This window comes from Panicum virgatum, chromosome 1K (assembly GCF_016808335.1).
Source record: "Panicum virgatum strain AP13 chromosome 1K, P.virgatum_v5, whole genome shotgun sequence".
Taxonomy (NCBI): domain Eukaryota; kingdom Viridiplantae; phylum Streptophyta; class Magnoliopsida; order Poales; family Poaceae; genus Panicum; species Panicum virgatum.
Window position 1 is genome coordinate 11,863,389 of NC_053136.1, and position 144,179 is coordinate 12,007,567.

The 144,179-nt window shown below is 45.7% G+C and overlaps 4 protein-coding genes across 8 annotated transcripts; 2 read left to right on the plus strand and 2 right to left on the minus strand.

Moving 5' to 3' along the window:
- Window positions 1-28,209: 28,209 nt before the first annotated feature.
- Window positions 28,210-29,510, minus strand: LOC120695117 (heat stress transcription factor C-2a-like). The gene is made up of 2 exons (XM_039978430.1): window positions 29,161-29,510; window positions 28,210-29,079 (listed from the first exon to the last, which is right to left on the minus strand). The coding sequence occupies exons 1-2, from the start codon at window positions 29,371-29,373 to the stop codon at window positions 28,471-28,473; spliced, it is 822 nt and encodes a 273-aa protein (XP_039834364.1). The 5' UTR covers window positions 29,374-29,510; the 3' UTR covers window positions 28,210-28,470.
- A 23,483-nt stretch (window positions 29,511-52,993) lies between these two features.
- On the plus strand, window positions 52,994-69,958 carry LOC120695127 (probable LRR receptor-like serine/threonine-protein kinase At1g53430). 3 transcript variants are annotated; one of them, XM_039978443.1, is made up of 24 exons: window positions 52,994-53,382; window positions 55,189-55,357; window positions 55,473-55,544; window positions 55,619-55,687; window positions 55,773-55,844; window positions 55,942-56,013; window positions 56,479-56,550; window positions 56,630-56,701; window positions 56,809-56,880; window positions 56,991-57,062; window positions 57,144-57,215; window positions 57,508-57,579; window positions 57,716-57,793; window positions 57,953-58,012; window positions 58,094-58,132; window positions 58,230-58,279; window positions 58,364-58,734; window positions 59,188-59,383; window positions 59,526-59,657; window positions 66,970-67,124; window positions 67,674-67,884; window positions 67,983-68,217; window positions 68,648-68,798; window positions 69,009-69,958. In XM_039978443.1, exons 1-24 carry the CDS (start codon window positions 53,271-53,273, stop codon window positions 69,426-69,428), a joined length of 3,096 nt encoding a protein of 1,031 aa, XP_039834377.1. In that variant the 5' UTR covers window positions 52,994-53,270; the 3' UTR covers window positions 69,429-69,958. The 3 variants fall into 3 exon arrangements, with proteins under 3 accessions (XP_039834377.1, XP_039834371.1, XP_039834385.1); XM_039978437.1 differs by having other exon boundaries at window positions 53,040-53,382; window positions 59,523-59,657; XM_039978451.1 differs by lacking the exon at window positions 52,994-53,382 and adding an exon at window positions 54,522-54,982 and having other exon boundaries at window positions 59,523-59,657.
- Window positions 69,959-70,706: 748 nt separating this feature from the next.
- LOC120695148 (aquaporin NIP1-1-like) lies at window positions 70,707-73,311 on the minus strand. Its single transcript, XM_039978458.1, has 4 exons — window positions 73,038-73,311; window positions 72,085-72,507; window positions 71,866-71,927; window positions 70,707-71,242 (listed from the first exon to the last, which is right to left on the minus strand). Exons 1-4 carry the CDS (start codon window positions 73,167-73,169, stop codon window positions 71,017-71,019), a joined length of 843 nt encoding a protein of 280 aa, XP_039834392.1. The 5' UTR covers window positions 73,170-73,311; the 3' UTR covers window positions 70,707-71,016.
- A 36,961-nt stretch (window positions 73,312-110,272) lies between these two features.
- Window positions 110,273-114,535, plus strand: LOC120695157. Of its 3 annotated transcripts, XR_005683722.1 has the most exons (6): window positions 110,317-110,599; window positions 111,050-111,889; window positions 112,641-112,841; window positions 112,936-113,131; window positions 113,502-113,627; window positions 114,089-114,518. XR_005683722.1 is itself a non-coding variant. In XM_039978475.1 (5 exons), exons 1-5 carry the CDS (start codon window positions 110,486-110,488, stop codon window positions 113,503-113,505), a joined length of 1,359 nt encoding a protein of 452 aa, XP_039834409.1. In that variant the 5' UTR covers window positions 110,273-110,485; the 3' UTR covers window positions 113,506-113,621. The 3 variants fall into 3 exon arrangements, 2 of the variants coding, with proteins under 2 accessions (XP_039834409.1, XP_039834399.1); XM_039978475.1 differs by lacking the exon at window positions 114,089-114,518 and having other exon boundaries at window positions 110,273-110,599; window positions 113,498-113,621; XM_039978465.1 differs by lacking the exon at window positions 113,502-113,627 and having other exon boundaries at window positions 110,275-110,599; window positions 114,089-114,535.
- Window positions 114,536-144,179: the final 29,644 nt, after the last annotated feature.

The following is a 144,179-nucleotide window of genomic DNA, read 5'->3' on the forward strand; positions in this document are numbered from 1 at the left end:
CAAGACTTGAAGCTATCCGTATCCTTCTTGCTTACTCTTCACATCATAACATTAAGTTGTATCAAATGGATGTGAAAAGTGCATTCTTAAATGGCGTTATTAACGAACTTGTTTATGTTGAGCAACCTCCCGGGTTTGAAGATCCGAGGAATCCTAACCATGTTTATAGGTTGCACAAGGCACTCTATGGGCTCAAACAAGCTCCAAGGGCTTGGTATGAGAGGCTTCGTGACTTCCTAATCATGCAAGGCTTCAAGATCGGGAGGGTGGACACCACTTTGTTCACTAAAGACGTCAACGGGGATCTTTTTATTTGTCAAATTTATGTTGACGATATTATCTTTGGCTCAACTAATGATTTACTAAGCCATGAGTTTGCTACCATGATGTCTAGGGAATTCGAGATGTCCATGATTGGCGAATTGACCTTCTTCCTTGGTTTTCAAGTCAAACAAATGAAGGAAGGGACATTCATCCATCAAGAAAAATATACTAAAGATATCTTGAAGAAGTTCAAGATGGATGAGTGCAAGCCAATCAAGACACCCATGGCAACAAATGGGCATCTCGACTTGGATGTGGACGGTAAACCGGTTGATCAATCCCTCTATCGTTCTATGATAGGGTCTTTGCTTTACCTTACCGCATCTAGGCCCGATATAATGTTTAGTGTGTGCTTGTGTGCCCGCTTTCAAGCTAATCCAAAGGAGTCACACCTTTCGGCTGTGAATAGGATCCTTCGGTATCTCAAGCACACTCCTAGCATAGGCTTGTGGTACCCCAAAGGTGCTAGTTTAGATCTCTTGGGATACTCGGATTCAGACTTTGCCGGAAGCCGTGTGGATCGCAAGAGTACCTCCGGGGGTTGCCACTTGCTTGGGCGTTCTCTAGTTTCTTGGTCGAGTAAGAAGCAAAATTCCGTGGCTTTGTCCACCGCGGAAGCGGAATATATAGCGGCCGGTGCATGTTGTGCCCAAATCCTATATATGAAGCAAACCCTTTTGGACTTTGGTGTGAAACTAGATAGGATCCCACTCCTTTGTGACAATGAAAGTGCCGTAAAAATTGCCAAGAATCCAGTTCAACACTCTCGCACAAAGCACATTGATATTCGCCATCACTTCTTGCGTGATCACGAAGCCAAGGGGGACATTTCCCTTCAAGGTGTGAGATCCGAGGAGCAATTGGCGGATATATTCACAAAACCTTTAGACGAGAGTACCTTTGTTAGGCTAAGGAATGAGCTTAATGTGTTAGATGCGGCAAACGTCATGTAAGTTGCCATGTCATATAGAAAAATGCATACATATAGGACACTTGTCTAACCATGGTAAGATAGTGATGAGCAAGGGTTTAGCTAGAGGTGGTGGTCCACTTGTTTTCCTCTAGGCTTGTAGAAAGGCTCATCATGAAGAAGCTTCCCGTGGGTTCAAACTTGACAAGTAGATCTTAATTTCTTGTTATGCATTTCTTGTCATATAGGTGTGCACTTCATGTTCATTATACTTTCGCATGTGGTTGTAGTTTGCATCATCATTGCATGCGTAAGGGTCACAAAGGAGATCACTTGATGAAAATGAGACTTGTTTTCATATACAAGATCTTAATTCATGAAAAGTGAAAAGAGCAAAGTGTTAGGTGCGTTATTGCCTAGTGAGCAATGTCATGATGAGTTTGAAGCTTTCTACCTTCAATATTCCTATGACATGGCTCATACATTTTATTTGGCGCTTTGTCTCTCTTGCGGCTTTTCCTTGTGTTTAAAAAGAAATTTATTTAAGCAAGTGTGCTATCCTATTTATTTTGAGGGGTAAAGTCGCCTATGCAAGTCCATTAACTTGAGTTTATTTGAATTTTATAAGTTTATTGGACTTAGCATAGAAGAGTGAGCTGAGTGTGGGGTTTTTGGCTTCACCGGTTAAACCGACGTTCAATGGAGCATCATCATCGGTTCAACCGGCGTTACTAAAGTTTGTCTCCGCTCAGTCAAGTTTCAGGCGTTCAACCGGCGTATACAAAAGTCACATCATCGGATCAACCGGTGATCATAAATGCAAAACAGACCTAGTAATCAACCGGTGCTTTGATCAATCAACCGACGAGTTCATTTTTGACAGCATCAGTTCAACCGGCGTTCAAAAACAGATCTGGTAGAGCCTCGGGTGAACTACACCGACGCAATCAACCGGCGCTCATACCCTAGGCGTCGGATCGACCGGTGTAAAGGAAAATCGCGGGTCCCACCTGTCATATATGAGTCGTGCTCGAGCCGCCGCCTCTCTTTCCTCTGTTTCGCCCGCATTCATCTCGAGCCGCCGCCGCCTTCCCTTCTCGCCGCCGCCGTCTCTCCACACCGCCGCCGTGCGCCCGCGCCGCCACCACTCGCCGCCGCTCGCCTGCACGTCAAGCCGCCGCCGCCGCGCCCTCGCGCTCGCCCAGCGCCGCCCGTGCGCGCCTGCGCCGCCGCCTGCGCTCGCCGCCGCCGCCGCTTGCTTTTCGCCCTCACCGCCGCACGAGTCTCCCTCGCCAAGCGCCGCCGTACTCCACGCCATCCTCGTGCTCAGAGCCGCAGCCCCGCGCCGCAGCCACATCCGCAGCACCTTTTCACCCAGTGCTCGCCAGGTGCTCGACGTTTTGCCTGAGCTGTTTCTTTCGCGCCGCGTTCGTGTTCCGCACACCGTCAGTCAAGATGGGTCGCGAGAAGAGGAAGGGTAAGGAAGTTGTGGTCGAGAAGCCCGCTCGCAAGCGGACTCGTGCAGAGAAGGAGGCTGAGAGGGCCGAGATGGTGGCCAAGGCCGCCGAGGAGCAGGCATCAGGCCGCGCTCGTCCGTTCCAGATCAGGGAGGACCCCAGAGGCAGAGGCAGAGGCAGGGGCATGGGCAGAGTGAGAGGTGCCAGGGCCACCAGAGCAGCGACAGCAGCAGCAGCAGAGTCAGATCAGTCAGATACAGCTGCAGATTCAGATTCAGAGGCAGAGCAGTCCGAGCAGTCTCAGGGGCAGAGCACACAGGAGTCACCGACTCTACGACGGTCTGGCCGCACTCGGCAGACATCCCCAGCAGCAGAGACTTCACCAGCGACCGAGCGTCGCACTGGACCGAGGACGCGAGGAGGTCACCAGCCACAGGAGCCTCGCAGGTCCACAGCTGCAGCAGCAGCAGCTCGTAGAGCCGAGGCCCTAGAGGCCGAGCGCGCAGTGTTTCGTATGGACACTGTTGTGCGTCTGGAGCCAGGTGTGCTGCTCCAGAACTTGACCCGAGCCAATGCGGCCAAGGTCAAGAGGCTCAGGTGGAGTGTTGACGAGGAGGTCTGGTTCCCGGTGACCCGAGACAGCAGAGTCGACAGGAGGTTCTGGACTTTGCTACAGGCCAGTTTCTACGAGACCTACCAGAGGCGGGGCCACCGGATCTTTCAGCACAGGGTTCTTGACTGGGTCTCACTGAGGACAGCCGCAGGGGGAGCAGATGTGAGAGCACACTTTGCTCACTTCAGAGGTCTGCCTAGACTGCTAGAGATGGAGCAGAACCGTTATATCGAGGACTGGGTCAGAGTGTTCTACGCTACAGCTTGGATAGCCCCCGAGCGCAGAGCTGTACACTTCATGTTTGGAGGGCAGGACTTTGGTTTGTCGAGGGCGACCATTGCTGGTATTCTTGGAGTTGACCTGGTCGACGTCTCGCTGCACGAGAGGGTTTACGGGGACTCAGATCCACCCCGCAGGGCGATGGTTGGCGGGATTGCTCCTTCTCACGAGGCGATCACTCAGTGCTTCCGCCAGCCGTTCCCAGCCTCTTACGCCAGAGTGCCGAGCTTGCTGACCCCAGAGGCTTACGCAGTACACATGGCCCTCCGGAGGACTTTGCTACCGAGGAGTGGCTACCCAGAGGGGTTTACGGGACTGCAGCAGCTCCTGCTTCTACACATCCTCACTCACGAGCCCTTTGACTTAGTTGACTTTATTTTGGCTGAGATCGAGGATGTGATCACTGATGGGATGGGTGTGGTGCGACAGTTTCCCTATGCGCACTGGATCAGTTACATATGCTCTATGATAGTGCCAGCAGAGTCACCCATCAGTGCCCCTTACCGTCACGACGAGGCTCCCAGGTTCCCTGTCTACCGACCCACAGCTCCACAGGACAGGAGGAGGGGCAGACACGCAGATAGAGCAGCGATGGCTCGACTGTCACCGGAGGTTCAGGCACGAGTGGCAGAGGAGGATGAGGCACTCCTAGCAGCAGAGGCACAGCTTCCCGGGGGAGATGATGAGATTCACTGGTCTGAGCTTGAGTCAGACTCCTCCGACGACGTTGAGTACTTTCCTTCAGCTGCCCCAGCCAGTCACGATCACGAGGCAGGAGGTTCAGGACAGCCAGCACCTCCGACTTCAGCAGCTGCTACAGTCTCTGAGTCTCAGGTGACTCAGCCGTCCGAGCTCACTTCACTGCTACAGCAGCTCGTGACCCAGCAGAGAGAGGACAGGCTTGCTCAGGAGGAGGCCAGGAGAGCCCATGAGGCCCAGATTGCTGCTATACAGAGAGAGGCCGATCGAGAGCGGGCTGCGACCGAGGAGCGTTTTGTCGGGCTTATCGACAGAGTTTCACAGAGGACAGACGCTCAGTTTCAGCAGATGCAGCAGGGGATGATGGCGATGTTCGGGATGATCTCACAGCTTTACTCTCACACCGGACTCGCCCCGCAGCAGCCAGGACAGCCAGGCCTTCAGGGTGTTGGAGCACCTCAGCTTGCCGTCACACCAGCTCCTCCTCCTCCAGCTCCTACTGCAGCTCTAGCTACCTCAGCGACACCGGAGACCACATTCTCGATGTCAGCACTCTTTGGGTCTGCCGGTCGTCCGCTCTTTTCACCACTGCCGGCGACCACACTCTTTCAGGACTCACCGTCAGCGGTTCAGTCGGTCGCCCTCCCCTTCTCACTTCAGGCAGCACCTTCAGGGGGAGGAGCAGTAGAGGAGTCCCTGCTTCCACAGTCGACGCAGCCGGCAGCCTCAGCAGTCACCTCTTCAGATATTGATACTTCTTCTGCTGACCCGGTTACGACTTCTACGGATCCTCTACCAGGCAGTGCCAGCACGAGAGCCTCCACGACAGTTACTCCCCCAGTGAGCTCAGACCCAGACCAGCAGCTTCCGTCTGTCACCGAGGGTGAGAGTTCTCCATCCGACGACGACGACCCGGACCGCTTCGTCGCCGTACCACGACAGCACGACCCGTAGCTCGCCTTTTGGTGCTTTGATGCCAAAGGGGGAGAGGTGTTAGGGGGAGCACCAGAGTTAGGGGGAGGGTAGAGCTAGAGAGAGCTCGTAGTTATCAGGACTTTGATTCTTTGTATCACATTTGGTGTTAATTCATGGATATGTACTGTTGTCGCTTGAGTATGCCGTTCTTTGAGACATATCTATGGATTTCGTTTGAGCCGTTGAGCTCTTTGGTCCTTCTTTTCGAGTTTGCTTGGATTTATCCTGCTTTATCTTTCTCGCTCTCTCGTTACTTATGTTTGTGTTGTCATCAATCACCAAAAAGGGGGAGATTGTAAGCATCTAGGCCCTCAAGGTATGTTTCGGTGATTAATGACAACCATTATTGTGACTAATGAGTTTGTGCAGCTTAAAAGATCTTTATCGCTCATTTGGTCATATGTCAAAAGAGGCCCCTCAATTTCGGTTATTCTAAAAGGCGATCTCGGTTTTCAACTTATATATGTCAAGGCTAAGGATCTTTCTAGTCCTAAGTGTCACAAGGTTGAGAAGGATACTTAGGTTAGTATAGGTTTTATATTTTTGTAGTGATCGCACTATTAAGAGGGGTTAAGGCTTAGTAACTTGAGCATGGACATGGTCATTTGAAAATGGATGCACACTATGGTCACTCAGGTTTCTAGAAGTTCAAATAAGTGGTTCTCAAACTATATCTCAAGAATATTTGGATTTCATTCAAGACTCAAATCAGAAAAGACAAAATCAGAAAAAATCTATACACCGGTTTAACCGACGCTCTCAATTTTCTATACGTCGGTTAAACGAAGTCAGCAGAGTCTGGACAAATTCAATACACCGGTTAAACCGACGTGTTTGAATTTAACGTCGGTGCATTAGTCCAGAGTTGGTTTTTCCAGGGCAATTCAAGTTCTATTCACCGGATTAACCGACGCCGTTTGAATCAAGACGTCGGTGCAATTGACCAGTGAGATGGTTTTTTCAGAGGAATTCAAAAGTTGTACTCACCGGTTAAACCGACGATAGGTTTGAGTTAACGTCGGTGCAGTTGTCCAGAGACTTGGTTTTTCAGTGGTTCAGTGGACAACTACACTCACCGGTTAAACCGATGCTACGTCGGTTAATCTGCCCCAGTTGTAACGGCTAGTTTTCAGAAGAGGCAGTTTACATTCACCGGTTAAACCGACGATGACAATGGGGGGTACGTCGGATTAACCGGCGCTACGCAGTTTTCTGGCAGCTTTTCTCCAACGGCTCTATTTGTGTGAGCTGCCTATATATACCCCTCCAATGGGTCATTTCGCCCACTCTTGACACCAGGCAACATCCAAACACTCATACCATAGTCAAGAGCCACCTTGAGCTTCATCATTCACATACTTGTGCATTCAATCAATCAAGAAGCAAGATTAAGGACTTGAGTAGAGAGAAGCTAGTGTGCATCCGTTCTTGGTGATCGGTTCTTGCTCAAGTGAAGGCCTTAGCTTGTTACTCTTGGTGATTGGCATCACCTAGGCGATCTTGGTGATCGAGGTGTTTCTCGCGGAGCTTGCCAAGGATTGTGGGAGCCCGGAGAAGAAGATTGTACGTGGCTTGATCTCCACCACGCCGGGATGGTGAACGGAGACTCTTAGTGAGCGCCCTCGTCTCGGTGACTTGGGAGGTGACAAGACTCTTTGAGAGTGTCACAACGTGGATTAGGGGTGTGTGCCAACACATCGATACCACGGGAAAAAATCCGGTTGTCTCTTGTCCATTCCTTTTATTCAAGCATTTTCCTTCATGCAATTTACTCATGTGCTTGACTTAGAGATCATAACTTAGCTCTACCTTGCTAGGCTTTACTTTATTTTTATCTCTCTTAGCTTGTGTAGGTAGCTTAGTTATCCGGTTGGTGAATTGGTGCCCTACTAGCTTTGCATAGGTTAAGGTTGCCTTACTTTGTTGTAGAAATTGAAAAAGGCCCAATTCACCCCCCCTCTTGGTCCATCGATCCTTACAGCGGGCAGGTCAGAGGAGAAGGCGGATCAGAGGGAGTGGACAGACCTTTGGCATGTTAAGGTCCCATCCAAGGTCTGTAATTTCCTCTGGAGGCTGGCTAAACACTCGATCCCTACGGGAGATGTTAGGTACCGAAGAAACATGGCGCCAAATAATATGTGCGCTATCTGTGGTGGCCAAGACTCATGGCGCCATTCTCTGTTGGAGTGTAATATGGCTAGTTGCATGTGGGCGTTACAGGGAGAGGAGGTGGTGGCTTTCATCAGTCACGCCCAACTTGATGATGCTCGTGCTTGGCTCCATGAAGCAATAAGTTCTCTCCAGCAAGATATTCTGGTGCGGCTTGTGGTCACGTTTTGGGCCATCTGGTATGCGAGAAGGAAAGCCATCCATGAAAGTATTTTCCAGAGCCCGTTATCGACACATTGCTTTGTGGAACGCTTTCTCGCGGAGTTGGATTCAGTCACCCACCAAGTAACGCCGAGGGGGAACGGTGGGGCTCAACCTCGACCTCCTCGGTGGATCCCACCTCCGCATGGAATGATGAAGATTAACACTGACGCTGCTATGTCAAAAAACTCCTCCACGATGGCCCTTGCTGCGGTGGCGAGGGATGAATATGGCACTTTCTTGGGAGCTTCTGCAGTGGTGATGGAAGGAGTATCTGATCCAGACATGGCGGAAGCGATGGCTGTTAGAGAGGGCCTAGCTCTTGCAAGGGAGTGGACCTCTTGGGGCAGCGCAAATGTGGTGAGGCATATGAGTGGCCAGGGGATGGGCCTCTATGGCCACATCATCAGGGAGATCAAGGCAGACATGGCGAGCTTTATGGCGGCGGAGGTGATCCATGAAAGCAGAAACTCTAACGTCGATGCTCATCTACTAGCTAGGAGCTCCATTTATGCTTCTGTAGGAAGGCATGTTTGGTTTTTATCTCCTCCTCATGGAGTCTGTACTAGCTACTCGGACTCATGATTAGAGATGGTGCCACCCTCAAAAAAAAAACTAGTCGGTAGGCATCAGGCCGGCGAGGGAAGAAGCTGCTTGCCATCGCCGTGCTGGCCATGTCAGATGTGGCCCAAATCAAATTGTGCCGTGGTGTTGTTCGTCCGTGCACGATGCCAAAGATGATTTGGAGCGAGACACAACAGCGAGCGAATGAACTCTAAGCACTAGTACTGCTGTGTGGTATTCATATCACAGGGGAAGCAAGCAAAAGACCAACATGACCTACCTAAACCTGCCTGCCTAAACGACCATGGCTTTACACTTTCACAGCCTTGTTATTCCTCCTCCATTCACGCACGCCCACCACCCATTTGCGGGTTACACCCACAAGTCAGGCGCACCCAACAGATGCTGCTACTACCCACCCGCCCGCCCGGTCGGAGACTGTGGCGGAACCACCCAAAACTACTGGGCCCGGGTGCCCTGATCTTTGTTGCTAAGCAACTCTGACCCAATTTGGCACTCACCGGTAGTTCCTCGAGTGAAGCCTCGATTAAAGCCACGCTATTCCAGGATCAGCAGACAACACTCACACGAAGGTGAGCCCAGAGATTACAACACAGAACATTTCATACACCTCAGAGTGATTGCAGCGGAAAGAAATTTATTACAAACCATGTTTAGAATAGTAAAGTACTACAGAGTTCCATCTACTCAATTTATTCGAGTCTCATTGTTCAGCGGAAGCATTAAAAGATAACTAGCGTAATAATGTGACGCATCGATAAGCCCGTACGAAAGCGTCACTCAGCGGGAGGGCGATCAGCACCCGCTGAAGGACCATCCCACTCAACAGACCAACCCGGAGGCAAGGTACACGGCCAAGTAAGACTTGCAAACAGATCCTCGAAGTTAGTACCTGAAAAACAGTGCCACAAGCAAGGCTGAGTATACTAATACTCAGCAAGACTGACCCGTCTCCGGATATAACATAGTCCGATAACTAGACATGCATGGCTTTTTGGTTGGTGGGATTTGTTTTGCCAAAAACGCCGCTAAGTGTTGATCCTTACTTTCAAGTTTTACTTAGCCATATTCTAGTTGGATTAACCATTCTAAATTTGCAACAAACTCTACACAAACATGGTAGAACAACCATTTAATCATCCAGCAGTATTATCATCATCATATTTCACTTGTTACTCTGTATGACCGAAAGCATTAAGCAATCTCATGCCGTGAGAGGCGGACGATTCCAAATCGAATTTCAACCTTGCCAGGGGAACCTAGACCACAAGCATGGGGATTGACTTCGCTCCCACCCACACTACAGTTCCCCTTTCTTTCCAGTCCGTGGATCCGGGGCACCCTCCCCGACTACAGAGTCCGACCACTCTGCACACGTACGTCGCGACAAAATATAAACCCTACTTCTACCAGGAGGGTGCGAGATCGTTCCATTCGCCGGTCCAATCAGGTACTTAAGCTTTCCGATTACCATATTTTTCGGTATGTGGCTAGTACTTTCAAATGCTTAACGAAATGAGCCACACACCACGACCTTAGCCATTTTTTACTACACCAGCGGGGTATCACAACAACACAACCCCGCCCGTTGTCCTTACATTTCAACAGGAATTAAAGTCAGTACAATTCCTATTTGCTCGCGAGAGGCAGGAAACCACTCGACTTCTACCGTACCTATTTAGCATGGCAACTAGTCGATGAAAAAAAGAACCGGTATCAAACATAGGTTCCTGGGGATCATGCATCTAAGGTTTTTGATCAACGCCAAGAAAACTTAAATGCAGAAAACAAAATATTACAATACATTAATAAAAAGATAGCTGAATGATAATTCAGAAAATAGTGGGATTATGCTCCGGGGCTTGACTTCTTGGGCACTGTCAGGCAGAAAAGCCTCTGGGGCTTGGCCCAGGTCTTGAGACAAGTTAGTACAGTTCAAATTGGCCTCCTGATCCACACGAGAATCCGCGGGCACCAATTCGTAGTCTCCGTCCGCGAGATTAACCGTTTCTATATGCAATGCAGATCATGGGTTATTCATGGATAACAATTTTTTTCCTTCACGATAAAGTTGTAGTTCAACAAAAGTTAATTTAGTGATGATTTCAACATTTCATTTCATGGGCAGTCGTTTATAGAGTAGTAACCACAATTATGTTTCTTCATAAATGAGTGGGGGTTTTGAGTTTTCATTTTCAAATTCCACACATAGCATGCTTTCATTATTTCTTAACAACACAATTACTAATAAGCTATTGATGAGAAACTAAAGTAACACAGATCCAAACTTGAGCATTGATGGTATAAACTTCAGCCTTTAACCAAAAAGCAAAAACTATAACTATTCATGCAAGTGGATTACTCTAGTTGCTTCACCTTTTTGTACAGAACGTTCAACATGGGTTTTGGTGCTACAAATTTTATGGTAGCATCTATAAAGTATCTAGTCAGCACTGAAATTTTTCCAGATTTTATTCCCTTATACAGTAGAGGTGACAAAAAGAACAAAAACAACAAGCCATTAAACAAGATTAATTCTACATAGAGTTATACTAGTAATATGATTCTCTAATTTTTACCAGAGCCTAGTAATGAGCTAAACATACCCTAGAAAAATCATCAAGCTTTATAACCACCAGATAAATTAGTTATGCATTTAACTTAACATGAATTAGCATAAATTTCACAAGGGGCATTTAATCAGTACTGTATATGAACTTTTTATTACAGATAGAAAATACTCCAAACAAGATCATGTCCAAAAATCAAGATCAGCTATGGTGTAGATTAATCAGAACAAAAATAGTAAATTTAACCCTAAGATGCTAAGCACGATTATTCACTAAAGAAACACTCAGTAACTGTAGCTCAAAATTTTTATACAAAAACACAGAGCAAAAAAGAGACTTCAGAAATAAATATAGATTTTTCTGAGCATAAGAACTATATATGAAGAATTAAGTTGATTAAACAAGCATAAACCATGGTATATAGAAAATTAACTTTAATAAATCTGAAATTTAGGGATTAGCAGGTATTCAGTTTTACATGCATGCAGTAAAAATTCTAGAGCAAAATCATGTGCACATTTTCCAGTATTAAATCGAGAAGGCTAGTAATAGTTTAGAGAATCTTGATTGTTCCAACATGATAACTATTTTGGTTGGGTGTCATCTTTATACTGTGATCTTAACATTCCATTAGTGATGACATATTCAAAAATCAAGGTCATTTGCTAAGTAGAACTTTCTGAACATGCATAAGGTGGTTTTCTTATTCTTTTTCCCAGATTAAAATTGGTTGAGTTCCTGCAGATGTGACTGTTACAAAATTTGTAGATCTTGTTACAAGGATTCCAGATCCGTTGAGTTTGCATTTTTATGATTTTTCTATGATTTGTTCTGCATTTTAGAAGTTCACTGGTATACATTGGAAATCTTGGAAACACACCCTTAAACAGAAAAAAAGAAATTACAACCGGGCCCTTCGCCGGCCTTCTCCGCCGTGGCATCTTGCCGGTGGTGTTCTGCAAGGCAGGGCTTACCGGGGCTGCCACGGGGAGGCGCGTGGGAGAGTAGGGATCGAGGAACACCTACCCTGGTTGGCGTTCGAGTGTTTGGTGCACGGAATCGGGCTCGTCGGCATCAATGGCGGAGCGGTTGTTCGGTTCGTCGGCGTTGGAGGTGAAGGAGGGCTCGGGGTAGGGGAACAGGGCACGCACGAGCACCGCGTGAGCTTGAGGATGCGCCTGGGGTAGCTGTTGTGTACGGACTCCCTCTGGGCTGGCCGGTCCGCGGTGAGCCCGAGCTCGCCGGCGGCGGCACGGAAGGGGAACGGCGTCGGGAGAGGGATTGGGTTCGATTCCGTGCGCGTGGAGCTCAACTGGAAGGTGGGGAAGCTGCTGCGGTGGTTGGATGGGACAATGTAGGGCTGTGGTGGCCGGTCCGCGCGAGCTAGATCTCGCCGGCCATGGCGGAGCGGCGGGAGGAGGAAGAAGGAGGAGAAGGCGCGCGACGGTGGAGCTCTGGGGGTTCTTATAGGCCAAGGAGCTCCTGGGTGAGGGAAGTAGCGACTGGGGGCGGTTGATTTGGGTCCGGGGCGCATGGCGGGGGTGGCGTGGCGGCTCGGGAGCGCGCCTGGGACGCGTGTGCGCGCGAGGAGGTGCCAAGAGGCGGGCCAGGTGGCGCTGAGGGGCTTCCCCGGGTCCATTTGGCCGCGGGCGCGCGGTGGACGAAGTCCACCGGCGGCGGGCGGCGCGAAACAGAGTAACGGGAGGAGAGAGAGATGAAGGTGAGGGCCTATTTGTGATTTCTGAAAATCCAGGGACCTATCAGTAATCTAAAAATATCTCCTATTTGGAGGGCTCAAATGGAAAAGTGTTGAATACCACTTTTGCATAACTTTTCAAGATCTACAACTTTGTGTTATGCAAATTTTCATTTGAAACTCACATTTTGAACTAATTGTAAAGTTGCACAAAAGGACTTTGGTTTTATTCTGTTTTTGATTGATTTTTGGTTGAAGTTCAATTGAGCACACGTCAATTGAAGTACCTTTCATGAGCCAACTAAAATTTTGTGCACATTTTTTGAATTGAAAATTGAGTAGTTTTTCACTCTTTTTCTTTTCTCCTTTAATTGCTTTTGTTACTTTGACTTTTATTGGGCCTTTCCTCTTTGAATTAATTGCTCACATCTTTCTTTTAAGTTTAAAATGTGGTGCAGTGATTGTATTTAAGTGTACTGACACCTGAGGTGTCACAGCCTGCCCCCCTTAAAAAGAATCTCGCCCCGAGATTGGATGATTGAATTTAGGTAGGGAAGTGATATACCTGATGTGGAGCTAAGAAAACCTGGATAATGTCGATTAAGATAATCTTCCGTCTCCCAGGTGGCTTCTTCTTCAGTGTGATGAGACCACTGAATTTTATACATTTTTACCACCTTTCGACAAGTACCCCTCTCTTTTTGATCCAGAATTCTGAGTGGATATTTGGTATAAGAGAGATCGGGCTCCACTAAAATTTCTTGTTGATTGATGATTTCCGTAGGAACTCGAACACATTTCTTGAGTTGGGATATGTGGAAAACATTATGGATGGCGGCGAGTCGTGAAGGAAGTCGCAAACGATAAGCCACGGGTCCACATTCTTCAATGATTTCATATGGCCCGACATAGCGAGGTGCTAGCTTACCCTTGACTCCGAAACGTTGAACGCCTCGAGTTGGTGACACTCGTAAATAAACGTGGTCGCCAACCATGAACTTCAAAGGATCCCTTCTTTTATCAAAATAACTCTTTTGCCGAGACTGGGCTGCTCGGAGATTTGCTTGTACTATTTTTACTTTTTCCTCGGCCTCGATCACTAATTCGGGTCCAAATATTTGACGTTCTCCAGTCTGGGACCAACTCAAAGGAGTTCGATACCGTCGACCATACAAGGCCTCGAATGGTGCCATCTTTAGACTGGCCTGATAGCTGTTGTTATAAGAAAACTCGGCCAAGGATAAACATTTGTCCCAGTTCTTGTTATAATGGATGACACATGCTCGAAGCATATCCTCAAGAATTTGATTCACCCTTTCGGTCTGTCCGTCAGTCTGTGGATGGTAAGCTGAGCTTCGATTTAATTTGGTTCTGAGAGCTTCTTGGAGCTGCTCCCAAAACCTTGCCACAAACTGAGGGCCACGATCCGAGATAATTGTTTTGGGTATACCGTGTAGACAGACTATCCGATCGATATAGATTTCAGCATATTTCTTGGCTCGATACTCCGTATGCACTGGAATAAAATGAGCAGTCTTCGTGAGCCTGTCGACAATGACCTAAATGGAATCATGATGTTGAGAGGTATTTGGTAAGCCCACGATGAAATCCATGCTGATATCTTCCCATTTCCAAGACGGAATTGGCAGAGGTTGGAGAGTTCCAGCAACTTTCAAGTGACTAGCTTTTACTCTCTGACATGTGTCACATTCTGCGACATACTTGGCTATTTTCCTCTTCATACGAGTCCACCTAAAATTTTGTTTTAGATCTTGGTACATCTTGGTGCTACCCGGATGAATGGAGAATTTAGAGAGATGTGCTTCGTCCAGGATTTGTTTCCGCAGCTCATGATTCTTTGGAACGACTAGGCGATCCTCGAACCACAAAATTCCTTTATGGTCCACTCGAAAACACTTGTATTTACTTTCACCTTCTAATACTTTCTGCTTGATGACACCAACACTTTTGTCATGTAATTGTGCCATGATGACCTTGTCATAAAGTGTCGGTTCCACTGAAATATGATTCGAAGAACCCTGAGGAATGATTTGCAATTTCAGCTTTTGCATTTCAGCACACAATGTGTCATTATTATATGACTCCACTGAAAGGCAATTGCAATGAACCTTACGACTGAGCGCATCGGCTACGACATTGGCTTTGCCCGGATGATAATGAACTTCCAGGTCATAATCTTTGATTAATTTCAGCCATCTTCGTTGCCTCATATTCAGCTCACTTTGGGTGAAAATATATTTGAGACTCTTATGGTCGGTATAGATATTGCAATGAGTGCCCATAAGATAATGTCTCCAAAGCTTGAGAGCATGAATAACTGCGGCTAGCTCAAGATCATGAGTGGGATAATTTAGCTCGTGTGGCCGAAGAGCTCGGGAAGCATATGCTATAACTTGATTGTCTTGCATTAGAACACAACCAAGACTAGTACCTGAAGCATCACAATAAACGTCGTAGGATTTATTGTTGTCAGGTTGAGCCAAGACTGGTGCAGTGGTTAGATGTGCTCTCAATGTATGGAATGCTTCATCGCACTTTGCATTCCATTTAAACTTGACATCCTTCCTTAGTAGTTCTGTCATGGGCTTTGCAATTCTGGAGAAGTCCGGAATAAATCTGTGGTAATACCCCGCCAAGCCGAGAAAACTGCGAATCTGAAGAACTGAAGTAGGAGGTTTCCAGTCCATCACTTCTTGCACTTTGCTGGGATCAACTGAGATGCCTTCACTAGAAATAGTGTGACCCAGAAATTTGACTGTGTCTAGCCAAAATTCACACTTGGAGAATTTTGCGTACAGTTTATGATCTCTGAGACGTTGAAGAACAATGTGCAGATGTTGCTCATGTTCCGCCTCGTTCTTGGAATAGATCAGAATGTCATCAATAAAAACCACGACAAACTTGTCAAGTTCCGGCATGAATACCGAGTTCATGAGATACATAAAATAAGCCGGAGCATTGGTGAGACCGAAAGACATAACCAAATATTCATAGAGACCATATCAGGTTGAGAAGGCGGTCTTGGGAATATCACAAGACCGGATTTTAATTTGATGATACCATGAACGGAGATCAATCTTGGAGAAGATCTTTGCTCCAGCCAACTGATCAAACAGTACATCAATGCGGGGAAGTGGATATTTATTTTTGATGGTCACCGCATTGAGAGGCCGGTAGTCAACACACAACCTCAGACTGTCGTCCTTCTTCTTTACAAACAATGCTGGACAACCCCAAGGTGAAGCACTTGGGCGAATATAACCCTTATCTAGAAGTTCTTGCAGCTGGATCTTTAATTCGGCTAATTCTTTAGGCGGCATTCGGTACGGCCTTTTTGAAATAGGTGCTGTACCAGGCTGAAGTTCAATGACAAATTCGATATCCCGGTCTGGCGGCATACCAGGTAAATCGTCCGGAAACACATCTGTATATTCACGGACTACCGGAATATCTTCAAGATGAATATCTTTCATGGCATAGGCACAAGAGTTGTTGCATTGGTGATGAGGTAAATATAGAACCGAATGACCATGAGTTGGAGAATTTATTTCAATAGCTCGGGAAGAGATATCTAACATTACCCCATGTCTTTTCATCCAATCCATTCCCAGAATAATGTCCATACCTTCTAGTGGCAACAAGATTAAAGTGGTAGGAACAGTTTTACTACCCAAACTAAGTGGCGCATTACGAACGATTTGGTTTGATGCAACTTTACCACTCGGAGTAGATATCATAAATGACCCTTTCGTGTGACGAAAATCTAACCCAACCCTTGCTCCAAATTTAGAACTAATGAAACTATGAGATGCATCAGAATCGAATAAGATAACGGTGGGGTGTTGGTTTATAGAGAATGTACCCGACATGATTGGTGCTCCCTCAGGAAGGTCAGCAAGGCTAGTGAAGTTAAGTCGGCCCTGCCTGACTTGAATGGTTTGCCTCTTGCCCTTGTTCTGATCATTTCTGCGAGAAGCCTACCCTTGAGATTGTCCCGCCTGGGGGCACATCTTGGCAAAGTGATCCGGGCTCCCGCATCTGAAACAGCGGTTATTATTATCAGGGCGAGCGGCTGGCTGAGTATTCGGCCTAGGGCCGTTCTGCTGCTGCTGAGGTGCAAATCGAGCTTGCCGAGGAAACCCGAATCGAGTCTACTGCTACTGTTGAGGAGGCCGAATAATCCAACGCCCTGGCTGAGGGGCCTTCTGATAGGGTGCTCGTGGGTTATTCTGCACAATATGATACCTCGGTGCAGAGGCACTCAAGGGTCCAGCAGGTGCCTTGCGCTTCTTTTCAGCGCGGTGTGCAGAAATAAGATCCTCCTGAGAGATAGCCATATTCACCAATTCATTGAAAGAATCCGCACGGATAAGATTTAGCCTTTCTTGTAACATGGTGCTAAGGCCTCGATGGAAGCGTTCACGCTTCTTAACGTCGGTATCCGCATGATGTCCAGCATATTGACATAATTGATGGAATACTTGGGCATACTGAACCACAGTACGAGTGCCCTGAGTTAAAGCCAAGAACTCGTTGAGCTTACGGTCAAGAAGTCCAGCTGGAATATGATGATCCCGAAAGGCCAATTTGAACTCATTCCAATTCACCACATGATCAGCCGGTAGCATCCCGTGGTAATGATCCCACCACATACGAGCTGATCCGCGAAGCTGCTGCGCGGCGTAGCGAGTCTTGTTCGCTTCGGAACAAGGAGTAGTCAATAGAGAAACTTGGACTCAATCGTACAAATCCAAGCGTCCGCGTCTAAAGGCTCATCAGCTTTGTTGAACAGCGGAGGTTGAGTACTGAGGAAATCTTGGTAGCTCGCTTCTTGTGCGTGGTGAGCATGATGCCCACCCCGCGGTTGTTGCTGAGCTTGAACCAACTGCCGCAAAATTTCCGTCTGAGCGGCAAGAACCTCAGCGATACCCACCGGTGGAGGAGGTGGAGGTGGATCGCCATTCCCCCCGGCTCCAAAACCACTAGGGGTGCCTCGAGTCGATCCTACCATCTGAAATGCGAGTATCTTTGCATTAGGCTCAACATTATCATCATTTCAAATGGAACATACAACTCAAAATGTCATGGGAGTAAAATGAATCGCTTAAATCATGTTGTGCAGAAAAACCAATGATACGAAAATGCTCATAACTGGAGTTCTGTACATGATATAAACTTGAAACTTTTACAGGAGATATATAATTTCATGAGCTACAACTTTGGTAGTCATCGCGAGGTCAGATTTCCAAAGTGGGTTAGTCGAAAAATTCATTTACTCCTCTGGTTTTTCTGTTTTACAGAAAACAGAGCTTCTGTAATTTGCGATTATATCCTGCGATACTGACCCGTTTGAGCTGAAATTTTGTGAGTATTTCCATGATGAAATTTGGAACAACTTTGGTATTCAACTCAGGAGCTAAATCAGAAAGGAAAAGAGGATAAAAATTCGAACTAGCTGCTGCCTTCAGCTTTTCACAGATCACTGATAATTCATATTAGTAGCATTAGGGATTCATTACATCCATCAACCTCTCCTTTCTACTTGGTTACTTCTAACATCAGTACTAAGGGGGTTACTCAACTCTAAGTTAGCCTAGTAGCCATGATCCAAAAGTAGGCTACACTAAGAGGAGTCTACAAAAGCTAAGAAAACAGCGCCTCGGTCTACATGTTGACCGATGCCTCACTCGCCGCGGGAGTGTGAACCTCAACCGGTGCGGGCTGCAGCGCCTGGTCCTCGGAGTCTATCTCCGAAACGCCCTCAATCTCCTGGGGCTCGTCCTCATCATCCACCTGCATCTCGTCGGGTGGTGCGTGAAGGGCATCCTGCGCGTGCTGTATCGCGTGGAGCTGCCCCTGGGCCTCGTCCAACTCAAGCTGCAGGTCGTGAAACTGGTCCTCCAGGAAGTTGATCGTAGCGTCACGATCCATCACCGTGTCCTGAAGCTCGTGAACCTAGCCGTGGAGCTGGGCGATAAGAGTGGCCCTGCTCTCGAGCTCGGTACTAGCCTCCTGAAGCTGCCCATCTCTCAGCTGGACCGCCAGGTGCAACGCCTGAGCATGGTCCACCAACTGATCGACGACGTAACTCTGGTAAGTGTGGAGTCTGTACAGGCCGTCCAGGCACATCGCTGTCGTCCGAAGTGCCCCGACCGGGTCAAGGGTACCAACCACGTCCACGTGTGCCATCCGATCGAGCCAAAGCGGGTCTGTCGGGTCCGGTGTAGGGAACAACCCGAACGCGGTCAGAACCACCTCCAGAGGGTGCGAAGAGCAAAAAGTGGTCATCGCCCTCATGGTGGTAAGCTCCCAAGTGTCCAGCAGGTAGTGACCGACCACCTGAGTCACGATCGGCTCCCACCCGTTGAGCGGGTGCTGCGGGATCACCATCGTCACACTGCAGCGACGAACTCCGTCCTCCACAAACTCATGGCCATCGTAAATCGGTGGCTGGAGGTAACCGGCTGCACTCAAAAGCTCCCAAAGACAGCGAGGAAAACCGTCCCAGTGCAAGCAAGCGGAGTGCACGTGCCCCTGCGCGTCAACAACCAGCAGCTCCTCCATCTATCCCAAACAAAGACCGATGGATCAGCCGATGGCAACAAGGACTACTAACTCTGGTCAGTGAAAGAAAATGCCAAAATGATAATTAATATGCCCTGAAAATTCTCAAAAATTTACACAAGCTCCCTAGGATAACCAGGAACAATTCACCTAATCAACACTAAGATCAATTCGGACTCTAAGGGGGTGATATGCTCAGGTTTTCAGAGTGACGTCAACCAGAAAAACTGGGTGTCCAGAGAGGGTGTATTTTGACCATAACTCCCAAACTAATTGTCAAAAATTATTCAAATTTTTATGGTAAGTTCATCCCTTAGTTGGCTACAACTTTCATGTTGAGCGATTTTTCGTTTGAACAACTTATGAAGGTCGAAAAATTTCATTTGTCCAGACTGTTCAGAGTTAACAGTTTTACACAGGGTTGATCTAAAATCCCAAATACCAAGCTAGAAGGCTTCAAAAAATTTCAAATTTTTACAAGAGTTTGGTAACTTAAGGAACATTATTTCATCTTACTATCCCAAGTCGATTTGAATGATTTAACAGAGGATTAAAATTTGTGGAAACCAATTTCCCTGAATTTGCAGAGGGTCTAGATGCTCCTTAAGATAGGTTTTTAGCCGATTTGATTGGGATTTCTTCCAAGGATTTCTTTGTTAACCATTTTGAGGATGAATGCAGAACCTATACGTCCTCACCAAGAAAAAGAATTGCCAAGTAACTTTGGTCTTACGCAAGTGACTTTGGTGGCATACATATTACGTCTCTCACTATATAGCCATCAACCAAGATTAATTCTACAGAGTCTTTATACTGTGATCTTAACATTCCATTAACAGCAACAGTTTAGAGAATCTTGATTGTTCCAACATGATAACTATTTTGGTTGGGTGTCATCTTTATACTGTGATCTTAACATTCCATTAGTGATGACATATTCAAAAATCAAGGTCATTTGCTGAGTAGAACTTCCTGAACATGCATAAGGTGGTTTTCTTATTCTTTTTCCCAGATTAAAATTGGTTGAGTTCTTGTAGATGTGACTGTTACAAAATTTGTAGATCTTGTTACAAGGATTCCAGATCCGTTGAGTTTGCATTTTTATGATTTTTCTATGATTTGTTCTGCATTTTAGAAGTTCACTGGTATACACTGGAAATCTTGCAAACACACCCTTAAACAGAAAAAAGAAATTACAACCGGGCCCTTCGCCGGCCTTCTCCGCCGTGGCATCTTGCCGGTGGTGTTCTGCGAGGCAGGGCTTACCGGGGCTGCCACGGGGAGGCGCGTGGGAGAGTAGGGATCAAGGAACACCTACCCTGGTCGGTGTTCGAGTGTTTGGTGCACGGAATCGGGCTCGTCGGCGTCAATGGCGGAGCGGTTGTTCGGTTCGTCGGCGTTGGAGGTGAAGGAGGGCTCGGGGTAGGGGAACAGGGCGCGCACGAGCACCATGTGAGCTTGAGGATGCGCCTGGGGTAGCTATTGTGCATGGACTCCCTCTGGGCTGGCTGGTCCGCGGTGAGCCCGAGCTCGCCGGCGGCGGCGCAGAAGGGGAACGGCGTCGGGAGAGGGATTGGGTTCGATTTCGCACGCGTGGAGCTCAACTGGAAGGTGGGGAAGCTGCTGCGATGGTTGGATGGGACAATGTAGGGCTGTTGTGGCCGGTCCGCGCGAGCTAGATCTCGCCGGCCATGGCGGAGCGGCGGGAGGAGGAAGAAGGAGGAGAAGGCACGCGACGGTGGAGCTCTGGGGGTTCTTATAGGCCAAGGAGCTCCTGGGCGAGGGAAGTAGCGACTGGGGGCGGTCGATTTGGGTCCGGGGCGCACGACGGCGAGCGGGCGGAGCGGCCAGCGGCGCGGCGCATGGCGGGGGTGGCGTGGTGGCTCTGGAGCGCGCCTGGGACGCGTGTGCGTGCGAGGAGGTGCCAAGAGGCGGGCCAGGTGGCGTTGAGGGGCTTCCCCGGGTCCATTTGGCCGCGGGCGCGCGGTGGACGAAGTCCACCAGCGGCGTACGGCGGGTGGCGCGAAACAGAGTAACGGGAGGAGAGAGAGATGAAGGCGAGGGCCTATTTGTGATTTCTGAAAATCCAGGGACCTATCGGTAATCTAAAAATATCTCCTATTTGGAGGGCTCAAATGGAAAAGTGTTGAATACCACTTTTGCATAACTTTTCAAGATCTACAACTTTTGTGTTATGCAAATTTTCATTTGAAACTCACATTTTGAACTAATTGTAAAGTTGCAAAGTTGCACAAAAGGACTTTGGTTTTATTATGTTTTTGATTGATTTTTGGCTGAAGTTCAATTGAGCACATGTCAATTGAAGTACCTTTCATGAGCCAACTAAAATTTTGTGCATATTTTTGAATTGAAAATTGAGTAGCTTTTCACTCTTTTTCTTTTCTCCTTTAATTGCTTTTGTTACTTTGACTTTTATTGGACCTTTCCTCTTTGAATTAATTGCTCACATCTTTCTTTTAAGTTTAAAATGTGGTGCGGTGATTGTATTTAAGTGTACTAACACCTGAGGTGTCACAGAGACCTTCTCCGTCATGCTGGACGAGCCTCCGCTACCGTCCGCCACTCCGCCGCTGCCACCTGCCCAGGCAATTCGCGAGGGCGGGTAGGTGGCAGCGGAACGGAACACGCACGCGACGATAGAAAAAAGACGACGCCAGCGATCGGCATCACATCAATAGCCGCTGTTCACGGGGAACACATGTAAAATATCATAGGCGCATAGGGAAAACGTCGGCCCTTCTGAGGGTCGCAACGTGTGCGTGTTAATTGGTGAAAAAGAGCTCCTCACGTGGCCTTTACATAGGCTGAGGCACGAGCATATAACAACAAAAAGAGAGAGCCGGCTAGGAGTTTGTTACAATAGATCCTATCAAGATAACAAATCTAAAACTCCTGGCCGATACAAGTCTCAAATTGTTACAACAAATATAAAACAACCTCTAACCCTGAACTGAACCTAGCCACTTATCTTAACATCCTCCCTCAATCCCAACCGTGTGAGGTTGAGATTTTTCTTGAAGTTCTCTACTAGTCGAAAGCTTTCGTGAAGCCGTCCGCTACCTAATCACCAGTTGACACATACTCAATTTCCAATAGCTTGCAAGCAACCCTCTCTCACACAAAATGATAATCCACTTATATATGCTTGGTCCTTGCATGAAAGACCGGGTTTGCTGATAAATATTTGGCGCCAATGTTGTCACACTCATCTTGCATTTTGTGGACTCTTCACTCCAATTTCCCGAAGAAGAGTTTGCACCCACATAACTTCAACTGTGGCATTGGCGATGGCCTTGTATACTCTGACTCTGTGCTGGATCTTGACATAGTAGATTGCTTGCGTGCACTCCATGATATTAGATTTGAGCCCAAGAAAACAGCGAAACCCCTGGTTGACCTCCTATCACCAATGCTCCCGGCCCAATCTGCATCCGAGAAAGCACTGACCAAGGTAGACGAGGATCTCTAAATTTTAAGACCCAATCGTTTACACTGCTTCAAGTATCTCAGTATACGCTTCACAGCCACCCAATGAACCATGGTTGGGGCATGAAAAACTGACACACTTTGTTCATTGAAAAAGCTAAATCTGGTCTTGCCAATGTTGCATACTGAAGTGCACCAACCACACTCTTATAGTTCATTGCATCATTAGGTCCCAATGGAACTCCATCATTTAGCGACAATTTCTCACTTGTGGAGAGAGGAGTTGTGACCGGCTTACAGTCTGTCATGTCCACTTTTCTTAGTAGATCTGTAATGTACTTGTCTTGAGTGAGGACAATACCGTCTTGTACCTTGTTCACCTCTATACCCAAGAAATAATGCAGATCACCCAGATCCTTGAGAGCAAATTCCTTTGCTAAATCATTCAACAATGCTCCTGTTGATTCCTTTGTTGAGCTAGCCACAATAATGTCATTGACATAAACAAGCACAAATATTGTAACTTGCCCCTTATTATAGAAGAACAAGGATGTGTCAGCCTTTGAAGCTTGAAAGCCTAGATCAATCAGTTTTGCACTCAATCTTGAGTACCATGCCCTTGGGGCTTGTTTCAATCCATACAAGGCTCTATCCAGCTTGCAAACATAACTGGGCTTGGAAGGATCTTCAAATCCAGGTGGTTGTTGCATGTAAACCTCCTCATCGAGAGAAAACCATGAAGGAATGCATTTTGCACATCTAATTGACGAAGGCTCCATCCTCATGAAACTGCAATAGAGAGAATGGTTCTGATTGTGGCCGCTTTAATCATTGGACTAAACGTGTCCTCATAATCTATATCGTACTATTGTTTGAAGCCCTTTGCAACAAGACGAGCCTTGTATCTATCAAGACTCCCATCAGACTTTCTCTTGATCTTGTAAACCCATTTGCATCCTATTATGTTTATGCCCTTTTGAGGGGGAACAAGGTGCCAGGTTTTGTTGCGCATGAGAGCATCATATTCAGAATGCATAGCCTCCGTCCAGTGTTTACTGTCTAAAGCTTCTTCAACACTTTGTGGCTCACCAATGCTTGTATAAAACCCATAATTTACTGTGCCATTAGTGTAAATTTTCTCCTTCCTAATCTCACTTTGCAATCTTGTAGCAGGACGAGTAGGGGAAGCTGGGACTGGAACTGATACCTGAATAGGAGGCTGTGGTGCGACCGCTTCTGGAGCCACGGATCCGGTCTCCGCAGACGATCCAGGCACCTGTGCAAGCGCACTTCCTCCTGGCGCGTCGGAGAGCTGCCACATGTTGCCCACAGGACAGGATGTTGTCGCGTCGGAGTGCTGCCGCGTGTCCCGCATGTCGCCCACGGGACAGGACGTTGTCGCCGCCGTATCCAATCGACGTCGCGTGGCTGATGAATCAGGAACAGATCCCACCAACGAAATGACAGGTGGATCTTCCTCATGTCTACTGCCAGCTTCTCCAGCGCCATTTGAGGTGTTTTCTGCACTATTTTCTTCCAAATTTTCACAGTCATTCTCAAGAACATCATTAGCAGGGTTAGCTGAAGGATTAATCACATGATCGCCTACAGATTCACCCCCTAAAAAAGAAGAATTAGGATTAAGAAGGGTAGGAGAAATGTTGATGATCTCGAACCGAAGACGAGCCCCTGCAATAGAGTGGAGTTTGGCAAACGGAAAATCATTTTCATCAAAGATCACATCCCTGGAGATGTAGACACGTCCTGTGGACACATCTAGACATTTGTACCCCTTGTGCATGGTGCTATAACCCAAAAAGACGCATTCCTTGGAGCGAAATTGAAGCTTATGCGAATTATATGGCCGCACATGGGGCCAACAGGCGCAGCCAAAGGTACGGAGAGAGGTATAATCAGGTTTCCGATGGAACAGGCGCTCAAGGGGTGTAATGTTGTGAATGGTTTTGCTAGGAACTCGATTGATGAGATAGGCAGCGGCCAAGAAGGCTTCATTCCAGAATTTGAGTGGCATGGAAGCGTGAGAGAGGAGAGCAAGGCCTACTTCAACTGTGTGATGATGCTTCCTTTCATCGGCTCCGTTTTGCAGGTGTGCATAGGGGCAAGAAACATGATGCACAATCCCAATTTTAGTAAAAAAGGAATTAAGTTTTCATATTCTCCTCCCCAATCAGATTGAACAGAGAGGATTTTTTTTGACTAAAAATCCTTTCAACCATAACTTGAAACTCTTGGAATTTTTGAATGACTTCGGATTTGTGCTTGAGGAGATATACCCACGTGAACTTGCTAAAGTCATCGATGAAACTCACATAAAATCGTTTCCTACCTACAGATTCAAGCGATGCACCCCACACATCAGAGAAAATTAACTCCAAAGAAAATTGCAAGGTACTAGATGACATAGGATAAGGCAACTGATGACTTTTTGCTTGTTGGCAAGCATCACAAACCGAATCAATAGAGTTTTCATCTAGACAAGGTAACTGATTTTTGCTAATGACTTGCTTAACAATAAAAGACGATGGATGACCCAGACGACTATGCCACCAGAAGATGGGAACTCTCGCAGCAGCAAAGGCTTGCTTTATTGACGGCGCAGGGAGAGGATAAAGGCCATTGCGACTTCTCCCCTTAAGTAGTGTGCTCTTCGTGAGCTGATCCTTGATCAAAAAGAAGTCTGGGTGAAACTCTAGATAGGCTGAATTATTAGAAGCAAGTCGATGCACAGAAACAAGGTTCTTGATTGCTTGAGGGACATAAAGAACATTAGTAAGATGAATATCACGGCTAGGGGTGTGAATGGTAGAATGACCAATGTGACTAATCTTCATACCTGACCCATTTGCCGCATGGATCTGATCACTTCCATTATACTTGTCCCTGGCCTGCAGTTTCTCCAGATCGCTTGTGATGTGGTCGGTGGCTCCTGTGTCCGTGTACCAATTGGTGTCTATGGTGTAGGAGCGATTGGCGGCAGCGACCAGGCGCTGGTCCGGCACGAAGTCCTCCTCGAAGCGGTGCTAGCAGATCTCAGTAGTATGACCTCTTTTGAAGCATACCTGACAGAGTGGCCTGTCATCGTTGGAGGAGATCCCGGTGTGCTGGTTGGAGTTGTTGTTGGTGTAGCCGCCTTGCTTCCCTCCAGAGTTGAAGCCGCCGCGTCCGCGACCAGAGGGAGAACCCCGGCCGCGTCCGCAACCTGAGCCAGACGATCCCCGACCACGAGAGCCCCCACAACCACGGCCGGAGTAGTTGGCCGAGCCACCTTGTTTGCCTCCATAGATGAGATCCATACGGGTCTCGAAGTTCAGCATCTGCTGCAACTATTCTGAGGGAGAGATGGGTTTCACCCGAGTTACCAGTGCGGAAACAAGTTGTGCGAAGTCTTCATCCAGGCCAGTGATGACGTACTCGACGAACGCATCGTCCTCGAGTTGTCTTCCCGCCGCGGTCATGTCATCAGCGAGATTCTTCATTTTGGCGAAGTACTCAGGCACCGTTGAGTTGCCCTTCTTGGTGGTGGTGAGGGCGATATGCATGTTCATAGCCCTCGCCCGGGACTGCATGGAGAAGATGGACTCGATGGCCCTCCACACCGCAGCTGCTGTTTCGCAGGCCGAAACCTGTGCAAGAATGTCTTTGGAGAGGGATGACAGGAGATAACTCAGAACATATTGGTCTGACGTCTCCCATTGCTCAAACTCAGGGTTCAAGCATCTCTCCTCCTTGTCAGCCACTTTGACGACGATCTCGGCGTCGGGTGCCTTGGCCGCGCCGAAGGTGAAGCCTAGCAGTCTGGCGCCACGAATGGCGGCACCGACTTGGGCTTTCCACATCGCGAAGTTGAGCTTGGTGAGCTTCTCGGCCACTGGGTGCCCGATCAGTGGGTTGGAAGCCGCCGAGGAGGAGCTTGCCATGGCCGGAGCTTCTTCTAATCTTCTAGAACGACTAGATGCCTCTGATTACCATGTAAAATATCAGACGCATAGGATAACGTCGGCCCTTCTGAGAGTCGCGACGTGTGCGTGTTAATTAGTGAGGAAGAGCCCCTCACGTGACCTTTACATAAGCTGAGGTACAAACAAATAACAACAAAAAGAGAAAGCTGGCTAGAAGTTTGTTACAACAGATCCTGTCAAAACAACAAACTAAAAGTCCAGACCGATACAAGTCTCCCGGGCCGATACAAATCTCAAGTTATTACTGCAAACATAAAACAACCTTTAGACTATACGCACTCGTCGTACTCTAAATCCATACTCTAAACAAAATATTTCATCTTATTCATCGAGATCCTCTTCTTTACGTCCAATTTCGCTGTACTCATTCGTCCTCTATATCTCAACTCTATATCAACTACCAGCCGCGGGACCCACGTGTCATACTCTATTTGTATTTTTTCCCCCACCCGATCTATCTCTCTCCTCCCTTCTCCCCGCGTTCCTGCTGGACTCGCCCACTTCTTCCTCCTCGACGTGCCGCCCCCTCCGTGCCCCCGCCGGCGAGCCGGCCAGCCGCGCTGCCCCCTTCCTGCGCCCTCAGTGCCAGCGGCGAGCCGCCCTGCCGCGCCGCCCCCTTGCTGCGCCCTCCCGCTCAGCTCCTCGCGGGCACCGCGGACGGCAGGCGCGCGCCACGACGGGGCGGCCGGCGCGCGCCACGGCTCCGCGGCGCGCGGCCCCTGCTCCGCGGCGGGGGAGCATGCGCGCTGTGGGCAGCACGCGCGGCGGGGCGGTGGAGGCCGCCAGCGGCTCCCCTACTCGCGGCCCTGCTCCGCCGCGGGCGGGCGAGCGCCGCCGCCCCCCGTGGGCCAGGGAGCTCCGCGCTGCGGCGGCCTTGGGCGGGCGAGCGCCGCCGTGGCCCGCGGGCAAGAGGCTGCGGCGGCACCCCGACATGCGCCTGCGTGGAGGCCGCCATGGCGTGCGGGCGTGCGAAGCGGCGGCGCGGCCATGGCGGGCCAGAGCGGCGGAGGCCGGCGCAGGCGTGCGGCGGGGCGAGCCTCCCCTGCTCCCCGGCGGCGGATCTCCACCCCGCCGCGCCAGATTCGCCCGCCCTCGGCCACGGTCGGGGAGGCGGAAGCCCGCGCGGGGCCATGCCGGCGGCGGCCGGATCCGCGCGGGTCCTACGGTGGCGGCCCGCGCGGGGCCATGGCGGAGGCGTATCCATCGGCTCGAGCTTGGTGGGGCCGGCGCGTTCGAACCGGCGGCAGCGCGTTCGACCCGAGCTCCAGCTCCTCCTCCGCCTCCCAGCTCCAACTCCGGCCCCGAGCACCAGCTTCTTCTTCTTGGCCGGCCAGCATCGGCGCAGCGGGGCTTCGGCAGGCGCGGCCCGCGGCCATGACCGGAGACCTGTGCCGTGCCTGCCGTGCGTCCTCGCCACGCCCTCGAGCCCCCCGACGGTCCTCTGCTCCCGACGCCTCCCTCCCCAACCCCTCCCTCCCCGGACCTGCTGTCTATTCGCCATCCTCCGCTCCGGCTCGAGCTCCGGCACTCGAGCTCGGCGCGGCCAGATCCAGCGGAGGAGAGGCATCTCGAGCTCCCCTTCCGCTCTCCGTCCACGGCGGCCTCAAGCTCTCCTTCCTCTCTCTCTCCGGGCACGGCGGCCTCGAGCTCCCCTTCCTCTCTGTCTCCGTCCATGGCGGCGGCGGGCCACGGAGGCCGAGCATGGCGGCGGGCCGCGGCGCCAACAGCTCCGAGCGGCGGCGCCAGCAGCTCCACGGCGGTTGAGACGGCGCACCCGCATGGGCCCCGCGCCCCGTCAGCTGATACCGTCGCTCTTTTCCAGCGCCGGAAGTACCGCGTCGAGGCCCATACTGGATGGTAGCGCGCGAGATACCGTCCCCGTGCGGGCTTTTTTGCGGCAAAAGCATACTGCATGTTGGTGTTGCGTTCCATTTAGCGCACCCAGTGCGGACAGCCTTACCCTCAACTGAACCTAGCCACTTATCTTAACAACACGTACGGCGGCGGCTGCAGGTATCCGCCAGCGGCCTTGGCGCCGAACCCGAGGTCCTCGCCGCCGGCGCCGTAGAACCCCGCGCCCAGGTCCGCGGCGGAGGGGCCGGCGCCGGCGCCGTAGACGGGCGCGTCGTCGAGGAGCAGGCGCGCCCTCTTCGCCGCCACCTCCCCGGCGGCGCCGCGCTCCCCCTCGGGTGCCGCGGCGGCGAACCTGACGGCGCCGCCGCCGCCGCCGCCGCTCCCGGCCGCCGTGGAGGAGACGAGGCGGCGCAGCACCTGCGGGTCCCCGGCGACCTTGAGGAGGAACGCGAGCATCTGCTTGGACCGGCGCTCCGTCTCCTGCACGCGGCGCCACATGGCGGCCACCTGGTCCTCGATGGCCCGCTGCTCCCGCCTGAGCCGGACCACCTCCATGGCCACCGCGTCCTCGTCCGCCGCGGCGCCGGCGTTGGCGCCGCAGGAAGAGCCGTCGTCCTTGCGCTTCCCGCCGCCGCCGCCGCCCCGGCGCACGATCTGGGGCAGCAGGTGCGTCTGCCCGCGCAGGAACGCGACGTGCGCGAACTCCCACCGGTCCGGATCCACCTTCCGGAAGCCCTGCGTGCGGCGACAGGTCGTCGGGTTAATTGGCCGATCGATCGAATGAAGAACACGAAGCTGGATTGGACGCGCACGTACGTAGGTGTTGAGCTGGCGCACGAAGCTGGAGAAGTTGGAGTGCTTGAAGTGCGCGAGGAGGAGCGTCTGCGAGAAGGCGAAGGGGTCGGCGACGACGAAGCTGTTGCTGTCGCGTCCCCACGCGACGACGGCGTCCGTGGACGGGTCGTCCACCATGCGGTACGTCTTGGCCACGAACGGCGCCACCCCGGCCGCCGCCTCCGCGCTCGCCATGGCGCTGATCGACGATGGTCCGCACAGGGAAGGAGGACGAGGAGGAGCCGTTGGACTGGATGTCTGGATGGATGTATATATATATACTCGGCGCCGCGCCGCCGCCGCCGACGGTGTGGCTATCCGGATGCTGGGTTGCTATATGCGGCAACGGCGGTGGGCGCGGAAAGGGAAAGCGAGGGGAGGCGAGTGCCGCGTGCCGGAGCCCGAGATGGCAAGGCGGAGGAGGGCGACGAGGCGCAGATATACTAGGGGGAGCAGCGGGGCGAGAGGGACAGCTGCCAAGTCAGGCCGGACGCGTGTCCCGGGCCCCGAGACTTCCGTGGCGCGCCCCGCAGCCACAAGTCTCTAAATAAATTTGGTACAAAAATATAAACTAATCTAATCTAACTATATTTATTTTGTAATAATAACATTACTAATATTTTATATAATTTAACCAAATTTAAAATTATAACTTCTCAGTTAGCGTCCAGAAGAAGAAAGGGATCGGTGCATCAGGGTAGTACAGTCTGGTGGTTAGCGTAGCTCCAGGGAAGAACACCTTGAGCTCGCCGATTGGCGCCATCTTTTTTATTAGCGAGCATTTGTGGTGCCGCGGGGGGGGGGGGGGGGGGGGGCCTGGCCCTCCGTCGCTTTCCCGCCGACGGCGGCGACGTGCCCTGGCACGGCGTGCTCTGTCCGGATCACCCCCGTGCACGCGTGGCGGCTGTAGCACCAGCCTTTGTCGGTTTATGCTGTCAGTCTGTCACGACGTACAGTGGGATCAATTTATTTAATCAAGCCAAGTTGGAGCAACTCCAACAGTTGGATTGATTTTTTTCTATCTCCTTTCTCCCCATGTAGGGAAATTTCCTTTTTCAATTTCAATATATATGAAAAAAGTGCTCTAGCAGATTGATTTTTCCTCTTTCTATATAAAAAAGGAGATGTGATGTCTTTCCTTTCTATTGGGAATTGGAGAGAAATTATTGGGGATTGAAAAAAATAAAGAGAAAAAAGAGATGGAAAATCAATCTGTTGGAGTAAGTTTTTTTTAACATCAATCCTCTATATTAAGAAAAAGTGAAAAGAAGAAACGGGAAGATCAATCGGTTGGAATCGACGACGTCGCTAGCTCGGTCTGACGTGGAGGGATAAATAGAAGAGAGAATCCTCGCTAGCGACCAATAAATCGCTGGTCGATTTCTCGTTCTCCAAGAAAATGAGTGAATGGCAGATGGAACCGGTACGAGGGAGAGAATAGAATAGTGTTTCTTTCCTCCTCTCCCCTCCATGTCACCTGGCTACTTTGTCGCAGCCGCTGCGAGTGCCCTGGACTGCTGGACACATGACAGTAAGAGATGGAATTATTGCATCTGTGCCACTTGGCTCGTTTTCACTGTTACGGTTCGGCTGCAACCACTGTAGTGTTTTTCTCTCACACCAAATCAGCACCAGTCACCAGCCGGCCAGCAGTATTTTTTCTAATAATAAATCAGTACAAATCACCGGCCACAGCCAGCCGAACAGAGTGATGAAACTCGTTCGAATTCCATTACTAGAAAGAAACGAAATTACAGTTTTTTCAAAAAAAAGTGAAACGAAATTAGTACATACTGGTAGCTCAAACTACTCTACTCCCACGGGGAGAGTACTACTAGTATATACAGTATGAGGCACTAGGAGTACCAATGCAAGCCTCGTCGTCAGTCCTCACGACCTGGCTGCTGCTACCCTGCTCGGCGCAGGTGGGCAGGTGCAGGTCATCGCGGTGCCCAGCTGCCCACGCCCCGGCCCGGCAGCTCGGTGACGGTCAGACGGAGCCTACCGTGGCGCGGCACGGGTGGCCCGGGCATTCCGCGTCGTCGCGGCCCGCCGCCGTGTCTCGCTTTGGCTTCTTGTCCCTCCCACCGCGTGCCGGAGCACGTATAGGGCCATGTTTGGTTTGTAACGTGAAATTAAAAAAAAAAACGAATGCATGTTTAAAGTATTAAACGAAGTTTATTTATGAAATTTTTCACGGATAGGTGTAATTTTTCGAGACGAATCTAATGAGTCAAGTTTCACCATAAGTATTTACAGTGATGCTACAGTAACCACACTTAATTATCTTTTAATCATGCGGTCACAGATCTTATTAGCTACAAAATATGCTACAATACTATAATTATGAAGATTATTTTATAATTAGACTTCATTTAATACTTCTAATTAGTAGTAAAAAAACGAAAAGTTTTCATGAAATTTTTTTCGCACCTAACCAAACAAGGCCAAGCAGTACTCGAATCACATCGGCGATCCTGCCCCTGCCTTGCCCGAGCCGGCCGTACTCTCATACACGTGCCGCGCCTGCTGGTGGCTCGCTGTGGGCTGTGGCCCTCTCCCAGGGGTCAGGGGACCGGGAGCGACTGCATGCCTGCGGATCATGTCCGTTGCGGCGGGCGGCGGGCAGCGTTCGTCCCGTTCGTCATGTCACTCTGCGCTCTGCTGCCAACCAACCAGTAGCTTTGTTTTTTTCATACCAAATTAGTATCAGCCACCAGTCACTAGCTAACTAATAATATCTTTTATTTACAGCAAATTAATATTAGCCACCAACTATAACCGGCCAAACAGAGTGCGTGTGTGGGGTGGTGAGGCCTTCGAACCCTTGCCAACCGGTGGGACTCCGGCGTCACATAATCAAATTAACTTCTTCTTAAAATGCAATGTTTACAAGGCTCTGTTTGGTTTCTCCTATTATTCTTAGTACACACATTCCAAAAAAAGAATCTTGTATGCATGGAGTACTAAACGAAGTTTATTTGAAAAACCTTTTCACAGATGATTGTAACTTTTCGCGACAAATCTAATGACGGTAATTAATTAATGATTGGCTACATTGGTGCTACAGTAACCATCCTCAAATCATACGGTCAAAGACCTCATTAAATTCGTCTCGCGAAGCAGCGCGAGATTGTGAAGTTAGTTTTGTAAAATACTATTATTTAGTATCTTTAATTATTGGTCAAAATTTATGCTACTTATGCTAGGGAAGCAAACTAAACAGGGCCCAAGCTGCATACGAGCACCATCTCGTCAAATACGCATGCATAGTATTATAATTGCTTCTCCTACTACACACGTACCAAACCCCATTATTACGGCCAAATCGCCCGAGATCCATCCGAATAGCATAGTAGCACCAGTGCACCACCACCAACAATTGGAGCAGCAGAACAACAAAAACAACAACAACAATAATTGGTTGTGTTTAGATCCGTAAAATGGTGGTAAAAAAGTCGTATCGGACACTGTAACATACTGTAGCACTTTTCGTTTGTTTGTGGTAATTGTTATCATATCATGATCTAACTAGGCTTAAAAGATTCGTCTCGTTGTTTACATCAAAACTATACAATTAGTTTTTTTATTTATCTATATTTAATGCTCCATGCATGTGGTAAGAGATTTGATGTGATAGGTGAATAGTGAAGTTTGGAGAGAGAAATTCTGGAACTAAACACAGCCACACTTTCGCTGAGACTACGCTTTATTTCTTTCGATCCATGGAGTCAAAACACGTCACTTCGACCGCCACCACCGCTTCTAGCACCGAATTAAACAGCTACTTAGGCCTTATTTAGTTGTTGTTGAAATATGGTCTATTCACGGATCGCATGATCCGTTTTCTTTTCTCATTCTCATCGCTTTTCTATAGTGCTTGCTAATTCGCGCGCGCTCGCCAAGAGCGCTGCTAGCGACCGATTTTCCGACAGCAGGTATGTTTCCTTTCTTGGAAAGTTTTCTTTCTTTGTAGCTTTTTTTTATGAGAAGTTATAACTTATAAATATAATTTTTATGCATAACTTTTAACACACACTTTCTAAAATATAAATTTTAATCATAACTTTTATGATACACACAACTTCTAAGTATAAGTTTTTCTTAAAAGCTTTGTAAAAATAATTTTTAGCACAAATTTAATGATACATACAATTTTAATACATACATTTTTTTCAGATAATCTGTGCACGATAATTTTTTAGCACAACTTTCATAAAGTTACCTCTATTAGAAATTGTTGACACCCAAAATTGGCACAAAGTAAGGTTTGTTGGACAATTCGGGCGAACCGGTAAGACCGGTCGTGTAAACCGGTCAGACCGATCAAGGCAACTTTGTCAATTGGACTTTCCCATTGCGTAGATCTCGTCGAGACAATCGAAATGCATATATAGAACGTCCAATTTAGACTCCGGATGAGGAAGTTATGCCTCTCGGAAGATCTGCACCCCGGTCTGACCGGTCAGACCGGTTCAGGGCTGTCAGACCGGTCAGACCAGTCCGAAAAGGCCAATCCATGTTAGGATTTGTATTTTGACACGGGATTGTAAGGGTTTCGACTCCTAATGGGTACAGACCACTCCACCATATAAATATAAATGGTTACGGCCGACTAAGACACATCCAATTGAACAAATCAACTTTCTACCTCTCCTAACCCTAAATCTCTTCCAACATCAACATGCTACTTGTCTACTAATCTCTACGACCAGAGATGGCGTCCTAAGTCTTGCTGGTCAACCTAGGGCACGTCCGGCGACGTTCACGCCCCGACGGGGTCCCTTCCGGGTGAGAGCTTCGACGGTCTTTGCTTGTTTGCTCGTAAACTAATCATTCTTCGTCACGTAAGCGCATTGGTTATCCTTTGCTGGTTTGCTTATAAACCTCGCCGTCTTTCACCACGTAAGTGTGATAGTTATCCCTCGAGACGACCGATTCCGGCGAAACCCTAGAAACCAGTTTGACCGGTCTGTCCAACTGGTCTAATCGGTCTGTGCGGTCTCACTGCCCTTCGGTCCGTCTGCTCTTGTGTGTTGACTGAAATCTGTGTCAACACATTTTTAGAAATATTTATCGTACATTTTTTTAAGCGCAAATTTATCATACAACTTTTTAGTATAATCTTTAGGGAAAAAAAGAAGAGGAAAAGAAAAACAAAAATGAGTAATCAGCCTCCGTCCCGTCGCTCCCCTTGCTGGTGCTGTTTGGTTCGCAGCAGCTCAACGAGGCAGCGGCTCGGCGGATGTGAAGGATAAAGAGGAACAGAAATAGAGAAGAAAAAAGATCACACACGTCAAGTAGGTAGGGGAATGAGAAAAGTAAGACTGACTCCAACAAGGCGTTGCAATTTTGAGAGGCAAAACAAGTTTTGCATCGCGTGTACAATCGAGCGGAGGAAAGGCAAATTTTGCTGTCTCAAATGGATGATGTTTTTCCCCTTTCCCCACCTCCCGCTCGCGGCACCGCCGCTCGCCGTCCTCGTCCCGCGGCCTGCCGTGGCTCGTGCCTCCGCCTCCCCCCCCCGGCGACCCCACTGCCGCCCGCGCCGCCGTCACGCCTCCGCCTTGCTCGCAATGCCACGCGCCTCCGCCCTGCTCACTACACGCCGCCGGAGGAGGGGCCCGCCCGCGCTGCCGTCGCCGGCCATGGCCTCCGCCAGGCCTCCGCCGCCGCGCTCGAGCTCGGCGTGCGCAAGCTCGGGCATGGCCTCTGCCGAGCCTCAGCCGCCGCGCGGGCCTTCGCCGGGTCTCCACCTTGCCGGTGAGGGAGGGCGCGGCGCGGCCCCGCAGCCCGCCGGCGGAGGAAGCTGGAGGAGGCCCGCCATGGCCTTCACCGCGACGAGGGAGGAGGGCGGGGAGCTGGGCCAACGGGGCGCGCCGCCGCAGCTGCATTGCGGAGATCCGAGGGAGGAAAGGGGCAGCCACCGCGGCGGAGGACGGCGAGCCTGGGCGAGCAGGGCGCAGATCGACCGCCGCCATCGCTGGCCTATGCTCCCCAGCTCGGTGCGCCCCCTCCCGCCCTCCTCGCAGCGGCCGGCGGGACCTCCTCGCGGCCGGCGTCGTCCCTCCTCCCTCTCCCTCCCCTGCGGCGGTCTCGAGCTCGGAGGCGGCGGACCTCGACCCGCTGCCGACGACCGCTCCTCGCCTGGCTCGCGTGCCCCTGCGTGGAGGCCGCACGGGGCCATGGTGGAGCAGAGGCCGCGGCCCTGGAGCTCCCTCCCGGCCGGATCCGCCTCAGGCCATGGCGGAGCAGAGGCCGTGGACGAAGCGGCCATGGTGTCGGGAACGGTGGACGGGGCGGCCACGGAGGTCCCGAGGCGCCGGCACGGATGCGTTTGAGAAGAGAGGCGATGCCTCCATCGGCATTTTGCCTCACGCGTTGGCTCTTCTGTTGGAGGCAGCGAACGCGAGGCACAGTGGCGAGTGCGAGGCAAAAATACGAATGCTTCGTGCTGTCAAAGTCAGTCTAAAAAAGCAAGTGGTAGACTCTCACGTAGAGCGGTGAGGCAGCTGGAACGGTTGGAATCGAGCGCTGGGACGCGAGCCAACGGTCAGCCAACCGTCGTGTGTAGAATTGGATTTCGTGTGTAGAATTGGGAGTGCCCCCGGCTGCCCGGCATGGCGAATTGGCGATGGTTGCATCAACGGGCTGACAGCACGAGCTGGTCTTCTACTGGCGACCGATGTGTTCTTTAAAACCGAAGTAGTCAACATGTCATACACTAATATTTTGAAAACCGTATCTATATCAAAATCTGACTGTCACCGATGTGTTCTTTAAGACGAAATCTTCAAAATATTTTTTGAACACGTAATAATTTTTTAAAATAAAATAATTGTTTCAATAATATAAAAATATTCCGTCTTACGTGATAGTTTCACTACAGTCACACACGTAGTCTCTAATATTTCCGTCTAATTTCCTCCACCAAGGGTGAGTAAAGAGAGAAAGAAGACGTGTCCGTAGTTGGGCCTGGTAGTGGTGGTAGGCTGACGCGGTGCGGGAGGGGGTCGGAGGTTGGGTTTGGCCCAAGGATTAGGTTTAGGTAGTTTCGACATAGCACTGGGCTGGGCCGTTTTGAAACGTGGGCTGACCTGCTAGCTTTGGTTCGGTGGGTGGTGGATGATTGAATGTGAATAGCAGATTGTGACTGAATTCATGGAGGTTCGATATATGATTAATTTAAATATTTTTCTTACTGGAGAAGAATGGGAATTTTTTTGCAAAGTAGTTAATGTACCAGAACAGACTCTTTTTCTCCATCAGATGGTTACGCCGGCCATTCATTAGATTTTTTAGGCACCCTTCGTTAGAATGTAGCTTCAACAGTTTTAGCCACCACTAAAAAGGATAAAAAAATAAAGAAAAAGACACCGCAACCTGCATCGTGAGTTGGAGATATTTTCCTAACTCGATCGAGACTCTGCGTTCATCTCTCTGTTTTCCAGCGGACAGGAATGTGTTCTAGTCGAGACAAGGCAAGTTTATTGGCTGTTTCTGAACTGTGAGACGAAGTTGGGCCCCGCGCCGGCCTACCTTCCCTTTCCTTTCCATGCATGGTACACTCCGTGCTGATCCCGACGGTTAACTGTGCACATGCGCTGGTGGCCCACTTGCATTGTTTCGTCTGGCCGTTTGCTTCTTGCAGCTACTGCGATTGCGACTCGTAAATACCGGCCCCATCTTGGTGACGGAACGTGCAGATGGAATTCCCTAGGGGCGCCAGAATTGGCAAGCACCCAACGGCCCTCCCTAGTTCAATAACTGTAACTAAAATGGTTTCCAAGGCCCCATTTGGATCATCGGACTAAACTTTAGTCCAAACTAAAATTTAGGTGACCAAATATTAGATGACTAAATTTTAATCCATGCTTGTTTGAATCCATGGTTTAAAATTTAAACGGGACACATACAAAAATATCCTTTTTACACATGTATTACTGTTGTTGTACCTCCGTACGCGTTGTAAGGGGTAGTTTGATCTTTTTGCAGTTCATATGTGTATGTTGGTTTAGTTCAAATTAGGTGAGTAATTGACTAAACTTTAGTCTACATTTTAGTCCATCTATTTGGATCAACTTTTGGATCCAAATAGAACCGGAGTGAGAATTTTTCAAAATCTAATCTGCACCATTAGAATTTTTAATTTAAAGAAACAGCTGACGGGAACAAGCAATTCTGGTGAACTCATGATGCGCATCCGTAATGGTGCGCTGCGGCCATGTAATTCTTTTGTGCAGCCGGGTGCGGGCCCGAAGTGTCCAAGAGGCTTGTTGAACGAGACCAACTTGCCTCGTTAAACGAAAGAAACGTGCTAACGGCCGACACGGCGGCGTCATGCCCGGCCCCCTGGATTTTTTTTTCACTTTGGTCGAGCATACGAGAAATTTTGATATTGAATTCGCACACCTCACGTCTGGTAACCCTCAATTTGCAAGCTTTTTGAAATATAACCCTCCACCTGCGAATTCTTTTGATTTGAAAGATTTCTTCACCTTTTCTCATTTTCTGCAGGCTCCGTAGACCGCTGGAGCCGAACCTCCGAGTCCCTCGCCACACAAGCCCACCCACCCCCCAATACACACACGCGATCGTCCTCCCGCCGCGCCATCTTCCGTGCACTCGTAGTGAATATTTCAGCTGGTCTGTAGTGAATATTTTAGTGCTATGGACTGCCTTATGGTAAACATTATCGTTGCTCTTAATGCGCAAGTGGCAGCAGGTAGTGGGCTGGCTACTAAATACTCTTCTTCTCGTCTCTTTGCTGACCAGATGGATCGGTGAAATGTAACAGCAGCATTTGATAAATAGATACGGTTACGTTTTCTAGTGCGACCTTTTCTGACTGAGCGCCGTACTTTGATCTCTTTACAATAACGGCTGGATGGATATTGTAAGCACATGGTTAGCTAGTAGGGAGTTACCAGAAAGCTAAGGTTATTAATTGGGTTAGGTTAGGCTTTACACACGGGCAGGACCACCCCATGATGATTAGTCGCAGGATGTGACCGTGCTTATCAACACTTGAAAGTGGCATCCAACCGCTTTCGCCGTATAGGAAAGCAAGACCACACGTACGCTTCGTTATTCCTTTCTTCCTTTCCGTGAATTATCTTGCAATGCAGCACGTAACAGTGAAGAAGGAATAATAGGGCTGGTGCTACTCACGTATGCTTCTACGAGGAGTTGAACCAAGAAGTTGAGGTCCTACACTTTTGTAACCACTAGACTAAAGCTAATTGCTCTTTCGCGCGTTCTGTTAATTGTTGATTGTTGATTCTTGACACAGGACTTGAGGTGCTATCGAAATTATTCTTGTAACCACTAGGCTAAATGTTTTTTCGCGCGTTCTGTTGTCATTGATTATTGGTACTCGCTTGTTCATCAAGAGTCCAATTCGGCATCCTAACAAGGGTCATGGACCTTCGTTTCATTATATTCTGTGCAAATCAGTCCTGTATTTTAGTGTTTTAGACATTCAGGTCTGCTTCTGTAGCCAGAGGAAGCCAACAGATTGCATGCTTTGCTAAATCACGGTCGTCGTTGTGCTTTCCACACCCAAGAGCCAAGAAGACCCACCAGCAGGATCGTCGGCGCAATGTACTGTTCGTCCTCCACGTGAAAGGCGTTAGGCTATCTCCAACCATTCCCCCTATCCAACTCCCCCTAAACATACTTTCTAATATATTTTACTATCTCCCCCCAAAAAATTCCTCCCCTTATAAATCCTCTTCTCCAACCATTCCCCCTACTCATTCCCTCTATACCAACTACCATCTATTTTTAAATCATATTCACTTCACATTCCAACAGAACGTATTTCAACCGTACGCGAGCCGTATTTTTATGATGAACAATGCAAATGTACATCGGTGGACATTTGTATAGTTCGGACAAACTAAAAAAATTAGAAAGTCATTATACCGTATAAATTATATTTTGCAACTCGGTTTTAGGTACATAAACCGTTTCTAACGATGAGGAATACTCATGTATTTTGTTTTTTCATACAAAAATTGCGGATTTCAACAGTAACAATTTTGTACCGTTTGAATCAATGAAATTCTAATTTGTTTTGCATTACTGTAGTACATATTGGTGGAAGAGTGTTCTTCACAAAGATGAAGATAGCCTTCTCAGCACTGAGCTTGATTCTCTTCCTAACAACGTAGACGAACTGCCCAACTGTAAGATCAGCAGGGAGCCAGGGACGCTGCTGCTGGCCGCTGCTGCCCCGAGCGCCGCCCGCCGAGGGTTGTCGATCCCTGCAGCCGCATGAACAGAAGAAAAGAAGGGAAAAGCAAGAGCTAAAACCGAAACTTCGAACTCAAATTAATCACTCAAATCTCAACCAATCCAAGCGAAATTTTGGTCATAGATGCACAACCAAAAGACCTAATAGATACAAGAAGACGATTGCAAAAAGGCTGACTATTCGCTGCGAATCTAGAGAAATACCGAACGTCCCTCTCCAGAACATGATTTTGTGAAAACTCAAAATCCGAGCCGATTCGCGAGAGACTTGAGGGAGGATTGAATCAAATTTTCTCACAAGAATCCTAGCAAGGAAACCCCTCAAACAATTTCACGAATCCAAGCCGAAATCATGACGAGCAAAAATTCATCAAAAAATCATCCGAAAATGGAGAAAAAGAAAAACACCCGGGATGATAAGATGAACACGAGATGAAAAGCGGCACGGTGGGGGCCTGCCCTCATCCACGCGGAGGCGGCCGCCGCCTCCCCCTCGCCCGCCAGCGCCACCTTCGCAAAGCCCTCTTCCTCCTGCGCCAGCACGACGCCGAGTCCCGCAGCTTCCCCGCGCCGCCGGCCTCCCCGCGCAGCTCCTTCCGCTCGCGGGAACCGGCCCTCCAACGACCGCCAGCGCGTGGGGGGAGGTCGTACTCCCACCACATTTGGGGGGAGGAGCGAGCTCTCTGAAAGCATCTAGGCCCCTAATTCGAGTTTTGGTAATTAATGACAACAGTTTGTGGATTAACGAATTCATTTGAGATAATGAGTATAGGTTGATCCACAAGTGAAAGAGATTTGGTTGAGAACGTATGGAGTTTTGGAGGTGATAAGCAAAGCTCGGACTCAAGGCAAAGGTATAAACTAGGGCTTTTGCGTTTTACCGGTCACAAGGCGTTTAGTGGATGAAAAGTGACCGGATTTGTTGGATAGATAGCCGTACTATCAAGAGGGGTTGTGTACTCATGCTTGACGGGTCTTTAGTGCCATTTTGCTCAAAATGTCTAGTTGCATACATGAGGGCTAACGGCGTTTTGAAAAGATTCGAAATAGACTAAGTTCGAGAGCTGACTGAGTAACGGCGGACAGTCCGCGCCTGAGGGGCGAACAGTCCGCGCCCGTTCCAGAGAGCTTGCAGAGGCTCTGGTGGGCTGGCGGACAGTACGGCCCAGATGGGCGGACAGTCCGCGACCGTTCCAGAGAGCTTGCATAGGCTCTGGTGGGCTGGCGGACAGTCCGGCCCAGGTGGGCGGACGGTCCGCCACTGTATTTCATATTTGTACTAGAAATGGTGTCTCTCTGGTTTGGGCTGAAAAGTTAAACTGCGGACAGTCCGCTCCTGAGGCGCGGACGGTCCGCAGGCTAATCTCAAATTTGTTCCAGAGACGTTGTTAGTCTCTGGTGGGTTGGAACTCTTAACTGCGGACGGTCCGCCACTAGGGCGCGGACGGTCCGCCAGGGGTTAACGGCTAGTTCTGACACACATTAAATGCACTCTGACTCACTGGTTTATAACGGCGGACAGTCCGGTTTTTGAACCGCGGACGGTCCGCGACTTCGCAGAAAAGAGTGTAACGGCTAGTTTTTGGAGGGATGTCTATATATACCCAATGCCCGGGCATTGGGTGGCTCTCTTGGCCATTTGGATAGCATTCTTGACACATTAGAGCTAAGGCATCCCTCTCTCACACACACTTGCTTAGAGATTGCATTTTTTAGAGTGTGAGAGCTTCCTAGTGCATTGCATCAAGAGTTTGAGCTTTGTGGCATTAGGGATACTTCAAGCAAGCGTCGTCAACTTGTTACTCTTGGGAATTGCCGCTCCCTAGACGGCTTGGAGAAGTGGATTTCGTGGAGCTCCTCCAAGGAGATTGTTGAGGAGCCCCGATTTCGGTTGTGAGAGGTTTTGTGCTCACCTCACCGGAGTGGTGAAGAGCAACTCTAGTGGAATCGAGGTGTGGAGCGGTTCTTTGATTCAAGCCGGCTCAAGATCAAGAGGTTCTTGATAGAGGATCGGTTGATTCTTGGAATCCACCTCAACGTGGATTAGGGGTGACCGGCAAGTCATCGACACCACGGGATAATTTCTTGTGTCAAGCTTGGTTACTTCTCTTGCTCTCTTTAATACTTGTTCTTACTTTGAGCAATTTACTTTACTAGAGCTTGATTTGTGACTTGTCACCCTAGGTTGCAAACCCATCTAGATAGTAATAGCATGACATAGGGCTTTCCTTTGTTACTAATTAAATTTCTCTAGTGTTATTGCTTTTAGATTTTAAACCGCCTATTCACCCCCCCCCTCTAGTCGGTGTTCTTGATCCTACAAGTGGTACCAGAGCTAAGTACTCCATTAATTAAGGATTTAACCATCTTGGAGTAGAACAATGACTAGTGATCATGGGATTCATGTTGGGAAGCCACCGTTCTTTGATGGGAACAATTATGATTATTGGAAGACTAGGATGTCGGCTCATCTCAAAGCCATGAGTAGAAAGCTATGGAGAATAGTAAATGATGGATATGTCATTTTGGACCCAAAGAGTTTGACACCCCTAGATGAGGAAAATGAGACACTAAATGATCAAGGGGTTAATGTGCTCTTTAGTGCTCTTGATGTAAATGAATTTAATAGAGTCAAGAGCCTCATAAATGCAAATGACATATGGAAGAAGCTCATGGAAATTCATGAGGGTACATCAACGGTGAAAGAGGCCAAACTATACTTGCTTAAAGGAAATTTTAGTGAATTTACCATGAAGAAGGATGAGAGCATAGCCGAGATGTTCAACCGGCTAAATGACATTGTAAATGATCTCAAGGGACTTGGATTTGAGGTACCGGATGGGGATTTCAACCACAAGTTTCTTAGATGTCTTCCGGAAAGATATGACACAATTGTGACCTTACTTGTAAGGTCAAATGTGAAGACCGCAACTCCCACACAAATATTGGGAGAAATTCTCACCCATGACATGTTCAAGAAATCTCAAGATGAAGCTTATGGTGGAGAAATTGATATGAAAAAGAAAAGTGTGGCATTCAAAGCTCAAGATAGCAAAAATGAAGAAGAAAGTGGATGCCAAGAAGAAGAATCGGATGAGGAGATGGCTCTCTTTGTCAAGAGATTCAATAGAATGATGAGCAAGAAGAGCTTTGGCAAGAGAGGCCAATCATCAAGAAAAAATCCTTTTGTGGACAAGACTTGCTTCAATTGTGGTGAAGTAGGTCATATCATTGTCAATTGTCCAAACAAGAAAAAGTACAAGAAAAATGATGAAAAGAAGAAGAAGAAGTTCATCAAGAAGAAGAAGAATGACCAAGCTTATTTTGTTGAATGGGATTCCGATGCAAGCTCCGATGATGATGATGATGATGATGACAAGCCATCCAAGGGAGTTGCCGGGATCGCCATCAAGGAGGCTCCATCACTCTTCTCTACACCACATTGTCTTATGGCAAAGGGTGGTGCAAAGGTACAACAAGATGGTGAACTTGATGAATTTTCATATGATGATCTTGTTGAAATGCTTAATGATGCCGATGAATTTATGACAAAGGAAAAGGCTAAGTTGAAGGACTTGAAGTTGAAGTTTACTTCTCTTCAAAATTCCTATGAGGAGCTAAAGACTTCTCATGAGAATCTCAAAGAAACTCATGAGAAGCTTGAGGAAACTCACAATACCTTGCTTAGTCATGAAAGAAAAGCAACTTTGAGCATTGGTGTTAGTTGTGATTTAATTGATGATAAATCTTGTGGCTCTAGCTCTACTAGTTCTTTGTGCACTAAAATTGATAACCCTTCTTGCAATGAATCTCTCATTATGGAAAATGATTTATTAAAGAAAGAGGTTACTTGCTTGACTAATGATTTGAGAAAATGCTATGATAGTAGAGCAAAGTTTAATCATTGTTGGGCAAGCCAAAAGTTCACCTTGAACAAGCAAGGGTTTGGATATATTCCTAAGAAAGGGAATAAGGCTTTTGTGCAAACTAAAACTACTTTTGTGAAGAGTAGTGGCAAGCCATATTGTGAGAAATGCAAAAAGGTTGGTCATGTTGAGAAGAATTGCATCAACAAGAAAGTCATATCCTTTGATTCAAGTTACATGCTTATGAAAAATTCAAATGGCAATGTTAGTGCAAAATTTGTTGGTATACCTATAAATGGTGCTAAAAAGAATGCCATTTGGGTGCCAAAAGTCTTGGTCACTAATGTGGTCACTAACGTTCAAGGACCCAAGAAAGTTTGGGTACCTAAGAGAGTTACTTCCTCTTTGTAGGTGAATTACAAGTCCGGAGGAAGACATTGGGTGCTTGATAGTGGATGCACTCAACACATGACCGGAGATCAAATGATGTTTTCCTCTCTAGATGAGAATGTTGGTGGCTATAGTGACATCATCTTTGGTGACAATAGCCGGGGCAAAGTCAAAGGAGTTGGTACAATTCCTATCTCAAGCAATCATTCTCTCTCAAATGTATTGTTAGTTGATTCTCTCAAGTTTAATCTCTTAGCGGTCACTCAACTTTGTGATTTTGGATATAAGTGTAGTTTCACTAAAGATGATGTTGTAGTGACTAGGTTGGATGGAAAAGATCACATCTTTACGGGATTTAGACATGAGGATGTATATCTTGTGGATTTTGCAACTAAAGAGGCAAATTTGTCCACTTGCTTATTCACTCAATCATCCTTGGGTTGGTTATGGCATAGAAGGCTTGGTCATGTTGGCATGAAACAACTCAACCGACTTTTGAAGCATGATTTAGTAGTTGGCTTGAAGAATGTGAAGTTTGATAAAGATAAGCTTTGTAGTGCATGTCAAGCCGGAAAGCAAGTTGCAAATACTCATCCCACTAAGAGTGTCATGTCAACCGAGAGACCATTGGAATTATTGCATATGGATTTATTTGGTCCTACAACATATAGAAGTATTAGTGGAAATTGCTATTGTCTTGTGGTAGTGGATGATTACTCAAGATATACATGGGTTTTCTTTCTTCATGACAAGGCCGATACATATGACACATTCAAGAAATTCTTTACAAGGGCCGAAAATGAATTTGAGCTCAAGGTGAAAAAAGTAAGGAGTGACAATGGAAGTGAGTTTAGAAACACAAGAGTTGAGGAATGGTGTGATGTGAAAGGAATTAAGCATGAATTCTCAACCAAGTATAATCCGGAACAAAATGATCTTGTTGAAAGGAAAAATAGAACCTTGATTGATATGGCAAGATCAATGCTCTCCGAGTACAATGTTTCGGATAGCTTTTGGGCCGAAGCAATCAACACGGCTTGTCATGTCTCAAATAGATTGTATTGCCATAGATTTCATAACAAGACCCCATATGAGTTGCTCATTGGAAGGAAGCCAAATATATCATATTTTAGAGTGTTTGGTTGCAAGTGCTATATTCTCAAGAAGGGAACTCGGTTATCAAAGTTTCAAAGCAAATGTGATGAGGGTTTTCTTCTTGGATATTCATCTAATAGCAAGGCTTACCGGGTCTACAACAAAACTTATGGCATTGTTGAAGAAGCATATGATGTTGAGTTTGATGAAACCAATGGTTCTCATAATGAACAAGAAAATCTTGATGATGTGAGAAGTGATGGTTTGAGAAATGCAATGAAAAATATGTCAATTGGTGATGTTAGACCAAGAGAAGAAGACGAAGATGAAGATGGCCCTTCTATCTCTCTTAGAGTTAATCCTTCAACTTCTATCTCAAATGATCAAGCACAACAAATTGTACAAGATTCAAGTAATGATGATTCTCAAGTACAAGATCAAGTTGGTTCATCTAGTGCACCTTCTTCATCAACTCAAGAACCCATTGTTCCTCAAAGAATTCATCATGTTCTTGCAAAGGATCATCCGGTGGATCAAATCATGGGTGATATTAGTAAGGGTGTCCAAACTCGATCTCGCATTGCTTCATTTTGTGAACATTATTCTTTTGTATCTTTTCTTGAACCTAACCGTGTAGATGAAGCATTGAGAGATCCGGATTGGGTGAATGCTATGCATGAAGAATTAAATAATTTCACCCGGAATCAAGTTTGGGATTTAGTTGAGAGGCCCAAGAATTATAATGTTATTGGCACTAAATGGGTTTTTAGAAACAAGCAAAATGAAGATGGAATGGTTGTGAGAAACAAGGCAAGATTAGTAGCTCAAGGCTTCACTCAAGTCAAAGGTTTGGATTTCGGTGAAACTTTTGCTCCCGTTGCTAGATTAGAAGCTATTAGAATTTTATTAGCTTATGCTTGCTCTCACAACATTAAACTTTTTCAAATGGATGTGAAAAGTGCTTTCTTGAATGACAAGATTAGTGAACTTGTTTTTGTTGAGCAACCTCCCGGTTTTGAAGATCCCAAGAAGCCAAATCATGTATACAAGCTCTCTAAAACTCTTTATGGTCTTAAGCAAGCTCCACGAGCTTGGTATGAAAGATTGAGGGATTTTCTTATCTCTAAGGGCTTCAAAATTGGTAAGGTTGATACTACTTTGTTCACTAAAGATATTGGTAAAGATTTGGTTGTTTGTCAAATTTATGTTGATGATATTATCTTTGGTTCAACTAACCCAAGTTTTTGTGAGGAATTTGGTGAAATGATGTCTAGGGAATTTGAGATGTCCATGATTGGTGAATTGAGTTTTTTTCTTGGACTTCAAATCAAGCAACTCAAGGAAGGCACCTTTGTGTGTCAATCAAAATATGTAAAGGATATCTTGAAGAAATTTGGTATGGAAGATGCAAAACCAATCAAGACTCCTATGGCCACCAATGGGCATCTCGACCTAGATGAGGGAGGTAACCCGGTTGACCAAAAGCTTTATCGTTCTATGATTGGTAGTTTGCTTTATTTGACCGCATCTAGGCCCGACATCATGTTTAGTGTTTGCATGTGTGCACGATTTCAAGCCGCACCTAGAGAATGTCATTTGACCGCCGTTAAAAGGATCTTGAGATACTTGAAATATTCTCCTAATATTGGTTTATGGTATCCCAAGGGTGCTCATTTTGATTTGGTTGGATTCTCGGATTTGGATTATGCGGGGTGCAAGGTTGATAGGAAGAGCACTTCCGGTGGTTGTCAATTTCTTGGAAGATCTCTTGTATCATGGTCATCAAAGAAGCAAAATTCCGTGGCTCTTTCAACCGCCGAAGCTGAATATATCTCGGCCGGAAGTTGTTGTGCTCAATTGTTATGGATGAAGCAAACTCTTCTAGATTATGGTGTGAAATTTGATGAAATTCTCTTGTTATGTGATAATGAAAGTGCTGTGAAGATTGCCTCTAATCCGGTTCAACATTCAAGAACCAAGCATATTGATATCCGCCATCATTTTCTTAGAGATCATGTGAACAAGGGTGATATCAAGATTGATGGTATTGGCACGGATGATCAATTAGCCGATATCTTTACCAAGCCTTTGGATGAATCTCGGTTTTGCAAGTTAAGAAATGAGCTAAATATCATTGACTTCTCAAATGTGGCTTGAAAACTAGCACATGTGGCATATGGTTCTTTCATGCACTTCTTGTTTCATTTTTATGATTTTTTGAGGTATTTTTGAGCCATTTATGAGTTTTCATGATTCTACTCGATTTATTTTTGAATTCTTGTTGAAACTTGCTCATATAAGTCGTTTGAAGGTTTTCATGCAATATTTGAGATTTTTGGATTTTTATATGAGCAATGATCCCAAATTGGAGTTGGAATTGAGAAAATTGGCAGAATTCAGACTTGTCAGATTTTTGGTAGCGCGAACGGTCCGCGGGTAAGGGGCGGACAGTCCGCAGTTCATGGGACTTGTTCACCAGAGGCTCTGCAGAGAAGTTCTCAACCGCAGAAATACACTGCGGACGGTCCGCCAGAGGCTGTGCAGAATTCAACAGAGGCAGTATCAGTCGGGCTGCAGTGTAAAGATTTAAAGGCGGACGGTCCGCCGGGATATCGCGGACAGTCCGCGAATGGACAGAAAGGTGGGGTCGTCCAGACTTGATTTATAAGAGGTGTCCCTCTCACCCTCCCCCACCAAACCACACATCCTCCAAAAAGTTCTCTCTCTTTCTCTTTCAAGCACGTGGGGGAGACAACAAGGTCAAGCCTTTTTGGAGTGGTTCCCGGACGGTCCGAGAGCATCCCCGGACTCTTCTCAAGATTGTGCATCATGTCCTCTCGGTATTTCAATGAATCCTAACTCTTGTTCTTGGATTTCTTTATTGGAAAGAGTTAGGGTTAGATGCTCCGATCTATTTTTTGACCATGGATTCGTGCAAATACTTGGGGGATCTTATTCCTAGTGATGAGGAGTTGCTAGAGTTAAAATTTGGTTGGTTGATTTGAATCAAAACTCAAACTGTGGATGAATCAAAGATGAGGGCGATTTTGTGTTCCTGCGCAGAACAGATGGGTCGCGGACAGTCCGCCTGCTGGACGCGGACGGTCCGCTGTGGTAGTTCATGAACCGCGGATGGTCCGCGTTCAGAAGTGCGGACGGTCCGCTAGTATGAGTTTTTTCAGATCAGTGCTGAATTGAGTTATATCATTAAGGATTGATTCTATAACTTTAGTAATTGTTCTTATGGTTAAATCTTGATCTCAGGCCACCCCGGAAGATCATCAAGGCCACTGCTTCAAAAATTAAGAAGGCAATGACTTCCAAGAGACAAAGGGACAGTGATGACTCGGATGATGTGGACTATGCTCCAAATGTTAGTGAGATGGCTGCTGCATCTTCAGTGGGAGATATTGGTGATGAGTCTTCAGAGGAAGATACTGAGGGGGTTGACAATGATGTTACAGATTTGATGGGGCTAGATCTACCTAGCCGACAGTGGACTGCAGAAAGCTATGCAAATGCAAGAGCAGTGGATCAGTTCAGCTTGCCTCGTGACACCAACATTCTCTTCTTCAAAACCGAGGTACAAAAAGATGTTTACTTTGGTCATCTAGTTAAGAAAAATGTATTCAAACATCAGACCATTGACCTAGGCTATATGAGACAACATCAAGTCATGTCTGATCTAATGGATAGATTTCAGCAAATGGGGATAGCTAATTTTCTGCAGCATAGGTGTGATTGGAATGAAACAGTGATACGCCAGTTCTATGCCACTCTAGAGATAAACATGGTTGAGGAAACATTTAGGTGGACAACTGGTAAAAGAACCTATGGTGCTACATTTGCACAATTTGTTGATGCAAATCAATTGGATTATAATCTCATCAATAGTGAGCAAAGTATGAATGTTGTGTTAGAAAACCCACTAGATGAGAATGACTACCTCATGTTCTATGAGCCTGCACATCTTGGAATTGCTAGAACTTTTGGGGGTACGCAGGGTTTTGAGGCATCATCCTGCAGTGATCAATAAAATTGTCAGAGTCACATTCATGCCTAAGAGTGGCAACAAGGACAAGGTTAGAGGGCACTATTGGAATGTGATATCTCATATCATGAATGGAAATAGAATCAATGTCATTGCTCTTATCATGGATCAGCTTGCAGACTTGAGGCTTAACATGGAGATGAACTTGTATTTTGCTCCATACATTATGTCCATCATCAAGGTGAAGACTAGCTTCAGAGGGTTATGTGAAAGTAAGCACACTCCTTTCAGGCCATTCAAGAATGACAATGCTTTTCTCTTGAGGCCTTTGACTCCCTTTCCTGGAGATGATATGGATGCCGAAGCACAAGGGCAAGATGATAGTGATGATGATGCTCATATGGGAGCAGCTGGAGCTCAGCATGCCATGCCACCACCGCATCCTCCAGCACAGCAGCAGTGGGCCCCTCTAGCTGGCTACTTTGACCCATACTTTGCATCCATGTAGGAGAGCATGTCCTCTCAGATTACGGGGTTAGCTAATCAGATGCAGAATCAGATGAACCTCAACTTTCAGAACATGCAGCAGCAGATGTTCCAGCCAATGATGGCTCAGATGCAGGGGTTTCATGATAGTTTACATTCAGATATAGCAGCTCTTGACTCACGTTTTGAGGATTTGCCCTCCTCTGAGCAGTTTGAGCAGCTTGAGCAGAGACAGGACCAGCTAGAGCAGCGCTTTGATGCCTTCAGCACAGCCTTCACAGGGTTTACTGATCATTTCTACTCAGTGTTTCCGGCTCCAGTGCCGCCTCCAGAGTTCTACCCGCACCAGCCGTTCTACCCACCGCCACCTCCTCCACCAGCCGTTTGACCTTATTGGGAATTGATGCCAAAGGGGGAGAAGGAGCTTTGGAGTGCTTGATCTAGGGGGAGCTCATGGACTTCTAATGGAGATCATTCGTTTTCGGCTTCCGCTTGCCACTCTTGTTTATTTGTGTCTTGCATGAACTCTATTTAAGACTTGTGTTTGGATTTGAACATTTGGTTTGTATTGTGTGATGAACTATGTTGGTTTGTGCTAATCTTATCTCTTTATGTTCTTCTTGTGGTGGTGAGGTTGTGCTAACCTTGTTAAAGTTCATATCATATATATCTTGTATCTTGTATGCCTCGATTTCCACTTGTAGGGAAAACTCCGTCAAAAGTTTCAAATATATATATATGTGTACTTGGTATTCATGAAAATTAATATGCACATATCAAGGGAGAGTTCTCTCTACTCATCGAACTTGGTGAATTTATTCATACCATAGTCTGAAATTTTCAAGAAAATGAGTAAGTTCTTCCAAAGTTCAATTCCAAGTCCACCTTATGCCTAGTGTATAAAGTTGACTTGAAAACTTTTATCACTCCAAAATTTAGTGTTGTCATCAATTACCAAAAAGGGGGAGATTGAAAGCATCTAGGCCCCTAATTCGAGTTTTGGTAATTAATGACAACGGTTTGTGGATTAATGAATTCATTTGAGATAATGAGTATAGGTTGATCCACAAGTGAAAGAGATTTGGTTGAGAACGTATGGAGTTTTGGAGGTGATAAGCAAAGCTCGGACTCAAGGCAAAGGTATAAACTAGGGCTTTTGCATTTTACCGGTCACAAGGCGTTTAGTGGATGAAAAGTGACCGGATTTGTTGGATAGATAGCCGTACTATCAAGAGGGGTTGTGTACTCATGCTTGACGGGTCTTTAGTGCCATTTTGCTCAAAATGTCTAGTTGCATACATGAGGGCTAACGGCGTTTTGAAAAGATTTGAAATAGACTAAGTTCGAGAGCTGACTGAGTAACGGCGGACAGTCCGCGCCTGAGGGGCGGACAGTCCGCGCCCGTACCAGAGAGCTTGCAGAGGCTCTGGTGGGCTGGCGGACAGTCCGGCCCAGATGGGCGGACAGTCCGCGACCGTTCCAGAGAGCTTGCATAGGCTCTGATGGGCTGGCGGACAGTCCGGCCCAGGTGGGCGGACGGTCCGCCACTGTATTTCATATTTGTACCAGAAAGGGTGTCTCTCTGGTTTGGGCTGAAAAGTTAAACTGCGGACAGTCCGCTCCTGAGGCGCGGACGGTCCGCAGGCTAATCTCAAATTTGTTCCAGAGACGTTGTTAGTCTCTGGTGGGTTGGAACTCTTAAGTGCGGACGGTCCGCCACTAGGGCGCGGACAGTCCGCCAGGGGTTAACGGCTAGTTCTGACACACATTAAATGCACTCTGACTCACTGGTTTATAACGGCGGACAGTCTGGTTTTTGAACCGCGGACGGTCCGCGACTTCGCAGAAAAGAGTGTAATGGCTAGTTTTTAGAGGGATGTCTATATATACCCAATGCCCGGGCATTGGGTGACTCTCTTGGCCATTTGGATAGCATTCTTGACACATTAGAGCTAAGGCATCCCTCTCTCACACACACTTGCTTAGAGATTGCATTTTTTAGAGTGTGAGAGCTTCCTAGTGCATTGCATCAAGAGTTTGAGCTTTGTGGCATTAGGGATACTTCAAGCAAGCGTCGTCAACTTGTTACTCTTGGGAGTTGCCGCTCCCTAGACGGCTTGGAGAAGTGGATTTCGTGGAGCTCCTCCAAGGAGATTGTTGAGGAGCCCCGATTTCGGTTGTGAGAGGTTTTGTGCTCACCTCACCGGAGTGGTGAAGAGCAACTCTAGTGGAATCGAGGTGTGGAGCGGTTCTTTGATTCAAGCCGGCTCAAGATCAAGAGGTTCTTGATAGAGGAGCGGTTGATTCTTGGAATCCACCTCAACATGGATTAGGGGTGACCGGCAAGTCATCGACACCACGGGATAATTTCTTGTGTCAAACTTGGTTACTTCTCTTGCTCTCTTTAATACTTGTTCTTACTTTAAGCAATTTACTTTACTAGAGCTTGATTTGTGACTTGTCACCCTAGGTTGCAAACCCATCTAGAGATAGTAATAGCATGACATAGGGCTTTCCTTTGTTACTAATTAAATTTCTCTAGTGTTATTGCTTTTAGATTTTAAACCGCCTATTCACCCCCCTCTAGTCGGTGTTCTTGATCCTACACTCTCCCCGTGTGGGGGGACGGGATGGCGTGCGCCGTTGGAGGAGGAGGGGGAATACTGTTCCCCGAACGTAGGGTGAGGGGGACTGATACGGGAACCGTTGGAGTAAGCCTCCCAGACGGCACGCGGTTTACACTGAACCCGACCACGTTGCTGACCACGTTGCTGATCGGCGCCATCGTCCAGCTCCGGCAGCGGATCCTGAAGACCGTACCGCTATATGATTTCCTAATACAACAAACTTGCATATCGGGATCAAAGCAAGAGATTAGCGGAGTTGTCTAACATGGCACATCTACGGTAGCAAGACCGGCAACATCTCAACCTTTACTTGGACTAAAATATGTCAAACCACACACACAATTGTGATGGCACAAACTATATATATTACGATAAAAATCATACACAGTAATCATGCTGAATCGAATTCTATAACAAACGGACAAATAATTTATTTAAATCATATACAAATTTCTAATTCATCAAGAGACCATAATTTAATTAACAGATTTACTCCTTTTAAGGTGACTTAGATCTTGTATTTGCGTAAGTCACTAGTGTTGGACGGTCTATACTGTGTCTACCGATTTTTAATTTTTAATTTTTTTATTTTTATTTTTATTTTTCTATTTTTTTGATGTAGATGTATTTTTTTGTGTGTAACTAACTTGTTTGCAATGCCGAATCATTTGTTTGTCTTTGTAGATTAAATTGTTTCGTGATGTTGATTTTTTTTTGTTTGTAATGTTCGCGATGTGTAATATTTTGTTCGTTGCATTATTATTTATTCTTTATGTTTAACTTTTTGTTCGTAGTAAATAATTATTTGTTAGTGTTGTTAAAATATTTGCTCTCATATGTCAAACAGATGATGACTTGGAATGCAATATCTAAGTCACCTGGTGAGACGAGAAGACCGAGCCGATCCATTAATTAAACCCCGGCTTGTCCTGTCCACACTAACACGAGGTCCATCTGACGTAAGACAGATGGGAGAGTGAATTAACACTCGGGCGTTTAACATGCTTTCACGCTACTTCTGTTAGTTAAGCACAGGGGCATTACACCACGGGCGCTGGGAGGTTGGTTTAAGTCCGCTCACCGGCGGTGACCATAGAATTTCGCGCAGCAGCGAAAGATATCCGAGGTCAAATCCCGAGGCGGCCGGCGGCTGGTGTGCCAGTGCCGGCCACGAGCAAAACCACCAGCCGCCTGCCCGCCCCTGCCGAGAGGAACGAGAGGTTCTCGCGCACGCACGCGAGAGGCCAGGCCGGACAGGCCTCGCCTGCCAACTCGCTCTAGCTAGTCTCGAGCAGCTGGGGCACCTGAGCGGCGACACAAGGAGAGGACAGCCGCCGGCGAGGGGGGACGAAAGGATAGGAGGGGAGCGAGCCGAAGGGGATGGCCCGCGGCGGCGGCGTCCGTCTCCTCGTCCTGCTCCTCCTGGGCCTCGGCGGCAGCAATGGCGGGCGCTGCTCGGGGGCGCGGACGACGCGGCTGCCGGAGCAAGAAGGTGAGGCTCGCGTCAGCACACCCCCTGAGATGAGATTTTTCTCCTCTCCATGCCTTCAGTTTCCAGAGCTCTGCTCTTGTTCTCGGATCTGTCTACCATTAGCACTTTTTTTTCCCTCCGTCCGGGGAAAACTCTGAGAATATCTCGATTGAGCTACGCATACATCGAATCGTACTCCTGGGATAACGCGTGATCTTTTAGCATTTTTTCATTTAAAAAAATCGATTCTGCAATTTCTGTGTCGGCGAATGCTTGTTTTCGTAACCAAGGGGCCAGGCAGGGATATGTGATATATCGGATTCGAATTTTTTTTTAAGAGACTAGCAGTAGGGCACGCAACACCACATCACTGCTAATTAAGATGATCAGATAAGAACTAACACTGAAATTATCTTATCTCCATTTTTTTTCACTTCACAAAGCGCTTGAAGCTTGTGCGCAACTTGGCTTAACTTTTCCATGCTGCGTTTGGTTTGGTGCCGTCACGCCTCTCTCTTCTCACTGGCCGGACTTTGAGCTCCATCAACTTTCTGCTACGCTTGCACTTGAACTTGCGCCACCAAATTGTTTTCTTTTCTTCTTTTTGTGATACAAATTCTCTGCAAATTGTTGCGCAGACATGGTCTGGGCACCAAGAAAAAAAACTTTTTTCTCGTGATCCTTCTTGCAATTCCTACTCCCTCTGATCTGGTACTGGAAAACTACAGTGTTCAGTGATTAGACTAGTCTCTACCACGAACAGGGTGCTGATGCAAAATGTCGTCGTTATTTATTAGGGTCGTTAGCGCAAAACACTAGGGGTGTGTTTAGTTCCGTAAAAAGAGTGTAAAAAGTGGATGCGAAAAGTCACATCAGTCACTGTAGCGTACTGTAGCACGTTTCGTTTGTTTGTGGCAAATATTGTCCTAACATGACCTAACTAGGCTCAAAAGATTCGTCTCGCAACGTACATCAAAACTATGTAATTAGTTTTTTTATTTAACTACATTTAGTACTCCATGCATGAGTCATTTGCTATATTTAATGTTTTGATGTGATGGAGATGTGATGGAAAGTTTGGAGTTTGGGGGGAAGTTTTTGGGAACTAAACACAGCCTAGATCTAATTCACTGTGCATGTCGTCACGTGGGAGGGAGCGATCGTCAAGATTAGGCCAGTTCCCCACTTGCCGAGCGAGCCAACTAAACAAACCCTATCAGGGGAGACAATTCTCGCCTTTGGTTTTTGACTACGGTCGTCGGCGTTCGCCTTCGAGGGTCCAACCCCGCGCGCCGTGGGGCACGACGAAGGCTGCTGGCAGCTGCCGGGCGCGGGGGGCCGACTTGCTCTGGCCTCTGGTCCAATGGGTGGTGTGGTGCCCGCCAAGTGTTTGACAAAATGGCTGAGTCGCTTGCCGGGCGCTTGCGTTGGTGCTCAGAGCTGGCAAGATGCGCTGGTGTCGGTAATGCACTGCTCAAGTGAAGTGATGGCCGTGAGCTCTGTTGCCTGTAGCATGCTGCTCAACTTAGCCATATTTTAGGTTGGCCGTGACAGTGGTTTCGCAGTGCTTCTACTGCCTACAAATGTTGGACCATGGCAGCTGATTGCATTCTTACTGAAGGTTGTGCGATGTTCAGATGGTGTGCCTGCCTGTATCATCTTAATGCAGGGACGCTTCTTGTTTCCCTTGTTACTCTGGCACCTTTTTTTTTTTTAATTCTTTTGCTTCCTAGGGCAGCAGAATGAAATACTTTTTTTTGCTAATAATCCAACATTTTGTACATACTAACTATTTCGCTGAAATTTTGATTGTCTTTGCCTTTCCAGTTGAAGCACTCAAAGGTATAGCGACCAAGCTTAACAAGACGGATTGGGATTTCAGTGTGGATCCATGTAGCGCATCAGGAAATTGGGCCAACTCCACAGGATTTATTATCAGTAATGTGACATGTGATTGTTCATTCAAGAACAATACAGAGTGTCATATTATCAGATTGTAAGACATGCTCCATTATTCTGCTATTTTCTTTACTCTGAAATGGTGCTCACAAAGAATCCTTGAGTATAGTTCCATTGTCTTTCATTTTAAGTTCAATGCTATTGAATTATAGGGAGCTTATGCGGCAGAATCTTAGTGGAGTTCTACCGGATGAAGTTGTCAACCTTACTTATCTGCGTTATCTGTAAGTTCATCAAGCTACCTGAGATTCAGCATATTTGCTGTGAACCAGGACAACATAGTTTGCATTCCTTGCAGTGACTTGTCGCGCAACTTCATTCAAGGACCCATTCCAGCATCATGGGGTGACCTACCTGTTTACAATCTGTATGTCTTGCACTGCCACCATCATTTTGTCAGACGTATGCATGTCGGTGTGTGTCCTTTGTTCAGCATTCTGGCGAAAATACAGGTCACTCCAGGGAAATCGTATATCTGGAACATTACCTAAGGAACTTGGACGCATGCCCATGTTGAAATCTATGTGAGTTGTATCTCTGCTCCTGTTGCAAGTACCTGCAACTTGCCGGAGGTAAAACTGAAAGATGAGAGAAGGGGTAACCTTTAACCAATTTCCGCAGACAGTTAGAAGGCAATCAGATCGAGGGTCCAATTCCACCAGAGCTGGGTAACATCAGCACTTTGCAGAGATTGTAAACCCTTGTTCTCAACCATCATCTTGTACCAAATCCTTTATTTTAATCCCTTGCTAGATCTTCATCAAAGGATTTTTTTTTATCATTGTTGTTTATCTGTGGTGACTTAAGAGAAGGTACCTCGAATTGAATTAACAGCCTTTAAATATTAAGAAAATCTGCAGCAATTTTGGATCTTGGCATGACATGGATTTGTTACTTTAACAAACCATATGTTAGTAGCATCAATGCATCATTTATATGTAAATGTTGTGTTATAGTTTTTACGTCAGTTAGCATAAACAAACTGTAAGGACGTGCATAAGTAAAATTATACTCTTATATTTTCTCTTCTATTAACAGGCTGATAAATTATATGGATCCCAAATGTCATGAGTGCATCTTCAAATGAAATTTATTTATTTCTTTAGCACTAATTATCTTGCAAAGTTTCTGGAATCATTTCTCATTTTTCTCTTACAGTTTCATTTCTGCAAATATCATCACAGGAGAGTTGCCCTCAACCTTTTCCAGGCTGACAAATATGACAGATTTGTATGTCCCATTCATATTCACCATGTGTAAAGTTCTTGCTTCCCCAGAAAGTTCTAACTTTCTGTTTGAATAATTGTAGCCGTATTGATGGGAACAGTATCTCAGGGAAAATACCTAGCTTCATAAAGAACTGGCAGAGTGTCAACAGAATGTTAGTACACTCTGATATCAAACATCTTATGACCTTCAGTTGAAGTGAATCAGAAAGACCTTCATTTACTCAGATTTCCATATTAACCTTGTATCTTCATTTTCCAGCGATATGCAGGGTACATCGATGAGTGGACCTATTCCTCCAGAAATTTCCTTGTTGAAGAACTTGACAGAACTGTATGATACATTTCACATGCTGCATTGTGGTTTTATTACATTTTTTTATCTTGTATTGGAGTTTGGTACTTAAAGAGGACTGTGATTGACCAAAGGTAATGCATCATCAGGAGGGTGACTGATTTGAGTGGACCAAACATGAAATTTCCTCCCTTACAAAATGCACTGCACCTTACGGAAGTGTGAGTTTATGTTTCTGTGATTTTAACCAGGCCACCCTGTAATCCTTTCCACTATAATACTGAATTTCCTTTATGTTCCAGGGTCCTACGAAATTGCTCCATATATGGTGAAATACCTTATTACCTTGGACAGATGCTGTACCTGAAAGTCTTGTAAGTAATATGCTTTGACTAGTCATTTTAAGAGTACAGTTTCTCTTCATTTAATTTTGCCATTTGCAATGTCCAATCATCAATAGGGCTATAATAAAAAAGAAAAAAAAGATATATGGAGTGCATGTACTAATTCTAGGGATGGCTAGTAGTGCTCATCCAAACCCATTGCCTATTATTCCATACACATTTTATTTTTCTGCGATTGTACCTTTATCATCAGTAAGCCTTTGATGCACATGGTCACGGAAATCCCTGATCACATAATTACTACGAACTGTATTAATTTCAGGGATATAAGCTTCAACAAGTTGACTGGTCAAGTTCCAGTAAATTTTGGAGGAATGGTGGCACTACAATATTTGTGAGATATGCGTTCTGTGAGATTATTGTTTTAAGTTCCCAATTTTTTTGTGATGCGCAAATAGCTTTCTATCAAGAGTTATCTTTCACCTGTAATTATATAATAGAACCTCATTTATTTTTTATAAAAAACTTAGGTACCTGACTGAGAATATACTGACTGGAGATTTTCCTTCATGGATGTTGAAAAACAAAGCAAGCAATAAAGTAAACATGTGCGTATTCTCCAACTTAGTACTTCTGTATGGACTGACTATTTTCATTCATACATTTCTGTACAGACCAATTAATAACTTCTTAAAGAATGAAATCATTCAAAATTTTGTTTCATCCTCTCAATTTATTGTTCCATGACAACGGTTAATGCTCTGCAGGGATATATCATATAATAACTTCACAGGCAACCCTCCATCTGAGTGTCAGCAAGTGAACCTGTAAGTAAATTTCAAAGATCTTCACCTACAATAAACTTAGTTTTTCATGGTATTCACATGCCTTGCATGCTGTAATTGCAGAAATATGGTGTCAAGCTTTTCATCTTCAAATGACAATTCGTAAGATCGTACAAAAATAGTTCAAGACAATATTTTCTACTGTTAAGAGTCCATGAAAGAAAATAGCTATAATTGACAATTATTTTGCTTTTGCAAGGTTGCAACCGTGTTTAAGAAAGAGACTTCCTTGCACAACCAGACCACGTTGTAAGTTTATTTACATACAACAGAGTTACTAACAGTCAGTATTTTGAGAACTGAGTGCTGAATATTTCATTTAAATATATTCAGATTCCTCTCTGTTCATCAACTGTGGAGGCAAAAGTGTTTCAGTCAATGGGAATACCTATGAGGATGATTCGTCCCAAATAGGAACATCAACTTTTATTTTATCTGATGATAAGAAATGGGCATATAGTAGTACTGGTGATTTTGTGGGTAATGAGAATGGTGATTACATTGCTAGAAACACATCGAAACTGACCCTGGCTTATCCCGAGCTATATACTGAAGCTCGTCTCTCACCTCTGTCATTGAAATACTATGGCCTTTGCATGGAGAATGCTGAATATATGGTGAAGCTTCATTTTGCTGAGATTGTATTCACAGACGATCATACTTATTCCAGCAACGGCAAGCGTGTTTTTGATGTCTTCATCCAGGTAAAGTGTCTCTTCCTTTTGCTGTTTCCAACCTATCACAATCAGGCTGGCATCTTGGTTTTCATTGTACCACTTTTCTAGTTTGTCACACTTGCCTCTGGTCAGTTAAATCTTGCAAATACAAGCAATTTGTCAATGACTGGCGATTATAATCTGAAAACAGTTTGTGTACTACAAACCTACTGATAAAGTTATGATGTTGTGAACATCAGAAGTTGGATATGAGATTACAAGAACATGTCAAAGTGTTTATTAGTTTGAGCAGCTTAGTTTTTGTTGGCTTAACTTATTGCTGTAACAGCTACTCCTGAACTGTTTGTATCACTGCCTGACTTTACAATCTTCTAATGAATTTATTTGATCCTAATTCCTACTTGACAAAGTTTGCAGAGTACAAAACAGATCCTTTGTTTTCTAATGCATTGTTACCTGAACTTTGCGATAACTTTTCAGGGTTCTAAAGTTCTGGAGGATTTCAACATCGAAGATGAGGCTGGCGGCCCTCATCGTGAGATCACCAGAATTTTTACCACCAACATTACAGACAACACGCTGGAAATTCACTTCTACTGGGGAGGCAAAGGCACTACAGCAATACCTTATCGCGGCGTGTATGGTCCGCTGATCTCAGCCATATCAGTGACTCAGAGTGAGTACTTCACACCACCATATTTATTGGCACTTCTTGGGCTCCATTTGCAAAAAATAAAGAGAAGAAGGAAAAAAACGTTGTTCAGAACCATATCTTCTTATATGGTTGGGAATTTGCTAACTTGGTGTCGGTACAGCAGGCAGGAACCACCATGAACTCCCTACTGGAGTGGTGATTGCCATTGTGATTGGCGCGGCATCTTTCGCTATCACACTTCTGCTGATAGCTTTCTACTTCAAAGTCTTCTCAAGGAAGAACACGAAAGGAAACGGTAAGTTCATCTCTTATTCTAAGCCACCATCATTCACATCCTATGTCATGCTTCCTGCCTTTGTTTTAGTTTTGTTATTTCTGTAGTATAGCGAGTGTGTTTATTTTTACCTTTTCTTTCGAAACAAATTGGCTTGAGCAGCTCAAACCAGGAATATAGCATAGCCTAGAGTTCGTTTTCTTTTACCGGATAGCCTTGTTGATTCTACACGAATACATGACCTTTGTACGAGTTTGTCATTTTTCTGTTATATTGTGCAATTTTTGTGTATGTCATCTTTTCTATTGGACAGGGATTTCTTTGCATGTTTCACCCCACCTTCCATTGCACTTGGTAATGTTACACCAAATTCGCTTTTGCCTCGGGAAGTAAAAACCCTAACCCCTTGATCCATGGATCCTTGCCACCGGTAAGAATCCAATCGCAGCTTTCTTCCTATCCAAGCGCCGCCGCCATCGTAGAGACACCCTCGCCACCCTCTCTACTTCCAATCCTGATCTGTTTTCATGTCGGAAAAATGTTTGTTATGCGCACAAATCATACATTCATACTGTTAGAGTATATTAGAGATATCTCTATATTAGGTAGATTATGATTGTATTCGTATCCTACCATATCTGTAGGAGAGGCTCATTGCCCTCCAAGTCATGTACCACTATATATTCAGCCCCAAAGCTCAAGCTAATACAATTAATCATCCACCAATTCTATTATTCTACATGGTATCACGAGTTTGGGTTCTAACCCTGGGCCTCAAACCCTAGTTTTCCGCTGCTCGCGCCGCCGGCGCCCCTCCTCTCCCACCGCCGGCGCTCCTGACCATAACGACGCGCATCCAGTGCGCCCCCGCGACGATTCGCTAGCGCCCCCCCGGGGAGATGCCGATCTCCGGGGGGGGCGCCCTTCACCACTTCTTGGCGGATCCCTCGATCTGCCGTTCCTCTAGGTGTCGCGGCAGATCGATCTGATCCGCCGCCGTCGTCGTCAAGCAGCAGCGAATCATGAGGAACTCACCGGGTGTCGTCGTCCCTCCTCTGCTTCACATCGCCGGACAAGGCTTCTCTGGCCGTGGCGGTGGCCTTCCTCTGCTCCACGCCGTGGTCGCCGTCCTAGCGGCCGGCCGGCACCCCTCTATAGCCGACGCGCCGCCACCACAGCCTCTCCCTTGTCTGCCGACCTCTCCGCGGCCCCGCCCCTCGCCGCCGTCTTCGTCGCTGCCATCCGCCACTGAGCTCGCGGAAGGGCGCCGGGCGCCCCCGCCCTGCCTGCTTCCGCTCCGCTCTGCCCCCGCCGCCGACCCGTCACGGTCGTCGGGCGGGTCGACCCCGGCGCTATTTTTGCCTCCTGCCGGACCGTCCCTCTCTCTCCCTCCGGCTCTGTTTCTCTCTGGTTGTGGGCCTTTGGCTTTGACTGTAGAGGAAGAGAAGGAAAGAGATTGAAGGTGTCTGTGCCAGGCACACCCGGAGGATCTCCACGAGATGCTGTTGCTGTATCTTTTTTTTATAGCTTTTTCCCGATTCGCTATTGGGATTGAGTCGTCCACCGCCTGTCGACCTCGCGCCTCTACTTCGACGTCGGCCTCGACTACGACTGTGTGGCATGGCAAGATGGACGGCGCCCTAGGGGACGCCAGTCTGCACTGCCCACCTTGCCGCTTCGTCCGCGCGTCATCCTCCGCCGGCTCATCATCGCCTCCACCGATCGGGACGCCTCCGCCAGCTTTGCTCATCGTCGTCTCGCCTCACGCATACTCGGCCTGATCAACCGACGTGTGTGATCCACCTGGCTCCCGTGACGTTCGTCCTCGTACTACGCGCCTCTTCCCCAAGTATGGAGGACTGTTGCTGCATCGCCTCTTCGGGTAGCAGCGACGCCACCCGTGGTCTCCTTCGCCATTGCATCCTCACCGCCGCCGACCACGTCCACGACCTCGTTGTCGACCAGATGTCGCTGCGCCCTGTGCATGGTCTTCGTCAAGCTGTTCGAGTTCTTCGCCGACTTCTACGACCGCCGCCGCCGCGACCACTACTGTGGCAGAATCGCCTAAATTATCCCGGCTCAAGTGCGTAAACCATCACCATAAAGGCAACATTAGCTTAAACGCATTTCAAACGGAACAATTTTTGGTCTGTCGGGTAACGTCCCGATACAACCACCGATTCTCGGATCGAACAAGCATACCCCGCACGAAGGCGAGTCCAGAGATATTACAATCACAATTTTACAACACAGGCATAATAAAGATTACAAACCAGTTCAAAAGATAATTACAAAACCAACTTAAGTAAAACAGTTATACAAAACATAAGGGTAAGTTCAGAGTTTAAAACAGCGGAAGATAAAACACGACGGCTACAACACGTCGCAAAAAGGATACCAGGCTAGCCCAAGCATGGTATCACTCGTCATAGTCATTGCCGGCCGAAGACGTATCCCACTCTACGGACCAGCCAGGAGGCAACGAGCAAGGATAGGATAAGCTAGCGATCTGATCCTCAAAACTCATACCTGAAAAAGGGTTTCAATAGCAAGGCTGAGTATTCTAATACTCAGCAAGACTTAACCGACAACGGGTATAAGTAGCCCACCTTAGCTAGACTATGCAAGGCTTTGTAAGGCTCTGGTTTTTCTTTGCTGAAAAGCAATAAAGAGTAGGTCCTTACTTTCAAGTTTTAGCTTCAAGATTCTAGTTGATTAACCATTCTATGTAAGCATCTACTAACCAAACATGGTGGAACTTCTAAGCAAACATCAAGATTAATAAGAATATTGTTGCTCTTATTACTCTGTGTGGCAAAGAGATCAAGCAGTCTCATTTCATCGTGAGAGGCGGACGATTCTGAATCGAAATTCAACCTTGCAAGGGTAACCTAGCACACACGTCTGGAATATCGTCGGGTCATTCCCAAACAACCGTTAACCTTTCTTTCCGGCTTGTGGATAGTGCCACTCTCCCCGACTACAGGGCTCCAAGGCCGAACCTTGTCCCTAGAAATCGTAGTGTTGCGCAACATATAATAAAACCTATCCCTACTGAGAGAGTGGGAGGTATATCCACTCCCCGGTCCAATCGGCTACTAGGCTTGCCGCGTACCATATTTACGGCATGTGACTAGTACTTTCAAAAACTTAACCAGCACTACCACACACCGTGACCTTAGCAAGTTCATCAACACAGACGGGGTCTCACATAGGACATGATATCGAACACAACCCCGTCCGTCGTCCTTATATTGATAACAGAAAGTAAACAAGCAATTCCTATAAAGCTCGCGAGTGACAGGCAATCACTCGACTTTTACCGTTCCTATAAGCTTAGCAGATAGTCGAACTCAGGTCTAGTGTTCAGTACATAGGTTCCTAGGATCATGCATCTAGGGTTTCAATTCAAATCCTAAGAACTGTAAATGCACAAGTAAGTAATAACAGTAAATGATAATAATTTAAAATATGGGTTATGTCCGGGGCTTGCCTTCTCGGTAGTTGCTAACTATTTCAGCGCTAGGCTCTTCCGAACTTTGGTTCGGGGCTTCAGTTAGTTCCGCAGTGTTCACTTGAGCTTCGAGATCACCTCCGTCAGACTCCAGAATCAACTCGTACGTCCCGTCCGACAAAGTAGTCGTATCTATATGTAATGCAAGAACAACATTACAACCACACATGGGCAATCGTTTATAGAGTAGTTAAATAACAAATTTAACTACACAAGGCATCATGATCAACAGCACAAAAGAAGTTAACTAACTTTATTAACAAGTGGGGGTTGATTCCCATAGCACTTAACTCAAGGTTTGCTAAATAAATAAACAACTTAGATCACAAATAGCAATAAATCTAGCAAAAATTACCCTAAACAGAACATGAACAGACTAAGCTACCCTACAAAAATCATGCCAAGACATGTAGCCATTTAATCACAATAAAACATTTATGCAGGCAACACCTAGTACAAGCTTGAATTATACAGATCAAAATAGATCACAACAGAAGCTCAAAATTTAACAGGAGATCTACACAGGGATGATCTATCTACTGTGAATTTTTCATGATTTTGTCTATACCGAAATAAATCTGAGAAAATAAATAAAACAGACAACAGATTAGCAAGATTTATTTTTAGCCCCTGATCTAGCCATGAACTAAGGCTCAAACCTCCTGGACAAGCTAATATACTCCAGAAGATCACTCAGGAATATTTTCACGATTTATTAAGAACAGAAACTATTTACCATGAATAAAGTATACTAAACAAGGATTAAATCAAATAAAAAGCTACAACAAAGAACTGATCATGAAATTTTTATAGCAAAGCTAGTGTAACAAGAGTAAACTACCACCAAAATTTCAGAGCAATACAAGCTTTCAAGCATCAGATAAGAAAAAGATTAAAGAACAAGTATTTATATACCTAGTAACACAAAACAAAATCTACAGCAAAAACTTGCAACTAAAGCCTAACATATTCTGGTTCTACTGCATAGAGCTCTTCAAGAGGATTCCAAAACATTAAGATTTGCTATTTTACGAATTTCGTACGAATTGATATTGAATTTCAAAGTTCACTGAAAAACATTACAAAGCAGTCCTTAGTGGCACTATTCAAATGAGTCATAGTCTATTCACATAACCCCCTGGCCTTTCTCTAATTCTAACAAACAAGTCCCCGGCCGAGTCAGAGCAGGGGGCGGTGGTTTGACCGGCCAAAACCGGCGACGGCGATCGCCGGCGGCGAGGGTGGGGTTGGGGAAAACGGAGAGCAGGCCAGGGCGGACCTCCTGGTGTACTTAGCGCGTCGGGAGAGGGTTGGAGGAGGGCGGTCGGCGATGGACGGCGGCCTGCGGGCTCGGAGCTCGGCGGCGGGATGGCTCTGGTGAGGTTTGGGCGAGGGGAAAAGGCCTGGGAGCTGCGCGAGGTCGAGGCGGTGCTAATGGTGGGGGATGTAGGGGTGGAGCGGGTCTGGGTTGGCGGCTCCGCGGTGGGGTGGAGCTCGCCGGGGTTCAAGTGGGGCGGCGGCGGCGTTCTGCGGCGTGGGAGCGAGGGGAGAGGAAATGGACGAGCGAAATCGACCTCTGGGGTTTAAGTAGTGCTTAAGCGCTCGCTAGAAGAGGGCGGCGTGCTCTGCAGCGGCCGTTCCACGGCGGCGTCGCGGTGGCGGCCGTCGGGGAGATTCTGGGCGCGGCGGGGGTGCGTGGCAAGGGGTGGAGGCTCCAGCGCGAGGCAACAGGAGGGGGAGGAGCTCGCCCGCGACGCGTGGGAGCCAGCGCACGGCGAATTAATGGCCGGGAAGGCCGGGAAGGCGCTCCACGGCGGTGACGGGCGGCGCTGTCGGCGGCGAGAGAGAAAACAGAGCAGAGGGGGGTGGAGGTGGAAGAAAAGGTTCGTTTTGCAATTACCAAAAGTTCCAGGGACCCCACTGTAAAACAACGATAACTTTTAAACCAAAGCTCAAATGAAAAAGTGCCCAACATGAAAGTTGTTCAATTTTTCAAGAGCTACAACTTTGATGTTGTGCAAAAATTTATTTGACCAAAGGATAGAGAGCTAAATTTGAAAACACAAGAGGGATTTTAAATTCTAGGAATTTTGTCTTTTTCAAAGCAAAATCACTTCAAATGTAGACTTACAAGCAAAATGACTACCATGCATTAAATGCACTGAAATTTTGCACAAACACCCTCCACTAAAACTATAATTACACAACCTATTCAACACAACTGCAAAAAGGACCTTGCATAAAATTATAATTACACATATAACCTTTCATAATTACAAAAAGATACTTTTTACGCATTTCAAGCACAAGATGCATAGCCACAAACACAATTACTGTGCAGACACCTATTTAATTACTGTGTAAACACCCGGGGTGTTACAACTACGCCAAGCTAGCTGGCCTTTTGGGCTAGTGCTTGGTTGCCCTATCTCCACGCTTCGTCCAGTACGACCTCGTCGCCACCACCACCGTCTCAACTTCGCCTACTTCGTCTACTCCGACAACTGCAGGCTAATTCGGCTTCTTCTCCGTCGCCGGCCTGCACCGCAACTGTCGTCGAGACCTCTGCTGGTCCCCTACATTCTGCGACTTGGTTGGGCGCTCTCCCTTGTACGTCCGGTATTGGCAACACTGGCGCGTGCCTTCGTCCCTGACGTGCTACTGGGTCTGGCAAACCCAGTACTCGCCTCGGCCTTGGCGGTTTGACGGCGTCATCTTCGCTTCGTCCTTGACGCATCACCGTCTTCATCTTCGGTGCATCCGCGGCATCACTGTTTGGCGCCCCCTTGCGCGCTAGCGGTTTCATGTGCGGCTACCTCTGTATCGGCTAACTCGATAGCTACATTGACCACGGCTACCCTACGCACGGCATCCTCGACCATGGCTATTCACCCTCCAGCTCGGCTACCTCGACATCGGCACAAAGGGCTACCATTTGCTTGAGCAACCTTGTGGGTTTCCACTCCAGCCACAGCATCTGCGGCGCACTGACCGTTGTGACTGCGGGGGGATGTCAGCTCGTCGACTTCTCTCCAGTCTCACCGTCTGCAATGCTCCCGTTGTGACTGTGGGGGGATGTTAGAGTATATTAGGGATATCTCTATATTAGGTAGATTTGGATTGTATCCGTATCCTACTATATTTGTAGGAGAGGCTCCTTGCCCTACAAGTCATGTACCCCTATATATTCAGCCCCAAGGCTCAAGCTAATACAATCAATCATCCACCAATTCTATTATTCTACACATACCAAAAAACACTGTTGACTCTTCACTGGGTAATGATTGAAGATCACATTGTCCTTTTGTCTTGCAGTTTTAATATTAGTGCTTTGTGTCTGTTGAGCTCATGCTTTTAGGTATGAGTATTTGCCGTGCACTGAAACTCCAATATTCCCTCTTATTTTGCATTTAGAACATGTATGATGTTCCTAACACGGTTGGATGTTCAGTGTAATATGGTTGTTTCCTGTCTGATTGTACCACGCTGTATTTCTTTCTAAACAAAGGACAGTCTTGTCTTTGTTATTGTGAGGTAGGGAAGACCTCACATTTACATAGTGGACTAAGCTCCTTGTTCAACTTGTTTGACGGCTGTTTGTCTATCTTAATTTTAAGCTTGTTAGGCTCATAAAGCTTAGCTATGGTTGAAAATAACTTGTTTCATGTTTCTAAGGTACTTTTTCTGTGCTATGTGCAATGATTTAGCAAATTTAAATTTGGCAAAATTAATATTGTTTTCGTCAGGTATTTTAAATTTTAAACCACTTCTGTATTTATACCATCAGCATTCATATTGTACTGCCATGTGTCATCACAGGTAGACATTCCTTTTACCAAGGAAGGAAAACTAATACTTCAGAGCTTCAAACAAGGGCACAGTATTTCTTTAGCCTGAAAGAGATTGAATCTGCAACAGAACATTTTGACCCTGCAAATAAAATAGGAGAAGGTGGCTTTGGACCTGTTTACAAGGTAAAAGCTATGAATTTTAATATAACGTCCCTTCTGGTGGCATGGAAAAAATAGTGTACTTTGTTACCTTGCCCACTTCCACGTAAACTGCATGATTTTTCCACAGCAGGGATCACGCCCAAATTTCATTACTTCTGAAGCAACGAAATAAACTGCATGATAATATATATCTCTTTTTAGTCGCTGAGTACTAAAACATATCGCGAAGTACTAATCCTTTTTCCTGATCATGTATCGTGTTTGTAGTTTTTGTGAAATTAGAAAACCAAAGCAATGCCTTTTTTCATGACATTAGATGCTAATCTTTTTTTTTTCAAAGAAAGGATGGTCTGAACTGTTTTCAAGGTAACCATCTCAACACAACATACTCATGGGGTTAAGATAACAATGAACATATCTGGAAATAATCATCAAGAGAGACAAGCTCATTCATAGCTGCGAAACAAGGAGTTTGATTTAGCACGTTTTGTTTCCTCTTCTTTGGTGAACATCTATGGAGTTGTTCAGAGTTATCTGGAAATAAATGGTACACTAATCTCTTGTCTTCAGGGAACACTGCCAGATGGAACTATAGTTGCAGTAAAAAAACTGTCTTCAAAGTCAAGCCAAGGAAATCGTGAGTTTTTAAACGAGATTGGAATAATATCGGCTCTAAGGCATCCAAACCTTGTGAGGCTCTTTGGTTGTTGTATTGATGGGGATCAGCTTCTGCTGATATATGAATTCTTGGAAAATAACAGTGTTGGTCGTGCGCTTTTTGGTAAGCCATTATAAATTCTGGTAGTGAATTTGTCTTACAGTAGTAAAACCCTAATAGCTAGTAAGTGCATGCTGTTCTAATAATAAGACATTTCTTAGGTCGCACAGAGCATCAGTTGAAATTAGATTGGACAACAAGGTACAACATCTGCCTTGGAACTGCGAAAGGCCTGGCCTATCTCCATGAAGAATCTACATTAAAAATCGTCCACAGAGATATTAAACCATCAAATATTCTTCTTGATGAAAAGCTGCAGCCAAAAATATCGGATTTTGGCTTGGCTAAACTGAATGATGACTGTGGCCGCGTGAGCACTCGGATTGCTGGAACTGTGTAAGCTGATTCTCTAGTGCTTCGTTGTTCTTTAATTTTCTAGTGCAATAAAATTTCTTAACCTTTTTGAAAAGATCTCTATGGTTGCTGTCTCTGTTTATGATACTCTATCCGTCCACAGACATTGTCCTAGACTCCTAGTTCTAACTATCTTAAGTTTGACCCATTTTATAGAGAAGAATATTAGCACCTACCACATGAAAGAAGTAAACTATGCAATTATATTTCATAATGGATCTAATGGTGCTCATTTGATATCGCAAGTATTATTGTTCTTTTCTATAAACTTGGTCAAACTTAGAATATTTTGACTTAGGACAAACTCGGAATTCCTTATATTTGTGGAGGTAGGGTGTAGGATTTTACATACTTACGTGTGAAGTCTATGCCTATCTGATGCTATTTTTGGTGGTGGTTCTTGTTGTGTCAGTGGTTATATGGCACCTGAATATGCCACAAGAGGATGCTTGACACGCAAAGCAGATGTCTACAGCTATGGAGTGGTGGCACTAGAGATTGTTAGTGGCATGAGCAATATAAATAGCATGTCTAATGAAGAATATCTGCATCTTCTTGATTGGGTATGACATTGATCTGCTGTTTTTTCTCATCTTTTAGGACTCAACTTCACAATTAACACATCAAAGTTTAATTTAATCTTACTTGACAAAGTTATTTAGAACTCCGTCTTCTGTTAAGCTGCTGTTAAACTTGCACAGCTTTTGTTCATAGTTCAGCTGATTGTGTGTTCAAGTAGTTGCTTTACTAAAGTTTGTTTTCACCAACCTCAGGCCGAAAGGTTGAAGCAGCAAGGGAAGTTGCTAGAATTGGTGGACCAGCGTCTCGGTTCTGATTACTTGCAAGAACAGGCGCTGAGGCTGCTGAACATAGCTCTCCTTTGTACAAAAACGTCACCAACTCAGCGGCCAAGAATGTCTTCAGTGGTGAAGATGCTTTGTGGTCAGATCCCCATCGAGGTTGTACCTGATGACGACAATCTAAGTGAGGACTTGCGACTCGACATTGCCCGATCCCAATGCTCCATGAATGACAGCAAAACGGATTGGTCCCAGATGCCATCCCAATGCTCCATGAATGACAGCAAAACAGATTGGTCCCAGATGCCATCAAGCAATCCTTCGATCTTGCTCCACACCAGCAAGGACAGTGGCTACCTCCCATCTTCGAGCTCCTCTTCTCTGAAGCTGTGAGCTGTGTTGTTAGCAGTTGCTAGGCTGCAATGGTGTTGGCAATTTTTTTGGCCCAATGCTGCCGTTGTAAAGAGCAAACATTCGATTCGATGCTTTCAGCAAGTGAATGATTCCTACAAATGGTCCAAAGGATCTGACTGAGTTCCGCCAAAACCGAGTACTACAACTTGATGGTATAGAGATCTGAAGACGCGGAATGTGCAATGCAAGCCCTTCACAAGGAAAAATGTATTGAGCATACTGATAGATATCGTGTGAATGTGTGGTCCCCACCATGCATCCAGGCAGGAGCTCGGGTGGAGTAGGCAATCTGTGTGCCCTAGGTCACCTATTTCATATCCAGCAAATGGATTGTACAAATTAACTAATCCGGATGCGCTAATCTGGTAGCAAGAACCATGTTGTTTTCCTAGCATACTGACTAAAGATTTACTTACCATACACCTGTTGCTCCAATTTGTAACTTATAGCGACAGATCATGTTGTCATGTGCCCTCTCTATAATGTATAATCTTATTGCTTTGGCTGCATGAGGGGCGAATGATTAACTTTTTTTTAGGGCAAGACGGGGCGAATGATTAACTGATCAATTATGTCGCCGTTCTCTTTGCAGAATTCCCTCACAGTTCTACGTTGGAAAGAGGCACCGCAGGCCTACAGCTGTGCAATGCAATGTTAGAGAACACAGGTGTGCCATTTTGGCCCTGTTTGCAAAGAAGGGGGTTAGCGTAAACTTGAACTAAATCCTATAATTTCCTAGAGCGACCACCTTGAGAAGATAGCCTCGGGATCCTTTGGTCGACAAACACAGGGGCACAGGGGCTGTTTGGTTTAGAGCCAACGTTCGCCTCGCCACAGCTACAGCTGCCACGGAAACTGGCCAGTGTTTGGTACATGATTCAGTTTTGGCTGCCACAAGATTCTACGGCTCGTTCCTTGGTTAATTTTCGCCACAGGTGTGGCGGCCGTTTCGTCCGCCAAAGGTTCGGCCACGCCACAAGTCTTGTGGCTGATGTTGGCTCTAAACCAAACAGCCCCAAAGAAAACAGGTTCAGTTATCCATTGATTGGCAAGCACAAGTGCACAACACAGCGACACCAAAGAGAACAGGTTCAGCTATCACCAGAGTGAGTGGATTCGCTTCAGTGGCCATTCTTTTGGCAGCCTTGCACGGAGACAAGATCAGAGGCAGACAGAGAGTAGCAGTTTGGTTCTGGGAAACAACCTCCTTTCCTTCCAAAGACCCAAACGAAACACGTTTGGAATTGCAGAATTGCAGGTCCATGAACAGTAAAGTTAAGCATGGGGGATGATGACATGTCTCACCAACACTGATGATTAATTCGAGTTATCGAAACAGGCGTACATGGACACCACTGCCACATCAGCTAACAACAGTCACCACCTGATTCTGATCAACCCTTCATTCCCCATGTCCTCCACACACACTGTCACACACTCACATATATAGCAGCATATACACTCTCACAGGTGGATAGATTACTGAAATACCCCCAGGCCCCACGTGCCACATCAGCTCTGGCTGGTGGGGTCGCGGTTGAGATGAATACGATTAGGAGGTGGCGGATCAGACGGCGGTGGAGTTCATCCTGCTCATGCTCCTGAGGAAGGAGGTGCTCTTGGTGATCTCGCGGAGGGGCTTGTTGGTGAAGCGGATCAGGTTGTAGGCCCAGGCCCCCGCCACGGCCCCCACCACCGGGCCCACCAGGTACACCCAGATGGACCGGTACTGCCCGCTCACCAGCGCGGGGCCCACGCTACGAGCCGGGTTCATCGACGCGCCGGACACGGGCCTGAGGAGAGGGAACAAGACATTTGTGAGCTTTTCGTTGTTTTTTTACCTTGTTTTGTTTTGTTTTCTCCCTCTTGAGCAGCCAGTCAAGTCAAGCAGAAAAAAATACAAGATTATGAGAAACAGTTAGTCCCTTTTTCTCAGAATTCAAAGTATTACCACACCAAAATTACCAAAATGAACAAAAGAAAGTCTGGCGACTTTTTCTACACAGGTCAGTGTTCACAAGAGAGAGAGAGGCTCTGCACACACGTAGTACATGGTACCAGTGGTATTACGTTCACATTAATGGCTGTGCACTGGTCACCACCAACCACATTCAAAGCTGCTCCTGGTAGTACGCCATGACTCGCCTCACATGACGGTCTTTATGGCTCCCTAAAACCCTGCTACCGACAGCGACACCCACATCGAAACCTATCTTCGTTTTGTTTTTTCATTTTTTTGACTTGGGAAAAAGAACACACTACTACTTCCCTACTACAACTACTCTTTACTGTGAGGTGATGGTTTTGGGTGCAGTGTGAAAAGTTAAAAAATTTGGAACTTCATAAACCCAGATTAATTTCTTAATTAAATCGTTGTAAACATTTCGAACTGGTGTCATCGAGTGATGAGTCATACCCGGCAATGAGCACGTTGAGCAGGATGGTTGCGCCCACGGCCAGCCCTGCCAGCTCCCCGATCTGCATGCACAACCACAGGTAATTAATTAACTTCATCATCAGATTTATCTCGCATCTTCACAAAGTTATTAGTTACTAAATTAACTAATTCGTTTTTGGAACAAATTCATGCCGAGTGAAGAAGAAGAAGAAGAAATAAAAGAAAAGAAAATCTTACGGCTCTGTTGTCGGTGGCGACGCCGGAGATGACGAACATGAGGTAGAAGGTGGTGATGATCTCGATGACGAGCGACTGCACGTCGGAGCCGGTGGGGAGCGTCCCGGGGAAGTGCTCGTGGCGGCCGCCGAACATGAGGCGCAGCGTGCCGGCGGCAAGCGTGGAGCCGAGCATCTGCGCCAGCACGTACGCCGGCAGCTGCCGCCACGGGAAGCGGCCGCAGGTGGCGAAGGCGAAGGTGACGGCGGGGTTGAAGTGCGCGCCGGAGATGTGGCCGACGGCGTACACCATCACCATGACCGCCAGCCCCCACACGATGGCCACCCCCGGGAACGTGATGGCGCCGTTCTTGCTCGCGTTGATGGTCACCGCGCCGCACCCCGCGAAGATGAGGAAGTAGGTGCCGAAGATCTCCGCGATGATCTGCGTGCCCAAAAATGCATGGGTTCTTTTTTTTTGAAAAGAAAAAATAATAATCTTTCTATAATTTGTGTCTTTTTTTCCATGGGAAGAACTACTCTTCGTGCTTCATGCAGAACTAATTAACTACTGTTCATCGATCTTTGTGTTCATGCGCTTGGTTTTTTGTCATGACGTACGCTAGATGCAGACAGGGCAGGGTTTGATTGCGTGGGTGCTGCTAGTGGTAGCTGACATCTGGATGCGACTCTCATGCTACTAAACTCTCTTTATTTGAGGCCGGATGTGCCAGTTTTGCACGCCATGCACACACTCTGGCCTAGTGCATGCAGCTCCCCCTGAATCAGGGGCACTAAGTTGGCATGCTAGGAAAGGTCGGATCTACAACAAGAACACAAAACCAGCCTTGGTAAATCTGAACATGATAATGCAGGGCGACGCGGACCAGGAAACTTGCGATCGATCCCAGAAACAAAAGATCATTTTGACGAGACAGGAGGAGGAGGACGGAAGCCAAGAAACCGCCGCCTCACCTTCTGAACGAAGGGAATGGAGATGGCGGCGCCGCAGCCCCGATCGCCGGCGAACTCGTCCTTCCTCCCCTCCTCCATGGCCCTCTGGTCGCGAGCTCCGTTCGTCTGGGAGCTGTCACCGCCTCCGGCCATCTCCCTCCTCTCCTCTCCTCTGGTGGCACGCTAGCTGGGATTCAGATGGAGATGGGCGCAGGATCGAGGACAGAGCCCGGCCGGAGTGAACAGACGAGGAGGACGAAGAGGAGGAGAGCAGCGGGCGATGGGGGTTGGCCGATGACCCGGGCGCCTATTTATTGGCGCCAAGCCCAGCCCGCTCCCTCCCTCTCTCTCCTCGTCGTCGCTATCGCTTTCCGTGCCGTTTGGATTGACTCGGCCTCCTGGTTCGTGGGGGCGCTTTTTTTTTACTGTGGGGCGGCGTGTGGGGAGAGGTAATTAGACGATTAGAGTATCTCCAAGAGGCTCTGTAAAAAGATTCTGGGTAGCTAAAATTTTAGAAAACCTCATAAAATTATCATCCAACGGACTCTTTATCTCCATCCGCTCGGTATCTCGCTAGGAAAAATCAGCCCCACGATAGGCATCTTTGCCGCGCCAGCCCCGCTCCTGCGCTCCCCCCGGCTCCTGCGGGGGCAAATCGTCGAGTCCGCCGTCGTTGAAGACCACCGTTGAGGCCGCCGTCGTCGAAGCCCCCGTCGAGCCTGTCGTCGTCGAGGCGGCGCGAGATCCCGGCGGAGGGCCTGCGCAGGCTCCACGGCGGAGGGCGGCACGGGCTCCCAGCGCACGGCGGCGCGGGCTCCGCGGCGGGGCGAATCGGCGGCGGCAGCTGCGCTGGAGGTGGCGGCGGGTCAAATCGGCGGCGGTGGCGGGTCAAATAGCAGCGGCGGCACTGGAGAGGGCGGCGACGGTGCTGGAGGGGCGGCGGCAGCGAGGGTGGCGCTGGAGGCGGCCACGGGAGGCTGGCCTGCATCTGCCATGGATGGAGGAGGGGGGTAGATGGTGTTGTGGGGCCCACGCGACAGTGACTGGAACAGAGGAGAGGAGAGAGAGGAGTTGGATATGAAGAGGAAGATTTTACTAGTCCGTTGGTTTCTCCATCCCTTGAATAGTTAAATGACTAGCTAGATAACTTGCTAAAAGCGAATTTAACTGGTCTAATTTAGCTAGTCTCTTGGAGATGTTCAGTTTTGACTATCCAGAGATTACCGCGCAGAGTTACTTGCTGTGCGGTGGAAGAGTTAATAAAGCTGGAATTTTAAATCGAAAGGGCGCGATCCAAGGGCTGAAATGGTGAACTACAGAAGTAGTCCTGCTCTGCTTTCTCGGTAAATACCACAACCGGTAATTTTTAGAATACTGATTTGATAATAATAAGAACAAATGCGTATGATTCCCTTGAAATATTTCTTCATTGATACCGGGTAAGTTTCTCGGATTTATTTATGATGTAAAGAAATCCATTTTACTATTCTCACCAACCTACTGTGTCCGCTTTACTCCAAACAAAATTTAAACTCGATTTATTCCCTCAAACTATTTAGGATGGTCCGGTTTATCCTCTAATAAAATTTATCTTTTTTTCTAAACATGCATAGTATTTCTTACCTAAGGGATGAGTAGCACTCCAATACGATTTCATATTTGGGGTGTAATTAAAAATATTTATACTAATTTTTTAAATTAATATTGTATTTTGAAGAAGTGACATAAAATTTTAAAATAAAGAAGGTAGGAAGTGCGACTAAGAGTCACCAATTTGGATCATCTACTACTACGCAGGCGCAGCAACGATAGTATAGAAGAAGCTAGCATATGCATCTAATTAAGCACAGGATGACAGGACTAGTACTGGTAAACTGCCAACTGGATCCCAGAAACAAGCAGTGCCGGCGTACGGGGAGATTGGTAATCGGACAGTTGAGACAGCTAGAAAAAGGCGAGATCGTACGGCTGGGAGAGCAGGAGGGTATGCAGAGCAGCACACGCACGCATGCATGATCCAATCACACAAATCGTTGTCGCTAACTTAAGGTTGCAATAACAAAAGCGTCGACGGCCGGCCTGCCGGGGCCGGCTCTTCAATTCTCAGCGTCGCTTGCGCGAGGAGAGAGGTGAGCTGATGAGCAGCTGCGACGCTTTATGGCGCACCAACAAACAAGAGTGGTCGCGTTTAATTGGTTTCGGACGGGGCTCGTTTCAAGATTGGGTAAATTTGGCAGCCGTTGAACACTACTCAATCATCTACTTTGCTAAAATCACTCTCAATAAAAATGTCATGAGTATTAAACTCGCTGACATGACAGAGTTCATACAAAAATAGAGATATGAGAGGTACCTAGTTCATGCATGGTCTTAGTAACTGTCGATAGAGTGGCTTAATAGACACTCTTAAACTCTGAATATTTTCTACAAGACACTATGTTCATTAAAACAATGATTTTCCAGTCCAATTGTGAAATGCAAACTATATGATAAAATAATGATTTTATTGTCTATGAACATTTCTGGGCAGCATGGTCTCTTAGTGGCATTTTGACCCTGTTACTCATTTTCTCTCCCCTATGAACTTGAAAATTATTATTTTAATGAATATAATGTCTTATAGTAAATATTTAAACTAGAAAAGTATCTATTGGCAAATATAAGATTGAATAGTGTGCAACTGTTAAAATTAACATTGAAAAGTGTCCCACAGCAGATTTAGCCTTTCAAGATTTCGCATGTACTTTGTATACTGACCGGGCCATCATGCACGCCACCTCGGTGCCCAGTGGCTCCTCGTTTGATCATTTCCCAACACGCAGTAACCTGCCTCCTTGAGCCCGCCCTCACAAGCTATTTCACGGCTAGTCTCATTAGGTTCAAAAAGTATCAACGTGGTATGTCATTTAGGCCGCGTTTGGCATAGCTGGGCAGCTTCACGAAAAGCTTCACATGAAGTTATACCAAATGATTTTTTTAAGACTAGTTTCAAATTTGAAACCATCCATGTGCTTCCATGAGCGGAGTGAAGCCATAAAAGACGTGACTTCACACAGCTTCATGTAGAAGCTCTTTCGCCGAGCGTTTTTTCAAAACAGTTTCAGCTTCACCAGAGAAGCTGCTCCACCAACTCTTTCAAGAGAAACTGAAGATATGCCAAACAAAATCCTATAAAATTTAATTACCATAGAAAAAGTTGCAGTCTCTTTTATGCCACGGGTCAATCAGTTTATTCCTTGTTACAATTAATAGGGGTGTCAATGGGTGATTTTTAGGGGCACCTCCAACTAGTATAATATTTTAAACTAAAGAGAGTTGAAGGTGTATCTAAAAGTTATCCACTTGCATCCCTAACAATTAACGTGCGCGGGAGCAACCTGCACGGATGCGACCGTCCCAAGATGAGCGAGGAGTTGAGGTATATTGGAAACGGAGGCCGCGCTCGCCCTACGTGGATGCATGGGAGGACGATAATGGAGTGCTAGTAGACACCGCAATTAGCACAAAATGATCATCTAGACACCTTTTTTAAAAGAAATTTTTTGCTAGCTTCTCCGATCCATTCCATTGACCCTTGCTGAAGCGTCACCGATCGAGCAAACGAGGGGTCGCAGGTCGAAGGGCCAGGCAAAACTTGGTGAAGTGCCAGGATCAGTTGGCCGGTGAGGCGGTGACCCCGTTGGCCGTTGCTCGGCGAACGCTGAAAATAACCAGCTAAAAAGAAGAGGTAGTAACCATGGCTTCACACCTCTGGCATCCCTCTCTGTGTGTGTGCGCGCGCGCAGCTGCCTAATGTGCTCAGCGAAGAGCTCGATCAGGTCTCCCCTGCCGTGGCCCGTGGCACCTTGGTTGCCGCCGCGCGCACTGCAGTCTGCAGAACGACGGTGCGGCCGTTGCCCGGTCTCAACGTGCATGGTCTCAACGCCGGCCGGCAGCCGCTCACGTCTAACTGCTTGAAAGGATCGAGGCACAAGAAGAAGAGGTTGAATTGGTACTTTTTCAAAATTCTAGTGAGTCCTTATCCTAAATTAGTATTGTCCAAAATTTGAATCCTATAGACTACACTACTACAGATATGATCATTGCAAACGGCTCATCACCGCCCCTCCAGTGCCGCGCGGCGCACGGATCCCCTCCCCTCCATGACTCTCCTCCCGTGCTGCGTGGGGGTGCGGACACGGCGGCGTTGCGCAGCTAGCGCGGCGGCGGCGGGGAGCAGCGGCCGGCCGCGGGCGGCGGGGAGCAGCGGCCGGCCAGGCGCGGCGCTGCACGCGGTTCAAAAATGAGAAGGTCACGCTAGCTTCCCCTCCGTTCTCTTATAGTTTTTTGTTTGATGCTGCAGGTTGCTAGCTGCAAATGCATTTGTGTAATTGAGGGGTTGGGCGTTGGGTATTTTGCTCGAAATGCCCTGCTGAACGATAATTGAGGAGCTGCGTGGTGCTGAATTGCTGATTGGTAGTCACTAGTCAGTTCGGGAGGGTAGTTCCGCGGTGTAGTTTTGAGCCGTCCTAGTTTCAGACTCTTCGACGTCTGATAGAATTATACTTTGTTCAGCTACATCTTTTGGTCGCGTGGGCATTGATGTCTATTGTCTCAAGTCTCAACAGTGATTGATTGCAACAGTCTGTCAAGGAGACCTACCATTTTGAATGATTTAGGGGTATCAATCTCATCAGCTCATGCAGACGGCTGCAGCTTTTAAGGCTTTTACTTTACTGTCCTGCACAATTAGCACCATTTAGTGTCCATTATGTGTTATATCTTTTACTAAAATATTTTTCAGGTAGGTAACATTGGTGGGAAAGAATTTTCTGAGTCACTAGCCCCAGATGTCCAGAAACTTCTTGTGAGTGAATGTTCTGGTTATCTTTTCTGAAATTCATTGGGTTGTACTGCTGTCTTTTTTTTAAGATGTCTTTGTGTATGTTAGAGTCATTCTTTTTAATGAGCCCTTGTTTGCAAGACATGACCTGTTGATTTTTAAAACAAGTTTTTTTTCTATGGTCAGTAATTTTGAGTACTATTATAACCTAAAACTTGTTTTCTATTTTCTTGCCCCATCTGCCTTTCTTCCATAAGTTTATCTGCACATTTCTTAGCTAATTTAACAATCTGGCATTGTTTTGATTTTGTTTCACAACCTGACAGATAGCACATGATGTGAATTCTTCTACTTATGGTATAAACGGTATCATGCTAATGGTGTTTCAGTTACAATTAACAGGGATGATGTGGCTCTGGAAATCCTCCAACATGATCCCTTCGCGGTAAAATAGTTGCAGTTCTCTCAGACTTGCATTTTATTCTTCGGCTAAGGTTGTTGTGTATGTATTTCCATCTTTTTACAAACCTGATTGTCTCATGTCTTGTTGACATTTTGCATGCTCTTCTGAATTTTGAAGTCATGTATGTTCTGTCCAATTTCCATGTAATAAGTCACATTGTTAATATCTAGGATCATATCAAGTGCCCAGCCAGAGAGAAATGGGCAGCTTGTTAAGTTTGCTACAGAGAGAGGCTCAAAAACTAGGCTTGATGTATGAACTCTTTGTTTTAATCTTGATGTATGAACCCTTTCGTTTAATCTCGATGTATGAGCTCATGTGATTGAATTCTGCTGCTATAATGATATATTATATATGCTGTACAAACGGTGCAATATTATTATATGAATATTTTTATGGGAAAATGGCCTTCACCGCCGGTTTCATCCACAAACCGGCGGTGGTGAGCACTCATCACCAACGGTGGGTGCACTCATCACCAACGGTTTATGAACCGGCGGCCATAAGCCCTCTTATCACCGCCGGTTTTGAAACCGGCGGTGATGACCCCTCCTATCACCAACGACTTAAATCCAACGCCTCCCAAACCGGCGGTGATGCTCATTTCGAACCGGCGGTGATGGGGGATGTTGTAGTAGTGCTAGAGCACACTAGCAATTGATCCTTAAGTGGGTATACAAACTAACATGCTCATCTTTACCTAAGGAGAAACACACTAGCAAGAACCAACCTTAAACAAGAGTCATACTATCATGCGATTGTCCTAGTCAAGTAACAAGCAATTGAGAGCAATGTCACAAACAAAGAAACTTAATTGCTTGAAAGTAAATGCAAGAGACACGAAACAACCGGATTTTTTCCCGTGGTATCGAGGAGTTGACGCTCCCCCTAATCCACGTTGGAGCACCCACACAGAGGGTATTGCTCCCTTGCTTCACCAAGGAGCAAGTGATCACTAAGAATGCTCCTTCTCCATCTCCGGAACGGCGAGCTTCACACCGTGTACAAGTTTCTCTTCTTGGGGCTCCCACAAACTCCAAGAGCTCACCAAGAACCTCTCGATCACCAAGACCGTCTAGATGTCATCAAACACCAAGAGTAACAAGCTCCTAAGCCATCACTTGACCTACACTCAGTTGGTCCTAAGCTCAAGCACACTTACTAAACTTACAAAGGATGATTTCTTCAAGTTTGGAACTCAATCAAACTCTAGATCTTCATCTCTTGGCTCAAAGCACTCTCTCCTCTTCTCTCGGGTGGCCTCAGGTATTCAATGCGTCAAAGACATCATAAATGAGATAGGGGATGGTCTTATATAGAGTGGAGAAGCCCCCATAGCCGTTGGAAACCTATTGCAGAAATTTCGGGAACATCGGAAGAACTGATGGGGCGGTGTCGGTTAAACCGGTTTCTCTGTGTCCAAATAGTAGCCATTGGAACCCTGACACACTGTGCAAGCTTGCGTCATTACACCGGTGCATGCTCTGATGGGGCATCGATTAAACCGGTACTGAAGGGTGTTTTCTGTTCCATCGAAACAAGCTCTCTAATCAATAGTATGCTTAATGCACCGATGGTCTCCATCATAACCATCGGTTAAACCGGTGCTTAAACGAGTTTCCATCGACTCAACACATGCTCTCTGGTCAATAGTATGTCAATTGCACCGATGCCTTCCTTAGATGCGTCGGTTAAACCGGTGCTGTATGCGATTTTTAGTCCCTCCAAACATGCTCTCTGGACAATGGTACGTCAATTAGGGCGATGCAAGTATTTGGACCGTCGGTTCAACGTTGACCAAGGTATCTTGCTATCTTGCCTTGACTTCGGTTTGCATCAAAATATTGAGCCGATGTGAAAGCATCAATTCTTCCGCTAAGTTTCGGATGCACCGATGCTGAGGCAATGTTGACCAAGTATAATTTTTATGCATAACTTTTTACACAAGTCTTCTGAGAGATAAATTTGCATCACAACTTTTATGATGTGTATAACTTTTATGTATAATTCTTTCTTAACAACCTTTTAAAAATATTTTTAGCACAACTTTTACGATTTATATAATTTTAGTCCATAGTTTTTTTCAAAATAATTTTGGAGATAACTTTTTAGCACAACTTGTATGATGTTATTTTTGTTGGAAGATTTCTCATACAATCTTTCTACGCACAAATTTATCACACAACTTTTGAGTACAAATTTTTAGTATATTTTTTAGTATAATTTTCATATAAAAGTTGTCAAGAGAACTTCAATACATAATAGAACGTACAAAGGAAAAAATCTAGAAACTTCAATACATAAAAAGAAGTAAAAAATTATTGAAATAAAAAATTATATATACAACTTTTTCTATTAAAATATTAGATATATAACTCATGCTGAATAAAGCAAAACTTATCAAAGAAAGAAAAACTTGTATATATAACTTTTCCTATATATAAGTTACATATATAAATATATGTATAACTTTTGACAAAATTAAGAGTTATAAACGAAAAGATAAGTTATACATATAACCTATATATATAACGTCTTCGATGAATTCAGGAAAAAAAGAAAAAAGAAAAAATGATGAAAGATAAGACAGGAAAATGGAAATTAGAAATAAAAAGGGGAGGGGAGAGACGTGTGAAAAGAAAATCCGAATCACGTGGATTTCGGTGGTCCCCAGCGGGATAGAGGGGGCCTGGCTAATCAGCGCGCGCGCCAGCTGCGCTGCTAGCGCACGATTTCGGACAACAGTTTGTCTTTCCTTTTCTAGAAAGTTTGTTTCTCTGCATCTTTCTGTTTCTGGAAAATTATAATTTATAAATGTAACTTTTTCGCATAATTTTTTACACGCTTTCTGTGAGGTAAATTCTCAGCATAACTTATATGATACACACAACTTTTACGCATAACTCTTTCCTAACAACTTGATGAATAAGTTTTTAGCACAACTTTTACAATACTAATTTATAAATACAACCTTTTTTCAAATAACTTATAGAGGACAACTTTTTAGCACAAATTGTATAAAGATGTTATCCGGAAGATTTCTCACGCAATCTTTAATCATACAACTTATAAGTTCAATCCTCAGTATATTTTTAGTACAATTTCCATATAAAAGTTGTCAAGAAAATTTCAGATATAATAGAAGGTCAAAGGGAAACCTGGAAAAGAAAAAAAGGTATGCTAAAAAAATAGTAGCACTTGCTATTATAGAATATAAAAAGAATAGAAATGGAATGAGAAAATAAATGCATACCTGGGCCCGTCACTCGTCAGATTGGTGGGTGCAGAGTGCAGCACCTCTGTTTTGTGGCTGTCGGTGCGTGCGTGTGGCATCGCGCGCCACGAAGCGCTGTAGCGCGCAACCGTCCAATTGGATTTGCGGAACCATACTGGGCTTGCCACAGAGATTTACTCAATATCTCATACGATGAGTTGTTTTTTTCAAAGAATTTGAGATATTTGGCTTCTTTATATTCCCAAAATGCATGTTGGTTCACATTTGGCAAATCAACCTCCCATTCGTTTGCCTTCACGCTCCGCCACATGGCGTTAAGTATATATGTATATGTAAACTTATGTTTGGAGATTGAGTAACCCCTTACTTGTGATTGGATTGAATGTCTGCTTAGGATGCTGAACAAAGTATATATAAAATGGATTGCCGCGTCCCCTTTTGTCATTGGCTTCGTGATTGAGGTTTGCCTGTTGGGGCATCATAGTAGCTTAATATGGTAGTATTGGAGTGTGACATGTTGAGTTTTCAAATAAGGTGATCTTTATTAATTTGTGACAAAATTCCCTAGTTAACACCGGAAAATAAAGGCTTCCTTTATTCAACGCTAAAAATTTTCAAATAACGAAATTGAAACTTTTTTTGTCAAATAAGGAAGCCTCGATCTTCCCCATGTCAAGTAGAAATTTTTCTCTTTATTTGTTGATATATTTTATGAGCGAAATATATCACTTTTCCAACCATTGAATTAAATCCAATGTGTTGAGTTCATCTCTCTATGATGAGAAAAAGTGAAATAGAACTGTATTGTTTTATTGGAAGTACTTGGAATATTTTATTTCACTATTGGAATATTTTTTCTTAGTTCGGGAACATTGTAAATCCAATAGATTTTGCTAGAAAATTTGTCACCCCTTATTGTTAAGACCATTTATTTCTCCACCTGAAAAAAATTCTACTATTGGAACCTTCTTTATCCTTAAGCCGGAATATTACAAATTTGATGGGTTTTTGCTACACAAGTTGATGATAGCATTTCTCTTTAAATAACAACTTGTGACAAATATTACAAAGAATTTGATGCCCGGAAGGGCTTGCTGTGGGGAGCCTACGGTCCATGGATGTAAGTGAATTGGTTATATTTGCCTTCTTAGCTTAAGCTTTCAGATGATTGGACGGTGTGTAATACATCAGTAGACGAACTATATATACATTAGATAAAAATTGTCTTATATTTGTTTATTTATAAGGCCATGTTTGCTTCACCGCGTGCTGATTGTAACAAGCGGGGGAGCAGATTATTAGAATGTGACAATGTGGATTTAGACTATTATTGCAATATGAGATAGGGGTGGACCTCTAGGGCCCGGCGACCATATGCACCGACTTGGAAGCGAGCTTGGCATTCAAATTGGCCGGCTATGGTTGCGACCCTCTTCTTCCAAACTTGGGAAGAGAACTCTTTTTTAGCTCGCCCAGGCTCAATTTGATCACCACCTCATCCAGCCCTAATATGATGTAAAAGGTTATTTATCCACTTTTTACTTATAATTGCAGAAATTGCATTGCACAGTTCCAAGGGGAAATGTACTGATCACGAGCATGGGCAAAACCCTAGAGGCAGACGTTATCCGTAAGACCTTGTTTGGATACACACGATACTAGTCCCCTCTAATCCCCTCCATCTATCTATTGTAGTAATAAGGAAGTGTTAAAAAAGCCACCACGTTTGCCGAAAGGGTCTAGAAATTTCCGTGTTAATCTACAAAAGAGAATGATTTTCACCATTAAATTTAATAAAGATCTAACAGTCTAAACTAACTAGAAGAGTCCATGTCTAATTCAATGAAGATCCAACATTCTAAACTCTAAACAATTTCAAATGCATGGAGGAAAAAAAAGAAGACGGAGAAGTTGGTAGAAATAGCTCGAGAAAATGGAAGTCAAAGAAACGAGTTAGAAACAACCGCAAATACGTACATGCTTGACATCGCTGAGATGACAAAACTCTGAATTGGGCAAATTTATGTAGTCAGTCAGATGGGCTAAACATAAATAAAAAATGTATAGTAATCAAAGTGGAAAAATACCAATAGGTTCGGACGAGTTTTTTCTACCCGTGTGTAGCTACTCCCATCATTAGTATACCATCGTGGGTATGTCAGCATACTTATTTATCACTTTGAGTATGTTCATATACTTATTCTAAGATACTTTAAAGGTATATACATGAAAATTTTCAAAAACAACCCTATTTCTTAAATATACTATTATTATACCTTAGTATTAGTATATAAAATAAGTATGTCCATATACTCTATGTATGGTCACATACCCAACATATATATCCTCATATATATTCTAGTATGAAACATACTTTACATACATAGTCTTCGTTGGATCAGATATGTCATATATAATGAGATACACAGGTGGGAGTAGCTACGAGCGAGTGTAGAAAGGAATTTTCCTATATATATATATATAATTTTGTACGAACGAGTGAAAGTAAATAAATATAATATATATATTTTTTATCAAAGTTAGCAAGGAGGGCCCAACCTATTTTCATATATAACCTTTTATCTAATCCTTGATTGTTATTAATTTGCCCCCACAATGAGTTAGATCTAGGTCTATTAGATGCTACTCAGGTACTCCAACAACTAGTGGGCTAGAAATTCTTTTGCTAAATAATAATCAATATATTGCAAGGCACAAGTCGAGGTCCAACATGTAAGTTACAAGTTGTTGGCTTTGACAACATCACTACCACAGACATATAAATATATTTAATAACTACATATAGAAAACTTTGTAAAAAGACAAACACGTATTCAAGTTGACCGCATATTACAATTAATCATCGGTCTTAGATATTATGTGCTACTGTATGCATCCATATTCAAGGTGTCCCAATATTAAATTCAATCCTCAAATTTATATTTTGCAAGTTAAAGTTTTAAAATATGCAAACATGACATAGAATAAATCAACTTAAAAATTGATGATTGATAGTATTAAACAAAAACAAATGAGAGGTAAATAAAATATCAAATACATCTCCTCTGTTAATAAGGTAACAAAAAAAATGTTACCCATGCTATTAGAGAGGGCCATCTTGCTAGTTCAATGTATTGGGAGGGATTGAGATTGGAAGTTTATTTTTAGGATGGAATATATATATGTTTAATTAATTATTCAAAGAAAGTCTAGTGTGCGAGCAGAAGGATTCCTGCTGGCTGGCACGCAGGAATTGATTAGCCGGAAACCTTGGTGGCTGTGATGCAGCATCTGGTTGGGAGACCGGTTGGTCACGTATACAGTAGGATTTAATTTGCATGGCATCTCGGTTGGGTTCTGCCCTGCTTGGGCAATTGGCCATGGTTTGGAGTATGCCGAGCACCTACTGCCTCTTAAATTCGACCGTGAGAGAGACAAGTACTGGTAGCAGTAACCATGTGTGGTTCCTCCATTTCTCTTTGAGTTTTTTTTTTGTCTGTGATACACTTTCAAAATGTGTTGCACACTCCATTTCTTGATTTAGTGTCTAGCACACTCTAAATAGTTTATTTTGTGTGTGGCACATTATCTCTATTAAATATTTCTTTTGCAACTTGGGAGGTGAGAGAACGTGAGGTAGAAAAACTAAAATAACCCTCGATGTAGGTTAACTGGAAGTCTGGAAGCAAGTTTGTGTGCCCTACATTCAACCACGTGAATTATTTAAAATGCCCCACATGGAAACAGTTCCAGTTAACCTTTTTGCATGCAAAAATGGTCCCTCACCAGAGCTAGTACTTCTCATCTAATGTAGTCCATTCAGTTGGTCGGCCAAAACTTTTAATTTTAGCCAACATGATCTAATATTTCGCATAGGTTTACCGACATGAAGTTGATGGCGCTAATTTTATGAACAATAATACTTTCATAATATATATAATAATGTATTTTAATAGATATTACTAAATGTCCTGACTAACCTTCATGTCATCCTTGATCTCAAAATCAGAAGGCACTATTCTGTATATAGTAATAGTTCAGCCACTGTCATGTCAGAATACTCCCTTATTACTACATTGAGAATGTATTTCAATTCAGCAAACATCTTCAAATCAAAAGTAATAGTTCGGCCACTGTCATTTAGAATACTCCCTTATTACTACATTCCAACCAGAAACTATCATAATTAGCTGAATACTCCCCAGTTGTAGGAAAACCAAAATATTAAAGGACATAATCACTTCACATATATTATCTCATCAAATTATAAGTGGGACTCGTGTGCATGAAGGATTTGTACTAAGTAAATTATTCAATCCGATATGTACAGAATGCAAAAAAAAAAAGACTAAGTACACATCTTTTCTTGACTTCTTCTGAGCTTTTTGAACATAACCACTGCTGAGATCCAATCAACTCAAGTTAGTACAAATATATATATATATATATATATATATATATATATATATATATATATATATATATATATATATATATATATATATCAACAAAATATTACAAGGCAATGGAGTGATTTGATCTCCAAGTTTAATTGGATCCATAATTCATATAGAAAAAGAACCATACAGTTCAACTAGTTACTTTGTCGTCTTCCAGTTCTTGGACACTTTGAATTTTCTGACACAAATTCCATACTGATGGTAGTCAAATTAATTTGGAAAACTACTAATAATGGTAATCAGAAGAGAGAATAATCAATTGCCTGCTAGTCATTAAAAGTAAATAAATAAATTCTAATCTCACTATCATCAACATTGCACGTGCTCAAAAGACTACCTGTAGACAAATATTTTCATCCATGTGTGATGGATATTCAGTCTTATATATACCACCAAATGCATGACACCAGAACAACACTATCCTCATCTTTGGAAATATAAATGGAACATTGAATTGAGCTTTGTCATATTCATATTTTTATTTTGTTTTGTTCTAGCTCTTCTGCAACCACACTCTGATTTTCTATTATTTCTTCCTAGATAGGACTTTGTCATGACTATTCACATGTAAAAGGTACTTACCATTGCAAAGGGAGGAAAACATGCATACATTTCATGATTGATATGGATTGTGCCATTAAGATATAGGGCTGCTTACACGTGAGACCAAATGTCCCAACTTCCACCTCATCCAATGGTTGAATGCATTCTCCTCTGCTTCAAATCTACTCAAAATGCAAATCAAGGATCAGGCACATAAGAAATTCAACTTAAAACACTTCTACTCAAAGCTCAATAATGATCAAGATCATATACTTGATTCATGATCTCTTATATAGCGAATGCACAGTTCCATGTATTAATCTCCAACTAAAATGCAAAACTCTAATCAAGGTAAAATCACAAATTCACTTACATTAATAATCAAGATAGTAGTGATACTAGTGATACTACAAAATGATTAAAGTGGCATCACATAAAATCATCTAAATTGAAATAACTAAACTAATAGGAGGATAACTGCCTGGGAGAGAGAGAGAGAGAGAGAGAGAGTGTGTGTGTGTGTGTGTGTGTGTGTGTGTGTGTGTGTGTGTGTGTTTGGGGGGGGGGCTGGAGCCCCCCCTACTACCCAACACAACTCCGTTGGAAGCAAATTAAAGGGTCAAGATGAAGAGAACAAATGAAAACAAGAAGAAAAGTTGAATAAAAGGTGGAGATGGATGAGGAATAAGAGACAAGCACCCCTAATTCATCTACTTCGCAGCTTACTGTAGTGCTTTCTCCTTAGCTTCCAAATCAAGGCTTGCATGGTGGAGGTGACATGGTTATGAGCATGTTTAAGGGCATGAGGCCAGTGCCATCCGACCTTGTACTACTCCGCATCTCCCTCCTACTGTTTGACTTCGTAGCATACGCATTCGTGTCATATGCTTAGCTTGTAATTAAGTCGAAATGCACATTCATAACAACTACTCCTACATTGCATATATGCAGGTGTTGGGCGCTTTGGCCTTTGGCACCGCTTCTGCCACAGTGGCTATGGCCGACTTCGCAATGAGGGAGCGAATGCTCGACCAGCCCCTAGTCAGGCGGGTCTTCTTGCATGGAGGCCTAGTGTTCGCTTGTGGCCTTTTCGGTTGGCTACTGCTTGCTATGCCATGTTGCCCTCCGGGGGTGCCACCACCGCCGCAGCAACAACATGCAACTCCAGCTAGGGGCGGATCCATCATGGGGCAGGGGGGCTGGAGCCCCCTACCCCTATGCATTCCATGGAGCCTCCAACATTTTTCATCCACGGATGAAAAAGAGGAAGAAGAAATAAGCTCCCCTAGCTTGAAGTCTTGGATCTACCACTGGCTCCAGCCATTTAGGTTGAAAGGGTTCAAACATGATGATCTAATAGAAGGATTTAATCCATGGAGGGATTAAGTGAATCCTTTCTATGTCACTCAAATCTTGTGGGAGAATTAACCAATCGAAAATAGAAGTATATATATTGCCTTCAATATTATACCACTTCGAGTAACAATCTATACAACTTAAATATTTCATCTTAAATGAACTCCCAAAACAAATGCAATAAATGTGTGTAATTCTATATCAAAGTTGTAGTGGTAAGATCCAAAATTTATAGTTTATATATTATTCATTTAAGACTGTTTAGTATCATAAGATCATTTGCTAGTTGTGCCCTACATACGGCTATGACTATATAGTATCTCATACAACTCAAGTCATATTTTTTAGTTTCCACAGTCTTAATCTTTATATACACTGAAATGTATTTAGCATATTTTTCTGTATCTATAGTTCATAATAACTATGGTGTAGAAGTTTCACCTTCTTTTATTCGTGCTGCTATATTTCAAGCTTTAAATGCATTTTTGAAATAAAATAGAAAAATATTGATTTGTAGGGGCGAGTAACGGTGATAGCGTCACCCACCCCTACATATCAATTTTAGGTTAATATAAAAGAATAGCATATCCCATACAGCCTAAGGGACTGTGTAGTATGGTGGAGAGGATGGTACATATGTAGGCTTAAGGTAAGCGGTTTGAACCCCAGTTTATGCAAGTATGCATATTTTATCAAAAAGCTTGTACCTTGGTAGCCGAGGGGCTTGTGGTGGTGGCCGGTTAGCCGAGATAGTCTTTTTATTTTTTCTTACTATTTTATAACTTTTTCTATTTTTTTCATTTTGTGGGTGAGACCATGACCCGTACCTACAAATTGATTTGTAGCGGTAGGTGATTCCATGATCCGCCCCTACAAATTGATTTTTAGCTACGAAAACTAGGGGCGGGTACCGCACCTATCCCTGAAAATATATTTTTACCCGTCCCTAAAAATCTTTTTCGTAGTAGTGTGTAGCCTAAAAGAAAACATATCTGTAGGATACACAACACTTGTTGAGGCATGTTTAGAAAATACCAAATAAAAAGTTATGTATGGAAGAATTGAATTTTCACATACAAGCATGTTAGCTGTCGGGGCCCTTTTCATGCTTTCATTGATCATGTAACCTGCCTGGTATTCTGCAAATTTATCCCAAACACATTCACGGCACGTTTTGCTCCTACCTATCCTTGCTCTCCTTCCCCTCTCACTCCAATACTCCATGGTAATGTTGGCTAGCTAGCTGGTTCATGCATTTACTTGGTAGTACAATCCATTTTCTAAGCGTCATGTCTGCAGAATCCAGCTCCCGTACGTATGCCTCCAATCCGCTTACGTCGCGATTAGATCATGCTTACGTGCATCCAAACCGTGAGCGACCCGATCCTAGCAGCTTGGACCTGAAGAAGAGAGTGAATCGAACTCAGGTCAGTCGCTAGCTAGCTGCATTAAATGTGTGAAGACGAGCTGAGTATTCAGATGGGCGGACGACGACCGGTAGCACGCGTACGTCGTCGTCGTCGTCAATGCGATGCAATCGTGGCGTCTCGTGGGCCGGCCCTTAGCTTGGCCGTCAGTAGAATTGTCCTGGAAAGTGTCATTATGTTAGCACTAACCTGTAGTGGATCACTCATCACAATAACCTTTTCAAAGTTAGTCGTCGTCGTCGTTTCGGCCGAAAAGACGAGATCGTCGAACAAAGTGACAGCATCGAGAAGTAACATGTATTGGGGTATTTGGAGGCGTTCACACACTGCATGCAGTTAGATCCAGAGCGTGCTGGATGCATGCGTTTCAGTTGACCAGAGGTAGCTCGAACTAGGCAGCTAGCTAGAGCTAGTCGGTGGATGGGTCAGTCAGCCGGCCGGCCGGTCTTCCGGGAGGAAACTGGCCGTGCATCACGGCGGCTGGTGATCGGGTCTCCGTTGGTGCCTAGTATTTCTTACTCCCCTCTCCAGTCTTCTCTCGCGTGTGGAGTGGTAGGTGATTTCCACTCGATCTGATGGTCGTTGCAAAAGCATTGGTGCATGTGCAGGTGCGAGATGATGAGTAGCTAGCGGAAGCAGCATGCACGCACGGAGTTTGATCTGGTCGGGGTGGCGGCGGCCAGATCGACGATCTAGTTGTGTGTTGACTAACTACGAAGATAAGTAATCAGGCTACCTGCTACCGACCGGTAATCTCGTTATGTAACCGCCGGGTTAAGTGTCGTTGATCAAGTAGTACACACTTGCTTGACCATGTTAGGTTTAATTTACTACTGGATTTGAAATTTATATTCAGTTGCAGCTTGTGATCTGCGATAGTTTTTTACAGGTACTTTTGACAGTGTTAAGTTGCAAGGGAATTGAGGGGCTCCGTGAACGAATTGATCGATCGACTTGAGCTCCATCTGACTGACCGCCCCAGCTAATTAAGCCTCTGAACATACAGCAGATAGATAGATACGAGTAGTTTGGTACTTGTTCGCGAAATTTTTTGAGTTCTGGTGCTGTAACATTTTTGTTGTTATTTGGCAATTAATATCCAATCATGAACTAATTACATTTAAAATATTTGTCTCGTCATTTACAGTTAAACTATATAATTAGTTATTTTTCTAACTACATTTAATACTTCATACATATGTCCGAATCTTGTGATGGGTACTATATAAATTTTTTCGGGAACTAAACATGGCCCGGTGATAATCTAAAATAGCTACTACTATATGTCTGTCTGTATGTTCAGAGTCTTACTGACCCAGTTCATTTCATTTAATTCTGCAGAAAGAAAGAAATCAGTACTAGCTAGGTCAGAGCAAGTACACTCTGCAAGCAGCCCTGGCATTGGCGGCCCTAGCTTCCCAACAATGATTTCAACAATGTCCAGCAGCCGCCGGTGATCTCGTCTGATCGACAAGCTGCCGACACCTCTCTGAATCGATCCACCTGCACCCGCCTTTTTAACTTGCTGTCTTTTTGGTCGTCCTCTTCAGACAAAATGGAGCAGTAGGCATGCACATACGTTTTGACTTTACCATCCTGCATTCTTCGTGCGTACCAGTGTTGTTTCACCAACGCATTTCCCATAGGCACACGCACCACGCCGCACCATCCATCTCCTTCTTTGCTACTCTTTTTTTGACTTGCTGCTCCATCCATCCATCTCCTCCTTTGCTGCAACGGAATGTTCATCGTTTTGGTATCTGGAGGGAATTTCTCGCGTTTACATTGGCTTTCTCAGTTTCTCCCCTTCCCGATTAGTGGCGGTGTTACCCACATTGATGTGATGGCGACCCTTGTCGTCTTGTTAATTTACTGGCGTGGTGAACACTAGCAGTAGCTGACAGTAACTGGAAACTTTAACAGGGCGGTGAAAAGGACCATTGTGCGAATTCACCGCGCGTGTGCAGCTTATGTTGATCCTGCTCTGGACTTCGCCGGCGCCAGGGCCGTTCGGACGCCTCTTCGTTCACTGCACGCGTGCTGCTAGCTGCTTTTTGCCGGGAAAGAACAGGGGACAGATGGACCGTCACAGGTAAAAAAAGGCAAAATTAAAGCTAGCGGAAAGAACAGTGACGAACTGATCCAAAGATTCATACGCTTTTTAACTCACCTTTAGTCTGGTGTGTAGCTATAGGTCACGTAGAAAAGTTGGGTTATCTCTCGTTGATGCGTGATCGGCAACGAACGCAACGGTATCTGTTTGTTTATACTGTAACTAGCTAGGAAGCTAGGTTAATGTCCCGCCCTCCTGCCTCTGAATGTGGCAAACATGCATGTACGTATGAACAGATTAGAGCACGCGCGCACAACGCATCGCGTGCTCAAGATCTGGAGAAGAAAGATACAGTTGGCCCATAATAATAATAATAATAATAATAATAATAATAATAATAATAATAATAATAATAATAACAACAACAACAACAACAACAACAACAACAACAACAACAACAACAACAACAACAACAACAACAACAACAACAACAACAGCAATACTATTCTACAACCACTTTCTATTACTAACAAAAATAATCATTAAAATATTGAACTAAATTTACTAAGTTACCGAACAAATGTTCAGTAATAGCTAACTGGTTACTGAACTATTGAAAATTTATTCAGTAATTCTGCTTATTTTAGTTATTGGTGTAAAATAAACTGGTACATCTAAAATGTAGAATAGCATGTGGCTAATAATAATTTATCATCATCGTCGTCGTCGTCGTCATCATCATCTCTCTGCTGGATCGATCGATCTCTCAACCGCTAGCTGATCATCCTATTCCCCCAACCGTAACACATGCACATGTGACCAGGTTTATTGCAGATCAGAGCTCTGAAATAATATGCTGGCGCAGTGCCATATTAAACGTAACTCCAGGAATTATTTATCTTCATTCTGCTTATCTGGTGGCTGCGGCTGCTTCCGGTTGCGGCCGCGGAAGCTGCTGGCTAGCTTGCCGCTGCTGGCTGGCTGGATGCTACTGCAGCCGGGCTGCAGGTGTGTAGAGCTGCTGGGGCTCTATCGAGCGCCCATGATCGATGAGTGATCAACTCGATCTCTTGGGTCATTTTGTCCTTGGTGAGCCACAAAGGACATAAACGACCGAGGAGTTCAGTTTCTATGGCCAACAACTCAACTCTTGGAACATCGTCAGATCGAAGATACTATATCCTACTATGGCCATCCAAGCTATTGTGTATATACCTCAAGACGGATTTGACCCTTGCAGAAAGCTATGGCCAGGACTAGCTACGAGGCGGCGATCATCGGACGAAGCATCCACATGGCCTCTGAGCAAGCAAGCAACAAAATTAGCAAACATTACTTGCAAGGGAATTAGTGCGTGCCGTTTGAATTGCAGATACTTTTTTTATTCATTCGTGCATGTTTGCGAAAAACAGTCACTGCGTGCGAGGATTTTGGATCACACGTTTGCGCTCTGCCTGCGTGGCAGCCAAAAGTTATGGGAGTGTTCTTGATCAGGAGCACCAGCATCATGTGTTAATTTACTAGTAGTTTTGTTTGATTATTTAGCCTAGAAGAAAAGGAGCAGCACAAAAGGAAAAAAAAATCAGCTCAGGGTATTCGTTCGGGGCAGGCGCCATCTATAGCAGTATTCGTACATCCTCGTGAGAATGTAATCAGATGGGACGATGTGGTGACCCCAGCATACTTTCTAGATCCGTCCCCTGGGAAGAGGTGCTTCCTGAATTCTGACGATTTTCATACTGAGCAATAATGATCCATGAATTCATTCCAAATTAAGCAGTTATAAGTAAAAAAATTCGACCGAAAGGGTACGACATCCCATCGTATTTCATTAAGAGGTAATAAGTAGTCATAAATAATGAAGAATATATATATATATATATATATATATATATATATATATATATATAGACACACACACCGCTTTGGACAAGAGAGTTTTCATGTGTCTTCTGATATACGTCTAAAATTACAATCATAAGAAATAAAGTAATTAACTCGTATATGCATGAGACCTTTTTTAACTAAAAGTTCGATCAGTACTAAAAGAATTACAAGAACCATCGCAGGCGTCAAACGACTGGCAGAAGTCACTTGGATCGGTGAAGCTAGCTCTAGGGATGGTACTATTTTGCACTTTGCAGTAGTAGACATGAGCTATTTTAACTAGTTTTTTCCCTTTTTGCACGCTTATCAGCTCCCTTTGTTTTGTCGTTGGTACTCGCATGTTTTTCCCTTTTTTTTTCTGAAGAGCATATCAGTAGAGAGTTAGTTGACTCTCTTGTCGTTCTAGACCCAGAAGCACGTACGGCAGCGACGACGATCGCGTCGCCGGTCAAAGCAACTGCCGGCTTGGATCTCTTCCGCGTGTACATACCGACCTTTAATTTTCCATCCATCAAGTGCACACCAAGTGTCGGCTGCCCGTTACTATGCTCCGTCAGCGTGACGAACCACATGGCGTGTGTGCGAGCTACGGCGGCGGCGGCCGGACGGCGGCGGCCACCGTCGCGTCCGCGTGCGCCGACCCTGCGTAAGCGAATCCCCCGGTGATGTCGGCCTCGCAGGCGCGCCCGGATACGGACGTCACGCACGGCGGCGGTGCCGGCGGTGCGTCCCCGGCGGCCTATCCGCCGGCGGACGCCCGCCGGCGTCGAGGAGAGGTGCAGCTCATGATTGTTCAATAAGCTCGCTCGATCTCAAGTCCGGGACTGTTGATTTCTCGTCGCACACATAAAGTCAGACTCGATCCCGCGATGCACACTAGTCTAGTTAGCTTCTTGCTGTTACTGGCCGGACCCGGGCTGAGCGATCTGACAAAAGATCAACGCTCTAGCAGCAAGGAGTGTCAACGGGACCATGCAGGCAGAGGGCATGCCGCTACACATTTAACTTGCGGCGCCAGGCATGATGCATTTTTCGTTATTTGTACCTTTCAATCGAGTTGGTGAAACTGTGGCCTGTGCTAGACTAATTCCTTCTGACTCAAACCACGTGTCAGTCACAAATGTAACATGTCAACTCAAATTTGGTCATTTTTGGTCACTTGTGTGACAAGCGTAGAGATAGTTGTGCCTGCACAATGCAAGATGGATCAAGAGACGTTCTGGAATTTGACTAAAGCATCTCAAAAGATTGGGCACCGGATCGGAGGGAAAACTCGGCCGATGTTTTTTTTTGTTTTGTTTACAAAAGTGAAATGACTTCTTTTTCAACGAAGAAAAAGTAAAGCCACTACAGTAGAAGAAGATGACGGTGGAACTTTCACGGATGGCTTCCCTATCATGCTTGTTATCGGCTGTTATTAGTCACGCATATAAGAAGAGCAGGTACTTTAATCAATCTTGAAATTAATTTAATTAAGGTCTTTAGTAAGAAGAAACCTTATGCTTAAGAGCGGTCCTGTTTTTATTAGAAGTCGCTAGCTATCTCCAAACACAGAAACTCTAAGAATTATTATATATTTGGCATATTGACATTATTTAAAAATTCATACACCCCCACACAAACCCATTTCATTTAACTTGATATGAAAGACAGCAATCGGTCTCCGTTGCTAGGTTGCATTTCGGCTCTCCTAAAAAAATTTAAAACAAGGTTGCATTTCGGGTGTAACAGTGCAGATGCTGCTGGTGGGCTAGTAGCATGGCCTGATCACTTTGCATAACGTGAGCTTTGCTTTACTTGTAACGTAGCCCGGCCCATTATACTCCACTAAAGGAGCAAGAACTCGGCCATTTTCACTCAAAACAAAAGAGTTGGAACTTGGAAGCCCACGCTTCCGGATGGCGCGATTGGCTATCGATTGGTAAAGTCTAACGCGCTACTGGTCGCGCTCCGCGTCGACTGCGCGACTTTCGCCTACCCCGTTTAATCTGCTTTGGTTTTGCAACTTGCCCGTGAGGCAGCCTGGCCCGCATTGGTTTTTTGTACTTTGCGTGGACCGGTTCCGCCATGGGCCATAGTCTGTACATACATGGGCCAAGCACACTTACGGGCCGTGTGGAAAACAAACTAACGTGAAATATTGTTGTTGTAATACAATAAACAGTACCACCGTCACGAGCTATAGTCTGCACATACAATACTTTTGTAAAGGAAAAAGATAATAGAAATATGATGCACAAACCTATATGAGTATTTTTATACTTATATAAATGAATACTATATGTCGATTTTTCCATTAACACATTTAAGATCCATACAACACATATTTTAAAAGTACCTTTTATAGAATATAACTTGATACAAAGTCTATATATATAAGTTGGCACTTGATTTAAAACATAAAATAGAGCCTACCAAACTCAATGCATATATAATCTCTACATAAGTTGTTACTTGGTGTATAAATAACAAGTTGATACATATGCTCTGCGTAAGTTGACAGTACTATTATATAAGCTAACACAACTGATATGGTCAAGTTGATTGTCTTCACACTAGGTATATAAGTTGATGTGGTACCAAAATAAATAAATTGATATATTGTCTCTGCATAGTTGATACACATAAATTGATATATTCTATATATACACATAAGTTGGTATAGAATATCTATATAAGTTGTTATTGACACTATACATAAGTTGCTAGTATAAATAAAATATTCTTAAAATATATCCAAAGTGGGTCTTATTTGGTAGGTCTTGTTATAAGGAACACAAAGTTGAAAACGGAATAAAAATCAGATCCCGTATGTGAGAAATATTATAATTTGAAGGAACTATAAAAGTATGCAAATACAAACACGGATGGCAATGTCACCCACCTACCCCCTCCTACTTTACCACGCGATTTGACTGTTTGCCTCATTTAAATTATACTCGGTGCTGCATTACATGGTCGCGCCCTCGCTTATCGCGCGATAGGTCGCGCTTTAGCACGGTCCCTATCGATTCGGGTGATGGTCCTCTGATTCCCCAACCATCACCTGAAGGTGTCGTCAATTCATTTCTATAGAACGTGCACTATCAAATCTCCACCATCCTACGGTCCAATCAAATTTTAGCCCACTCAAAATTCAACACACAACAGTTCGTTCAAAAAAAAAACTCAACACACAACAAACATCTGCATGGCACATGCACGTGCAAAAGAGGCAAATCTCGTTACATCATCTGCATGTAAACATGTTGAAGATTTAAAAAATTAATAAGTCTCAAACGGTCTATCTAAGTTAAATTGATTGCATCATTGTTTTTTCTTATGACAAGATCTTAAAAATAAGACCACACTTGCCTATATTTACATGATACTTTTAAAATAATATTTTTTATAACACTAAATAATTATTTTTGAATACTGGGAATAAATATTTTAACAGTATGAATAAATAATTATTTTCTAAAAACAAAAAACTAAATATGTTGGGCAAATAATAATGTGCTAAGAACAAAATATTGAACATCACAGCACTTGATTGTATAGGATAAGTGATGAAAAATGAATATTACGAACAAATGAGTCAACATCATCGGAAAAATTAGTCTAAAATAAACAAGTAATTTGACGTTATGAACAAATTAATTCTAACTCTTGTTAACAAGTACACTCGAATATGCCCATAGTAGTTTGTAAATATGCAACTGGCTTTCAATCTGTAGCACGTAGAAACACATAAAAAAAGAGAAGAAGAAAATGATATGTGGATAGATGCTAACGGAGGGAATAGGGTGCGTGGTCTGCCCATAAAAAAGTAAACAAATAGCCTATTACTAATATTCTCACCGTATGCATACAATAAAATAATTTTTTATAATACATGTGATTTTTTTATTGTTGTATGCCAGACGATAAAAGTAAGTATTTATATTTAACTATTATAAGTAAAGGAAGAAATAAAATTGAACAAAGAATGAAATAATAGGATAGTAAAAGTAGCATAAAAGATAAAAGAACAAAATATAAATTATCAAATTGGGTGTAACCGAGATATTACTGCATTTCTATCAATCACAAAACTTAGTTCATTGAAAAAAATAATGGAATAAAACAAGAATAAAGAAGATAGAAATTGAATTTAGTATTGGAAAAATATAAAAAGAGAAAAAGAAGGAAACAAAAACAAAAGAAAATAAAAAACCAAAAGATAGGTGCGGGTGTGCGGCACTCTGCATGAGCATGCATGCAACTGCCCAGTGAAACCAATTACATGCAGCTACGTGCACTCCAAGCCGAGTGTTGTTGGGCCAAATAAATTAATGAATCGGCCCACCAACAAACGCACCATCCTTTGGGTGATGGATTCGAGTTTTGTAGTACAGACGACATATAGTCACGACGACTGCCTCGTAGTCAGAGGCCCAACTCTCGGTAGACCCCATGAAAGCGCTTTTTTCATTTTTTATATTTAAAAAAAACAAAATTTCAAAAATATATGGCGGATAGAGAAATTTTCAAAAATGGGTGCCTGTCGCCCCACTAATGGGCGACAGGATGACTGTTGTCCATCCAATTGGCGACATGACCTAAATGTAAAAAAAATTATATTTAGGTCCTGACGCCCAGTGCGCATTAAATAGTAAACTTGTAAAGTCGATATAAAATCATAGAAAAATCATACAAATACAAACTCAACTGTTCTGGATTCTATGAAACAAGATCTACAACTTTTGTTACATAAAGTTTTTCATTTGATCAATGTATCTTGCTCTATTTTAAATACCAGTTTAATGCACTTTTATTTAAATCTCAAGATCCATTCTTTGGATGCATGTTATCTTTGGCCAAAGTGTTGCATATGGTGAGCATAGGCTTGTACAAAATTGGTAGGCCCAGAAAACATTTCTAGAATAATTTTTTAAATTAGATCTTGCAATATGTCTAGTTTAAATGAGTTATTTATCCATGCTGCTATACTGAGTATTAGAAGTCATAACTTTTACATTACCATTATTTTATTTCCTAAGAGCTATAACAAAAGTTTGGTAAATTTTAGATAAGCACAACTAGACCAAATGAATTATTTCATATTTTTCTAGGTACAAGAACTATTTTTCTTGATTTAGATACATTGATCAAATGAAAAACTTTATGTAACAAAAGTTGTAGATCTTATTTCATAGAATCTAGAACAGTTGAGTTTGTATTTTTCCGATTTTTCTACCATTTTATATTGATTTTGCAATTTCACTGTTTAATGTGCCCTGGGCGTCAGGTTTTTTACATTTAGGTCATATCGCCAACTAGAGGGCGACAGGCACCATTTTTGAAAATTTCCCATTTCGACATATATTTTTGAAATTTTGTTTTTTTTTAAATATAAAAATGAAAAAAAGGCCCCCATGAAATGGGGCAAGTGGCTGATTCGGCCCAGGTTGCTTAGGGTAATCGCTGCGGGCTCAATCCTAGGCACCCCTCCTCCCAACTCTGAAGCATGGGCTGTGGACCGCCTATCTAAGCCTACTTATATTACTAAACCAATACAGTAAAGTGGTGCAAAACTAAAAATAAGGTCTTCCTAAATGGAATTCATGGCCGAAGGCACGGCTCGCCAAAGTACACATGCTTGCAACGACAGACTTCATGAACGCGTATGCAAGCATCGGGATGAAGGAGCAGCAGCAGTTACGAGGATACGGCTGGCGGGCAGGGTGGGGATGCAGTTGATTGGATGGGAATGTACTTAGCTGGCACAGGAGAGTTTTGGGCCATCTCTTTCTCACCAGGGCCTTCGTATTTCTCACATTTATTAATAATTTTTATTTTCTTAATTTATCCACTAATTGGATTAGTGGCCGCTAAAGCGCGCTATATTGACTATTAGCATTTCATCAGAGTTTCCGCTAAGTACCATAGCCCACGATTTGTACATTGCAACCACATAATAAGGGTTGAACCGTATTCTAAGAATATTCAGTTTCCGTTACCCAAAGGACTTGATGTCCTTCGGTAAAGTGGGCCATGGTCGTATAAACACATTTGTAGATATGCTTCGTGTATGAAACCTCAGTTTTTTTCCTATATACTATTTAAATCTATTTAGATGTGGGATTTATCTATGAAAATCTGACTTATAAATATTTCATGTAGATATAGCTAGCTTTGCGGTACACTGGGGTAAACTTAAGCGCATTGGGACTTTGTAAAGAGAGATCATACTCATGGATGTCATGTACCTCACTTAACATCATTAGGTGTATATAATATTTCTAAGTTCAATATAGATATGCTATATTTGTAGGTGCAACTTGATAGTTGTTGGCTTATGGTGTAAAATTTTGGCATGACATGCTATCAGTTTGCAATCTACTATGCATAATCACACAATTCTTGGAACAATGCTAAGAAACAACTATGAACACAGCAGTAATATCTTCCTCACTTTTATCTATTTAATAATTATTAAACTATCAGCATATAGTGAATTTATTAATTTGTATGAATTTGTAATGTTAGAACAGTGTGTCTGGAGATTTCGGATCACTAGATTCAATCCTACTCATCAGTCAACAAATGATTCGCAGGGTGAGAACCAACACCATGCATCAAATTTTATTTTTCAAATAAACTAATGTTTGACACATCTGAAACTTTTGCAGACTTGCAACAGTGGTCAGTAAATCCATGAATCTCATGTTTACCAATAGATTTCTAAAGAAGTGTTAGGCATACAATGAAGAAAATATTTTATCTACATTTTAGTAGTCTATACGTCAGACTTTATATGTGAGATAAAAATTATTGTGTTCTCTTGATCAGCAATCAACGACTTAATGTATTTTTATTTTACCACGAGTAGATTAGAAGGAGAGAGCTTTCTATGTCTGGTGACACTTAATTGTCATCTTAAGTTGTTTCTTTATTTACCATTTTTGTAATTCACTCACCACAAAATTCATGTTTTATTTTTGGCAAGTTCTTCCATGCTATAGATTTGATTAAGTCCAACCATGCAAGATTAAGTCCAAGTGAATGCATGCGTTCTCATAGGACAACCTACACTCCACTTTGACAGCAATATAACTTTGAATTCCAACTCAACACCTAAATTAGGCAAGATGCATGCAAGTCAAGATGGACCCTAATACCATGAACTGGAACGATGCATATATGTAAGTTGATCTAAGTGCATGCAGATCTATATAAGACAATGCCCCCCCACCCCCCCCCCCCCCCCCCGCCCCCCCACACAAAAAAAAAGAACATAACATAACGCATTGCATTACCAAGTTCTCATTTGGATTTTTTCTTACATTCCCAAACGCAACTCCACCTTTCTGCGGGTAAGCATTCTTGCCTGTGAATCATAAATTGCTAAATTGTTTGTACATGTTTACGTGTCATAATAAGTTCCTACTATAACTGAATTGTCTGTTTTACAGCGCGACACCATGTCTATCTCAACAGCTACTTTCATATTATTGGACGATGCCTTGAGCCGTCCAAATTATTCTTATGTTGATGTGATTTGTGTTGTTGCCGAAGTTGGGACCATAGACCGTCATACATTCTTTCCCAATGGGATTAGGGAGCTCACTTTTAATAGCAACATTTAATATGTTGCTATTTATTTAAATTTACAATATTTTTCCAATTTAGTCATATTGCATTCCTACACATTTTCTATAACAGAACCGCCCAAATTAAACCGGCTTAAGTGCGCTAACTATCATCTTAATGGTTAATTAAGTTACTGTGCACTTAAAACTGTGTAATCCGGTCGTCTGTCGGGTTAAGGATCGAAAAACACTGGAAGTCTCGCACGAAGACGAGCACAGATGATTACAAGCAGGCAAAAGTTCTCAAAGTTAATTTACAATGAGGAGTTTTACAAACAAGTTTACGTAAAATATCAGAGTTCAAAATACAGCGGAAATTAAATAGAAGTTTAGTTTAGAAAAACAATGATTACTACGATGACGTGAGGACGTCACATCGAGCCCACCGATGTGAATCCTGGTTAGCTCCAGCTAGCAGTAATTACCTGAAAACAGGGTGACAACAAACCCTGAGTATACTAATACTCAGCAAGACTTAGCCGACATGGGTATACTTAGCCCACTATCTAGACATGCGAGCTTTTTGGCTCTGGAGTTTATTTTGCAGAAAAGCTACTAATAGTGAATCCTTACTTTCAATATTTTAGCTCAAATTTAATTTCACAAGTACCAACTAGGTTTGTCTAAATATCTAAAGCAAACATGGTTGATCACATTATATTTTCAAAGAGTATCATAAACATATCTCATCACATTGCCATTCTCATTCCACTTGTTTACTACGATGTGACAGAGAGATCAAAGCTCTCATAACCGCGAGTCACGGCGAATCGATCCGATTTAACCTTGCAAGGTGGACCTAACTCACACGACACATGCAAACCACGCTGGGCCACACGCGTCAACTGTTCTCGTCATTACCACGACAACTAAACCACGCCTGCCAAAACCGGGGTGAAGGGCCCCTCTCGGTGAACTCCCAGAGTACCCGGAGGCGACATACACTCCAACACCCACCATCATTCCACTCCCAGAGTAGCAGGTCGCAGTTCGAGCTATCGTTGTAAATCAGGTCTACAGCTTACCGGTTTCGACTACCTCCTACTTCCGGCATGTGGTTAGTACTGTTCAATCCTCGATCAATGTGCCAACAACGGTACAGTCCTCAATCGATACAAGCGGAGGTCCACTTTCCATACATTCCATATCCATAATCCAATTCCTCTCCGCCCGGTATCCATTCTTTTTCTTTCACAGATTCATTCTCAAACCACTTTGCCATAAGTAACAAGGACCTATAGCTCGCGAGTGACAGGAATCACTCGACTTCTACCGAGTCCTAATTAAGCATTGCAGTACTAATGACCTGCACACTAGTAGAGTAACTGAGGAAACCTAGGGATCATGCATCTACGGTTCCAATCAACTCCTAGAAACGTAAATGCACAATAATTATATAATAAACATTGAATACTGAAATTAAGGGTTATGCTCCGGGGCTTGCCTGTGATTAACACTAAGTCAGTTAGTTAGCTTGTAGTCTTGCACCGGCTTGACATCATCCCAGTCCAAGTATGCACTCCAGTCGGTCCTTCTGTCTTCTGGATTGGTCCACCCGTGCACCATCTTCTGGCTCGGCTTCAACATTGCCCTCCGGTTCCACGTGTCGCACATCTAGTGTACCTAGATGATATCCAATGATGCAAATGCAATGCAATTAAAGGAAAGACATGACTGGGCAATCATTTATCGATTGAATACAACAACCAAGTTCAAAAGGCAAAGGAGCTGGTGCTACAATACGAGAGTTCAGGTTCAATTTATTTTAGCCTGAAGTGTTTCCTACTAAAAAGCATTACTAGCTTGCTTAGAAAAGGCTAAGCAAGGATATAAAGTAAGAAAGAACAAATAGAATAATTTATTTTACTAGCAAGTAACTTCAGCAAGCCCAACAAAAGCAACCTACGAACTGATCATAATAGAGTTGGAATAATCTACAACTGAACAAAATATATTTCTGAAAAGTGCACATGTAGAAAAAGGATTTACCAAACAATATAAAAGAAAACTATAGTTAGGAACTAGACAAAGTATTAGACAACACATTTAAATTAGCATTAAGCATATTAACACTAGTTATGACAACCAAAGTAAACATCTAATTAACTTTTAATTAGAAAAACTAGATGAGAGAATATTAATCAAATTAAATCTAAATTTAATTTTAAAAACAGGAACCATGACACAACGGCACTACTAAAAGATGGCTTACGCTAAAACAAAGCTAACGCAACAAGAACTAGTTTAAACGGAGCTAAAACGAGGAAGATATGGCTAAAACAAGGTTCCGGGGACTTGATTGTGAGAAAACAGAGCTTCCAGGGGCTGGATCTGAAGAAACGAGGGGCTAGAACATAAATAAAGGTTAGATCCAGGGGCTAGATAGCGAAAAGGAGGGTCTTGGATGGCGGGTTCTATTTTCAAAAAGCTCAGGGGCTAAAATAGAAAGAAAAGGACCTTCCTGGAATTAGTTTTGAACTAGTGTGGACTGCGGGTTGATTCTAAAGAAACATAGGGTCTCTTTTGCAAAAGCGCCAGGGACGGCTCTGGTTGGCTCGGTCTAAATCTGATCTAGACCGTTGGATCAAGATCCGAGGGTTGAGGCGGCTCGACTCAGCTCCGGCGCGGCTGCGGCTCAGCGGGCGGTCGGCTCGACGACTCTAGACACGAGCGGGCGACTGGCGGCTCGGCGCGCAGCTCAGGGGCGGCTTCGGGCGGGTGAGCAGCGCGGGGCACCCGCAGTCGGCGGCGTGCGGCGGCGGGATCATCGGAGTTGCCGTAGATGGCGCTCCGGGGCCGGTTTGGGTGAGGAAAATGCCGGGGAGGGAGAGGATAGCATGGGGAAGGCGATGGCGGGGTCGAAATGGCGAGGAGGCGGCCGGAGCATGCCCATCGGCGGCGGGGTGCGGGCATGATGCTCCGGCGAGCAATTGCCGAGGCACGGGTGCAGGAGAGAGAGAGGAAACGAGGTTGGGGGCTTCCTCACCACGTTGCAGAGCTCCGGTGGTAGTTTGTTGTCGGGGAGAAGCGTCAATGAAGGAGATCGACGACGGCAGAGCTCGGGGCGGCGCTCGACAGAGCTTTGGTCACGGCGGCGGCGGTGCACCGGAGGCCCTGGGTGGTGGTGGCCGGGCCGACGAGCATCCGCGGGCGACGGGGAAGCTCGCTAACGGGTTGGGTTGGGCGGAGGGAGGCCGAAGCAAAGGCTCCACGGCGAGCTCGGCGGGGCGGCGGCCATGGCGTGCGGCGGTGGCGAGTTCGGCCCGTGGCCGCGGCGGCCATGGCTCAGCGCTGGAAGGCAGGGCGAGCACCGCGTGGCGTGCGCTAGCGACGCAGGCGCGGCATGGCCGCAGGCAAGCGGATGGCGCGCGGCTGCACGGGACGCGCGCGGCGTGCAAGCGGCCAGCGACCGCACAGAGGAGGTGGCGAGGAGGCGAGCTTGAGAAGATTCGGGAACGGGCAACGCGGCCTCAGGAAGAGGATAAGGATGCCCGCACGAAGAGCGAGGATCGCCAGCGCGGCGACGCGTGGAGTTGTCGGCGCCGGGTCGTGGTATGGGCAGCGTACGGAAAGAACAGGGGAGCACAGTGCCCATGCTTGAAACATTTTGACCCGATTTTGACCATCTAGAACTCAAAATTTCATATAGAGACTTGAAATTTGACCAAAATAGAAGTTGTAGAGGAAGAGAAAATCTACAACTTTTGTCTTGGGCGAAAGTTGATTTGGAGCTCGGATTATGGAGAAAAACAAGATCGAACATAGCTAAGTTGATGAACACTATGCGTGCTTAATTAACTCAAATGACCAAATTAGGTTCATGATTAGCAAATTAAGCACAAAATTAACACTTGGGTGTTACAGCCTCACCCCCTTAAAAGAATCTCATCCCGAGATTCAGAACGAAAGACTTCCAAGGAGAGAGGAGCAGACTAATCCTCAAAAGCGGTAGAAAACACTTACTCCGGAGAAGATCAAAGTTGATGGCAAGAGCGAGAAGGTCACTACTGATGGTAGGAGCTGTTTCGGATAAGGATTTGAGAACCTAAAGAGTGATTAAAAAGCGAAGTGCAAGAAACACGATATCTACCACAATTTCCTTTGCCCAACTGTCAACTTGTCCAACTTCAATTATTGCAGGTCCTCTTGCTCCAACAGTAATGGCATAAGTAGTTTGATCATCTCTGCAGATTTTACAAGGTCACTTGTCTACCACTTCTTGATGACGATGATGCATTTAAGAAAGCACCCAACCTCGATTCTTACACGCCTCTTAGATGGATTGATTGAGTCGAGTGATCTTGAGGAACATTTTGCAAGTGTTGCCACCACGATTGATCCTGAAGATTTCAATGAGCACCCACAGTCGAAAGGCCCTTCCAAGTCATGGCTCCTACAGTTTCAGGTACAATTTCGTACAAAACGATGTGTTGATGTATTTTATAGCTTTGAAATACCTCATGTGTTTCTTATTCTCAATGTTCGTACTTCATTCAGCCGGATCTGTTAGCAGCCGATGCTGATGAGTACAGTGTGACTAGATCACTCGAGGCATACCTGCTATTGTTGTTTGGGTACATCATGTTCAACAACTCACACGGCCAATGTGTGGATAGGGTGCTTCTGCCCTACGAAGGAGATCGCTGATGCAGATGAGGATGCCATACCCTTATATTTACCGATCCGTATGTTTATATGCAGTATTTAAATATGACTCCACACAGGGTACGGGTACCCCGGTTCTCAGCCCTATGGAGGGCCAGGTGCCTCGCAAGGGGCTCCATTTCAAGGAACCCAGTTTACCTTTATGCCACCAGCTGGAGGGATTTTAGGTAAATATGTGGTGCATAATTTTATTTGCTTATGTTTTATGGTCGAAGGCTCATACGTTATTATTTATACTCAGGATCACAACAGTTCACCAGAGCGGGGCCGTCTTCGTATCACCCTATGCCGCCACCAGGAGGATATGAAGGAGCTTCTTCCTATCCACCACCACCACCACCTGAAACACAAGGTACGTAGTATAATTTGTACGGAATTGCATTCACCTATTGAATGTTGCTTAAAATTTTTTTTGTGATCTGTAGGGTGGTCTGAAGACAACGACGCGGCCTCCTTCGACGACTTTACACGGTTGTTTGCTACGCCTGCCCAGGACGATGATCCCAGCTTGCATACACCTGTGGCTTTGTTACGCCGTCCTGCCAGAGACGTGAGGCCACCGGACTATCATAGCTACCCTACATATCACGTACACGCACAACGTAAAAGAGGTCGGAATGGTAGGGGTGGTTAGTTGTTGGCACTTGTTTCTCTATTGTTATTATGGACTATTTCGACTGTTCGGATTATGGTTGTTTATGATTGTGGTAGTTTACTTATCATTTGTTTCTATAGATATTATTGATGTGAACTTGTTATGTTTGTGGGTTCCATAATGGTCGTGAAATAAGGGAAGTTCTTGCGAATTTTTTTCGTGATTTAATGAAGGACAAGTTAGGTGCGGGAGGAGTTAGCGGCCGAGATCCCGCCGACGATGATGACGCTACCGCATACAGAGTAAACTTCGTGACACGCTCGTATAGCTCAAAATAGGGACCATAGTGTATGTAGCTGCGAGTACGAGATCACAGGTTGCCACTGCTCAGCACGGCGATCACGGGTTTCCCATATGTCGCATTGTTTGCCCAGACAAACGTGACAAAAGACGATAGCCCAATAGCAGTGCCCTTTCACCATTTCAAAAAGATGTGACAACACGGCAACCACACCAGCTCACCTTCAAAGCAGTCTCTCGGGCGAGGACGGCGGAACTGTCATTCTACAGCGAAGGTCTGTGGCGTGTAGTGGGGAAGGCGGCATCTAGGCACGATCGACCGAGCGGCAGCGATGCAGTGCTGTGAGTCTGCATGCACTTAGATGCTCTGCATGCACAGAGATGCATCGAGTAGTCAGTTCGAGAATTGAATCTAGCCTTTTCAGTGTTCGGTCAGCTAGCCTCTTCACTGTGTTGTCATGTAGGCTTTTCAGGTGCATTTACACTCCACATTCCGGGTATCAGACCTTTGTGCGCCTATAAATACTCCGAAGTTTGTGAACTCCCAGCAGCACTCAAACACCAAAGCTCATTGTATACCCAATGTCTGGAGGTGGGTCTAGCGGGAAGAATTACTGCTGTTTTGGGAAAGAAAAAGAGGGAAGAAAGGGAGACCCCATAATATGGGAGGGGCCTCTTGGACCTGATTCCTTTCCGGAACCAGTGTTTGAGTTTCCGCCACAGCACAAGAGTGAATTTACCAATGAAACTCCTCTTCGACAATACGATAACCGTAGAGAACCGTGGCCAAAATGCAGACATGGTGAGGACTGCTTAGTGCAGATGTGCACCGACTGGATGGATGGCGGTCGGCGTTTCTTCAAATGCCCACGCGCATGGGTAATACTCGGTTGTTTTATTTCTTTATCTTCATTGAGACACCTTACATGAAATTTATTTTGCAGTCTTCAGATGCTCCAGAAAACTGTGGTTTTACCAGGTGGGTCGATCCTGCACCAATTGATTCAGTTCAGGAGTTCATCGAGTACCTCTAGATAAAGATCTTTGATATGGAATGCAAGGTGAACCATTACGAGGAAGAGAGCGAGGGTAACAAAGACGACGAAGATGATGATACCAGCAATGCTGCCGCTTCACAGGATGAACCATGCACTATTCCTTACTACAACTGCCCTTGTCACAAGAAGAAGGGCCCTGCCCCTCCGGCACCACCGCCTGCACCACCTGCAATGGGTGGATACTGCGGAGAAGGCTCAACGCAGTTTGCTACGTGCGGGTACGGCTACTAGGACTACCTAGTGCTAGTGACATGCTGCATCGTTGTGTTTGTTGTGTTTTTTTAAATTATCTAAGGCTTGTTAGCTTAGTTCAGAATCTGTTTACCGTAGTTGCAATGGGTTCTACCATGCCACTGCATGTCTGATGTGTGTTTCATTAACGTTGTATTATGATGTAATTCATATGGTTTACATTGTGTAATGCAGTTTTTAGTTCTTAATTCTTACTGTTATATTTGATGTGTGGTTCACAGTATTCTAGTCTCCTGAAAAGGTCCAAAAATATTAAAGGCAGGTTCGAAGATTCACTAGATTGCTTGTGCGTGCGTGGCACCTCGGCGCCGTAATATGTGGCGCCGAGACAGGCGCCACAGATCACGGCGCCGACCCCAGGGTCTATTTCAGCAAAAAGTTACAAAAAGGGCACACATGTGAAATTTTTTCACGAAAAGGGCTAAATTGTAAAAATTACGGCCGGTCGCCCCGCAGCCAAGCGGCCAGGGCCGGCCGCCCCGCTGCCGGGCGACCGGGCCCCAGGGACCTGCGCGCAATTTCCTCCGTGAAATTTTTTTCAGAAATGCCCCTGCCGCCCCGCTGCCGGGTATATTCCTGTAAATTTCCAAATCGAAAATATATTTTTTCTAAAAAACGAAAATAAAAAAATATAAAAATAAAAAAACCACCACCAGTTAGAGTCCCAGCTCGCTGTGGGTCTCCCACGAAACGCGGGGCGAGTGGTCGCGATTCGGCCCAAGCCCCTCAGGGAACCAACGCGGGCTCAATCCCAGTGATCCCTCTTCCAACTCTGAAGCATGGGCTGTAGACCGCTTATTTGAGCCTGCTTTGATCCGATTAGCAAACCAATACGGTACTATACATCGCAAAGAATATACATCGCGCGCGCTGCAATTAGAGAATCTATCGCCTGAAGAGGTTATTGGGCCGTTTTTTATTGCATTTGGCCCAATAGCGCTTGCACATTCATCACCTGAATATTATTTGGACCGTTATATAGAATTCAGCCCAATACATTTCTGGTGGCACGTGAGCTTAACTTGTTGTGTGTCCGTGACTATGTGTACGTGAAACGTGATAGATTGATAGAGCCGTGACTTTCTTCTGTTTTCTTTTTCCCCCCTCATTTTCTTCATCTCTCGTTCCTTTTTATTCCTTCCTTGCTTGTTCCATCTTCTGCTACCCTTTCCTTCCTGTCGTCATTTCCATTTTCTTTATTTTTCATCTTGCCAATCTATTTAGTTTATTTATTTTTATTTTTTTCTCTTATTTACTTATTTAGACGTCCTTATTACATGTTTAGTTGTTTTATTTCCAGTAGCAACACCAGCCACGCAGGTCAATTCCTAGAGCTCACAGCCCATAATATTTAACCCTTTTCTTTCACATTCTGTAGATGTTATCCATGCATGCAGCTATGCAGATGCATTGATTCTCTAGTTGATTTATTATGCATGCGTGCATGTAGAGTATGCATGCGCATACCCATGCAAAGGCATTGATTCTAGCCTATGTAGCCATATAGCTATTTGCAATTCCACTGTAATTATTTCTTCCTTTTCCTTTCTTTATTTTTTCTTTATTCCTTTCGATCATATTTTTTTACTTTTTATTTTTCCTATAAGATTGCATATTAAAAAAATTTCTACTTTTCTTTCCTTTCATCTTCTAATTATTTGTCTGCATGTAACTAATTTGTTCACAACGTCAAATTATTTGTTCGCTTTTTAGATTAAATTGTTCCGTGACATTGAGCTATTTGTTCGTGATATTTATTTTTTATTATTTATCCTATATAATTAAATGTTCGCGATGTATAATATTTTGTTCGTTATACATTGTTATTTGTTTGTTATTATTTAACTTTTTGTTCGCAGAAAATAATCATTTGTTCGTGTTCTTAAAATATTTGTTCTCAGTTTCTGAAATTAATTATTCATCATTAAAAAAATGCTTAAGAAAAATCTTTGTGCAAATATTGGCAAGTGTGATCTTGTTTGGAAGATCTTGTCATAAGAAAGATAATGATGTAATCCAAAATTAATTTGGATGCTTGGCTTAAGAGTTATAGCTTTTTTATTCTGATTTTGCATGCATGTGAATGATGTTAGCGCTTTTATCTAAATCTGCATGCATCAACAAATTCTCTCCAGTAATACACACAACACTTAAATGGGCTGCCCCAAACGTCCCCTTAGGGTGATGGTTTGCAAAATCATCGCTTGAAGTGATGTACAACCAGGCCCACTATACATAGCACAAGTCTTGAATCACAAGTTTTTTTAACAAAGCAAGTGGACAAATTTAGAATTAAAAAAATCAAACAAACTATAATTTTTAAAACGGGTGTAGTATTTGCATGAGGACCAAGCAAAAACCAGCCCAACTATAACTATTTTCTTTGGGAGGCCCAAATTTACTAAAACAGCGAGTATCCAACCCACTATCACCTCGGCCCACTTACCACTGGATTCCCTATTTGGGCCAACCGCGTCATTAACGCAGACGAAACCACGATTATTTTCCGACCAATCCCCGAAGGAAACCCCTTTGCTCAGCTTGTTCTGTCGTCTCGGCCTTCGCCTCGCTCTCCATTCATCATCCCCTGCCATCACCTCACCCCCGTCCCAAATCCGCGGCGACCTCAATAGAAAACTAAAAGCCGCCTCCTTTACCTAACGGAGAAGCAAAAATTCGCGGATTGCCCCGTCCGATCGCCGGGGAATCGACCCGACGCGGCCCGACCGAACGGCTCATGGCCGGAACCGAGCGGCCCCACCGCCCGATCGGCGCGCCGCGGCCAGGCGCCGGCGGCGGCGACTCGCCGGCGAGGTGGGACGACGACGGCGGCCGCGTCGAAGGCCTGGCTGTGAGCTCCCCGCGTCTTCCCTCCCTCACCCGGTTTCGTCTCTGTGAAGTCTGGTTGCGTGTACGGGTCGTTTAGCCGAGATGAGATAGAGTTGGTCCTGGTGAGGAGCTCGTGGGTCGTTCCGTGCTAAAAATAGGGGGATTTCTGGTGCATTGCTTGGCGCCAACTTAGGATGCTCCAATTGGTTATTAGGGTTATGCGAGGAACGAAAAGTTTCAAGTTTTTATGGGGGCGCGTGGCTTGTGCTGCGTGGGGGAAAGCAAAAATCCAAAATTGCTTTGCTAGTTTTTGTTTTTTTTAGCATGTGCTTCGCACGCTAGAGAGCCTTGCTGAGATGGAGTGGACTAGTTATGGTCTTTTTCTGGCTCAAGTTCAAGTCTAGTACGATCAATCAATCAGCTTTCCCAGGCTGAGTTTCTGTTATGGCTCAATTTTGCTTTCTTAATATAGGGATTCAATATATTTGACCAAGAGGAAGAAGAGTCACCAGACAAAAATGGCACAGCCAACGGCCATGATACAACCGAAACTGTCATAGAGACAGAACCAGGAAAGTGTTTCTATGATGAACCGCTTCACGAGCATACAGGCATCTGGGTGCCTGTTTCTGTCCCTCCGATGACTGCGCAGGACCGTGAGGAGTGGCACAGGGGGTTTGGTTACAATAGCGGGTACTTCCCGGAAGAAGAGTTTAGCTGGGAGCTGGATGAAGAGAATAAAGAGATGACAATGTGGGATGTGTTTGCCGATATGGTTGTTGCAGCAAAAGATAAAGTGATATCTGCTGCAACATATGATTTTGGGAGGTGCGGGATGTCAGTGGTATCCAACTTCTTTCTCCAAGAAGCCTGGAAGGATATGGCGCAAACACTTGCAGATGCCAATGCTGGTATTGCAAACGAGCTACTTGAGACAGAGCCAACAAAGTGGTTGCCTGACAGTGCTGCTACCTCTTGCATGCTCTGTGGCATGCGGTTTCATCCTATAATGTGCTCTCGCCATCATTGTCGTTTCTGTGGTGGAGTATTTTGCAATGGTTGTACAAAGGGTAGAAGCTTAATGCCTCCAAAATTTAGGACTTCAGAACCTCAAAGGGTTTGTGATGTCTGTGGAGTGCGGCTTGAGAGTATACAACCACAATTGATGAATCAGATCAGTCGTGCATCTCAACTTCCAACTCGGGATGTGACAGACCTGAGTACCTTGAGGTCATGGTTGAACTTCCCTTGGGCACACACAATGGAATATGAGATATACAAAGCTGCAAATTCTTTACGCAGCTACTGCAAGGTATGCCTTTTTCTTTTTCTTTTGGCTTAGTTTTGACTAATCAGTTCAATACGTTTTCTTGTGCTCCTCTTTGCCACTTGATTTATCATCTTTTCTTCTTATTAAATGTTATAAACTTAAGTGTCAATGTTTCGCACCCAATGCTGATATGATTTGTAATGCTACATCAATCTTTGTATTAATAGGTTGGCTTTTATAAACTAACATCAGGTAACCTTGTTGGATAGAGTCTATCGCAAGTAATCAAATATGGATATTTTCATTTCCTATAGTTACTAGTTGGATGGATGATTTGAATAATCCAGTTATTATGGGTACAAGATGACATGTAATATCGTGGTAATTTATTTCCCTTTAAGTTTTATACAATAATACACTCTGAATACGTGGTTAATCAAATAAATGAGCTTTAATGCAGAACAAAAAAAAGCAAAGACATAAGTAGTAGTATCAATCTGTTGGCTAAGTAAATAACTGCTTTTTCACATTTTGTGTTATTATCTCCTACTCTCTAGTAGGAAATGCTTAAGCTTTTTATATTTTATCCCCCCTGTATTTTAGTACCTCTACGCTGGTTAAGCTCCACTGACAGAGAAATTCAATTATTTGGAGTGAATGAGCCATTGTATTCCTGTGAAGTGCTGGAAAAGTGGATTCGCATATTGCTCTGTCTGCAGAACTGCTGATTGTCCATTGCTCTGAGCCTGTCAGGGGTATTATCATCAAAATTATTTTCTTTCATGTACTTCAGGTGGGAAGACTGAAGCCAGAGAAGGCTATCCCTGATGCTATTCTTAGACAAGCAAAAGGTTTTGCTATAGTTACTGTGGTAAAGGTCGGAATGATGGTTACATATAAGCTTGGTACTGGGCTGGTTGTTGCTCGAAGGGCTGATGGCTCCTGGTCACCTCCTTCAGCAATCTCCACCTGTGGTGTTGGATATGGAGCTCAGGTGACAGCTTTTCAAGTGTTCCTTTACATGGAAGGACTTCTTGTATCAAATGTAGCACTTTCTAACAAATCAGATATTTCCTTGACTCCAACAGGCTGGAGGTGAGATAGCTGACTTCATCATTGTGCTGAGGAATACGGATGCCATCAGAACATTCAGTGGGAAGGCACATCTATCTGTTGGTGCTGGTGTTAGTGCTTCTGCTGGTCATGTCGGACGAGTAGCTGAGGCTGACTTCCGTGCTGGTGATGGTGGTTATGCTGCATGTTACACATACAGTTGTAGCAAAGGTATGTTTCAAATTACTATTAGCTGCAAGCCTGTGACTACAATCCATGTAGTTAATATGGGAAACAGTTAACATATTCAATTTTGAAGACATTGTCTACTGTTAGAGGCAGTATGTGATACTGATTTAGTTTGCTGATAGTAATGATAGTTTAAGAGGTTCATAGTTTCTTAATGAAAAGTTGAAAAGATGCAAGTTTTTTTCATGCAAATTAGAGAAGTGCATGACATCTACAAAGTTTTAAGCCTGCTAATCCATAAAATAAAAGGTGCATTACACCCTGTTTTTCTTCAAGGAAGATACTATCTTTTTTATATCTAAAACTTAATCTTTTTTATATATAATTCTGATTCTCAAATTCCACCGGAAAGGTGATCAAGTTTTGAGCTACCATGGGCTTGTTCTTGTTTGTGGAAATTAGCAATGCTAAAGGCGTTATGATAAGCTTAAGGAAAGCTGGGAGCACTGGGCAATTTTCTTTCACAAGGCCAAGGCAGGCAAGTTGATGCTGGTGGTGTGTGAAATCAACCAAATGATTGAATAAAAGATACTACCTCAAAACCAATATATATATATTGACCACCGTTTGCTAGATATTTTTGGCGCTATTGGCTAGCAGTAATAAATATGCCATGCCGCACTTTTAAAAATCAGTTGTTAGATTTTGATTGTAGCTTGTTAGCCCATTGTAGATGACGATGAGTTCATCATATGGATTTGGTGGTGCTTATAATAGATGATAGAAATGAGGTTTACCTTAAAAAAAGATAGAAATGGGTAACAAGTTACCTCATTGGTTCATTCATGCAATCTGCTTAGTGACATCTTTATTTTGATAACAATAATGCATTACTTAATTCTTTACAACTGCCTGTGGGTTAATAAGTTTGATCAAATAAACCTATTACTCTTTTTTTTCTGAAATCATTTATTATGTATATGGTGTCTTCTTTGTCAGGTGCCTTTGTGGGCTGTGCATTCAATGGCAGCATAGTATCAACTCGAGACACTGAGAACGCTCGATTTTACGGCGGCCCTGTCAAGGCCGCTGACATCCTTCTCGGATCCATGGCCAGGCCGCCTGCAGCCTCCCCTCTGTACAAAGCTCTTTCAGAATTGATGGACAGGGTTGGGAAGTAACCCTCTCATGCTTTAGGCATCTGGCATGCTATCACCGCCTCCTTGTAAATACATTCAGGGCTTCAGATTTGTGCTCATCACACATTCATTGGAAGCGATTTCGCAACTGTACAGTATGCCATTCTTCAACACATCAAGGCTCTCTTCTTTGATTAGTGTTTAGTGGGTTCCAAAAACAAACCCACTTTGTAAATACTTGTACATTGGATTGACAATTGCAACATGATATTGGTATGAAAGAGAAAAAAGCTTTATTCTCCTTGCTCATCTTGTCCTTTTTTTTAACGAACCGCACAAGATAGTGCGAGTTTCTATTGATATAGCAGAAAAATACAAGACTACGGTCCTGGGAGACCATAGGCAGGAAAAAGAAAAGAACCGAAAAAAGAAAGCTAACCCGGTTGGACGGGGACGTCAACACGGAAACTCCGCAACACAACTCTACAACTCTCCTAGAGAACTTCACACCTCAACTCTCGCCCGGTTGGATTGGCATCATACACGGGTAAACACTCAAAACTGCATGGCCACGGCGACCGAGCAAGCCATCTCTTGCCCAGTTGGCCAAGTTGTCGTGGCTGCCAACCTTCTCCTGCTCCGGAAGTCGCCTCGAAACACGATCCTATGTCGATAAGTCAAGAAAAAATAGACTGCACCACACCGAGGAGGCAACCGCCATGCAGGACCTGTCACCGTAGTGCCGTTGCCCCAGCATACACCATCCGACAGAGTGAAACCACCAAATCTAGACCTCTCGCAGGCTGCCTCGCCATCACTACCACGATGACCCAATGCTCGGGGGCCTCGCCACATCCGTCGTTGGACCACCTCCTCACTCTCGTCGCCACGCAGAAGACACCGCAGCGGGGTATCACCACGTCCACCACAGTACTCCGTGTCGCGGATCCGTTCCTTAAATCGCCATGAGGATGATGTACGGTGTTGCCCCGTGTTCCAAGATTCCCATCAAACAGCCGAATCGCGCCCACCGGCCGACCGCATCACATTGCGCCACCCATGCAGCAGCCACCGCCACCATACTAGCAAGCCAAGATGTCGCTTGCGCCATCATCGAGTCACCAAGCAAGACTGACCAACCCGCCGCAGTCCGCTACAAGCCAAGCCATCTCACAATGTTGGTGCTGCAAGTGCCGCCTTTCGACGCAGTCCCACGCCGCACTGACAATTGCCAAGCAATGTCAGCCACTGCAGTCCACTGGAAGTAGCCAAAACCAACATCCATGTGACGATCCCCGGGCACCAACATGAATTTGGTCGCCGCTGCACGAGCTCGGCAACCCCCTTTGAGCTCGCCACCTTCATCGAGCCGTCCCGTTAGGCCACCAGCAAGTCTTCCATTGTCTCCACCAACGACGCCTCCAAGAAGGTAACGACGCCAATGGCGCCACTGTCACTTGTCCAACAAGTGAACAGGGTTTTCACCCAGAGGAACCCGGGCAGAAGGGATAACCTCCAAGATGATGCCCCCAACAGGGAGAAGGACGCCTTCTAGCGTCGTCATCATCGCCACCAGCAAGAAGCCGGTGAGACTTCCGCCCGGAGAATCCCATTCCTAGTTGCACGCCCCCAGCCCAGCAAACCACGAAAGTCTTCCTGGGCCGGCGGCACTCCCATGTCACCACGTGCAACGGCCAATTCGCACCACCTCGCATCGTGCCATCCTCAGTCGCGCTACCGCACACCGCGGCCGCACGAGCAGCCACTGTGTAGCGCAGCCACCACCCTACTTCACTGCGGCCGCATGAGCCGCCGCTATCCATCAACACGCCGCCTCAACAAGCCTCGTTGCTCCTCACCAGCCGTGGCCCACGGTCGTCACCGATGCTGTGGAACCTCTGTCGCCGCTGGTTAGACCCACCGAGGTGCCTCGACACACTGTCGCTCGACGGGACATCTCCACCACGTGCGCCCAGCCAAGGCCATCGCCCGCGCGGTCTCCAGCGCCACTCGGCCTCTCGCCGAGGCGCAGGCCCCGGCCACATGCGCTACCAGGCGAGGCCCAGCTCGTCGCACAAGCCCCAACCTAGGGGCACCACCACCCCCCGCGCAACCACTATGTCAGACCGGCGCCGGCACGCCGTTGTGACTGAGCCACAGGCGGCCGCCGCCGGAGCTACACCCCGCCGCACCCGTCACAGGGTCGCACGACCGCCCTACCGCAAAGATCCATGCCCGCAGGAGCCGGATCCGGCCCGAGGGCACTGGATCTACCGGCCCGGGTCGCCGCTGCCGCCTTGGCCATGGCCAGCGCCACCGTGACCTCCCAGGCCACGTCCTTCACCCGGCGCCCCGCTGACAACGAAGAAGCCCCCGCTGCCATCCTAGCAGGCACACGGACTTCCGGTGCCCTGCTCCGACGACGATGAGGTGGAGAGGAGGGTAGGGTAGGTAGGGGGTGGCGGCGGCGGACGGTGAGATGCCACCCGAGTCGCCTCCCAGGAAGAGACGACGCGGGGCAAGACTGCGGGTGTCGCCCATCTTGTCCTTGTTAGATGCCTGTTTTTGATCAATTGTGTGAAACTGCTGCCCGGATGACTTTCTTCTATTTATTCTCATCAGTGTGCACGTGAATGTCCTCCATCCCATCTATGCCTTATGTTGCTTAAATTTGTGGAGGTGCAACTGCTCCTTGGGAAGTCGGGTTATCCACCTCTGAGTCCCTGACTTCCTGGGGCGCTACTGTGATTATGTTCCCTGTTGTGCGGCTTTGTAGTAGTAGACAACTTATCTTGACCGTGCAGTACAGAAGTTGAACAAACATAGCCCTATTCTTCTGACAACCGCTAGAAACAAATCTGTAACATAACAAATTGCAGGGAAAATAACAGTTTGAGAAGCAAGATTCTGTCAGCACCAAGATTTGAAGGACACGCACTACGGGAGACACGAAGTTTGCCGTGTGCCAGTTGCACACGGCAAAGCCCATTTTCCACACGGCAAAGTGCAATACACGGCAAAGACCACACGGTAAACAAGCATCGGCAAAGGTACGGGCACACGGCAAGCATCGGGGCATACGGCAAAGCCCACGGCAAAATAAAAATACAAGAAATAAAAAAATGTACAGGCCCGCCGCCGCTGCCCTGCTCGGGCCGCCGCCGCTAGCTCCGGCCGTCGCCGCGCCGCCGGACTTCCGCCGCTGCGCCCCTGGACCTTGGCCGCCACACCCCTGGCCATCGCCGCTGGACTTCCGCCGCTGCGCCCCTGGCCGTCGCCGCGCTGCCAGCTCCGGCCGCCGCCTGCTGCCACCACCGCCGCGCCCCTGCCGTCGCCGCTGGATCTCCGCCGCGCCCCTGGCCGTCGCCGCTGGATCTCCGCGTGTCGCGCCGCTGGACCGTCGCCGCTGCGCCGGTGGAGGGATCGGAGCTCGTTGCGGATCTTGGCGCACCAGGGAGGGAGCTCGAGGCTGCGCCGGGGAGGGAGCTCGTGGCCGCGCCGGGGAGGGAGCTTGAGGCTGCACCGGGGAGGTAGCTCGAGGCCATGCCACCGGAGGGAGCTCGAGGCCGATGCACCGCCGCCGGGGTAGAGGAGGCCGCCATAGATCTTGCCATCCGGTCTCGAGCTCGCTCCGGCGTCCATGCGCCGGCGCCGCCGTCTGGGCTTGGAGGGGAGGGAAGGGAGGGCAGGGAGGGAGGCAGCGGAGGCAGGGAGGAGGAGGAGAGAGGGAGGCGGCGGCGGCTGAGGGAGAGGGAGGAGGCGGCGGGGGCTGGGGGAGGGAGGCGGCAGGGGGAAAGGGGGAGGGGGTGGAAATATAGCTAGGCTTTTGATGGGCCGGCGACGAATGGGCCGGAGTTGGGCTGGCTTTGCCGTGTGCCCAATTCCGGCCCACGGCAAAGTTCTATTTTTCAAAAATTATTTGAAATGTGTTTAATTAGTTAAATATAGCAAATAAATACAAAAATGAACCAAATTTTAACATGGAGTACCACATGTTGTATGTGAAGAGTAGAAAAACTCTCGAAGTCGAACTCAAATTCGACCGTCACTTTCACTCCAAACCTAACAGCATCCTTCTCAACTCTCTGATTCTTCTCCAGAGATGTTTTCGTTTGTAAGCATTGTACGTAAAAAAATTACGAAACCTACTCAATTTTTTCCACTGCCTCCACATATGATATAACGAGGTATTGACAAATCTCATAATTTTCAGACTTCATTTATTTTTTTAGAATTTTAAAATCATTCGGATATACGTTCGTGGGCGTGTTTCCTGAACAAGATGTTAAAAATTTCTTTTGATTTCACGTGGAAGGCCTCAAACTGGGCTAAATAACATGAATATTATTTTTCACTCATTTTATTCTATTACTTCAACCACTTGTAGTTCAAATTTGACTTAATTCAAAAAATTGCTTGAAATGCAATTAATTTGTTAAATATAGCAAAAAAAATTTTAAAATATGTCAAATTTTAACAAGGAGTACTACATGTTGTATGTGGAGGGTAGAAAAAGTTTCGAGATGATAAGAGAAAAAGAAAATTATGACTTTGCCGTGTGCCGAAAAAAATACACGGCAAACTATATACTTTGCTGTGTGCCAAAAAAATAAACACATGGCAAGTTGTATACTTTGCTGTGTGCCAAAAGAAAACAGACGGCAAAGTCTTTGCTGTGTGCCAACACACGGTAAAGCGTAGATTTTGCCGTGTGTTTTTTTTTTGCCGTGCGTTTTCGTCGTGGCACACAGCAAAGTGGCTCTTTGCCGTGTCCCGTGTGCCACGACAAAAACGCACGGCAAAAACACAGGCACACGGCAAACTAGTGATTTCCGGTAGTGACGATACGAGTTTTTTTACCCATGTGCCATTACAAAAATATCCAAATTACCTATGTACCATTGAAATTTTAAAAAGTTCCTCTCTACCTGTGTGCCACTTTCATCATTTTCATCTGTAACAATAGTTAACTTGCATGAAAAAAAGACAATTTTACCCTCAGTTGTCATTGTCTCTCTATTTTCCTCACTGTCCGGTTGTATCTGCACGTCGTCCGCCGCATCCGATAGGGAGGCCTCCGGCGTAGCCATGTGGGGGTCATGATTAGGAGGCTACTACGCGAGCGTGGCGGAGTCCTCGCGTGAGCCTGCGGGAGCACCCATGGCGGCGGCTCCGGTGCGTGCGCCTGAGGGGAAGGGCGGGTGCAGGCGGACTGCGACAACTTGCCGCACAGGTTCGTCGGGCCCCGTCCCCACAGCGACATGGAGGAGCGGCTGGATCTTGGCGAGGTCACTGCAGCTATGGCTCTCCCCCATGCAAGAGTAGGATTGGATTAGGAGCTGCTGCTGTCAATGGATTCGTTGATTGGATTTGATGGATATGAAAATCAAGGAGAGCAGGGGCGGTTTGAGCTTGAAATCGAGGAGAGTCCCGGCTCAAGTTAGGTCTGGAGCATCGGAGGCTGTGGAGTACCAGCTCCCGCAAGCCCATAGCCTTCAGTTGCTCTAGTTCGATTCGTGCCCCGTTGATAGATCGACCGGGGATCGCGCCTCTCGAGTTTGTTGCACGCAGGGGTGGCCGACCTGGAGATCGAGCTGTCGTCACCAGGGTCGGAGGGGGCATCATCGGCGGCGTCCAGCGCGGGCATCTCCGGGGAGCGGCCCGACCAATTTTCTGCCTCCGCTGTTGTGGGCAGAGCTCGGCCTCCTGCTCCCGGCGGGTAGCACCGGGCTCCTGCAAGCGGCAGTGTCAGGGTCGGCCAGCGGAATGGGTGGCAGCGACGGAGAGGGCCGGCGGAGGGGGCGCACAGGAGCGGAGCTCGTCCTAGCCGGCGGAGCGGGCGGTGGCGACGGATAGGGCTTGCAGCGTGCGGAATGAACTAGAGAAGAGTGGAGGTTGACTGTGGGCAATAGAGTAATTTTACCGCCAGTTGGGAGCACCTCTTTTAGAATTAAACGGTAAAAGTGATGGAAGTGGCTCACAAATAAAAGAAACTTTGACGAAGGGTATTGAGGAACTTTTTAAATTTTGGATGGCATATAAGTCATTTCAATTATTTATAATGGTGTTGACACAAAATTGCGCCAACACACTTAAATGCGCTAGAACGCGCAACGATCGTCAAAACGATCAACACAGCGAAAACCCTGGGCGGACCGGTCTGACCGGTTTCGCCGACCGGTCTGATCGGTTTCGCCAACCGGTCTGACCGGTGTAAGCAGGGAGCTCACGAAGACCTAAAACAGCGAGCTCGGGAGGGGCCCCGTCGGAGCTCGTGAACGTAGGGTTGCTCTGAGGACGGCAGGCCACTCAGAACGTCTTCAAACGCCGTCGAGACGAAGGAAGGAAACAATCTAGGGTTGGAAAAGACTAGGGTTTGAGAGACAAAAAGTAATGCGATATTTTGATTTGATTCGATTGGGAATAACCTCAATCGGCCTTAGCCTTTATATTTATAGACCGGGGAAGTCGTACCCCTCTCCAAGTCGGTTTATACAAGAATTTCCAAAATAAAACGAAACATACTCGGAATACAATTGGACAGACCGGTCTGACCGGTCGGCCCGACCGGTCGGCCTCTGAACTGCCAGAATTGGCTGTCAACATATGCCCCCCTGATTTTTGGTGAGTTTCACAAGTCAAAAAGCAAAAACTATCCTGATGTACATATTTTACACAGAGCATACAAGTCTAAAAAAATAAAACTAAGGGCGATATCCAATACCGGCCATATTTGTCCTCATGCACTTTGCCATACGCTAGGATAGAACCTCTTCAAGTACCTCCCATTGATAGCCCTTGGTAAACGCTCACCTTGCACCATCTCCACCATATACGAATTACCGGAGATAACTTTGACAATCTTGTATGGACCTTCCCAACTTGGCAACCATTTGCCAAACTTGTTGCTTTTCATCCCAAGAGGCAAAATTGTCTTCCAAACCAGTTCCCCAACCTGAAAAGATTTAAGTTTTACCTTTTAGTTGTAAGCTCTGGCCACCCGAAGCTTGCCTTTCTCAATCTTCTTCAAAGCCTTCAAACGCTTGTCGGTCACCTCATCAATAGTATCCATCATTAAATCATGGTAATCAACAGCGGAAAGGTCATTTTGCTTTGCCAACCTATATGTGCCCATATTTACCTCAACGGGTAAAACGGCCTCTTGACCATACACAAGCTCAAAAGGAGTAACCTTAGTAGCACAATGTCTAGATATACGATGAGTCCACAATGTTTCGGATAACACTTCATGCCACCTCTTAGGATTTTTTTCTATCTTCTTCTTGATAAGTTTGATCAAAATCTTATTACTAGACTCGGCCTGCCCATTGGCCTGAGCATAGTATGGAGATGAATTGAGCAACTTAATCTTGTAAGATTCGGCAAAGGCACGCACCTCTTTTGATATAAATGAAGAACCTTGATCCGTTGTCAAAGTTTGTGAAATTCCGAATCTATGGATAATATGCTCAGTAATAAACTCAATTACCTCCTTATGTGTCATATTCTTCAAAAGAACCGCTTCGGTCCATTTAGTGAAATAATTCATAGCAACCAACATGAAGTGATGCCCCTTTGAAAATGGAGGATTAATTTGTCCAATGAAATCCAACCCCAACCCCGGAATGGCCATGGTTTAATAATAGGATGCATCAACGCAGCAGGCACCAATTGTAAATCACCAAACCGCTGACATTCTTCACATCCTTTATAGTACTTGAAACAATCAGATAGCATGGTGGGCCAATAGAAACCGGCTCTTCTAAGTAACCACTTCATCTTGGGAGCCGATTGATGAGTACCACAAATACCTTCATGAACCTCAACCGTAGCAACCCGGGCCTAATCCGAGTCTAAACACTTGAGAAGCAAATCTTTGGCAGTTCGACGATAAAGTTCATCATCAATTAAAGCGTACTTGAAAGCCAAACGCCGAATATTTTTCTCTGCACCACGACCAGGATCTCTCAAATACGATATAAGAGGAACCCTCCAATCCTGGGCTTCGGCCGAGACAATTGAATCATCTTTTTTGGCCGAATCAGAACCAGCAGCTGCATCACTGGTCAGACCGGTCTCTGGACCGGTCAGACCGGTCTGGGCGGTCAGACCGATATCGCTGACCGGTCGGACCGGTGCGTCCAGAACCTGACACTCGGCCTTCGTTTGCATCGGCTTACGAATGTTGAAATATTTTTTCGTAACATTATAGCCAGATGCTTGCTGAGCCAGAGTATTTGACTTTCCATTCTCTTCCCTCGCAATATGTTTGATAATAAATTCATCGAAGGAAGAAATAACATCGAGGCATTTATCAAGATATGCATTTAGAGAACCATTGTAGCACTGGCATACCTTAGATACTTGCTGCACTACTAGAAGAGAATCTCCAAAGGCTTCAACATGCTTCACGCCCATGGATTGCAATAATTCCAAACCAAATAGAAGAGCCTCATATTCAACTTGGTTATTTGTGCACTCTTCTTCCAATTGGTTTGAAAATTCAAAAACGACACCATTCGGAGAAATAAGAACAGCACCAATCCCTTGACCATCATCACAAACCGATCTATCAAAGTACAACTTCCATGGTGTGCAATTAATATAGCCGACTTCTAGATCATGCTTGTCATTAATCCGATGCTCAACAATAAAATCCGCTACAATTTGGCCTCATAGATTTTAAAGGTTCACAAGCCAAATCATACTCAACCAAAGCATAAGCCCATTTGCCGATTCTTCCACTCAAAATCGGTTTTTGTAACATATGTTTGATCACATCGGTTTGACATACTACTATGCAAGTACTAGATAGTAGATAATGCCTTAATTTGGTACAAGCATAATAAAGAGACAAACACAACTTCTCAATAAATGTATACCTCGTCTCCGCATCAATAAGTCGTCGGCTTAAATATGTAATGATATACTCCTTCCCTTCAGTCTCTTGAGTCAAAACAGCCCCAATAACCTTATCTTCAGCAGCCACATAAAGTCTGGAAGGTACTCCTCTCCTAGGTGCTTTGAGTACGGGTGGTGAAGACAAATAAATCTTGATCTTCTCAAACGCTTCTTGCTGTTTTGCCCCCCAAGTAAATTCGGTTTCATCTTTTAACCGAAGAATAGGAGTAAAAGCATCGATTTTCCCAGATAAGTTAGATATAAATCTTCTCAAGAATTTTACCTTGCCCAAGAACTTCTGTAAATCCTTCTTGCATGTAGGGGCTTCAACCTTCCTCATGGCTTAAATTCTTTTAGGATCAACCTCTATACCCTTCTCATGAATAATGAAGCCAAGAAACTTTCCAACCGATACACCAAAAGCACATTTGAGTGGATTCATCTTCAAACCATACCGGCGCATCCTCTCAAGAGCAAGTCTCAAATCGGCTAAATGATGATCCAAACCGGTCGATTTAATGACAATATCATCAATGTACACCTCCAAGATGACACCAAGCAAATCATGGAAGATTAAATTCATAGCTCTTTGATAAGTAGCACCCGCATTTTTCAAACCAAAAGTCATAACAACCCACTCAAACAAGCCGACAAATCCTGGACATCTAAAGGCCGTTTTAGATATATCTTCTTCGGCCATGAATATTTGATTGTAACCGGCATTACCATCGAGAAAACTAATGACACGATGTCTGGAAGCTTCATTGATCAACATATCGGCTATAGGCATAGGATATTCATCCTTGAGAGTAGCTTTATTAAGATCTCTAAAATCAATGCACACTCTAATTTTCCCCCGAATCCTTTTTCTCAACGGGCACAATATTAGAGATTCAATCAGCATAACGACAAGACCGAATAAATCCAGCATCAAGTAAATGATTAATTTTAGTTTTAATTCGGTCATAAATAATGGGATTGAAACGCCTAACCGGTTGTTTATAAGGTCTAAAACCGGCTTTAATCGGTAATCAATGTTCAACAAGATCACGACTCAAACCAGGCATTTCATGATACTCCCAAGCAAAGCAATCAACATATTCTTTCAACAAATTAACCAAATTGGCTTTATATTCAACCGATAAATTTTTGTTTACAAAGGTCGGCCTAGGAATAATTCCATCACCGATGTCTACCTTTTCTAAAGGATCGGCCGACGTAAACCCTTGGCCCAGCTTATCTAGATCATCAGAATCTTCAATGGCTTCACACATATCGTTCGTACGCGCCCGATATTGATCTAGGCTCTGCTGTAGCCACTCTGCGTTAGACCGGTCTGACCGGTCAGCTCTGTGCACCGAACGGAACTGGACCAGTCTGACCGGTTAACACAAGCGGTCTGATCGGTCGCTTCTGGAGCTTCTGTTGTACTCATTTGATTTACATTAAATGATTTAGCCGATTATCCATCGGCTTTAGTACAGCAGAAACAAAACCATCCTTAGTGCAACTAATCAAATCATAATCGGACAGATCCACGCCCGATAAACACTTGATGTTGTCGTGTGCACTAATAGAATCCGAATCGGCTAAAGCAACAAAGGATGAAGTGTCCCCATGGACAATCTCAACCTCATCGCCGATCCACTGAACAAGAAACTAATGCAAGGTAGAAGGAGCGCACTGATTTGCATGAATCCAATCCCTCCCAAGAATCAAATTGTAGTTACCTTGCACCTCCGCGACGAAGAAAGTCGTAGCAAGCGTCTTGCTCCCAATGGTGAGCTCCATGGAAGCAACTCCCTTGGCGCTAAGGGGCTCGCTCCCTCCAACACCACTGACCGTCATGTTTGTCTTGATCAAGTCCTCGTCTTTGCCACCGTGCTTCTTATACATCGAGTAGGGCATAAGATTTACAATGGCCCCACCATCCACTAGCATGCGAGTCCCCGGCTTCCCGTTGATGTGTCCCCTCAGGTAAAGAGGCTTCAGATGGTTGTCCTTCTCGCTTGGCTTCTGGAACACAGCTTCACGGGGCCCAAACTAAAGATGAGCCAAATTCTCTTCCGGAACCACGAAGTAATCCGAAGACAAGTGCACCACATTAATCTCCAAGTTGGTGCGCTCCGGAGACGCTTCATAATCCACCAATTCCTCGTCTTCTGCTATCAGAGGAACTGCTGGGGCTTCGTCTACAGAAGTAACCGAAATGGGCTGTGCCGATTCGACTGCTGGCTCTGCAGTAGGCTCTACCAGTCTAACCGGTTGGTCAGAGCGGTCTGACCGGTCTGACCGGTCGGCTGCGGCGGTCCGACCGATCTGGCTGGCTGATCAGCTGTCTTGACCTTCCAAACCATGCTCTGAGGGAACATGGGCCTGTATCTGTTGAAACCTTCATCCCTCATCTTCTCTTTCTCCTGCTCCTTCTTTTCTTTATTGCGAAGGTGCTTCAATTTCCTCTTATGTGTATGAGTTAAACCTGAAGGGCACCACTAAGGCAGATGGTACTTGTCAACTGCGCTCTTGCTGTTACCGGCCTCATGATCATTAGCTATGACCGGCTTTTGTGAAGGAACATCAGCCGATTCTTCAATATCCATCGGCTTTTTGCCCGTGTATTTTATGGGCACTCTGATTTCACCGATTTGAATAACATCAGCTTTAGGCTTCTCTGGATCAGCAACAGGCTTCTGCTCCTCTTTCTTTTCCTTGATGCGATGCTCGAATCTTGGAGCAGGAACCTGGCCCGGCCTCTGGTGAGACCGGTCTGACCGGTGCAGCCTGCTGCACTGGGCCAGATTGGCGTGGTCCCAATCGGTCGTGCACGGGCATCCTGGAGCTTTCCCCTTGATAATGTGGAGGATAAGGCATTGGGAAACACTACATCCACATCCCTTCATGCTCCCATGCCGGATTTGTTGCACTTGACACCGGCGGCACCCATGGCATGGTAGCATACATCCTCTGGGGAGGATACAATGTGACAACATCACCTCTGCGCCTGCTGGATTTCCTCCTTGGAGACACTGGACGATCTTGACGCGGTGGTGATCGCGGTCTCTTTTTTAGCGGCCGATCGTTTTGAATGGCCTTTGTGTACTTGTTCAACAACTGGTTGAAGGTGGGCTTCTGATTAACAGTCTTTCCCTGCACCTTCACCTCGTTGGTCTTCCAAGTACCCACTTCCGGACGCTTTGGCTTAAAAGTCCGGGGACGGTCACCAGAGCGGTCTGACCGGCAGGAGGAACCGGTATGACCGGTCGGACCGGTCGGAGACACCGGTCTGACCGATCGTGCCTAATCCGCAGACCGATTTTCTGGTGGAGAGCTTCCATGCCCCCCCGAGTCTGGGATTTCTGACAATGATCTTCAGAGTATCCTTGCCATCATCAGTCTTCTCTTTGATAACTTCCCGGGCAAGGATCCTGTCACTTGTATTCATCGGTCTTGGATCACCGATGACAACATGCTTCCCCTTAGCTCCTTCGGCTTGTTCCGGCCGAATGAGCACATTTGGATTGTTCAATTCCAGCGTATGAAAAGGGAAAGGAGCCTTGTCAATTTGCATCTCAGAAAGTACCTATCGTCCTTCATTAATGGTCGATTGTACCAGTCGACGAAAAACATTACAATTATTAGTAGCATGAGATGTGGAGTTATGCCACTTACAATATGCATGTCGTTTAAGTTCGTCGGGAAATGGAATAGCATGTGACAATCGGATGTTACCATTCTTAATCAATTCATCAAAAATCCGATCACACTTAGAAACATCAAAAGTAAATTTCAGCTCCTCTTGCCGATTCTTTTGAATCGGTTTGAGAGACGGAACTGAACCGGGTTTGGCCTTTGATGGCCAAACAAACTCAGCAGCATATACTTCCTTGCTATCATCGTCCGAGCTATCTGAATCATGATCAAGAATATGTGTGTTGGACCGATGAGGCTTGAAAGTATCTTTGGCATTTTTAAGTTTAAACTCTAAACCCATGACTTTAACTTGCAAGAAATTCACAGAATGATATTCAAAGCCCTCGAGTTTCTCTTTCAAATAAGAACGTAAACCATTAAATGCCAAATCCGCCAAATCCTTTTCGGAAATTGTCAAACTAAAACACTGATTTTTAATTTCTTTAAATCTTTTAAAATAATCCAAAGAAGATTCATCACGTCATTGCTTAATCGATGTTAAGTCCAACAATTTTGCTTCGGTTTCCCCACTAAAGAAGTGTTCATGAAACTTATGCTCCAACTGAGCCCAATTGCGAATAGAATTAGGAGCAAGCGAGGAAAACCAAGAGAAAGCCGTTCCAGTCAAAGATAAAGAAAATAAACGCACACGCAAAGCGTCATTAAAATCGGCTTCTCCCAACTGCAAGACATATTGACTAACGTGCTCCCAAGTTGTACGAGAATCATCACCATTAAATTTAGTAAATTCAGGAATACGCCAACTAGCAGGAAAATGAGTAAAATCAAACTCAATGGGATAAGGTTTTTGATATAAACGTGTAGTACCCATATCCACCCAAGCTTACTTTTAATCGCATTTGCTAGATCTTCTTTGAACTTAAGGAGATCGGCCTGATAGTGCTGGCTGGTATAAAACTCAGAAAAACGATGTGCATTAGAATTTCCATGCGCCATCGTCTGTAAAGAAGTCGGGATCGGTCCTTGGTTAGGTCCAGATCCTCGTGGCCCTCCCGCTACAGTAGTAGTGCGAGGTGGTGTATACAGTGACAATTCATTAGTTCGGCTAAGGCCAGCCGAACCTAGAATTGTCTCGAGAGGCGTCGGCGACGGTACTTAGTAACCGGTCTGACCAGTCTGATAACCAGTCTGACCGGTCGTACCGGTCTGATCGGTTTGTGGGACCGTTCCTGCAGGTACAGTGTGCACGGTCGACGGTGGCGAGGTTTGCTCTGAGAACGAGTTCGGCGGCATACCATAGAGTGGTTCAGATGCGAACTCAAGGGTAGCCGAACTCGGATCTGATGAGTTAGGATATGACATGGGTTGTTTACCTTTAAGCGCATCAACATCACTACTCAATTTAATCAAAATATCACCCGCGGCAGCTTGTGCAGCAACAATCTTTTGATCCATTATGAAAGACATTCGATCTAACATATCAGAGGGAGAGAGACTTACATTGGGGATCTCTTCAATCTTATCCTTGCTAAGCTTGAGAGACGGCAGTACGAACTCCTCCACCCTCTTGACGAGGCCACCACGATCCTTCTTGAAGCCCTTCAAGAATTGTGCCTTGACGTGCTCCTCCACAAGAAGGTAGGCCTTGCGCTCCTCTTCGGTGAGCTCCTCCATTGTAGCCGTCGATCTCTGAAGAGTCCATCTTCTTCAAGGAGTAGATTAGATCGGTTTTAAAAACCAGATTAATCTTTCCCCAGCGGAGTCGCCAAAAAGTATGTTGACACAAAATTACGCCAACACACTCGAATGCGCTAGAATGCGCAACGATCGTCAAAACGATCAACACAGCGAAAACCCTGGGCGGACCGGTCTGACCGGTTTCGTCGACCGGTCTGACCGGTGTAAGTAGGGAGCTCGTGAAGACCTAAAACAGCGAGCTCGGGAGGGACCCCGTCGGAGCTCGTGAACGTAGGGTTGCTCTGAGGTCGGCAGGCCACTCAGAACGTCTTCAAACGCCGTCGAGACGAAGGAAGAAAGCAATCTAGGGTTGGAAAAGACTAGGGTTTGAGAGACAAAAAGTAATGCGATATTTTGCCGGGGAAGTCGTACCCCTCTCCAAGTCGGTTTATACAAGAATTTCCAAAATAAAACGAAGCCTACTCGGAATACAACTGGACAGACCGGTCAGACCGGTCGGACCGACCGGTCGGTCGGTCTCTTAACTGCCAGAATTGGCTGTCAACAAATGGCACATGAGTAAAAAATTCATACAACTTACTGAACTCGTGGTTGTCAGGCAGTAGGGTCAGGCAAGGTCTGAATGTCTGACGCTTACACCACGAAGAAAAAAAAATGGAGTGTGCGATTGTGTCAGCGGCTTAGCGCTAATACCACAATGATGTTAAGCATTTGCAGGGCAACTTGTCTACCACAGTCATCGCCTACATGGCACGTTGCACGTCGAGTTCGAACGAACCAATTCTCTAACATGGCAAAGATGTACCAAAATATTCCTCGTCTCCAGGCTCAGTCCTTTCCAGGGAATAGTGAGTTCTGTCGGTGTTTGATACCTTTGTCACCTTGGCCACGGTGCAATACTAGAAAACAGGCCTTCAGCACTGGCTGAGAAGGGCCTAAGGTATCGGTTTCCCAATCGGTGCCTCGCAACCGAGACTATTGGCTTGGGTCTAAAACACCGGATATTTAACCCGGTGCCTTAGGCACCCATTGGTACCGGTTGGAAAGTCCAACCGGTACCAATAAAGCTGCCACGCTGACTCAAGGTGGCAGTGCCTTTAGTACCGGTTGGTCTTTCCAACCGGTACCAATGATCTTTTCCCTTTTTTTCCAAATCCAGTTATATTTATTACTATTTATTCTTTTATAATTGCTAAACGCACTCAAGCTCTACAGTACTATACGTTCATTGGACGTTCGTGTTCGTTTTCAGAGAATATTTGAAACTAACTAAAAGTGAAATGCGAGCATATAATTAAGCTAATTAGATGAACTAATATATTTATAAATTTACAAACATCAAGGCATAACATTTAAAAATATTTCCAAATGTACAAGTCATGTTTGTAGTCCAACTACTGGTCCCCACAGGAGGTCGATGGAAATCCTCTATAGATGTGACCGTCGTGGTAGAACTCGCCTCTAGAATCCAAGATCTCGTTCAAAATGAATCCGGCGAGCTGCTCGCACACGGCGTTGATCCGATCAGTAGAGTAACATTCATCCCCCATTTGAGACATATATCATTTAGGAAAAAAGGATTAACATCATGTGCATTAGTACAATTATGAAAATATACTAGTGAACGGTTTGGACGTACACTCGTGTCTTCATCAGTAGCCTTCCCGCATGGAGTCATGATGTGCAAGTAGTCGCATACATAGTACCCGGACCAATCAGTTCTTTGTTATTGTCTCGCACACTTAAGGAGAATCAAATAAATTACTCAATTTAGAATAATTTGGGATTATATACTTAACTAGACAAATCTTTATGAATCAACAAACCGGATAATTCTTGTTAACGTTCAGTTCGGGCCTCCATTGACCACGCCCTTTGTTATTTTTCACAATTTTTTTCCAAACCCTGCGCTCAAAGTTAAGTTTGATATTCAGGAATTGTTATTAACAGAAAAAAAGATTTAATTGCACAATAATTTTAATTACCACATAATAAATCATTTAGGTGCATAACTAATTATTTTAATTACATAATAAATCATAATAAATCAAATAATTGCTTAATAAATCATTTAAATATACAATAATTTTAATTACTACATAATAAATCATTTAGGTGCATAACTAATTATTTTAATTGCATAATAAATCAAATAATTGCATAATAAATTTTTTAAATGCACAATAATTCTAATTACTACATGATAAATCATTCAGGTGCATAACTAATCATTTTCATTGCATAATAAATCATAATAAATCAAATAATTGCCTAAAAAATCATTTAATTGCCCAATAAATCAATTCATTGCATAAGAAATCTGATAATGTTCACAGAAAATATTTCAAGACATAATCATTCAACTAAGGGAATATTAATGATGGTTCGCTTTACAATCGTCCCTTCATTATGATCATGACGTGCGTACGGAGCCTCCTCTTCGGCTAAAAGAATACTTGTGTCAACCTCCACTGCGAACGGAGTCATATCTTCAAACTTATTGTATTCTTCTTCATCTGTGACATTGTCGACTCCCACAATTTTCCTTTTTCCTGCCAGAACAATATGGCGCTTTGGCACATCTCCGGCACTTACAAAACTTGATTTATTCCTGGACTTGTCCTTTCTCGGTTTGCTAGACATGTCCTGCACATAGAAAACTTGAGTGACATCTTTAGCTAGGACGAATGGTTTGTCTCGATAGCCAAGCTCTTTGAGGTCTACCGTTGTCATTCCGTACTCGTCGATATCGACACCTTTTCCAGTGAGTTTAACCCATTAACAACGAAATAGAGGTATCTTCAACGGCCCATAGTCGTGTTCCCAGATCTCTTCAATGTAACCAAAATATGAGTTCGTTTGGCCACTAGAGTCGGTGGCATCTATACGGACACCACTATTTTGATTGATGCTCTTGTTATCTTGGGCTTTTGTATAAAATGTGTAACCATTAATTTCATATCCTTGGTACATCAGGATTGAATTTGCCGGACCCCTGGCCAGCCAAGCTAGCTGCTCATGAATTTGATCGTTGGCCATGACTTCTGAAACGACCCGGGTTTGCGCAAGAAGAACCCGAATCCCTGTATCATCGTGATAGTCCCTGGATCAGTAGCTATCACATACAGAACTCATTTCAGGCAGTAAAACAGTTCATACTCACTTAAAACAGGTTCAAACATGGATTTAAATATTACAAGATCCGTAGGATCTGCAGTACAAATTTATTACAAGCCCATTGGGCTAAATGGAACAAACCGAAAACGGAAGCGGTAGCTGGTCTTCAGGCAATCCTTCATCTCGAACTTCAACTCCACAGGCAGCACTTGAGCATAACACGGGCTTCTAAGTCTTCAATCGTACCATCCGTCGTTGTTGGTGTCGAATTCCTGATCGGATCCTGTATCTTGCCATACTATCCCCAAGAACGGGATAGGTTCACGTCACCATCCGTATGCAAGCTTTGAGTGGATGCAAAAGTATAAAAAGTAGCCAAGGATAGGCTGAGGTTTCCTATGCAAGCACAAGTATATATATATATAATCATGTCTCTCACCCATCCCAGGTCGGAGCAGGAACTCCCTCTCCCTGCACCTCATCTGATTCCACAGGGGAAAGTGGACTAGAGAGAGGTAGAAAGCTGGGTTCACTACTCTAAATGAAGTAACAGAAGTGTAGAAAATGTACATGACCGAGTACGTGGCTATACGTATAGATTTCACCCTGCAGGGGTTGTACACCTGTACCCACTCGCTACGAATCTAGCCAGGAGTGACCTGACTATCTCCGAGGCACCGGCCTACCGATGTACTCCGAAGAGCAAGACTAACTGCTACGGCACCATCCTGTCCCCCCAGGTTGGGATGCAACCCCCTCGTGGTTGGGGCGCCCTGGAGTTGTGTGGCTCTCCCCCCGCCATCCGAAGTTCCACCAAGCGCCCATGCTCCTCCCGCATCGGGCCTCCCTCGCACTACCCTACTCCTGCCAGGTCTGGTGACGCGCATAGCTAGCTCGGACCGGATCCACCATCACAGTGGGTAAGTGGCGTGCACGAAAAGTCCTACAAATCACAGATACCACATATGTCCATAAGAAGCTGGGACAAGCACTCCTCGCAGTCCTCCGCAGTGGTCCGCCAAAGGCACCCATAACAGGTATCGCCTCTCCTTGGGCACCCATAACAGGTATCGCCCCTCCTTCTCTTCCCGCACACGCCACAGGTGCTCCCCAGAATGTGCCCAATACACATTCCCGGCCAGTAGCTTGCCCCCGCTAAAAGCCCTATCTCTGGCTCCTCACAAAGTGGGTTTTAAGCATGCAAGACTATCAAATTATGAAATTCCCATACCCAATCACTCTCATAGTAGCCAAAGCATTCAAGAATCCATCAAGGAGTCATAGGGTACAAGGAATAGGATAAGTAAGTAGGCCGTGCAGGCTTATATCACATACACACAAGTAGAGCACTAGCATTTCTAGCAAACAATGCCTAAATAGGAATTCAAATCATAGATGGACGTGAACCTGGGTGCTCCTCGTAGAACTCATGAGACTCCTGGTAGTCCTGGTCGTCGGTCTTCTCTTCAGCAGCAGGACACATTCGCAATTACGGATTACTATAGGGGCCAAAGTGCAAAAATACACAAAACTACCCAAATAAGATCTAACTCACAACAAAACCTACTATAACATGTAGAGCATGATTTTAGAAGAATTATGAAACTGGTTTCATAATTTTCGGAGCTCCGGTTGATTTATTATGATTTTCTGAAGCTTTAAACAATTTTTGGGATTAAATAAAGGTTTTCGGAAAAACAAAAACACACAGCGCGACACGTGGCAGCACCAGGGAGTGCCACATGTCCTGCTGACGTCAGCACGGGGTCCGCCAAATGCTGACGTCATCATGGCCTGTGATGACGTCAGCGTTGACCTGGTCAACATTGACCAAGTCAACGGGGCCATGTGCCAGCGGGTCAGCTGGGCCCACGTGTTGGCGAAACAGTGAGGCTGACAGGCGGGTCCCACACGTCAGGAAAAACCAGAAAAGAAAAGGGAGGCGCGGCTGTGCTCGTGGGCTTAAAGCAGATGGGCCGGCTCGGCGGCCCAACAGCGGCTCGGCTCGGGTACTGGGTCGGCTCGGTGGCACGGCTTGCAGGCTGGCTCGGATCAGCGATGGTAGGCCGGCTCACGTGGCTCGACTTGGCGGACTGGATTGGGTCGGCTTCTTAGGCCCCGAGGCAGGCGGCGGCCCATTTCTTCTTCCTCTTCTCTTTTCTTCTTCTCTTCACCTCCTTCTCGCTGACGAAATGGGCCCGTAGGGCAGCGCTCCTCCTCCTTCTCTCGCTGGCTTGCGGATCCCGGTCGGCGGCGAGGTCTTCAAGTGGCGAGTGTCCCCCAGCGGCGATGACGGCAGCACGTGCCCCCTGCTCCTTCGGCTCGGTCAGGATGAGGCGGTCGGCGGCGCGAAGAGGGTGAAGCGGCGGTGGAACAGAGGCGGCCAGTGCAGGCTCGAGTCTTCGTCATCTTGGGAAAAACAAGGCCAAGGTGGCGACGGAAACAGGGATGGTATGAGGATGAGGCCGCGGGTCGACGGCGAGACCAAGGCGGCGGTTCAAGGGTGTGGGCGGTTCAATCCAGTGCAAGGCAGGGCTAAGGCCTGACCTTGGGCACAGACGCATGCGCACACGCGCAAACGCACGCGCGGCGAAACCATGGTGAGCCCATGGCGGCGGTGTTCGGCGGCGAGACGTCGCGGGGCCGCTCGAAAGGGGCAAAGGCCTGGCCTGGGTGGCGCACGCACGCGCGCAGGCACCTGGCTTCTAGGGCCGCGGCGTGGCCATGGCGAACACTTTCACCATGGCGGCGCAGGGTCAGGGCGACGGTGGGCTGCGGGGTTATGCGGCGGCGTGGCTCGTCGGGTCCCTGCAAGCGTGCACACACAAGGGGTAGGGGTGGTCCTAGGGCTGCGCTACAGCAGCTCAACGGTGGTGAGGTTGAGAGGCGACGCTCACCTGGCGGGCTCGTGGATGACATGCTCGACGCAGTGGCGAGGCGAGGCATGGGATCGCTGTGGCTGTGTCGTGCAGAACTGCTACACCGAGGGAATCGATCGGGGCGCAGGCGTGAGGCAGGGCTTCCACAGCGGCAGCAGCGTCTCCTCCTCTTGCTGGGCTCCGGGTCTTCTTCTTGGCGCGGCGCTCCTCCTTTCCCTCCCCTTCCTCTGCTTCTTCTTCTCCTTGGCGGCGGTGGCTGGGAAGGGGAAAAATTCCCCAAGGGGCTCTAGGGTTCCTGTGGCGGCCAAGGCAGGCTTTATAGGCAGCGCAGCTAGGGTTGGGGGCTCATGGCGGTCCTGGACGCTGAGGGAGCGGCGTAGATGGGACGGCCGTGGCACGGGGGTACGTGGCAGCATCAAGGGGTGCCGCGGCGGGGCTTGGTGCGCAAGCAAAACAGGACAGGGCAGGAGGCCTTTTCAGCGGGCATCGCGGCGCGGGGACCGGGCGGTTTGCCGCCTTGTCGCGACACGAGGACGGGCGCGCGCGCGGCGGCATCACCCTCGTGAGGGGGCGGCGTCGGGTGAGTGCGAGAGTGGTTGGGGAAGAAGAACAGGGGTGGGAAGTGTGAGGCTGACGCGCGGGTTCGGCTTGTCAACGGGTGAGAGAGGGGTGAAGGGGAGAGGCGCTGGCAGCAGGCCGGGGTAGGTTTAGCTGGGTTGGGCTGGCCAGGGTTAGGTGGGCTTGGTTAGATAGGTTTAGGCCTGTTAGGGGTTAGGGGTTTAGAGTTAGATATTAGCATTTGATTTCAAAGTTTGAATGGCTCAATTCAAACTTGAAATCCACACATTCTCAAACAAGCACAAAAACAATTTGTATAAATTCCAACAAACAATTTTAAACAAGGTAGATTTGATAACTCCAATGAAATCCAAATATTTCACACTATCAATATTGTCCTTATATTTATTTGGTTTTAAATTCTAGGAATTGGGATAGAAAGGAAGCCATCCTTAAATTATCCTAGCTATTATCACTTCCACGCAAAAAGTTTTTGAAAACTCGTATTTTTGGAATATATAACATTCCGTAAAAATTATGGGATGTTACAACTTCCTTCTGCAACCAGGTGGCGAATGTATCGTTATGATGTTTTGTAATCCATGTCTCAGACTTCAAAGGGTATATGCTTCGCACAATTTGCATGTGCTCCTCAGCCACCAAGGCTGATTGTTGCAGAACAGTGAGATGTGCTTTGCTCAATGTGGCATGATTTGTGGCATTTACTGATTTTCTTCCATGTGTGCCCTTTCCAATCAGTCGCCCCTCATGACGTGATACTGGAATCCCAATTGGGCAGAGTTCTTCCACATAGTCAACACAAAACTCAATGACCTCCTCTGTGACGTAACCCTTCGCAATGCTTCCTTCTGGACGAGCCCGATTACGAACGTATTTCTTTAGGACTGCAAAGTATCGTTCAAAAGGGAACATATTATGAAGGAAAATAGGACCGAGAATACCAATCTCTTTGACCAGGTGAACTAGAAGATGCGTCATAATATTGAAGAATGATGGAGGAAATATCATTTCAAGACTGACTAAACTTTGGACAACATCCTCTTCTAGCCTGCTTAAACTCGATGGGTCGATTGCCTTCTGAGAAATTATGTTAAGAAAGGCGCATAGCTTTATAATTATTGCTCGAACATTAGCTGGTAGAATACCTCTAAGTGCAACTGGAATCAATTGCGTCATCAACACGTGACAGTCATGGGACTTTACGTGTGCGAATTTCTTCTCTTTCAAGTTCAGTAGCCTCTTTATATTCGAAGAGTAGACTGATGGAACCTTGATACTGTTCAAACAGTCGAACATACTTTGCTTCTCTTCCTTACTAAGAGTGTAGCACGCAGGACCTAGATAATGACGTCCTTTATCCCTTTTTTCTGGATGTAGGGCCGCACGTTGTTTCATACGTTGAAGATCTTGCCGCGCTTCCAATGTATCCTTTGGCTTACCATATACACCAAGGAAGCCTAGAAGGTTCACACAAAGATTTTTTGTTAGGTGCATCACATCAATTGCGTGGCGGACGTCTAAGACTTCCCAATAAGGTAAGTCCCAAAAAATACTCTTCTTCTTCCACATAGGTGCACGCCCGTCATCACTCTGCACTGATCTGCTGCCGGGTCCTTTTTCAAATACTACTTTTATATCTTTGACCATTTCAAACACCATTTTCCCACAACGGTGCCTAGGCTTGGTACGATGATCTGCCTTTCCATCGTAGTGAGCATGCCTCCTCCTTAATGGGTACTTGATCGGAAGAAATCGACGATGACCCATATACACGATCTTCCTACAGTGCTTGAGGTACGTGCTGTCGGTTTCTTCTAAACAATGGGTGCGTGTCCTATAACCCTTATTGGATTGTCCGGAGAGGTTACTTAGTGCTGGCTAATCGTTGGTGGTTACGAAAAGCAATGCACAAAGGTTAAAATGATCCTCTGCGTGTGCATCCCACATACGAACACTCTCCTCTTTCCACAACAATAGAAGATCCTCAATCAGTGGTTTCAGATACACATCTATATCGTTACCGGGTTGCTTCGGGCCGAGGATAAGCACCGGCATCATAATGAATTTTCGGTTCATACACAACCAGGGAGGAAGGTTGTATATACAGAGTGTCACAGGTCAGGTACTATGGCCACTGCTCTACTCACCGAAAGGATTCATGCCATCCGTACTTAAGCCGAACCTTATATTCCTCGCATCATTTGCCAATGTTGCGAATATTCTGTCCACTTTTCTCCACTGCGACCCATCAGCGGGGTGTCTCAACATATTGTCTTGCTTACGTTCTTCTTTGTGCCATCGCATCAATTTAGCATTCGTTTTGTTCATGAACAAATGTTTCAGACGTGGTATTAGAGGGAAATACCACATCACCTTGGCATGCACCCTCTTCTTGACACGCATCCCCTCAACGTCGCCTGGATCATCTCGAGGGATCTTATACCGGCATGCGTTGCATATAGGACATGAATCCAAATTTTCATACTCACCTCGATATAGGATGCAGTCATTAGGACAAGCATGTATCTTCTGTGCCTCTAATCCTAAAGGACAAACAACTTTTTTTGCCTCGTATGTTGTCGCCGGCAAGGTGTTACCCTCAGGGAGTAAGTTTTTTATAAGTTTCAACAACTCCTCGAATCCTTGTCAAACAAACCATTTGATGCCTTCCATTGCAACAATTCCAATGTCGTACCCAACTTCTTTTGGTCTTGTTTGCAATCAGGGTACAACAATGTTCTGTTGTCCTCCAACATATGCTTCAGATCTCTCGATTCCTTTTGTGTTTCGCAACCTTCCTCAGTTTCACGCAGCATCTGACCAAGATCATCTTCTACAACGTATCCTTCAGTATCTTCTTCAGGCTCACTCATTGCAATGTCATTGAAAAAAGCATTATAATTGGCTGCAAACTCAGGAATCCTGTCCTCTTCTTCTACATTATTATCAAGCATAATTCCTCTTTCGCCATGCTTGGTCCAAACATAGTAGTTCGGCATGAAACCACTATTGAACAAGTGACTGTGGATGGTTCTTGATGATGAGTAATCCTTCTCATTTTTACAGAATTTGCATGGACAATGAACGAAACCGCCATACTTGTGTTTCTCGGCCGCTTCTATGAATTCATGCACGCCATCAATGAACTCCTTTGAACGCTGGTCGGCCATGTACATCCATTGCCGACTCATCTGGGTCCACAATACATTTTTATACATCATTGTAGTGTACAAATAGTTCATTCATACTACCAATTTATAACTAACATTGAATACGCTATTAATAAAATTGAACTACAAAATTATAACGATGCATATGGCCTTCTGACTGCATGACTGTGTAAAAACTTTGTTTCTCTATATGGAACTTTATATTTTTGTACAAGAAACGACGCATGTGGCCTTCTGGCCTAGCTGAGCTGCGGGTCTCGAATTGGCGCAGCATACATCTCGAATGTGGAATCTTGTAAAGTTTTGGAAATTTTGAAGGGAACTAAATAAAGCACCCTTGCATATGTAATTGATAATATTTCTATATAAAATTTGAATTCAAATATATAATTGATAATGCATATAACTATAATAAATAGATATTATTCACTTATCAAATAAATTGATAAAATATATAAATACAATAATTTGGTAGTATTCATATATCAAATAAATTGATAACGCATATAACTACAATAAAATGCTACAACTAAAAATAATTATCACATATATAAACTAAATTAAGTGATAACTGCTTCTAAAAACCAATTGCTAAGTTATGGAGAAAAATAACTAATCTTTTTTGAAGAAAAAAATAAAAAATCGCCTCCCCTCCCCTCACTCAGCTGCCATGAACAGTGAGTTCACGGCAGCTTGGAGGGGGGAGGGGTTGGGATATTTATAGGCGTGGCTCAAAGGCACCGGTTGTTGAGCCGGTGCTCAACAACCGGTGCCAAACTATAGGCATAGGCACCGGTTGAAGTTACCAACCGGTGCCTTTGTTGTGGACTTGTGGGCACGTGGCGGCACCGGGTCATGACAAAATCCGGTGCCGTTGTCCGCCCTTTAGGCACCGGTTGGTGCCACCAACCGGTACCTATTCCTCCTTGTTCTTTTGGTACCGGTTGGTGGCACTAACTGCTGGCCAATGGTACCAGCTGCTTTTGCAACCGGTACTGATGTGTACCTTTGGCCAGGACCTTTGGCCCGTTTTCTAGTAGTGGTGTCATCGAATGATTGGCACGAAATGGACGCCAACAATGTAGCTAGTCAGCTGATATAGGATTTAAGGGGTGTTTGGTTCGACTGCCACAGTTTACCACGCCATAATTGTGGCCGCCACAAGAAATATAGTCACTGTTTGGTTAGTGACAAACCTGCGACGCGCCACAGCCTTTGCAGTTCATTTTCTCGCCACGGTTGTGGCGTCCAAATTTGGCGCCAACAGCCTCTTAGCCTTCAGAGCAGCTTAGGCCACCCCGGAAGGCTGACTCTTAGTCAGCTCACAGAATTTTTTTTAGTTGATGAACAGTGTCAAAAGTGAAGAGATATCGCTTCTTGTTCAAGAGATAGTCTCATGTACGGACTTCGAGAATACAAAAGGATGACGTGTGGGGTTATTTATACACAAATTTTGAGATTACATGGGGATAACGTGTAGGATCATTCATGAGCTATGTGCTAAGAGGCAGATCATTGGAAAGGTTGTCTCGTAGAGTACTTAGAGCTAGGTATTATGTAACAACCCGGTCTGTAATAATGACTAAGATCTACTTTACACGTTGAGTAGACCACACCTGCTAACTAACTCTCTTTCACTTTCGTCCTCACTTCGCGCAAAAAAATCGATCAGGAGTTAACAGCCTTCCCAGGCCAGCTATTTAAATGGGCTCTCCCACCGATCGGAAAGCAAGGCGGTACTAAACCCGCTGCACTCGGCATGCTACAGTGTTTTTGCGTGGACAGTACCCATGCTACAGTACCCAGCCCACATCCCACGCGAAAGTGGCCCAGCCCACTTAGCTCGTCGGGCCGATTCCCTTGGGCTGTTACATACACCCACCCTAAAGGATTCGACGTCCTCGTCGAACAGCGGAGCCAACTTACCCTAACGGGACACTAGAGCAAAATCTTCTCTCTTGGCCACGTCCCATACGCCTAGTGCCAACGGCCCATGTGCCATGTCCGTGCGTCCAGTGCATCCCCGATGCTCGCGCATCTGCGCCCCCACGCGCCCGTGCACTTATGCCCGTACGTGCCCGTGAAACCGTGAGAATCGGCTCTGATACCACTATAACGACCCGGCCTGGGGTAACGGCTAAGATCTACTCTACAGTCTACACGTTGAGTAGACCACACCTGCTAAATAACTCTTTTGCGCTTTCGTCCTCGCTTCGCGCAAAAGAATCGATCCGAAGTTAACAGCCTTCCCAAGCCAGCTATCTAAACTGGCTCTCCCACCGATCAGAAAGCGAGGCCGTACTAAAACCCGTTGCTATCGGCGTGCTACAATGTTTTTGTGTGAACAGTACCCATGCTACAGTACCGCAAACTCATCCTCCCAACTCGGGCCCAGCCCGTATGGTGCTACAGTACTATGACGCTACAGTACCAGCATACAGCCCACTTAGCTCGTCGGGCCGATTCCCTTGGTCTGTTACATATTAGCTCATACTTTTAGAGTATTCAGTTTCAAACCATAAAAACTGAAGAGATGATTTTTTTTCAACTTATAAAAATCAACTGAAAGAATGGATTTAAAAAGAAGATACTTTTTTTCCAAACATATATAGTACCGAAGAGATAATTACTAATTAGTCAAATAAAAGGGCACACAGCGCAAAACATTAGCTTATAACTAAAAACTGAAGAGATGTTGTTTTTTCAACTTACAAAAACAAAATCAACTTAAAAAAAGAGAGATTTGTTTTTTGCCAAACATAGAACAGCATAAGAAATCATTAGCCAAATTATAGCACATGCATACAGCACAACACATTAACTTAACACAAATGAATATTTCAAATTAGATAATCCAACAGTCTGACACTAGCTCCATGGTTACATGAAGACATCACTCTCCTTACCATGTATGCTTACTCTTACTTTTAAATTTCCTGACAGCTAAAACGGAATGTAAATTTTGTTTCGGAAGAAAAGGGATATTTTTTGTTTTGGAAATAAAAGGATAACTGATGACGGTGAGATAGTCTAAGCTATCAAGTTAACGCCAGTATTCCGAGACTAAACTACGCTGAGTCCCAATAAAGATAGCTTCCCATCAGCTCACGCGCGCATCATCTTGTTGCATGCAGCAGCAGGTCAGCGAGCTCAGGCGCGGTCGGCGCGGGTCCTCGAGTTCCCCAGGGTCAGCTCCAGAGCGTCCTCATCGGCGTAGTCCTCGCTCACTGCCTCCCCTTCCCACGCGAACGAGAACTCGCGCGGTGCCATCTCCACGTCGCCTCCACCGCCGGCCCAGGCTGCTGGCGCCGGCGCCGGCGCCGCCCATGGGCCGCCAGCACAGGCTGCTGGCGCTGGCACCGGCGGCGCCCATGGGCCGCCGCTGACCTGCAGCACCGGCCCCGGTGCGCGCAGCATAAAGGAGGGTGCCCCGGCGCCGAACAAAGATGGGAGTGCCGGCGTGCCGAGAGGGCTGTAGGCCCGCACCCTGCTGTTGTTGTTGGCGGCAGCGGCTGCGCCTGCGGCGGTGGATATCTGGATCCCCGCCAGCAGCCTCAACGGATCGACCGGGGCCCCGCCGCCGACGGGGCTCGGCGGCATGGTGATGGGCTGCTGCGGGAAGGCGTAGCGGCTGAGGCCGGCGGCCCGGCGCGGCTGCAGGTTGGAGACGCCGCCAGCGGCAGCGTTGTTCTCCGCGACCCAGCGCTCGAACATGGTCTGCGGCGGGGAGCCGTTCTGCGGCGTCACCGGCGCGCTGGTGGACGAGCTCGCGCCACTGTCCGGCGCGCTGGGCAGACTCCTGAACCAGTCGGCCAGGCCGTTGCTGCCGGCCGCGCCCCTCGCGGCGGCGCCGTAGAAGAGGCCGCCCCCGCCGCCGAGCGTGAGGTAGGAGGAGGGTCCCGAGCCCATGCCGTAGGGGGCTGTCGGGGTCACGGGGTAGGACGAGCCGGGGCTCACCGGAGCAGACCCGCCAAAGCCACCACGCATATGAGGCGGAGGCCTGCATCCCTGAAACACGTGCAGAACGAACACCTTCACAAATCTTGGCTTTGATTGGCTTTCACACAGATGAACAATCACGAATCAAAAAATGCAACAAAACTTGCCAACAATCTAAATGTTCAGGAAATTCTAACAGTACTCCTCGTGATGATAGTCTAGAATGCAAAGCCTTGGCTTTCTTTGATGACCATACAGATCGATCTGCCTATGACCACACCACTACCTTTTTGTCTCATGAATCTGCCCTTTTTTCTGCACATGATGAACAGATAAACTATACTACCCAATCATATATAGTATGAAAAATCGGCAACTAGAAACAGTTCAGGAGATACTGCAAAACTGTACTGACAAATATGCAATTCCAGGAGAGATTGCAAATGGATAGGGCATGTAGCAAGCTTTTGAAAAGATGTCACTGTTGCATTCGTTTTGTCAGGGCAAACAAAATAATAAATCCAAAATGGAAAGAAAGTTTTGGAACTTTGTGGTGGCAAGACCACGCTATTTTCTCAGCCTTCATTCTACTAATAAGAAAAAAAACTGGCATAGCATCAGTGCATCACCCTTTCACACTACAACTAATAACTGAAGCAGCAACAAACGACACGAGAACACGCATGGACACACACAGAGACAGATCGAGAAGAACGATAACAAGCTACAGCCATTGTGGACTTGTGTGCAGTAGCGGGCTTGTTGGCTTTTGCCAGAGCTGTGACCGACGTGATGCTAGCTCCGGCCGCCGCCATGTCGCACAGCCACACAAGAGGAGAGACCAAGCTCCTCCATTCTCGGAGGAAAGGAGCAGCCGCATCACAACAAGCTCACAAATAAAGCCACTGGAATACAGTAGGCAGACGACGAGGAACGAACTGCAAGGGAAAAGAAATCTTGGATCTTCGCGGAAACAAAAAGGACGTACTTGGAAAAGGAATGCTGGCTTGCAACCGTTGACAGGCGCAAACAACGTACAGCTCGATCTATACAAAGGCGAAGCAATGCAGGACGAGCAAGAAATCTATCGCGATCGAGACTCGACGAAAATAAAACAAAAGTATCGCTCTACAAAATCGATCGCAAGAAAAGAGCAAGAACAGAAACGGGAGGGAGTGCAGGGAGAGAGGCCAGAGCCGAGTGAGTATACCCTGCGGTAGGTGGTGCCGTCGGGCTCAACGATCCAGCCGGCCTCGTCGCAGAGCGCCCTGAGCACCTCATTGTTGTCGCAGTGCCTGGGGAGGATGTAGTTGCCATGGTTGCGCAGCCCGGCGAAGATCCTCGACGTTACCAGCCGACGGCGGCGCTCCCGGCGCCGGTTGTTCTCCCGCTCCGAAAATGAGGTCACCCTCACCGGCCCGCTCCCGTTCCCAGACCTCCCGGCCCCTCTCCCCTCATCGCCACCTCCGCCGCTACTCCCTCCCGCACCAGCACCCACACCCGCTCCCACCATTCCTCCTCCGTTCATCGTCCCTCTTGCTACTTCCCTCTCGCTAGCTCAGAGCTCGAGAAGCTTATGAGCAAGCTCTGGTGGTGGTGGAGGTGATGAGAAGATCGCCGGCTGCCCTCTCGGCTATATAGCGCTGCACCTATAACTGTCATCGACTCGGTTTTACAGTCATGCCCTCGGGGTGGGGTACCCACACAAGCCCAGATAGGCCTCAGGGACGGGAAGGTAATTAAGTGGGCTGCTAGTCCATAACAGCCAATTTTTAGCAGTGTTGTATTACTGTCTTAATTACCTACCAAAGATGGACTGCAAAGTAGTGATCTGGCTCTCAACTGCCAGTTTTAGAAGAGCTGCGCACAATCATTAGGGGTTTAGCTTTACGGTGGTGGCCGGCGGCACCTGGTGACGTTTGGTACCGGTGGTCAGGCAGGTTCATTGTCAGAACAACCAATGGTTACAGTGTGAGGGCGTCAAGGGTTTAGTCCGAGCCACACCGTTGCGCAACCG

What these genes read in the sequence shown, in the direction of transcription:
- LOC120695117 (XM_039978430.1), bottom strand. Translation starts at nt 29,373, where the DNA reads ATGGCGAGCGCGGAGGCGGCGGCCGGGGTGGCGCCGTTCGTGGCCAAG. An exon ending in TGCGCCAGCTCAACACCTAC is followed by an intron (nt 29,080 to 29,160) that starts GTACGTGCGCGT and finishes CGCCGCACGCAG; the next exon opens with GGCTTCCGGAAGGTGGATCC.
- LOC120695157 (XM_039978465.1), top strand. Translation starts at nt 110,486, where the DNA reads ATGGCCGGAACCGAGCGGCCCCACCGCCCGATCGGCGCGCCGCGGCCA. An exon ending in CTTTACGCAGCTACTGCAAG is followed by an intron (nt 111,890 to 112,640) that starts GTATGCCTTTTT and finishes CATGTACTTCAG; the next exon opens with GTGGGAAGACTGAAGCCAGA. An exon ending in GTGTTGGATATGGAGCTCAG is followed by an intron (nt 112,842 to 112,935) that starts GTGACAGCTTTT and finishes TGACTCCAACAG; the next exon opens with GCTGGAGGTGAGATAGCTGA.
- LOC120695148 (XM_039978458.1), bottom strand. Translation starts at nt 73,169, where the DNA reads ATGGCCGGAGGCGGTGACAGCTCCCAGACGAACGGAGCTCGCGACCAG. An exon ending in TCGCCACCGACAACAGAGCC is followed by an intron (nt 71,928 to 72,084) that starts GTAAGATTTTCT and finishes TTGTGCATGCAG; the next exon opens with ATCGGGGAGCTGGCAGGGCT. An exon ending in CTCAACGTGCTCATTGCCGG is followed by an intron (nt 71,243 to 71,865) that starts GTATGACTCATC and finishes CCCTCTCCTCAG; the next exon opens with GCCCGTGTCCGGCGCGTCGA.
- LOC120695127 (XM_039978437.1), top strand. Translation starts at nt 53,271, where the DNA reads ATGGCCCGCGGCGGCGGCGTCCGTCTCCTCGTCCTGCTCCTCCTGGGC. An exon ending in GACCTACCTGTTTACAATCT is followed by an intron (nt 55,688 to 55,772) that starts GTATGTCTTGCA and finishes GCGAAAATACAG; the next exon opens with GTCACTCCAGGGAAATCGTA. An exon ending in ATGCTGTACCTGAAAGTCTT is followed by an intron (nt 57,216 to 57,507) that starts GTAAGTAATATG and finishes TATTAATTTCAG; the next exon opens with GGATATAAGCTTCAACAAGT.